General features: G+C 51.3%; 2 protein-coding genes across 10 annotated transcripts; both read left to right on the top strand.

The window, feature by feature from the left end:
* Window positions 1-27,707: 27,707 nt before the first annotated feature.
* PAX2 (paired box 2) lies at window positions 27,708-120,800 on the top strand. Of its 9 annotated transcripts, none has more exons than XM_016919120.3 (13): window positions 27,776-28,131; window positions 38,564-38,674; window positions 42,117-42,285; window positions 43,064-43,261; window positions 71,818-71,903; window positions 73,562-73,681; window positions 79,273-79,341; window positions 98,725-98,900; window positions 101,200-101,326; window positions 116,764-116,865; window positions 117,018-117,100; window positions 119,125-119,211; window positions 119,678-119,767. In XM_016919120.3, exons 1-12 carry the CDS (start codon window positions 28,107-28,109, stop codon window positions 119,209-119,211), a joined length of 1,353 nt encoding a protein of 450 aa, XP_016774609.1. In that variant the 5' UTR covers window positions 27,776-28,106; the 3' UTR covers window positions 119,678-119,767. The 9 variants fall into 9 exon arrangements, with proteins under 9 accessions (XP_054515838.1, XP_016774609.1, XP_016774608.1 ...); XM_016919119.4 differs by having other exon boundaries at window positions 119,659-119,749; XM_003312731.6 differs by lacking the exon at window positions 117,018-117,100 and having other exon boundaries at window positions 27,779-28,131; window positions 119,678-119,927.
* LOC129136141 (uncharacterized) lies at window positions 119,836-120,791 on the top strand. Its single transcript, XM_054659864.1, has 2 exons — window positions 119,836-120,327; window positions 120,654-120,791. The coding sequence occupies exons 1-2, from the start codon at window positions 119,836-119,838 to the stop codon at window positions 120,789-120,791; spliced, it is 630 nt and encodes a 209-aa protein (XP_054515839.1).
* Window positions 120,801-126,788: the final 5,988 nt, after the last annotated feature.

The raw sequence follows: 126,788 nt of genomic DNA on the forward strand, positions 1-126,788 counted from the left end.
GCCCCGTCCTTTCTCCACCATTCCCCTAGCCAGATAGACCCATTCACCACTGCCACAACAGGCCCTCCCTACACCAGCCCAATCCAGCCGGGCCTGAGCCCACCTCAGTGCAGCCCAGCCCCCAGCCCACCCACTGCTCCTTAAGATCTAAAGAGATGCACCCAGCTCCCCTTCCCAGAACTCCAACTGATGTCCATTGGAGAAAGACCAGCTACATACAGGCTTAAGCCTTAGCAGGGACACACACAACATACACACACTGATACTATCATACAGGCAGCCGGAGACTAAAAATCTCAGCCAGATCTTAGCATTCAGGCTTCCTCTCACACAGACACACAGACAGGCCCATTTCCATCCTCACCCCAAACCACACCATTTTAACTCTCCTGCTGCCCTGGCACTGACACTGGGACAGATGCCAAGATGGGCATTTTAACTGAGGGCAGACTCCATGGGGGGTGTCTTGCTCCGTCTGTCTTCCAGCCCCAAAGCCAAAGACCCCACCCGCTGTCTCCTCTCAGGCCTACTCCTTAACACACACTGGGCAAGCCAGCACTGGAGGGGAAAGGTGGAAATGTGAGAGAGAAAGAGACCAAAAGAGGAGGAGGAGTGAGGAGAAAGTTTGAGCAGAGATCCCGCAAGGGGGAGAAAAAAGGAGAAGGAAGGGGAGGACGGGGTAGAGTTTGGCGGTGGCGAGAGTGCCAAGAAGGCCACTGAGCCAGTATGCGAAAGAGCCTGCTTGTATAACACAGTTCCAGCTAATTGTGTCAGATTCACTTTGGGGATGCCTGTGCCAGTCTCTAAAGCCCCTTCTAATTCTACGCTTTAATGTATGACTTCCAGACCCCTCATTCTTATGATTTTAATGCAATCAGCAAAACTAGGCATGTAATTGTCTTGGCTCTGTGCTTGGCCATGGTGGCTCCTGGGAACCCCGGCCCCCGGTTCCCAGGCCCTCCTCCACCAATCCTTCCCTCCCTCCTTTTTTACCCTTCACTTCAGCTTCAGTCAACAAGTACACAAGCCCCCAACTCATGCTGGTTTGACTTATTAATGTAATTTATTTTTTGAGGTGGAGTCTCACTCTTGCTGCCCAGGCTGGAGTGCAATGGTGCCATCCCGGCTCACCACAAACTCTGACTCCCAGTTTCAAGCAATTCTCTTGCCTCAGCCTCCCGAGTAGCTGGGATGACAGGCATGTGCCACCATGCCCTGCTAATTTTGTATTTTTTAGTAGAGACGGGGTTTCTCCATGTTGGTCAGGCTGGTCTTGAACTCCTGACCTCAGGTGATCTGCCTGCCTTGGCCTCCCAAAGGGCTGGGATTACAGGCGTGAGCCACCTCACCCTGCCAATACAATTTTTTTTATCTTTACCATAATGTGAAAATGATACACATTCAGTAGAAATCATATTTTGAGTACCCATAATACCATTTTGTTTTTCACTTTGAGTACAATATTCAGTAAATTACATGAGATATTAAACACTTTATTATAAAATAGGCTTTGTGTTAGATGACTTTGCCCTTACCCTGTAAGCTAATGTAAGTGTTCTGAACCCATTTAAGGCAAGCTAGGTTAAAGCAAGTTTCATACACTAGGCTAGGTGTATTAAATGCATTTTCAACTTAGGATATTTTCAATTTGTGATTGGTTTATCCGATGTAACCCCATTATCGTCAAGGAGCATCTTTATGTAGTTAGACTTCCTCAGCCCTTGGTGCTGTGAGGGAAAAAGAAGGAGATTCAGTCTTGGGGCTCCTGAACCGGAACTGACTGAGGAAAGGATATGGAGTGTCTAGGCAGTGGCCAGAGTGTGCTGGCCCAGACTGGCTAGATTATTGGGGTTGGGGGAGGACGAGGCTTCCTGGAGGAACCTGGTGGGCCCCCTCCTTCCCAGAAGCAGCAGGCAGCCTAGGGTGGGCCTGTGGGGCCGTGTGCAGGGGAAAGGCCATTTGTCCCAAGACAATGGCAGAGAAGGGGTCTCCAAGTGGCTGTCGAGAGCCAATTTGTAGTGGTGATGGCCGAGGTTGCTCTAAAGGCTGGGAACAGCTGGAGCTCCGGGTGACTGATGGGTGGGCCCAGGAGAGGAGCCATTGGTCTGGCAGACACAAAGGCCCCGATGGTGTGCGGGTGGGGCCCGTCAAAATCATTAAGTGCGGAAGATGGGAGCCGGCAGACTTCAGATGGGACCAGTGGGTTGGGGGAAGAGGTCAGGAGCCTGCCCCTCCCTCCCTGCAGCCCCCCCTCCACCCTATCCCTGCTCTGGAAACTTGGCCACTCACACCCTGATTATCATCTGATTTGCATAGACACCCCCACCCCAGCCTTCCAGGTCCCTCGGCTCTCTCCGTGGGAGTTCAGGCTCCAGTCCTATTTGAGCAGCTCTGGCTTTGGGGGCTGACCAAGGCGAGATGCCTCCCCGTGCCTCTTGAGGGGATTTGCCCACCCTCAGGCACTGCATTCTCCAGTCGGTGACCCCATCCACTTCTCAGGGAACAGGGCATTCTAATTTCAGGACCATGGACCTCCCCCTCCCCAGTTTCGAAGGGAAGAAACTGAGGCCCAGGGTGCTGATTTCTCCTGTCTCTCGGCGCCTTCTCTGTGTGGGAAATGCTTCTCCCGCTTGCCCTTCCCTGAGGGTTGGGAGACAGTGACACCGGGAGAAACCCGCGCCCCGCGCCCCCATCCCCCAGGAGCCCCTCCCTCCGCGGCGCTCCGGGCAGAAGAGGGAAGCAGTGACCCGGCCAGGTGGTGATGATGCGGCCGGCCGCGCTGGTCACTCTTGGCCGCTCCCCGCGCGCAGCCCGACCCCCCTCGTATGGGTCACGGCGCCTGCAAAACTCCCTGACACAGAAACGCCGCGGGGCCTGCGCGTGTCGGGAACAATCCTGCGCCTGATGGGAAGCGACAGCTCCGCCCCGCCTCCCTCCGCTCCTGCCCTCCCGCGGCTCCTCCCGGGCGCCGCGTCCCGCGCTCCTGCTGCCAGCCCAGCCGGCCTGGGGCGCCCTAGCCGCTGGTCCTGGCCCAACAAGTAGCCACCGACCCCTCCCATGTGGCCTAGGGCGGGAGGAGCTTCTGCCCGGCAGTTGGGGGTGACAAGGATGGGGTAAAGAGGGGCGCCGGGCAGGCGCAGGGCAGGGGGAAGGGGCAGCCCACAGTTGGCGCTACACGACTCCGCTTCTGTTTTCTCCGTGTTGACATAGAAATCAGACTGGAAAGAAAGCAACATGTAGAGGGGCTTCCCCGGGTGTGAGGTGACAGGTGGGTTTTCCTGTCTTTTTGCGGATCTGTGTCTCCTGGGCTTGTTTTGTCTTTTTGCGTCCGTTTGTAATAAACACCCCCTCTCCCACCCCCATAAAAGCCAAGCTAGAGCAGAAGGGCTGTTTGAAGGAGCTCTGCCACCTCCCACCTGGACTCCAGGCCCTGGAGCTGATCCAGCCCACAGGGAGAAAGGCTAGAGCATGCAGGAAGGGTCCTGGGGGTCAGACCAGGCCAGGAGGTGACCCCTCTCCATCTCCCTCCCTGGACGCTGGCCTTCCTCCCACTTCACCTTGCAGAGGCTGCAGGGGTGTGGGGAGGAGTGCTGGCTGTAGGGGAAAGGCCCACATGTGCACAAGTAGCCCCTCTGCATTTCCTCACACATGGACACTCAGATACTCAGGGGCACACATCCACACACACTCACACGTATGTTCATGCCTGCCAGCATGTCCTTGTAGTGATGGCCACTGGCCCAAGAACACATGAACACTTGTGCCCTCCTGTACACGCACACACACACACCCTGTCCTTCAAATCCCCAGACAAATACATAGCCCTGTAGTTCTCATCTTCCTCCAGCCCAGCCCCTTCAGACAGCAAGTGCCCCATTCATCTCAGATGCCCTCATTCATTCTACAGCTGGCTTTCTGCTTACCCCGACTCCTCCTCCTCCCAATATCTGCTCTCCTGTCCCTCTCCCCAGCCTCCTACTCCATTTCTTGGTCTTGAGATATGAGGGGAAATTTGCCTGCTCTACCAGCAGCCCCAGAGTTGGTATGAAAAAAGCAGAGCCTATAAGAGAAAATGAGGAGTCCCCCTACTCAGCCCCACCAAATAAGAGGCCTATGTGGGCTCCCTCTGGGCTCCAGGGCTTAAGGGGGGCAGGCAGGCCTCCCCTGCCTTCTGCCTAGGAACCCCTGGCCATGCCCAGCTCCACAACAGAACTTCCTCCTCCTCTACTCCTACCCTACTCCTACCCATCCTCTGTGGCATAACCTGGGGCCCAGCTTCTCCAGGCTCCCCTCGGCCCCCTACTCCTATCTGTATCCCTCACTTGACTGACATTCCTTTTGTGCCTTCACCATTGATTCTCTCTTCATAGCTGTGAATCCTGTGTGCTCCTACAAAACAAGCAAGTCTCCTCTTCATCTTGCATTCCCTACTCCTGCACATCAGCTGACTTCTTCGTGAATAAGTGAATCAGCTGAGGGATATTTATGACTTTGGCTTGTGTCTCGGCTATTGAGAGTGACTATGTGTGAGTGAAGAAGTGGGAGCAGGGGCAGCCACATGGGGTAAGTGCCACTATCGTGTTTCCTCTGTGAAAGTCCTAACAACCCTTGCACGCTTCCTAACTGCCCTACAAGGGAAGTGTCCATTTGATAAAGAAACGAAGGCTCAGAGAGGCCACATTATTTCCCCAAGGTCACAAAGCTTGCCAGACTATCAGAACCTCAGGCTGAGGATGCTAACAGCTTCTGCCTCCCTCCTCATGGCCTGGTGCAGAGGTGGGGAGAAGCTACCTTCTGATAACCATGCTGCCCCATCCCACCTCTCCAGAGTGAGTGGAACTCTGATCTTCTCTCCAGAAAGGGCCCTAATGGATCTCCCCCTTTCCAAGCCCTTTCTGTAGCCCTAATTCTCCTTTCTGCTCTCTCTGTTATATCATCTCTGCCCAAGATCACCATGGCCTCAATGTTCCTTTGGCCTTGAACACCTTGACAGGAAGCCGACTACGATCTTGGTTCTACCACTGACTAGCTGGTGGTCTTGGGCAAATCACTAGTCACAACTGCTGTCTGGCCTCGATTTCCCCAAGTGTGTGTGGTGGAGTGGGGCTTGAGTAGGTGATGTCTGAGGTTCCCTCTAGCATCAGCATTCTGGACTCCAGTCCCTGGTGAGCGGAGTGCAAGAACAAACCAGCACTTCACCCAGCCCAGTCCACCCCTCCACCAGGCCCCCCAGAGGGGTTCAGGCTCAAAGAGGGCTGGGAAATGCTGTGAATTAATTACCATCAGACCTCCGGCCGCTGTTCATCTCTGTAAACAAACATTTTAATATGCAGTAATTAATTACATCTGCCACAGCGACCCTCCTCTCGCTCATCCTTCTTCAGCTTTTCTTCTGCTCACACTAGACCAACCTCCTCCTCCCAGTTGGAGCCTGAAAGCCAGGCAGAGCCCCCTCTGTCCATCGCCCCAGCCTTCTCCCCCCACCATCAGATGCAGGTGCTCGCATCTGCCATGCTGCTCTGCAGCTTTTTGTTGTTTTTTCTGTGTCTCTAATGCCCGTCTGTCTTTTTGACAGTCCTTTGTCTCCAGTTCTCTCTGCCTGGATTTCCCTCCCCAACAAAGTTCCATGCCAGGGACACATTCTGGGAGGAAGGGGCAAATGAGGAAGCCAGTGGATCTACCCAAGGTGCCTGAGCATGTTTCAACTCCTCAGTGGGCCAAGACCACGCTAATTTACAGGGATTATCCAAAGACCAGAACAGGCCCTGTTCCAGGACTCTCCTGCCACAACCACTGGGTTGTGAGCTCCTGGGAGTCCTTCTGACGCTGTTTCTTCTCCTACTCCACCCCCTGCCTCCACAGCAGCTCTGCGTGAAAAACGCAGAGGGGAAACAATTGCCCAGGTGAGCCCACCTGGCTATGCCACAATTACTTTTCGCCATAGCCGGAAATACCACTGTTGGATCCACCTTCTGCGCCCCAGGCCTCCCCAGCCTCCGTACCCAGGAGGCAGCCAGCTTAGCACGGTAGGCATGTGGATGGCCCACCAGCTCCTGGAATGGAGCGTACTCCGTTTCTGGGGAGGTTCCCCGCGTCCTGCCTGGAGTCTAGAAGGGAGCGGGGAAGTGACCAGCACTAGATTAGAGGCGGGAACTCCGGATGAGAAAGAGACGAGGGGGCCAGGATCCCAGGGCTGGCAGCAACAGGAAGGATGGGAAGAGGTCCGCAGGCCCGACGGGTGCGGGCCAGCCTGGCCGCGCAGGGGGAGCTGGGAGCTGGGTGGGCGGGGTGGGGCGGACGCCACCAGGCGTGGCGCAGGGAACAGAGCAGAATGAAATGCAGATGCAAAACGTGCTCATAAGAGTTTCCTCTCTCTCCCCATCTGCCAAAGCCGAGATTTTAATCTTTAATCCATGAGCAATCAGCGAGCAGCGGCGAATGGCACATTACAGATGTTTTACTGTCGCGGGCGCTCGCAGCTTCCGCGCTCGGCACAGGCGCGCCGGGCGCCCCCGCTCCGCCCGCCCCCTCTTCTCCCCCTCTGGTTCTTCTTCCTCTCCCCTCCCCAGGTCCCCGTTTAACACTATCCCCCTCACCTGCACGCTCCTGGCCCGCAGCGGAGGTGGGACTGGGGAGCAGGGCCTGGGACTCCGCTGGTGGGGGTACACGCAGGGGCACTGGCGGGGGCGGGGGGCGACGGCAATCAGAATTGCGCTGAGGCAAATTCCCCGCCAGGTCCAGATTGGGGGGCGCGAGGACAGGAGCATCGAGTGCCCGGATAGCTGAGCCCCCCCACTCCCCATCCCCTTCCTGGACCCCACGTCTAGGGCCGCTGGCGGCTCCTGCGATTAGCGCTCCAGATCTTTGGCTGCGCTAGGGCTCCGCTTTCCAGATGTTGGACACCTCTGTTCTCACGTTTGGGATCGCCATCCCTTCCGCATGATGAGGAAGGAGAGTCCTGTAGCTGTCAGATCTGGGAGTTGCTAGGAAAATCTAGTGGCATGCAGTCTTTTAGAGAAGCTGATAAAATCTCACTTCAGTTGGGAAGTTCAGCCCTCTGGAGTCCCTCCCACTTCTTGGGAGCTTGAATATTGGGAGGAAGGTGAGAAGCCTAGGAATGTGACCCTGGAACTCATAGCAGGACCTGAGTCCAATATACTACCCCCTCACTCAGCCCCTGTAGGATCCCTGAAAGCCCCAGAAATATATTCTTCCCCAGTTCAGCAATCCTTAGCAGTGATTCCAGTTTGCAAAGATACATTTGTGATTATTTAATGTCTGTCACCTCCACTAGTCCATAAGTTCCATGAGGTCAAGAACTGTATTTTCACTCATCATTGTGTTCCTTGGGTCTAGCACAGGGCCTAGCACATAGTAGATGCTCAATAAATATTTGTTGACTGAATGAAGGCATTTGTGAGGTCTACTGTAATCTTGAACATGTTTTTTGGTGCCACTATCAATGAAGTCAGGCTCTTCACCCCAGCACAAAAGCATGGGTACACCACTCCATCACATCGACACTCCTCCCCAACTGCAGCCCTCTTTCTAGGTAACAGCCTCCTTCATGCCCCCACCCCACCACTGCCCCACCCACCTCTATGGTGGATCTTTCCTATTAGTTAGAAGGAATCCCAGGGCAAGAGTGTGTCTGACACTAAACCAGGGCTCCTTTGGCCAGGGCCCCATAAGCTAGGCCCCCTCTGACTTAACCTTCACCCCCAACCCTTGGTCACCACTCCCTCCCCAGCTGACCTCTTCCCTTTGCATGGCCACAGAACCATCACCCTCTCTTATGCTCCCCTAATCTAGCGGTTCCAAACGTACCCCAATCCCAGCCCAGCCACAACCTGGTCCAAAAGCCCACTTCACTCACCAGGGACCATCCCATCACATGGGACTCCCTATTCCCCACCCCAAGTGGCTTAGGGCCTTCTGGGAAGAAAAAAGGAGGGGAGGATGTAGAGACCGGAAATGTGGAGGATAAAGAGGTGGAAAAAAAGGAAAGCTAGACAGATGAAAAAAGGAGATCCACAACAGAGAAAGGCGTGGAGAAGGGCAGAGACAGAGACCAACGAAGTGGGGTCGGGTAGAAAGAGGCGGATATAAAGGCAGGCCAGAGAGAGTGAATGGCCGCGTCAGCCGCAAAGAGGCCCAGACAGATGGACGCAGGCAGGAAGACGGACAGGAGAGAGAGAGAGACAGCGTGCGCCCGAGGCTGAAGAGCTGGGTCAAGAAGAGATTCGGCTTCCGGGAGCAGGGGCGTCCGGGAGGGACTGCCCAGGGCGCCCCGCTGCCCGAAGCCCAGCCCCGCCCCAGCCGCCGCCGGCGCCGTCTGTCGGAAGCCGCCCTGGGCCTAGGCCGCAGGGTCCACAGGCGGCCCTGACAGGCGGCGGCGGCGGTGAGGGAAGCCGGAGCGAGAGGCAGCGGAGCCGCGTGTGTGTTTTTATTATTATTATTTCTGATTAAAGAGGAATTCATCTCGTATCTGCCTCCTGCCAGGGGCCGAGGCTCCGCCATTGGGGTTAACGGTGCGGAAGAATACAAAAAAATTTCATTGAGGAGGATTATAAAAGTTACTAGCTGGAACATTAACAGAAGAGTAACTTGTAAAAAATGCAATATTACAATATTCACAAGGACGGCAGAGCGTGGTAAAGCTATAAAATTCAACATTAAAATCTTCCACTGCCTAGATAACCTAGTTAACAAACATGGGATTGGAACTACTTTTCTGTGGAGACTGAGGAATACGCGCCGGGGGCTGGTCACACCTCTTCCGCGGGAGGGGCGGGGTCGGCGGCCACTGCCTAGCCCCGCCCCCCGTCGGCCTCGGCCTCCTCCCCGGGAAAATGGGCACAACCCGGTCCAGCAGTGGGGAATGCCTGAGGAAGCCTTCAGAACCTCAGACAGGGCTGCTTACTTGCGACGTTTTCTTTCATGGGAAGCGCTGATTAAAGCAGAGAGTTCAACGTGGATTTAGACCTGTCGAATAGGATATACATTTCTATAATTGCAGGATTTGTGTGTGACATCTATTAAAGCTTGTGTGTGTGTGTGTGTGCGTGTGCTGGATATGTGTATCCGGGGTCTCTGTATGTATGTGCATAGTACTTGAGAACATAATGCATGGTTTGTAAAGGTGTATGTTAATAGGGTATGCGGGGCATGGTGTTCTGAGATGAAGGGTGTGTATTCATAATATGTAGGTATACCAAGCGAGTCTCTATGTGGGATATACGTGCATATGCACAGAATCTCAGTGTGGTTAAGATACATGTCTAGATAGCAGAGACATTTGCTGAATATATGTGTGTGCATGGTGTTTTCATGTAGAGGATATATATGCCATTGCAGGCATATTACATATCTTTTTCCAAGGTGTGTTTATAAAGAGGATATATGTTTGCCTCATTCTGTGTGTATGTGTGAGTGTGCAAGGTGTATATATTAGAGGGCATTATGTGGTTGTGAACACAGGATGTTTAAATAGTATCAAAATATAATATGGTGGCACATGTTCTCAGGACCTCCTGAGGGCTGTGTCACAGGCCATAATAAAAAAGAAAAAGAAAGAAAAATAAATATGTAATATGTTGGTTGTGTCCACAGAGTATGTATTTATGCATAGAGTTGTGTGAGATAATATATACAAATGTGTATATGTGTGTGCAGGGCGTGTGTATATGTGTACAGTGTGAGTGTATGTGAGCAGAGGGGATGTTTGTGGATATGTGTGTCCAGGTATTTTGTATATATTCATGTGTCTGTAGCACATATGTATTTGAGCAGAATATATCTATATGTGCAAGGCATGTGTATATATGTATAAAAAATACACAGACATTGTGTGAGTTGTCTGAGTATGTAGGGTGTCTGCAGGTGCAGAAACAGAGCATTTGTTTCTATCAGCTTCTGAATACTTGTGGTGTGGTGGTTAAGCTCATAGACTTAGTTGTAGCTTTGTCATATGCTAAGCCTGTGACCTTGGGCAAACAACTTAGCCTCTGGCTTCTGAGCTTCCCTATTTGCAAGATGGGGATAGTAATAGTGCCTACTTCATAGAGTTATTAGGATTAGATGAGTTAATAGTTACTGTGGTAAGAAGAATAATGGCTGCCCCCCCCAAATGTCCACATCCTAATCCCCAAAACCTATGAATATGCTATCTTCATGGCAAAGGGGATTTTGCAGCTGTGATTAATTTTAAAATCTTGAGATTATCCTGCATTATCCAGATGGGCCCAATGTCATCACAAAAATTCTTTATAAGGGAAACAAGAATATCCGAGTCAAAGGAGGTGCGAGTTCGAAAGCAGAGATTGGAATGATGTGGTCATGAGCCAAGGAATGTGGGTAGTTTCTAGACTACGGAAAAGGCAAAGAAACTGTTTCACGGTAGGCAGGTCTATTCAAACCTACCCCCAAATCTGAGGAAGTTGAGAGGACAAGCAAATGAGAGGCTAACAAATCCAGTCTCTTAGAACAAAACACTTAATAGGGACTTATGTACAGAAGCCGTGTGTGTATCTCAGTCAGCAGTGAGAGGAGATGGTGGATCCCTGTGCCTTTATCCCCCAGACCCAGGGCTTATATGCCCATGAGGAAAGCATGATTCAGAAGGGATATATAGGACAACTGAAGTATGATAATATCAAGGTTGTTTGACACAAGGGCAGAATTTGTAGTAAGTACCTGCTTTTACACAAAGAACAATAGATAAACTGGAAATCTTAGCGGCCTTTCCAGAACTGGGGTTAATCAGAAGTCAACGTGGCAGATTAGCATCCAAGAAGGAGTTGCTTTAGCCTGCACAAAAACAAATTCTCCCCCTGAAGGAACAAAGCCCTGCCAACCCATTTTAGACTTCTGAACTCAAGAAAGGTATGATAACAACTGTGTTGTTTGAAGCCACTAAGTTTTAGGTAACTTATTACAGCACAATAGGAAACTAACACACTTGTCTAAAGTGCTTAGAACAGTGTCGAGTACATAGCAAGTACCTTATAAGTGTGTGTTAAATAAATTTCTTAGAGGTAATGCTTGAGGCCTTAGGGGAGGCCTGGTTGGTCAGTCTGTTGCCAGATTTGCCATCCACATCTCAGACTGCCTCTGGCTGCCCCCAACCCTCCAAGATTCCAGATCCTGCCAGAGCCTGTGTTTTGCCAACCTAAGCATCAACACATGTAGTGGGTGGGGGAGGGGAATGTCCCCTCAATATCTGCCTGCTTGTCCTTCCTTACTCATGCTTTAGGGTTGGGGCTAGTACCAGGGATCTAGGCCTGTGGCTGAGGGGGTTGGGGGACAGATTGAGAATCTTTGGGCCTTCATGTTCACTTGCTCTTTGACCAGGTTTGGCAGGAGGACAAGGTTGTTGTGATGGAAGGGAAACTTGTGTAGGAACTTGGTGCCTTGAGAGCCAGTGGTGTATACACATGTCCTCATGCACAGAAAGCTACACCAGACCTTGAGCCACACTGTGTCACAGTCTTAGCCATAGAACCCAAGCCACCAATGGGGTGAGTTCTTGCTCAAAGACCGTGGTTCTTCCATTACCTCTTTGCTTCTGTTGCTGTCTCCCTCCATTTCCAGCTTAGGGCCCCTGTGTAAATGATTCCCCCATGATTCCTTCATTGGGACAGGGACTTGGAGGCAATGACATAAGAAAATGAAATGATTCAGTTAATTTCCACCACAACACATACTTTTTTATTGTAGTTTTGCTCTTTTTATTTTTTTAATTGACACATAATAATTGTACATATTTGTGGTGTAAATAGTGATATATACATGCAATGTATGGCGACCAGATCAAGGTAATTAGTGTATCTGTCATCTCAAATATATATCATTTTTTTGCATTGGAAGCATTCAATATCCTCTCTTCTAGCTGCTTGAAAATATATATTATTGTGAATATGGTCATCCTGCAGTGCTATAGAGCACTAGAACTTATTCCTCTTATCTAGCTGGAATTTTGAATCCTTTAACAAATCCCTCCCTTTCAGCTTCTAGTAACCTCTGTTTTACTTTTTACTTCTATAAGATCAACTTTTTTTAGCTTCCACATGTGAGGGAGAACACGCAATGTTTAACTTTTTGTTCCTGGCTTATTTCACTTAACATAATGTCCTCCAGTTCCATCCATGTTGCCAAGACACAATAGATTTTTATTTCTTACAAGTATGTGTGTGCGTGTGTGTTTGTGTTTGTGTGTGATGTGATGTGATGTGTGAGCCACAGTTGCCTCATCCACAAAAGGGGAATACTAATCTTGTCCTTCTTTCCTTACAGGGTGTTAAGATAATGAAAGGAGATTTTTCTCAGCAGGGGCACGGCGGCTGATGACTGTAATCCCAGCACTTTGGGAGGCCGAGGCAGGTAGATCACCTGAGGTCAAGAGTTCAAGACCAGCCTGGCCAACATGGTGAAACCCCATCTCTACTAAAAATACAAAAAGTAGCCAGGCGTGGTGGTGGGCACCTGTAATCCCAGCTACTTGGGAGGATGAGTCAGGATAATCACTTCAACCCAGGAGGTGGAGGTTGTAGTGAGCCAAGATCGTGCCACTGCGCTCCAGCCTGGATGACGAGAGTGAAAAAAACAAAAAAGAGAGAGAGATTTTTCTCTACAAACATTTGGTATTGCTAATGCCTGGGACCCTGGAGCCAAGAACTCTCATTTGACAACTCTGGTTGCTCTTGGACATGCAGCAGCACAAGGGTATAAGTATGAAGGGAGGGTCATAAGGAATCTGAAGGAGCATTGCTGGGGGTTAGATATCCATTTCTCCTCACTGCAGAAGAGGACACAGGAAGGCTGTCCCCCAAGGGCATCTGCTGCAGTGCTGCACATGTGTGTTTGGGCAAATACATGTGTACATAGGTCCACACTAGAGAAATCAGTGTACACTCATGGCAGGCCCCAGAGAGGTGTGACAGGGCATTTTGGGGATGAACCCACAGTGGGATACAAAAAAAGGACATAGAGTTCTCTACGTGCATTGCAATGGTTAAAGGACCAAGGTAAGTTTGGAGTTATAATACCCAAGTAAGGCTCTCAGCTCTACCACTTCCTGCCCAGTGTAACTCTGGGCAGCCTCATTAACCTCTCTGCCTCAGCTGCCTCATCTGTAAAATGGGATAATAATGGTGTCTAACTCATAAGGTTCATAATGTGACCTGAAATATTTATCTCAGTGCCTGGCAGGTAACAAGTTCTCTATAAATACTGTCATTGATGGCAGTGATGCTGTTATCATCATGATTCCTCCCCTCTTCCAGGAAGAGGCAGTGTGGTGTTCTGGCCTGTGAGTTAGAGGGACCTGGGTTAAAATCGAAGCTTCACCACTAACCAGTTAGTTAACCAGTTGTATAAACTTGAGCAGCCACACTTTAATCCAAATGAGCTTCGGCTTCCTCGTCTGTATAATGGAGTCTTTAACACCTACTTCAAAGGGACAGCCTGTGAGGATCAGAGTTTATGCACATGTGGCTCAAAAGCCATAGCTGGCCTTTAGCCAGGTTTGCTCAGCCTGCACTGTAAATAGGTAAGTCATGTGGTTAGTGCAAAAGTTAAAACATACCAAAGGGGATACAGGGAAAAACAGTCTTCCTTCCACCTCTGCCACATTCCTTAAGGCAATCACTTTCCAGAACTAGTCTATGCAGGTACATGTGTATGTGTTCTCTTTTTCTCTCTAATGAATGGTACCTTACACATTGTCCTATGCATATATATATATATATATATATATATATATATATGGAAAGAAATCCAAGATAAATAAAGTTGATCTCATCTCATAGAGATCAACTTAATTTATCTTGAGCTCTTTCCATATTTATATGTGAAAAGTCACTTCACTCTTGGTTAAGGCTGCCCAGTATTCCCCTAAATAGATGTATTATAAGTCATTTAAGCAGGCTCCTAGCTGTGAACATTTTGATTACTTCTAATTTGCAAATAAAGCTGCAATGACTATCCTTTCACATTCATCATTTGATCATCTGCCCAGTTAGGTTGTTTCTTTTAAAAAAAAAATTAAGTACTTTCCAATGGATTTCAAATACAAATCAATATTTTTGGTTGCTCTTTAAAGGTCAGACAACTTGGCATCACTGACTGCCACTCCTGCTTGGCAACAGTCTCCAGAGTTGAGGAACTACATCCTTTAAAGAACCCTTTCCTTTCCAGTTGTTCTAGAACCCCCCTCCCTGTTGTCTTCCCAACTCCTCCTGCCCCTACAGGCGTCTGCATGCATGAGCCCCTGGTAAGACTTAGAACATATGCAAATAGTGCCTGGAATGAAATAAATACTCAATAAATGCTATTATTACTCTTGCATGAGAAATCACTCATCTACAGTTTTGAAAATGAGCCTGTTTTAGGGACACAGATTTATGTGTCACGCATGTGTGGATGGGTTGCATTCTTAGAGTGTGTAGGAAACTGGTGATCCAAACAAGAAGTGCCAGTACTCAGAGGCCCCATACCTGCACCTTCCACAGCTCTGGAAGGAAGAGGGAATTCTTTCACATATAGCCTGTGTCATTTAACAAAATGAAGACTAACCTGCTGGCTAGATCTGTGCTGGCCAATACAGTAGCCATTAGCCACAATTATACTACATAAATTAATTTAATTTAATACAATTAAAAATCAGTTCCCCAGTCACACTTGCTTCATTTTAAGTGCTCAATAGCCACATGTGGCTGGTGGCTACCATACTGAACAGTGAAGATACAGAGCACTTGCACCATCACAGAAAGTTCTATCGGACACCCTGCTGCAGACTGTAATCTTCATAGAGGTAGGGACTGGGTATCTCTTGTCCATCACTGCAATTCTCATGTCAGGCAAAGAGCCGGCACAGAGAAGGCACTCGGTAACGTTTTTTGAATTAATAACTGATGAATGAATGAATGAACCAACCAATACCCGCAGGAGACACAAATATAGGCTCCTCCACAGTAGCCCACTGAGGCAGCCTTTTTGGGGAAAGTGGGGGGATGAAGTCGAAGGGGACTTCAGTATAATGTTGGAGACTGGCCGGGAGCGGTGGCTCACGCCTGTAATCCCAGCACTTTGGGAGGCCGAGGTGGGTGAATCACGAGGTCAGGAGTTTGAGACCAGCCTGGCCAATATGGTGAAACCCCATCTCTACTAAAAATTAGCCAGGTGTGATGTGTGATGGCACGTGCCTGTAGTCCCAGCTACTCAGAAGGCCGAGGCAGAAGAATCGCTTGAATCCAGGAGGCGGAGGTTGCAGTGAGCTGAGATCGCACCATTGCACTCCAGCTTGGGTGACAGAGCGAGGCCCGGCTCAAAAAAATAAAAATAAAAAATATTGGAGACTGGATGCTCCCAGGGAAGCCAGCAGGGTCACCCCCAGGACTGAGGCCTAGAAAGGAAGCAGTCACTTATGGATGGTTGTTGGAGTCAGAAACCTGTGTTCTGAACATCCCTGTTATCCCTTTTTGTGAGGTATTCCCTCCTTAGAGTCTGAATAAAAGCCCCTTCTGAAATGTCCTAGTGTCTGCAGGCCTGTCCTAGGGAAGCCTTATTGACCTCTGAAGGTCAAGGCAGAGCAAGGAGGGCTCTTCCAGGAGCTGGATGGGACAGCTGAGATCTTGCTGGTTCCAGGGAAACTCAAGCCACAAGTTGTTCCAGGAGCTGTGGTGCCTGGCATGTTCTCATCTGAAGGGTATGTGTGTGCTGAAAGAGAAAGAGAAATGCAGGAGAAATAAATGGAGATTGAGGGGAATGGGGTGGATAATCCAGATATGAGGACAGGAGAGGTCGGTTTGTAGATGTGCACACCTGTGTGTTGGGAATGTATGTATCTTCCTGCACCTATGTGTGTCTGTACATATTGGGGGGCTATGTGTGTGGTAGGGAACTGTGTACATATTGTGGGTTGTGTGCCGTGTTGAGGGGGGCTGTGTGTCTATGAGGAGGGCTGCATGAGTATGATTAGGGAGCTGTGGGGTAACCTGTATCGAGGGCTGTGTGTGTTGGGGGCTGCATGTGTATTAGGGGTTGTGTGTGTGGTGCGTGTGTGGTGTGAGGTGACTGTGTATATGGGGAGCCTGTGTGGTGTGTTGAGGGCAGTGAGCTGTAGTGTGCGATGGGCACGTACACGTCTCTCCTGTGGCCCCACTTAATTTCCTCAGACTCTCGGACTGGGCCCAAAGTGACCCCTCCAATGATCCTGGGGAACCCCACTTTGGAACACCTCCCCAGTCCATGAGGGGAGGCTCAAGCTTCTCTGTCACAAATGGCGCCTCTGGTTTTTTGGTTCTGCCAGGGAAATAGAAGATGAGGCCGTGGGAAGACAGCAAAGACCCAGAGAAACAAGCAGAGCTGGAGACAAAGATAGGGAAGGAAGGGAGACCCAAACCTGGAGAGAGAGACAGAGAGAGAGAAAACTGAGGGGGAAGGGGGAAGAAGCAAGAGTAGATCAAAGGCGAGGGAGAGATGAGAGGGGGAGAGAGAGAGAGAGAGGGAGAGAGAGAGAGAGAGAGAGAGAAAAGAGTGCAGGAGAGAGATTGATGGGAAGTTGGAGGGGGGAGTGGGGAAGAGCGGAGGGGGAAGCAGAGCCGGTGGATCAAAGGCCAGAGAGGAGGCCAGCGAGGTGGGGGGCGGGGCGGGGAGGAAGGGACGAGGGGAGGGGGCTCGATGGGGGAATAGCCGGGCGGGCGCTCGGGCGCTCCGAGCTGCGCGGCTCCCCGGGGAGACGGCAGACACTTTGCGGAGATGTTACTCCGGAGTTGGAGACGATGATAAATATGATAATTTGTATAAAATCTGAATGGGTCTTGTTTTCAGGGAGAATGCCTTGGATGATGAATGGACCCGGCTTTCAGATAGATGGCTGATAAAAAGTGTATTGGATTGTTGAGAGCGATTTTAATTCTCATTCTGTACCTGCAGATACCGCGGCCGCCGCGCCCGGCCTCCTCCTCCCTCCTGCCCACTGCGCGGGGCGGACGCCGGCCCGGCCGGCCTCGGCGGCTCAGGAGGCTTCTGAAATGACTCTAATTACAGAGTTATTAATTTTAAGAGGAGGGTGAGCGGGGGGTTTATGATTATTAATCGAGCGCCCGAGCTCGGCGGGCGGGGCTTGGCGGGCCGCGGGCTAGCGGCGCTCGGAGTGCGGAGGACGCGCGGGGCCCCGGGGCGGCTCCAAGCCCGGCGGGCTCCGCGGCGGCGGCGACCAGGCTCGCTTCCCACTCGGGCTGCGGGCGGCAGGGTCCTTCTGCGCCCATCCGGCTCTCCTCACCCCTGCCAGCCTCCGACCCGGCCGTCCAACGTCCCTCCCTGGCCGGCTCGCCTGCGCAGCCGAGCATCAGGCTCCGCGCCGGGGTAGGCGAGCAGGTCCCCAGCCCCAGGCCGGCAGCTGTAGGCCGGTGAGGAACAGCTCTGCTAGAGAAAGCGCACCCCACCCCCACCCCCAGCTCCCAACTCCCACAGGTGTCGAGGATTGCCGTGAACCCCGAGCCTGGGACTGGCGCAAGTGCGGGCTGCTTGAAAGGCATGATCATGACAATGACGCTTATGAGGCCCTTACTGTGTGCCAGGAACTGTGCTGGGAGCTCTGAGGCTTTACTTTCTCCATGCAGAAGGGATGAGGCTTCCCACTTCTCAGATGAGGAAACTAAGACTTAGAGAAGCAACTTGTCCTTGGGAAGGTATAAATGTACTTCAAGGGTACCCTGTTCCCCACCCCTCCCCCTCCCCCATACACACAACACTTTTCCTTGACAGGAAGAGCCAGGGAGGGGCGGCAAGACAGAAAGCGCTTCTCTCTGATTTACACGCATCCAGTCACCTCCACCCCCAGTGTCTGCTCTGAATGCCTTGGCCTATGGCCTGACACCCTGTCCGTCTTAGAGGGAGGGTTTTCAAAAGCTTGGACTGCAAGCTAGGAAGGCAGACCTCCAAAAGGAGTGCGTCAATGGTTTGGCTCCATGATACTAGCACTTTGAGAGTAGTATCTGCTGAGCTACGGTGACTCTTTTAAAGAATTCAAAGGTCATCTCAAGAGGCCATTCAGTCTTACTTGGTGAGGAAATGCTTACATTCCAGTAAAAAATGAGACCCTTCAAAAACAAGCCCTGGCCTCTCCTCCCCCAACACACATATTTTCATTCCTACTAATTCTGGTCTCCACAGAACTGAATCATTTCAGAACTTCAACTTCTATCTTCTGGCAAAGACAACTCCTGCCCAAGGAGAGAAAAGAAAGACCATTGCAGGCCTAGAGAAGGGAAGAACTGGCCAGGTGCAGTGGTTCACACCTGTACTCCCAGTACTTTGGAAGGCTGAGGTGGGCAGATCACTTGAGGTCAGGAGTTGGAGACCAGCCTGGTCAACATGGTGAAACCCCATCTCTACTAAAAATACAAAAATTAGCCAGGTGTGGTGGTGCAGGCCTGTAATCCCAGCTACTCCAGAGGCTGAGGCAGGAGAATCACTTGAACCAGGGATGTGGAGGTTGCAGTGAGCTGAGATTGTGTCACTGCACTCTAGGCAACAAAGCGAGACTCTATCTCAAAAAAATAAAAATAAAAAAAATAAGAAGGAAGAACTACAGGGCAGTTCTAGGATATGGGATGGGGGCAGCTCTGGCCACAGTGAGGTCACTTCTGAGGCTGGCCACAGTGCCTGTTGTGTGGACACAGGAGCTTATAGACAGGATGGGCTCATGGGCAGGGTCCTCTGTGCTCTGCAGTTCCCAGGGACCTTGGCCAGTCTCATGGAGGATCTGTATGGGACAATCCAGGTCAGGCCTGCATGTGGCCCATCAGGATCTGTCTAGGGAATTCTTGCTGTGGCTGGTGTTGAGGATCAGGGCCCACTTAGGCCTGATCAGAGGCTAAGTCCAGCTGGGACAGGGCATGGAGAGGAGACACCCATAGTGACGCTGCAGGCCTGGAAGCTGGGAGGGCCTAAGGGCATCTTGGAGAGGGGCAAGGCCTGACTGGGAAAAATCAATCTCTCAACACAAAAAACACTTCTTGGGGTTGGGGCCCTAGAGCTTCCTGAAGGGCTGAGTGAGGGCTGGGAGGCCCTGCAGCCTCACAGTCTTGGCTAGTCTGCCTGCAGCAGTCAGATCTGAGTTATCTGATTTAGAGGCCCTGGGCAGAGAAAATAGCAGAATATGGAGGGAGTGAAAGAGGACTGGCATGAGGATCTGGAAGGCAGGGGGTGGGGGGCTCCTGTGTTTCACCAACTGATGTCCTTAAAGAGTCCTCTCAGCCACAGACAAAATGGTTTCTTGCCCTCTGACTTCTCTCTGGGGACTAGGAGTATCTAATATAGCATATGCTTAAAGAGTGTAGGTTAGGGAGGCAGTAGGTGGCAAAGGTAGGATCTGAACCTAACCTTTGCCACCTACTCACTGTGTGATTGTGGGTAAGCTACTGAAGCTCTCTGTGCCTCAGTTTTCCCATCTGTAAAATGGGATTCATGACAGTAGGTGAGAGTTAAAGGAATTACTATATATAAAGTCCTCAGAACAATATCTGACATGCGGTCAGCCTTCAGACATGTTAGTTGTTTTGTTGTTATTATCATTAACCTTGTTCCAGTGGAGTACAAGGCCTTTCCTCTTGTTGACAACTTTTCCAGAGCATCACTACATTACTGCTCTTTGTACCCCTGACACTCTGTACCTGTGCAGGAGACAAAGCTCAATCAATGCATGAAGAAGTCCAAGGCTTGGGTGGGGGTAGGGAATGAAATAACATGATGAAATGTGTTATTTAAATGTGCCAGGAATATAAAAACTTACTTAACCTGACCAACAATTCTATAAAGCAGAAATTCTTGTCCCCATTTTACAGATGTGAACACTTAGGCAGAGTGAGTTCAAGGGATTTGCCCAAGGTCACATAGCTGGTACATTTCAGATCTGAGAAAGGTGGAGTCCACCTCCAGACTGCTGACTCCATCTTCTACCCTTGGGTGCTGCTTTCTCAGATGTCTTGGGATTAGTGAGAAGTTATCATCTTCTATAGTGTGCATTGTTCTATGAGACTGCCCGGTAAAGGGTGCATGAGGTTGGGAGAAAAACCCATTTGTCAAGTGAGACAGGACATGTGGGTTTCCACTTCACAGCCACTACAGGTGAGGATTTGCAAGGGAAGAGAGTTGGAGGGTACAGGGGAGGAATCAGAATTGAGATGAAATTCACCCAGAAACCTAGGTTGACCTTAATTTAGCATCTCACCCTGCAACACACATACACACGCACAAAATCTGTGACCATCTTGTTTCTGCCTCTCTCATCTAATGCTTCTGTATCCCTTAGACTTTTTTGAGGCCTCACATCTTCTTTTGCAGACCACTCACTCAGTCTCTGATGCTCTCTCTACCTACAGCTCATTGTCCATAGAGTCCCCTCCAAATCAGATCTTTTCATTCCTCTGTTGAAAAAATCTCCCAGGCAAGGCATAGTGGGTCACTCCTGTAATCTCTGCTTTGGGAGGCCAAGGTGAGAGAATTGCTTGCCTTCACGAGTTCAAAGCCAGCCTGGGCAACATAGCAAGACCTCATCTCTACAAAACATTAAAAAATTAGCCAGGTGTGGTGGCATGTACCTGTAGTTCTAACTACCCGGGAGGCTGAGGTGGGAGGGTTGCTTGAGCCTGGAAGGTTGGGGATGCGAGGAGCTGTGATAGTGCCACTGCACTTGGCCTGGGTGACAAAGTGAGACCCTGTCTCAAAAACAAAAACAAAACAAAGCAAGCAAACAAACAAAAAATCGCTCAATTGCATCCATGACCTAAAGGAGAAAAGCAAATCCTTAGCAAAAGTTCTCCTTGCTCTAGGCCTTGCCAACCTCCCAGCCTTATTTCCCTTACTTGACCCATATATTGGCTTCACAGAATCCTTTTTGCTTCCCCAGCTAGGTAGGCTGTTGCCCCCTCCCCGTGCCTTTATCTTGATGCTCCTTCTGCCTAGGAATATTTCACCTGCTTAGCTCCTGCATTTAGTGGACATCTACTGATCTTGCAAAACCCCATTCCCTTTATGAAGTGTTCCCTGACACTCCCAATTACCTTTCTCTGTATCCCAGTCACCTTTATCTTGACACTTTCCTGGAATTTATTGGTTGATAGCTCTCTCTCTTTCTCTTTGCAACCAGGTAATGTCTTCCTTGAAAACAAGGCCAGTGTGTGATTTACCTCTCTAGCCCCAGTGTCCCAGTCCAGGTTTACTGACTGACTGGTGCCCTGATTCTTTGAGTCAGCCCAGCTCAGTCTCTGCCTTCCTACTTCCAAAGAATTCTGGTCTAGGCATCAGTGGCATTCTGTCTCCGTGCAGAAGTAGGAACTGATTGAGCTGCCAGTCTCCTTCCTGGAGGTTTTTCTGTTTTGTTTTGTTTGTTTTTCCACTCGTCTAGTCCAGCTCTGCAGCTGACCCACCAGCCAATGCCAGAGGAGGGGACAGGAGGAGAGAGGAGGAGCAGAGTGGGTTGGACCAGGTCGACCCAGAAGTCTCAAAAGGCTGGAAAATTTCAGGGCGTTTGTCATCCCAGGGCCGCCTAGTGGGCAGGGAAGTCTTCCACTCTGTGATCTCGGTCTCACTCATACAGGAGCCTCCAGCGGCCCTGCTGCGGTCTCAGTCTTCAGCCCGACATCCTGGGGGCGCCAAAGCACAGGGGCTCAAAATGGCGAGGCCGGGGAACCGGGCGCTCCCACCTCTGTCTACGTAGATACCTAGTCAAACCGAAGGGGGAAGCTTCCTAGCATCCTTAAGCCCTCCTTTCCATCCGGTCTGCATTTCCACTTTTCATTGCAATCTGCTTCTCTTCTGCACCGCCCCCTCTCCCCCACCCCCCACCCTTCTCCCGTCCCTTTTCCTCCCCACCCCACCCCTGCCCCCGCTTCTTTCTCCTCTTCTTTCTTCCTCTCTACCCTCTGGCCTGGGGACACCGGTGCTGGAGCAGACCCTGGGAACGGGCAGAATCTGAGCCGCGTCTCTGGGTCGCAGTGGGAAGGCGGCTCAGGAAATGCGCCCTCCGCTGGCGCTGGGTCGCGGTTCTGGCTGCGTTACTTTTTCCTTGCATCTGTGGCCCGGCGCACCAGCCTGGACACTAGATCCGCAAGAAGGGAGTTTTCCCAGGGCCGGCTGAAGAATGAGAAGTCCGAGCTGCGGGGACGTTGGGGGTCTGTGCTTAGCGGCCACAGCCTGCCCACCACGGGTTCCCGCCACCCCGCCTCCCCACCTCCCTTCGCGCCAGGGCTGAAAGTCCCAGGCGCCCAATGCGTGCCCAAGAACGAGCCGTGAACCTTTTATCTACCCGTCCCCTTCCCGGCCATGGACCCAGGACGACACCCCACACCCAGACACCACTCTTTCCAGGGGCAGATGCTCCGGCGCGCCCCGCGCCCTGAAGTTCAACTTGGAATCCAGGTCCGCGCGGGACCCCGCCTAGCGCCCCAAGCGCACAGGCTGAGCGCCCCGCCCTGGCCTCCTGGGCCTGCGGCCTCAGCGCGAGAGCCCTGGCCCCCTCCCCGCCGCGGGTCGCGGTCGGGAAAGCGCGCCCTGCAAGGGGGTTTTGTAGATAAACAAAAGCGTTTGCTCTTCTGGTTTTCTTTTATTTTCTTTATTCGCCTGTCCCTTCCTTCTTAATCTCCCTCTTCGCTCTTGTTTCTTTAACTTATTTCCCTTCCTCATTTTCCCTTTCTTTTCGTTCGCTTTTCCTTGTCACTCTCCTTCTTGTTCTCTTCTGTCTCTTTCTGTATCTCCCTCTTCCATTTTGGCCCCTTCTCTGCCTTTGGGTCCCTCTCTTTCTCTGGGTTTCCCTTTCCCGGGCCCCTCACTCTTCCTGGGCTAGGATTGCGCCGTCTCCCTGAATCATTTTTCCTGGCTCCGCTGCCTCTTTCTCACTTTTTCGTTCTCCCGGCGGCCACCGTCTGGTGGGCTTGGGTCCGGCTCCCCCGCCGCCGCAGTGATTTATTCGCTTCACCCGGCGGAATCAGGTGCTGAACCGAGCCCCGGAACGAGAGAACAGATTTCTCCCAGGAAAGGTTTTGTGAACTAAACGATGCTAATTACGGGGTGGGGGATGCGTCGCCCAGGAAGGGGAGGCGCGCGGGGCCGAGCGCGGCCTGGGAGGGGAGAGACCGGGGCTGGCCGAGGCCCTCCCGGGGCGCCTCCCCTGCACCTCTCGCCCTGGCTTTCGCCTTTCCCTGGGAACTTTCCCGTCTGAGTTAACTATTAACCACCGGCGAGAGGCAATTTTCTTCGGAATTTCAGCGATTTCCTTTTCGCGGTGGACTCAGATTAGCACGCAAACAGTGAGATGCTCGGCTTGAGTCTACGCGCGGGCGAAGATGCCTCTGTCGCCTCAAACAGTGTCCTTCACGACGGCGGAAAACTACAGCCCGCCCCCGCTCCCGTGCCTGCTCAGGAAGCCGTGACCAAGCCAGTGCCCGCCGGTGCCCGGAGTGAAGGTGGAAAAAGCCGAGTGCTCCTGCTCGGGGGCGGGGTTGAGAGGGGGAGATTAATCCGGGCAAGCCAAGGGGACCTTAGACTTGCAGCCAGGGCCGCCACCCGAGGAGCCCGCATGCAGGGACGCTCCTGAAGGCTTAGGCAAACCCGGGGAAATGCCCTCCCCCGCCTGCAGAATCCCCACGCCGTCTCTTACTTCCTCCCTCTTTGCCACTGCCGAGCTTACACGTGCACACACACACACCCCTCTCTGTGACCGCAACAAACTTTGTGAAACTTGAACCGCTGGGTGCAAACTTCACGCCCTTTTCTCCTTTCCTCTCTTGCCTGGGCCGGCTCCTCCTGGAGCAGGGAGGGAAGAAGTTCTTGGCCTCCAGACCTGGGAGATGAGTTTCCGAAAGTCAGGGCCTCGCCTCGCTGTGACATTAGACCCTTGCCACCCACCAGACCGATGGACACTAAACACTTTCCTTGTCGGAAGGCGCTAGTAGTTGCAGCGGCCAGGCTTGGCAGGGCCCTGGTCGACCACCCCGCCACTGCCCTGGCCGGACTTTCCCAGGGCGTTGGTCTCCTGGTCCCTATTAAGTCGGGGCTGTCCTGGGCTTGGAGCCCAGGTTCAGGGCTGTCAGCCCCTTGCCAGCTGTCTGAGCTCTCTGCCTTTCTAGTTTATTTTCCCCCAGCTCTCGCCCTGGGTTAGCTCTCTCCCAGCCCTCCACTCTGTCTCTGTCTCTGACTCCATCTCTGGCAGGGCTGCCACTGTCGCTCTGTCTCTCTCTGTCTCTCCCTGTCTCTCTGTCTCTGTCTCTCTTGTTTGTTTCAAGGCGCGGACACTGATTGTGCCTTATGAAGTTCTAACTGGTTTTGTGTCAGGAAGATCTTTCTCGCCGCTACCCAGCCTGGCGTGACGGATTAAACATCAACTAGTTAAATAAAAATTAATATCAACTGCCTCCTAACTTCTAATGTCATGTTGTTTATAACTAATGAACTGATTAGGGGATAAACACATCACGAAGACATTCCGCTCTCCTGCCTCGGCTCCGCTGCCGCCTGGTACCCACTCCCCAGCATGGCCTGCGGGTTGCCAGGCCAGAAGGAGTTGGGGGAGGGGGTTGCTGGAGGCGGAACAGGCTGGAGGGCCTGAGGGCTCCCTGGGGCTTGCTCCTCTTCCTGCCTTGATCTCTTTACTCCCTTTCTCTCTTGTCTTTCCTTCTCATTTCCTTCCTCTGTACATTTCCTCTTCTCAGTCTCTCTTGTTCCCTTCTTTCCTTATTTCTGTCTCCCTCTCTCCTTTTTTCCTCCTTTCCTCCCATCCATTCCTGTCCTCCTCTGCCCTGTGCTTCTCCGCCTCTGTCTCTGGTAGTGTTTCTCTCTCTCTGCCAGTCTGGGCCCTGAACCCTTCCCTCTCTGGTTCTCCTCTCTTCCTCCCTCTATTGGAGTTTCTGCCTCTCTCTTCCCCCTTGTTCCCCATCATTCGGATTCATTCCTCCCTAGCCAGTGCAAAGCATAATGATGACCAGTCCTTGTGACTAGGCCTCTGCCCTGCTACAAAGCGGGAGGCTGCAACCTCTCCCTCAGCACCTTGGTGGAGACTGATGCTCCTCCCTGCTCCCCAGCTATTTAGGGGAGAAGGGAAGGAACTAGAAGACATGAGGGTCCTGTTTTTTATTTCTCCTCTATTTGATCTGGAACAGGAGTGAGGAAATAAAAAATGATTTTTTGAAAACTTTTGCTTTTCATCTTGTCCCAGAATAAATTAATACAGGCTCAAGTGCTAAATTTAATTTTCAGGAAAAGAAAAACTGCCCTGATACCTCTCCTTCAGGGTCTTCAGCTTTCTCACCAGCCAGCCCCAGCCTGACCTGAGCAGCCTCCTGCAGGGCCCTTTTCCTAAAGATACTTAAACCAAATCACAATTGTCATCATGACAACAATAAGGCAGAGAAGCCAGTAATCACAGACCCAGCCCCAGTGATTATTTTTTCTCCTAAGAAGCCACAACATTTAAACTTGGTTTGCCCTGGACCTCAGGGTCTGACAAGACAATAACAACAGAAAAAGCTTTTAAAACCAATTTAGCACACGTGAAAATGTAATTCTAATGAAGAATCAATAGGCTGGCGGATCATTTTTCCTGGGACTCCTTGGAGATCCTGAGAGAGACTTTCAATCAATGGGGCGGGCAATGAGCAAGAGGGCCCAAGAGACAGTGCAGGACAGGGGTGAGGGCCAGGAGACAAAGAGAAGCTGAGCCTGAGGGAGGAGGCCAGAGGGAGGCTGAGGTACAGGGCTGGGCCCTTTGACTGACATCACTTTGCAGGCTTCCGGAGGAAGAGTATCAGAGCCAGAGGTAAGAAGTCACCTTCCTCTTCATGGCCCCTCTGGTATGCAACAGGCGACTTTGCACAATGGCCTCAGCTCTCTTCCCCTGAGCCTAGGCCCTGGCCTTGGCACTGCCCCAACTCTGGGCCCTGTGTTCAGGTAACTGTGACCAATGGGCTCAGGAGCAGGCAGGGGACACTGAGTACGTGTGTTTCCAGTTCAAAACACCTGGTTCCCAGTGGGTGCTTCCCTATGTATGTGTCTGGTATGCTGGGCCTCAGTTCAAGTCTCTGACAGAACAGAAGCAAAAGCACCGGAAGTATGTGTGGTCATACTTCACATTTTACAAATCACTTGCACACACACTATCTCATGAGAAGCCTGCTAGAAGGGCAAGGATTATCATCACTATTTCAGAGAAAAGGCCACAAAAGGGCACAAAGAGCTGTGCAGTGAAGGTGAGACTCAGCAGGCCACAGTCCCTGTGTGTGAGTGGGTGTGGTTCTGAATAGGTGACAGCGAGAGGCTAATCACATGTGTGATCATCTCACATGTATGCAATGGAGGGGCCACACAACAGTGTGAGATTTTTGTCACGATGGTGTGAGATTTTTGTGTATGTAACTAAGGTCTCATGTATACATATTGCTCTCCATCCCTGTCCTTGGAAATGTCGCTCCATGGATAAAAAAGTGAAAAAAAATTTTTTTTGCTTCTAAGTATTTGTGTGCTTGGGTTGGAAAATCACTGATGAAAAAGAAAAAAAAAACACCACCATGGTCTGATATTTTAAATCACAAATATTAGTACGATGATAATTTGGCCATAATTTGCCTGAAAGCGTAAAAATATCATATTCTTGTAGAAAGATATTTAAATTTTAAGTCACAGAACCATGATATAGGTTTTGCCTCTGGGCTCTTGTGCCCCTCTGGCTTCCTGTCCCTAGTTATACAACCTTTCTAGAGGAAGTTCAGCTGAAGTGGTGGGAGTCCCTTTCCAATTCCTGAGGGAAGCTGGCCCATTGGGCCTGGTGAACCTGCTGCCTGGCTTGCCTTGGTGCCTTCCTGCCTGGGGCCTGGTGGAGTATGCTCAAGATGGGGCCAGCCCCAGCCTCTGCCTGCCCACGGGGGTTTACCCAGCACTTTCCTTGATAGCCTCTCAGTTTTCCCCCGTGAGTGTGAGCCAGGCTGTGAAGTGGGAGGCCCAGGGTATGTGGGTAGGGGTATTAAGTGGAGCAAATGAAGAAGGGGAACCCTGGGGCAAGCAGGAGTGGGAGCTGTGGTGCTTAGAAGGTGTGTGTGTGTGTCAGAAGTAGGAGTACAAGAGGGTGCAGATGAGCAAAGGGTGTGAGAGTTTTGAGGGAGAGCTTGTGGCTAAGGTGTGAGAGGTGTAAATTCCAGGTTGGGAGGGAGTGATGTGGGCAAAGATAAAGTGGGCCTTTCATCAGGGCTGGAAGTATCAGTGTGCTGGAAGAGGAGGGTGTGAGTCTGAGGGTATAAGAGACTTGGGACCAGAATGCTATGGACGGGCATGGCTCAAGCGGGTGGCCCTGTGAGTGTGGCAGGAGCTTGGAAGGGGTGAGTTCCTCCTCCCTTTCCCCCTCGCCCTCGCCATCTCTTTAAAGGCAAGGAAGCCAGAACTTTTTTCTTTTATTCAGTTTAAAAATAAGCTCCTGGAGCAGGAGAACCTGTGAGGGATTTAGCGAGCACTTCCACCCTGAACATAGTGGGGACAGGGCCCTTCTGGAACCACTGTGTGGCCTGAGAAAGTTAGGGCGTGTCTGTGGAGATCCTGGAAAGGGAGGCTGTGGAGCCTCACGTTCCAGAAAGTGGAATGAGCCGAGAGCTGAGAGTGGTGGGGAAGGGGAACCGCACAAAGTTGGGAAGTAGGCGAGAAGCCAGGCTGTGGGTCTGGAGGGGGGCGTGTGACAGTGAAGAAGAGGGGGTTGGGTGAGAGGGTGTGCCGGCGTCTAGGCTGGGCTGCGGTCCGTGGGCGCCTCAGGCAGCGAGGGTGGCTGCTTGCCTGCGGCTGGCTGGGGCCTCGGTGCGTGTGCGCGCGTGTGCGCGGGGCGGAGAACCCGGGCTCCTCGGGGTGCCGGAGCCTCTGCGCGGCCGGGAGTGAGAGAGCGGGCGCGGGCGGAGCACACAGCCGAGGCGGCGGGCGGCTCGGGTTATCTGAGCCGCTTGGTCTTGGGTGGCTGCGCCCAGATCTCCGGGCGGCGGCGGCGGCGGCGAAGGCGAGACGCGTTGTCGGGCCGCGGAGGAGCGGGACAGCCAGACCCAGCCCCAGGACGCGGCGGCCGCGGGGAGCCTAGCATGGAAGAGCGCGCGGGTCCGGCAGGTAAGAGCGGCAGAGACCCGTCCGCGCCGCGGGCGAGGACTAGGGGAGAGGGATGGGGGCGGCCATGGCCGGGGCGGGCTCCTCTCCTCTTTCATCCCTGTGCTCAGTACCCGGCGGGCGACGTGAAGGCTGGGGACTGAGGCTCTGCGGACTCTGGGGCCTCCTGGGCCGTCCCTCCCAGTGTCCTCTAAACCTTCTGAAAACTTTCCACTCAGAAAATGTGAGTTCTACAACTTCGCTTGCAGAACTTGGCTTTTTCCTTTCTGTTGTGTGTTGAGGACTTTCTCGTTCTACTTTGGGCATACAGATATTTTGCACAACTTCCTCCAAGTTGGGAGCATTGGGAAGGCCTTCGCTTCCAGTAAGAAGGGAGTGTGAGCTGGGCCAGCGCCTATGCCAGTGGGTGGGGAAACTCTGTGTGTACCTGTGTGTAGGGTCTTATGTATTCGATTATGAACACTAACGTAGATGAGCCTAACCTCTGTAGGGAGAAGGCTGTGTCCCCCCAACCCCAAATCAAGGGCAGCATGGGGACAGGTGGCAGGCCCCAGGGGACCCAGTGGGGAGAGGAATCTGAAAATGTTTACCCAAAAGGCTAAGGGAGTAGAGTGCTGCTCTCTTTTTCTTCCTTCCTTCGCTTGTCCCCCAGGCTGCCAACTCAGCTCTGGACTGCCCTTTAGGTGCCCTGGTGTTGTACAGCGGTGGGAAGCCAGGCACCCAAGTTTAGTTTTGGACTTCGGGGGAGGGAGAGGGTTGGAACAGGTTTCCAGAGTTTTCCAAATAATTCCACAGAGGTCAAGGCCTAATTTGAGGCCTTTTTTGCCTCACTCCTCACCTTTCCCAAATCTCATTCCTTGCTCCCCCCTCCCCCAGCTCAGGTTCCAGTTGTTTCAGCTGATAACCCGGGTCCCACCCCCAGCCCTACCCTTGATCTAGCTTCTCGACCCAATCCCTGGGCTGTACCCAATTCCCCTCCTAGGGCCTTGTCCCCACTGGGAAACCTGAACCCCCGGGAGTGTCAACTGTGGCCACCTGAGCTTTTAGGGCTCTGGGCAGACCCTCTGCACCAGAGGTTTAAGTAGGGAGATCAATAGCAAACAGTTGTAATGATCTAATTAATTATGGCAAAATTAAAAGCGAGTACAAAATCAATCTCTGATGGTGTTGAAGATGGAATTCAATTGAGAGCCCATCTGTGCACCCCCTCGACCGTACAAATATTCAGCCCAAGGACAGACCTAACGTCTGGGCCTTCCTGAGAACCTCTCTCCCCTTTCTTCCTCTCTGCACAGGGCTTCTCTCTCCCAAACTCTTTCTGAATCTATTTTGCCCCTTGATACCTCCTGTCCCCTGCCCTCCTTCTTTCCCTTTCCCATTTGCTCAAGCTCCTGAGACTCCAACTTTTCCATTTTCCCTCCGGGCAGGCGCTCTGCCTGCATTGCAGGCCTGAGGTTTGTGAACCAGGTTCTCAGTCCCAGCAAGTCTCCCAGCAAGGCATCTAGGCCCCCTCCCCAGGACCTCGGGAAAGAGAAGGCAGTGTGATGGGGGGCATCCTTGAGTGCCTGTCAGGGTCCTTATTCCAAATTTTCTGGCCCTCAGGATACTACAGAAGAGACCAGGGCACTCTCCACTTACCCAGGGGCGCCTGCACCTACTTGGGCCTGACGGGTTAGGGCAGCCGCTTACCCGGCGCGCGTGGCACAGCGGCCAGCGGCCGGACTCCGCACCGCACTTCCTTTCCCTTCCCTCTTTTCCCGCCTTTGCGGGTGCGGGTCTCGTGTTCCAGGCAGCAGCAGCTCCGGGAAAGGCGGGGAGGAGCTGCGGAGCTGGGCAGGAGACAGGGCTGTGTTTGGGAAAAGGAAACCGCACTTCGAGGCGGCTCCGCAGAGCAGAGCTGCAGAGTCTTCCGCCCTCCCAGCCGCCTTCTCCCTTTGCCTCTTTCTCTTTTCACCGCCCCCTCCCTCATCTCTTCGGTAGCCACGTTTGGCCGGGGCACAACTCCCTGGAGGCCCTGCCCCCCTAGACGGCCCCGAGCCCTTTTGGACCTCATCCGGCTAGTTTAAAATGACAATGACAGAGGCGCGTGACCGAACGTGCCTGCCGGACGTCCTGGCGCAACTGCCGCAGCCGGGTTTGCGAAGGATGCGGGTTTTACTTAGTCTCGCTGAGCCTGTTCCGGAGCAGCGAAAACCATCAGGAAAGGGCGAGGGAAGGAGGAAGGGGATTGAATCAGCAACTAGGGCAATTGTGGTCTTCAGCTATCGCTGCCTATACCCCCAGAACTTACAAAAATAAGCCGTTTATTCGATGCCCTCCCTTTTTCTGCACTGCTCTGTCCCAGCTGGCTCTCTGGCTCCCTGACGCTGGTCCCCTGCCTCTGCCTTCTGGGGCCCTGAGCTCCCTCCCTGGCCTGCACTGAGTTCCCAGGTTTCTTTCTACCTTGGGAGACTTCTCCTCTCCCTCTCCCCATTCGGGCGCCAGGCCTTCAGAGCCTGGGGGAGACACAGCCTGATGCCTCCCCGCCCTCTTTTGCCAGGCCTCCTCACCCCGTTATTAACTGCTGTGTTGACCTGCAGGATTGATTGGAGGCCCCGCTGGAAGAGGCTGCGGAGGCCTTGGCCTCGGAGCAGCCTCTGCTTAGGGCAAAGGGGGAGGGGGAGGGGGAGGTGCTGGATATGGGTCCCCAGCTCCCATCTCAGCCCCGCCTGGAACACAGCTGTCTGCCTATACTACCTTCGCCACCCCCTGGCACTTTTTACACACCCTCACAACACTCAAGCACACTCCTACGATCCCCTCATCCAGACGCTCAGCCCCCAAAGAGACACATCAGAAATTCTCCTTAATTGATCCAGAAATTGAAAGGGGCTTCCTCCCTCCATCAGTTTCTTCAATGTATTCGTTATCCGCGGGTCTAGACCTCCCAGCCCGTCTAGACCTAGCGGAGCGAACTCCTGGAACCTGAGGGATTTTTTTCTTTCCAATATTTACCTTGCAGCTTTTCTTTTTTTAGGAACAGTTACACAAAGTTAAGAAATAATTCTGGATGCAGGTGACGCTTGAGATGCAAGTCTCAAACCAAAGCATTTTTTCCAGAAAGAGACCCTGTCCTGGCTCCTGAGGGATTCAGTTCAGCCCTTTTGTTTCAAGTTCGGGGAACGGATGGCTCTGGACCTTGGAGGGCAGAGGCTGGCAGTCGCCTGGGGCAGGGGTCTCACCCTACAGAGAGGGCCCTCCTTCCCCCTCTCCCCGAGGGCCTAATCCGTCGCGCGCGCGCACGCGGACACACACACACACACACACACACACACACACACACGGCCCCCATAGCCACCGCAACTCTCAGCAGCAGCCCTAGCCCCGACCCGAGGCCCCAAGACGGCGGGCCAGGAACCCCTGGGACGTCCTGGCTCCAGGCTGGACGTAGGCGGAGGTGGCAGGAGTGGACAAACCCAGGCGGGTCCCACGACGCCCCTTTCCTCGGGTCTCTCCTTGTTTCAGCCAGCTGCTCTCGCCCCTGGTCCCCTCTCCCCTGCGTTCGGGTCCTTTGTCTCCAGCCACCTCGCAGCCTGTCCCCGCCTCGGCGGCCCTGCCCTTTGGGCCTCCCAGTGTCTCTGGCGGGTCCCCCTGCCTTACCAGCTCCCGGCTGTGGCGCGCTCTCCGCCTGCTCCTCACATCCACACAGCTGCTGGGAGAGGAGGAAGGAAAGGCGGGCGCGCCGCGGATGGATCCGAGACGGTAGATTTGGTGCCGGCTCGCAACTCTGGGAAACTCAGCGCGGGTCCTCCCGCCCCTCTCCAACTCTGCCCAGCGCGGCCCGGTCGCGCGCGCTCACCCGCGGGGACCCTTCCTTTCCCTGTATTTCGGCTGTGGCTGTTTCGCTCCCTCTGGTCTCCCAGCCTCTGGAGTGTGCTTCCCTGGCCCTGCACTCCGTTCCCTTTCGGCCGCCCCCGGCTGTCGCCTGCCCCCACCCTCCGCAGGTCCCACGGTCGCGGCGGCGATGACGGTGGAGGTAACGCCGGGGACGTCCTGGGTCAGCCTGCACCGTCTCCCTCGACCACAGCCCGATGAGGCCGCGGGCTCCGGGCCGGCTGCTAAGAGAGTTAATCATTACTTCGCCAGCGACACTCAGCCTCCCTCCGACTCTCTCGCCCGGCCTAGGGGAGGAGGGGAGGGGACAGCTGGCCAGGTGGGGACTTCGGCTTCGCACAAACCAGCCTCTTCAGGCCTCCCAGAGACAGGTGGTGGCTTCTCAGTTCCCTCGGCAACTCTCTAAGGTCCTCTTTCTTCCCCTCCTGTCTCTCCCTCCTTCGAGCCTCCTCCCAGCCAGGCCTCTCCCCACCGTCTCCTGTCCGGTCTGGCTTTGACTGATTAACTGCAGGTCCTGGGAGAACCAACTTTCTTTGTTTGGAACCGGACCGGACGGGATTTCCTTCCCTAGGTCTCCGCCAATGGGCCAGCTCCTCCCGACGGTTTTGGCGGACTGGCTGAAGAGGACCGCGCCTGAGGCCACAATTAACCCGGCTGTTGGTCGTGGTGGTTGGGGGGTGGGCAGTGAGGAATTTAACCGATCCTCTAGCAGCTGCGCTGGTGCAGTTGGGAGGGGGGTGCAGGAAGTGGGAATGGAGGAGTGGCAGGAGGGATAGACAGAGGGAAGAACGATAAACCTGGACAGGTGTGGCATAGCCAATAGAAGGGGAAACAAAATAAAACAGGAAGGCGGCGCGGGGAGGAATCCCCAGTAACCTTTATAGGATTGAAGTTGGGTGGAAAACGCCACCTCCTGCCCTACCTTAGCACTCAGATCCCTCCTTTACCTCTTTGTGGAAGGGTAAGAGTTCAGAAAGCTGGCCATTTACTCCATAATCTACTAGAGAAATGTCTGGGTTTGCAAAATGCCTATTGATTAGCTCCATGGAGTAGACAAGACAGGCATAATTATCCCCATTTTACAGGTGAGAAAACTGAGGCTCAAAGAAGCAAAGGGACTGTGTATGTAGTGGCTGTCACTTTTTCCTGTAGGCTGTGGGGTGAGTGGCCCCTTTAGCTGTGCAGAGGTCCATGGGTATCTAGGGAGGCGGTACAGGCTGTGTCCAGGTCTGAGCCAGAAGTACCAGGGCCTCACGGGGCTCCTAGCCCTTTTAGCTTGTTCTCTGTTGGACAGGACCTTCACTCTTACTCTCTAGACCTGCTGGCTGGGTTTCTCCCAGCTTCACTATTTTTTCAGTTCCCTAGTAGAGTGGCCCATGGGCGGCAGCCACCTGGCTGGCCCGTGCCACTAAGAGGCAGCTTTGGTGGCCAAGTGGCTTGCATTGTTGTTGCTCCTCAAAGGGCCTGTGAAGGGCTGGGCAGGTCGCAAAGACCTCTTGTGAGGGGAAGCTAGATTAAAGGGGGAGGGATCCTGGAGGATAAAGGCCCAGCACGTGCGCCTGGACTCCACAGGACCAACAGACCGAGCGGGCGGGGCCAGCTGGGAGTCAGGCCCCCCGGGCTTCACGCAGGGAGCCCAAATATTGGGAACAAAAGCAGGAAAAGAAGAGTGAGAGCAGGAGGGAGGGAGGGAGCGAGGAAGCAGAAATTAGGGGGTCTTAGATGAAAAAAAAAAAAGAAAGTAGCTTTAGGGGGAATGTGCTGTGGAGTGTGAAATTGCAGCCCATGGTGCTCCATATTGTACCAGAAGCTCTTCCAAAAAAAAAAAAACCATCCTCCAACGTGACCAGAGGGCCAGGCAGGGGGAGGGGCGGGGAGAGAATGGGGAGGAGGAGGGGGAAAGGCCGGGCAGGAGCCGGTCAGGCCTTTCTGCGGAAGGGGCTGGGGTGTAAATTTCGGCTCCCTGGGATCTGACAGCCGAGGGTATGCGCCCTGGGGTGCGCCGGGACCCAGAGGGCGAGTGAGCCTCGGTTGGTCGGCTCTGGAGTTCGGTTGTCAGAAGAACTTTTATTTTTCTTTCTGGTGGTGACTTCTAAAAGTGGGAATAATCCAGAAATGAAGCTCAGCTGCGGAGCTGCAGCTCTGTTCTCCCTCTCTCCCCTCCCTTTCTGCTTCTCTTCCTTTCGGACTACTTTTCTCCCCTTGGTTCTAAACAGCTTTTTCCCCTCTGAACTTTAATGCATTTAATTTGGTCCGCGCTGTGGGGAGCATTTCCTGGGGAGATGCATTTAATTTCGGAATTTCTAATCCCCTCCCTCAGACCCCGGTCCTAGCTCCCCTAGCCGCTCCCCGGGAAGTGGAAGGAGGAAGGCAGGTCCCGGCCACGGGGGAGGGGCGCGGCTGGGATGCTCCCGCGGCCTCCTCCGTCTCACCAAGGCTCAGCCGCCTTCCCAAGCTACTGGAGGCCGGGCGCCTGGGCCCCGGGTCAGGGCCCTGCAGGAGGAGGAGAGGCAACCACGCCTCTGCCTTTTCTCGCCTGGGCAGAAAACGCTGGGCCAGGGAACTGGAAACCGGAAAACAGGAGAAAGGGTTTCTGGAAGGCAGCGGGAGTGGGTGGCAGCGGGGCAGCGGGCAGTGGACTAGGTCTACACCGGCACTTCACTTTTGCACAACATGCCCAGAAACGCATTTGAGAGCCCTGGAGTCGCGCTTGGCTTGGCTTGGGGCGCCGGTGCGTGGGTACACTCGAGGTGCGGGGTGCCTATCCGCCACCCCGACACCTACACCCAGGCAGAGCAGGCGCGGCCCAGCCAGACAGCCAGGCCGGCAGTAGCTCGGCCTGGAGGGCGGAGGCAAGGTTGGGGGCCGCCAGGCGCCTGGGCAAGCCTGGCAGGGAAGGGAGCCGAGAAGGCAAAGGAGCCGAGATCCACAAGGAAGATTTATTGGGCAGATCAGATGCACAGAGGCGGCTAATGAAGCAAATCCCGAGATGGGTATCAGAGCAACTCCCCAAAAGTTTATTTGCCTTTAAATTTCCGCAGGGAGGCGGGCTCCTTGTTTGAAGTGTAAATGCCCCTAGGTTGGGGGGTGGAAGGGCCGCTTTGAAAACACCAGAGAGAAAAGGTTCATTTAGAGGCGGACGGGAAAAGCAACCAACCCTGACAGGTCGGAGCCCGGGTAGTGTTTGGGGTTGGGTTGTTTTCTTTCTTTCTCTTTCTTTTCCCCTTTCCTCTTCTTTCTTCCTTTTTTTTTTTTTTTTTTTTTTTGCTTTTTTGCTTCCCCTCACCCCTCTACTAGACTCTATAGAAGAAAGAGAACAGAAAAGGGGGAGTCAGAGGAGCGGCCAGTGACTGGATGAAGGCCAGCCCTTCATCCTGGAGCCCCAGGAGAAGGCAGAGCTTTGGAGAAAAGGGGTTCCTAATCTCTAGGGAGCATTACTCTTTGACTCTCTAGACCCAGGAATGGGCTGGAGCTAATGGGGAAGCGGCCAGGAGCCGGCCTGGCGGAAGAGTGAGTGTCCAGCTAGTGCAGTGCTGGGGAGACGATCCCAGGAGCAGGGGGGACTCTCAGGGGCCACCTGGGAATGGGACTATCAGAAGGGTCTTCACTCCTCAGAAGGTGCATGTGAAGGACAGGTGTGTGAGGACAACTTCCAGCACACTTGGCGCATTAAGTCCCCTTCTCTACAAAATGGAAAATCCTTCTCGCCCAACATGTGAAAATGCTTGTTGTGGGCACCCACATTTCATGGTACTTGTAACATAGGGACATGTCTAGCTGGTTCTAGAAAAATCTGTGTCTGTGTGGAAGGGGGGGTCTACTCACAGCTTTCTTCCTTCAATAGTTCACACACCCCGAGACAAATTCCTGGATGACCAACTTGGAGAGACCTGGGGCAAAGGTTACTTTAGTTCTGAGCTCCTCTAAATAAGGACCCTTTCTCAACGTTCCTTTCACCCCAGTTCTGGGTTAATTACTTCCCAGAGGGGAAAGCCAAGGCTGTGCTAGCTAATACCACCTGAGATCCCTTGCACTCTGGCCTGGGAGCTGTTACTTTTCGGCTGCCCGAACTGTTTTTCTTCTTCCGTCCCTACACGAAGTTAGTGCGTGTTCGTGGGGTTGTGAGGCCAAAGCAAACCCGGGAGCGCCATCTGCAGGCCTCAAGAGGAAGAGACTGACCTTAGGGGCTAGGCCCTGCGTCTTCAACCTCTAGCCCAAGGGAACCAACCTGCCTAGCCACCCAAGGGAAGTGGGATAGGGGCTGGGAGGGGCAGGCGGTGAGGAGTGTTTTCCTCCCAGACTTTACCCTGCAGGTGGATTAAGCTTATTGGGCTCTGGAGGATACAGGAGGGAGGGCAAATGCCAGGATCCCAGCGGACCCAGGCCCCACAGGAGTGAGAGGCTCAGAACCTCGTCCCGCTGAGCCTGGCCTGAGCTCCTCCTGAGGAATAAGGGCATCCCAAAAACCCGGGTACAAGACGCCCAGTAGTAGTAGTTAGGCTGAGTCAGGCAGGTGCATCTCTCCCCATGCTATCTGCCGCCCAGGCTCCGGCCAGAGGGAGGGGAGCGCGAGTCCGCCGCGCTTCCGCGGGGCGCCCGGAGCTGCAGACAGGGGCTGGAGGAATCTCGGATTCGGGCTGCAAGAGCGCTGCGCAAGCTTCGCCGAGCCGCCCTTTCGCAGACCCAGGGAAGCGGGGGGAGGGAGCGAAGGAGGGAGAGAGAGTTAAAACATCAGCTGAAGTGCCAAGATGATTTATGAGACGAGGGAAAATATTTCATGAAGATCTCCCGGATATTCTGTACTTAACCAGTTAGGAGACAAAGGGCTGTTTCTGCCTGGTGCGTGCGAGCGGACCCCAGCGAGCAAGGGAGCTAGTGCCAGAGAGAGCTGCGGAGGCTCCGGCAGGAGTGGGGACGTCCCCGTGGTTGCGCCTCCTGCGCTCGCCCCGGATCCACCGAGCTAGCAGCGGGCGGCGCTCAGCCGCGTCCGCAGCCTCCTCTTCTCCCCAGCCGGGGAGAGCCAGCCTCGTCTCCCACATCCTCTGCCGCCAGCGACCTGCGGCTCCGCACTGTCTCCCTCCTCTGTACCCCCTTCCCAGTCACCCGAGGGTTCAGAAACCACGTCCCCCGGCTCTCCCGCCATCCGCTGGGTCCCACCGAGGCAGGTGGGTACTCGCCGGAGGTCTTCAGCTCGATTCTGAACCAAGCGTTCTGGACTGCCCAGACCCGGTGGGCAAGGGGACTGGGGAGGCCCTGCGCACAGTCGCGTGGAACGGGAGGGGACAAGACAAACTGCTGGACACTTTTCCGTGGAATGAGAAGTGGGGGGTGCGTGGGTGGGAAGGTACCTCCGGAGGGAAAGGCCAAAGGGAAGGACCAGAAAGAGAGGAAGGAAGAGCCGGGAAGGAACGGAAGGGAACTCAGAGCCGAGGGTGGTGGGGTTGGGGCTAGGGATGCGCACTGGGCCCGGGGCCGCGCGGCCCAGGCGGGCACTGGCCAGTGGATGGCAGGGCTGGGCGAGTTAGAACTGAGAGCCCGGCTTCACAGCGCAGCGCGCTCCGAGGCCCTCTGTCGTTACCTGAATATTCATTAGACTGACCGCTCTTTATCCTTATCTAACATTTATCTTATCGGCGAGTTTCGTTTCTCAGTGTAGTTTTAATCCCGGGCTCCCATTCCCCCTCCCCCGGTCCGCTCCCCTCCCTCCCTCTTCCTTCGCCGGCTGCTCCCTCCCATGTCTCCCTCCCCTGCCCTCCCCTTGCCGGCACCGGAGTGACAGGCGCGGGGCCCTCCTCGCCGAAGCTCGGGGCTCCAGCGCTGGCGAATCACAGAGTGGTGGAATCTATTGCCTTTGTCTGACAAGTCATCCATCTCCCGGCGCGGGGAGGGGGAGGGGGTCTGGAGGGGGCTTTGCAGCTTTTAGAGAGACACACACCGGGAGCCGAGGCTCCAGTCTCCGGCCGAGTCTTCTCGCAGCCGCAACCCACCTGGGGCCAGCCCAGCGCTGCCAGCGCCGCTCGGCTCCCTCCCTCCCTCCCGGCCCTTCGGCCGCGGCGGCGTGCGCCTGCCTTTTCCGGGGGCGGGGGCCTGGCCCGCGCGCTCCCCTCCCGCAGGCGCCACCTCAGACATCCCCGGGATTGCTACTTCTCTGCCAACTTCGCCAACTCGCCAGCACTTGGAGAGGCCCGGCTCCCCTCCCGGCGCCCTCTGGCCGCCCCCGCCCCGCGCGCTCTCCGACCACCGCCTCTCGGATGACCAGGTTCCAGGGGAGCTGAGCGAGTCGCCTCCCCCGCCCAGCTTCAGCCCTGGCTGCAGCTGCAGCGCGAGCCATGCGCCCCCAGTGCACCCCGGCCCGGCCCACCGCCCCGGGGCCACTCTGCTGACCGCCCAGCCCCGAGCCCCGACAGTGGCAAGTTGCGGCTACTGCGGTTGCAAGCTCCGGCCAACCCGGAGGAGCCCCAGCGGGGAGCGCAGTGCTGCGCCCCCCGCCCCCGCGCGCCCCGCAGCAGCCGGGCGTTCACTCATCCTCCCTCCCCCACCGTCCCTCCCTTTTCTCCTCAAGTCCTGAAGTTGAGTTTGAGAGGCGACACGGCGGCGGCGGCCGCGCTGCTCCCGCTCCTCTGCCTCCCCATGGATATGCACTGCAAAGCAGACCCCTTCTCCGCGATGCACCGTGAGTACCGGCGCCCGGCTCCTGTCCCGGCTCGGGGCTCTCCGTCCTAACCCTGTCCAGTCCCAGCGTGGCCCCGGCCCCTCGCGCTCAGGTCCCATCTTGGAGGCCTCCCTGGCTTCTGGTCCCTCTTTTCGTTCTTTCTCTCCCTCCCCCGGTGTTTCTAATGCCTCCAGTTTCTCTCCTGCCTTCTGTCACCCATTCTTACTTCTCTGTCTGCCTGCCTTCCTACCTTCCCTGATCCCTATCACCTGCCTTTGCTCTTTCTATCCGCTCCTTCTTAGGTCATGGGATCCACGGCCTCGGAGCCCTGGTTCCAGCCACCCTCTCCCTAGTCAGCCTCTTGCCCTGGGCTGGGGGGCAAATTAGCAGGCAGTTTTCAGGGTGTTGTTTTGTTGTTTTCTCTGTCTTTTCTCTCTTTCTCTCTTCCTCTGTTTGCCTCCCTCTCCTGTCTCCCCACATCTTTATCTTTCTCAAACTTAAGAGTCGTGGGGTCCAGGAGACTCCAAGAGTATTCAGCCTCAGTGTCAGGACAATTGGGCAGAAGATTGTGGGGGTGGGGTGCCCCCTTCTGACCCTCATCTCTCAGCATCTCCAGGCCCTTCCAGCCCAGCATAGGCTTCTTGTGGGTTGGTTTGAAATATTTTCTTCCTCTTCCTTTCTTTCCCACCACCCTTCCCTTGCCTTCCCTTCCCTTCACATTGGGAATCCCAGGTTGTCAAGACACGATGGTCATCTTTCCCTGCCTCTGCCTGGGGGATGCTCTAAAAACAAAGAGGGGTTCCGAGAAGAAATCGAAGTCAGGGAGAGAGCCAGCAGCGCAGCCTTCCAGGTGGGCCCCCGGCAGAGTGCAGCTCTGCTCTCAGCTCTGGAGGCTCCTTGCCTAGACTGCCGACTCCCCATTGAGGATCACGCAGCCAGCAACCTGGCCAGGGGGTCAGCAAAGAGCAAAAAATGAGGGGGAAAGAACAAAAGGAAAGCAAATGCCAAAGCTGAGGAGAAAGGAAAAGAGAAATCCAAACACGGGAAAGGAAATTAAAGAAAGAAAGTTGAAATGATGTTACAGAAGAAAAGGGAGAAGGGAGAAAAAAATAGAGAAAAGAGGGAATTATTTTAATAAAATTTGAATTTATGCCATGTCTTTAGCTTGGAAAACTATTCTGAGATTTTTTTTGCAGGCTTTTTTTTAAAAGCTAAAATTCTAAATAGAAAACTCCTCCCTATCTGCAGATTAATAATTAAGGATAATTTGTAACTTTTCACAAGGAAACTTTAGACCTGGCTTGGACCTGTGTTTAGGACAAGAGAGCCGAGGAGGGAGAGCTGTGTTTTTCGCTAATCATATATTTAGCGTTGCGGGGGTGGGGGGGGGGCGTTTAAAAATACTTCTGGGATAAAATATATTTTCCTAAGTAATTTCCAAGCGCAGGAAAGCCGCGCCGAGGGCATCAGGCCGCCGCGGGTCTCGGCGAGCGGGCCGAAAAGCCTCGGTCCTTTTCGGGAGGAGTGGAACCGGGTCCACACGCCGTTTTCGCCCAGCCAGCCTGCCTCGCGGCCCGCTGCCACAGCTCTCGTTCTCCTTTTTTGCGGATTCCGCCGGGGGTCCGCCGAGTCCTGGCTGCCCGCGGGCAGCCACTTTGAAACCCAAAGGTTTCTGCACGGCCAAGCAGAGGTCGGAGGGAGAGAGCCGCAGCGCGGGCCCGCGGGCCGGTGGACTGGTGGGTGAGACACCGCAGCCCGAGTCGGTGCTGGCGGCAGTGGCGCATTCCAGGCCCGACTCAGCGCCGGCTCGCTGCAGTCCCCCAGCCCTGGACTCCCGCCGTGTCCCCTTCCCATCCCCACCCCTTAGATTGGGGCTGAGGGGCCGGGCCCTGAGCCCGGGGAGGCTGAATTATTCATCTTTAATCTGCCCGCAGCTGCCGCCTTTTCATACCGGTAACGCGAGTTCTCCCGGGGCCTAAATTATTGATGGTTGGGGTTTGGAGGGAGGGGAGGGTGAGGAGTGGGGCTAGAGATAGGGAGATTAACGGGGTGGGCAAGGGGGTAAAAGAAGAGGCGTCAGTCTCTCCCAGCAACCCGATCAGAGGTCTTTCCCCAGGGTTTCACCCGAGCTTGCTCTAGGTACCCCCCGAGAAAGGGAGGGGAGAGAAATGAGGGGGGCACAGATGTCCCCGCTTTCTCCGAAACTCGCGTGAGGCTAGCGGGGCAGGGGCTGCAGCTTGCCAGTCCGGGCCGACCCGACTCGGCCGCTAGAAGTCTCTGCGCTTGGATTGCTCAGTACCTGCGGCTACGGGTTGATCGCTCTGGGTGCAGGATTTCTAGACTGCTGTAGGCCAGGGAGAATGGGGCACAGGAAGCACCCTCAGGCCTGGCACCCAGTGGCCGCCTCGGTTCCGAGATCGGGAGCCCGCGCTGGAGCCGGGTTGGAAACCCCGTGCCCTTCTCTTGGCCGAAAGAGCAAAAGCCCGAGCCGCTCGGTTTCCTGGGGGGGCTGCCGAGGTCTGAAGGGTCAAAGGGACGCGAGTCGGGTTTGGGTCGGCTACACAGGGCGCCCCGAGAGTTATTAACTCGCCAGCGAGGCCTATGCCGTGCCACCTGGGCGAGACGGTGGGCCCCAACCAGGCTCTGCGCGGCGCGGCAGGCAGGCGAGCCCAAGCAGCCGGCATTCTCTGCCTGCTGCCTGGAGCCGCTCTGCCTCCCTGTCTCTGAGCGCAGCAGACCCCGGGCCCCTGCCTCATCCGCCTTCCTTGCTCTACTTCAGATACTAAGGAGGTGAAAGAGAGATACGGTCCCCCTACAGATAAATAACATTAGAAAAACTTCCCATCAAAAACAAACAACACAGGAAAGAGGTAGAAAAATTCCGATTACAATTTAATACTTTTTAAAGAAGAGGCAGAGAGCAAAGGGGGGTGTGTGTGTCAGGCACTTATCCCCTGTCTGAACTAGGAGCTCCGATAAACAGTCAGCCGAGCCTCGACGCCCCCAAATCGTCCGCCTCCAAGCCCCGCACGCGCGGACAGCTCCCGGGTTGCCTGCGGCGCAGGCGGGATGCTGCTTCGCACTAGTCCAGTCCTCTGCCAGGCCCTTCCTCTCCTCGCTTTCTTACGCCCTTTCCGCTGGCATGAATTCCCCTTTGGCATTTTCTCCCCTCTCCCCTCTTTTCTGTCATCTGGTTTCTCTCCAGTCCCCCCTTTGCTTTCTACCTTGCGTCGCACGGCCTGAGTCGCCCTCTCGCCCAGCCCCCAGTCTTCAGCCCAGCGTCCGTGCTTCCAGTCCCCACTCCTCCGCGTGGTCGTGGAGGTCCACCACCTTTCTTCTCAAGCTCGGGAACATGCCCTTCCGCCCTGCCTGCTTCCTTCGCCCGTCCCGGGCCGCGGACCCTGACTAATGGCCGGTCCCTGCTGTGTGTGGGGTGTTGTGTTTTTTTCTTGTCTCTCCCCAGCAGGGCACGGGGGTGTGAACCAGCTCGGGGGGGTGTTTGTGAACGGCCGTCCCCTACCCGACGTGGTGAGGCAGCGCATCGTGGAGCTGGCCCACCAGGGTGTGCGGCCCTGTGACATCTCCCGGCAGCTGCGGGTCAGCCACGGCTGTGTCAGCAAAATCCTGGGCAGGTGAGGGCTTCGCAGCTGTCCCGGGAGACGCCTTGCCTACTTCCCCGGCCAGCCCTGGGTCTCCAGCTGGAGGACGTGGCTAAAAGTCCAGCTGCCAAGCCAGAGAGGGAGATCCCCAAAGGGGTCTGGAGAGGTGCTCCTTTTGGAGAGAGTGTTCAGATGGTGGCTGAAGACCCAGGAGCGAGGGTGGCGCAGTGTCACCCAGTGCTTGCCCTGCCCCTGGTCCCTGGTGAGAAGGCAGCCCGTTTCTGGCTTCAGAAAGGGAAGGATGACTTTCCTAATGGAGTTAAGGCAGATATGGGGTGGGAGACATTAGAGGAATGGGGTGGGAGTGAAAATGGGTCCCCGAGAGGAGAAGCAGCAGCATTTGGGAGGCAGAAGGAGGGTCCTGGTTCCCACAGATGCTCTGTGCCCAGTGGGAAAGGGCTCGAGGTGGTGCCTCAACCCTGGCCTCCCAGAGACCTTGCAGCGCTGTTCCTTTTGCTCTTCCCAAGTGAAAGGCTGGGCTTTCACTCCCACGGGTGCCTATTTGGGCTGGTGCGAACCCAGCCCCTGGTGTGGCCGTCTCCCTGGAGGGATGGTACCCCTTGTCCTCCTACTCCGCGGCGCTCCTCCTAGCCAAGCACCCTCAGGAAGTCAGCTCAGCCACACTGGGCCTTTTCCCTCCACTCCGCTGCCTTGGCCGGGCAGGAGAGTGGCTCAGCAGCTCTGGAACCTGCAGCCCCCCTGCCCCGCCACAGTCCGCTTCTGGCTGACCCCGCCGGCTTTCCCGGCGCAGGTACTACGAGACCGGCAGCATCAAGCCGGGTGTGATCGGTGGCTCCAAGCCCAAAGTGGCGACGCCCAAAGTGGTGGACAAGATTGCTGAATACAAACGACAGAACCCGACTATGTTCGCCTGGGAGATTCGAGACCGGCTCCTGGCCGAGGGCATCTGTGACAATGACACAGTGCCCAGCGTCTCTTCCATCAACAGGTGAGTAAGCCACCCGGGTTTTCAGGGCTGGACTCCAGCTCCTGGCTCCTGCCTGCAGGGGTGTCCCACGCCCAGTCTCTGCTCTTTGTCCAGCCTCTGCCCCTTCTCCCTGCTTCCAGCCCCAAATCCTTCCATCAGAGAAAGGGAACCTGTGAGGCAGAGAGTTAGACAGACAGACAGGGCTGTCTGCAGTTCAGGGCTGGGTATTCCCTGCCAGGCTTCTCCCGCCGGCGTCCTGGAAATGAATCCAAGTGTTTGTGGTAATTAAGACTCCAAGATTACGAGCATCCAGCCTTGGGATCTTGAGACAATCACAGCCTGCAGCCGGAGCCTTTAAAATGACCAGTGTCTATTCATCCCTCCAAACAGACTGCCCTTTCTAAAGGCTGCTCCTTCCCCAGGGGCCGCCGCTTGTCCTGGCTCCCTCACCCTCCCTGCCAACTCCCACAAAGCTCACCTCCCAGGAGTCTGGTCTTGCTAGCCAGCTCCACACAAATTTCTGGCCTGTAAGCACTGGGATCCGGGCTTGCAGAACAAATGCCAACCACCAGCCAGCAACTGGCAGGGAGTAGAGGAGCTGGACAAGGAGGGAGTGCCAAGCAGGGAGGGAGAACTCCAGACTTTGAGACTGAACCTTGGGTGATACCCTCAACCACCTAAGGTGCCTGTCTCCAGGCTGAAGTCTTTGCACTGATGACAGGCTCACACACGTGAGGACAACACAGGGCTGAGTCAGCTTGACGTGTAGGATATTTAGGTCTCCTGGTCTCCAAACCCCTCCAGTGTGCTCTCGGGGAGAATACATGTGCACACTCCATGCATGTCCACCCTAGCCAGTGTGCCAATATGCCTATCTGTGGTAGCTACAGAACATACAAGCAGCACTGGGCTCAAGAACCCAGGCTGGTTTCAAGATCACAGAACTGTACAAACTGACAGTTGTTCACAGAGTCCCTGCACAAGTCACACACCAGCCTTGGCCCCCCATTTTGAGACACCCCAAAATGAAAAGAGGGCTAAGCAGTTCATACCTTTGTTATTTTTTGCATTCTTCATAAGCTCATTATCAGGGCAACTAATAATTCACATGGTGCCTTATTCTGAAATTGGCATCACATATCAAGGATTTTTTAAATATTTTGCAAATGATATGGAATTATCCCAAATCATCCTGAAAACAGCAGGTAAAATTAGCTGGTAGAATGTACCTTGGCTAAAGAAGATTCCCTCTGCCACACTCGTGCTGTAATGTACTGCGAGGCGACCCCAGAAATTATCCCAGTGTGTGCCATCTGTATTAAAATGGTTATTCAGTTATGAACAGGGTAACATAATACTGATCAGCTAATTATACACCCTCCGAAAACCCTCCAGCTCCCTCGGCCTGGCTCAGCCAGGTATTGAAAGCATAGCGATTTGATATTCAGATACCTTCCAAAGGAGCTGGAGAAAGACGCTGGGTGGTTTGGGAGAGGAATAAGCCCTTTGCTTTAAAAGCCAGGAGAGGAGGCTGGGGCAGCTTTGGGCTGAGGCAAGAGTGGCACTTCGGGAGGGGAAGGGGACAAAGCATTGTTTTATGAGCCATGTAGAGACTCAGTCTCTTGGCTGACTGCTGGTCCTGGGCGTGAGTTGGAACTGAGATCTCAAGAGAAGAGCAGCCAAGGGCCAAGAGTGGCCCTGCTGTGTGCAGTGTTGCTGGGACTGGGTAGTGGTCTTCTGCAGAACATTTAAGAGAAATGCTTGTTGTCAGTAACAGAATTTTCAAGCCTTTGGAGAAACCCAAGTCATGTAGGATTTAGGTAATTTGTTTCTCTTGAATGGGGTAGAGGAGTGGTGCAACAAGTCAGGTGTGGTGGCCCCGTCCAACACCCCCTGCCCCTCCCCTCAACAACATGCACTCCTCATTGGCTGAGATGATTTTGGAAGCTGGCTTAGGCATAAGTTTGGAAATACTTCTATCCTGAAAAGCCATGGAGAACAAGGGCCAGGTGACCCTAGGATCAAGCTCCAGAGGTCTTGAGGTGCACCCACCAGAATTAGGACAAAGTAGACAAGTGAGCCACAAGTGAGATGAGGGTGGGGAAAGAGTAGCCTCAGCTTGACAGCTGTGACAGCTGCAGAACCTGCCCAGCACAGAGCCCTATCACCTGAGGGGCACACAGGCTTCCTTTGGGTGTGGAGAAATAGCCACCTGTGGGCAGATGTTGCTGGAGATGGAGAGGGAGTAGGAGGAGAGGAACAGGTAAGCCACCAACACAGGGGCAGCCTACCCTGGGTCCGTAGTTAGGCTTCATGGCTGGCTTTGTCTACAAGGAGCAGGAAAACTATTCCCAATTTTGCTTTTGGCCAGAATCCTCTCATGGTTCATATTTTGGAAAGAATTCTGGGGGCTTCCCTGTGTGCTGCTGAGTTGCGGCTGGAGAAATCCACCTGGGGAACCACGCTCTCATCTTCATCCCTGTAGGTGCTTTTTGCTCTGAAGAGGGAAGGTTTATCTGAGATGTATTGTTTCACCCAAAAGCCTGATAAAAACAGGATGTTTCTGCTAGTGCTGGTTATATCAGAAACTTTGCCTTTTATCAGTTCTGGGAATTCTCACTCACTGTAGGAAGAGCCCGGAGATTTTCCTGTGTGCAGAAAGTGTGGTGCACCGGGGAACGGGTGGTTCTTGAGTTTAGAGCTTTGTTGGTAGTGACCTGCCCACTTGTGTTGGGTACTTTATAACAGTTATGAGTAAGGTTGTGCACGAGCTGGTGGTTGGCAAGAAAAGAAGTCCACACATGCTCACCCACCTGAGCTAGTGGTTTTTCATCTTCTCCTTCCCAAAACAGATGCTGTCGCCACACTTGAAATATGCTGTTATGGTTATAAACTAAATTGCTTTTTTCACTCTTTAAAAATGGTTTTGGCATTCTCTGATTCTGTTGTGATAAAGGCCTGGCCATCCAGCCTGTATTCTCCACTAGCAAATCCTCAGAAATGCCTCTCTGAACCAGAGGACTGGGTCAGGAAGGCCTCCCCACTGCCACAAACCACTGTCAAAAATCCCAAGGCTTGACTGGGCTCCTTGGCATGTGGAATTTATCTGAATCTTTCTAAACATTGGGTTACCAATGGCTGAGCATGGAGTTGCCAGCTTTTTGGTTAGTACACCGCTGCTGTAAAGGGCAGGTGTTTATAAACAGGGGACTTTAGATTGAAACCTGGTGTGGGACATGGCCTGGAGAGGGGAGAGGTGGAGGGAGATTCGTGCTACTGAAAAAGGAAAAAGTCGTCTAGTTACATCGCTGAGCAATTGTCTAAGCAGGAGGGATTTTCCTGATTATATGCCAAAATCTTCTGGTTTGGCTGTTACTCTGGGCAGAGAATACACCTCCTTTGAAAGAACAGGCACAGACCCCAAATAGAGTCTGGGGTTACTGACAATCCCCTGAGGGTGCTCTTTTGGGAAGAGCTGACAATAAGGGTGTCACCTTCTAACTTTTTTAGCTTGCCTAACACTCTCTGGAGTCAGGGCACTCTCTGCCCCTAGATCTTTGGAGTGGACCCTGCCAGAATCAACTTCTCATGGATCTCCCACTATCCACACTCTCTCTTAGCCTGTTAGGCTCTAGGTGAGTACATTCATTCTCCTAGCAGTGGCAGCCCAGGGCTGTGTTAAGGAATTCCATCCTGTGTCATTTGGGTGTCCCTCTTCTGTCATTCTCAGGTCTTTGAGTCATTCTCAGGTCATTGTTCCCCTTGGGTCAGGCAGTGGGGTGACAATGGTCTACTAGTTGTTCGTTCAAAGACCTTTCCAAATAAGCTGGGGGCTATTAATCCTAGCCCCGTGAATGTTGAAGATATGTTCCGGGCTAGGGTCTGTTTCTCCCTCTCTGAAACTCAGGTTCCAGAACATTGCCTATTCTACTCTTGGACCTGGCTTGGCATGAAGCTTGGCCAGAGGGGTGGTACTGCCTACCACATCTCCATATCTTTGTAGCTGTTTGGTGGTCAGGGCTGTTGGTCTCGTGGCAAAGAGACAGGACAAGTTGGAGAGTTCAGAAAAAGACTTCTATCCACAGAGGAATGGGAGAAACAAGGACAGGGAACTCGCCTTCTGTGGCCTGAGCCTAGCAGATTGGGCCCACAAATAGCAGACCAACACGCCAATTTCTGTCAGAGAAGCCTCGCTCACCTGTCCTTTCCCAGAGACAGTCCCCTACTGTGAGGTTGCCCATCATCGGAATAACATTTGAAACAGGCATGATGGTTGAAATTCTCATTCCTTAAAATGAGCTGGAGTTGTCCTCCTGAAAAGCCTCTTTTTGTTTTTGTAGTTGTTTTAGCCTGGGCTTCCTGGCCCGCAGTCCTGTTGGTCTGACTGTCTCCCTGTTGGCTGGTTCTGTGGGTGTTCAGGCTACAAAAGGGGTTTCTGGTGAGAGCAATTGCTGCTTGCCCTGCCTTCCTACCTCAGCTGGCAACTCTCGAGAAGAGGCAGACAGGAGGCACTGGGCCTGACAACAGCTCCAGGTGCATTTCAGAAGGTGACGCAAAGAAGAAAAGAGAGGGAAAACCCAAAATGAATAAATAAATAGTGTCCCAACTGTTCTGAGAACTCAATAAAACAATCATATCAAATATGAAGAGGCATAAATCTTGTGTCTGCACAGGTAACCTACTCAATTGCTTTTATTATCACTCAGGCTGCCTCCATTTATTACCGTTCATGGCCTGGGCAAAGGAGGCTGCGTGGAGGGTGGTCTCCGGTGCAATCCTACACCCCGAGAGGCAACAATCAGCCCATACAACCAGAGATTTCGATGGGAGCCCAGGAAGGGCCCATCTGTCTGCATGAAAACCAATCAATAACTCTGTAACCAGAGCCCTTGTCACAGGGAAATAGACAACACAACAGTTCAATAGAGGGGCCACAGGGGGAATTAGCCAAGTGGAGATGGGGCCAAACAGGAGCAGCCCCTAGAGAAGGGAAACAGGGGTGCCTGGAGTAGGGGAGATTAGGGAAGGGGTGGAGATGTGGCAGGGGAGAGCAATAGCTTCATATGCATGTTGGTATTAGATGGGGAGTATTGTGCAAAATAGACCCAGGGAATGACAGGCAATGTTGGAAGTTGAGGTGGTAGGGAACATGTGTTTTGGACAGCATTTGGGAAATGGGCTTGTTCTGGTGCACATGGGATAGTGTGACTATGCATGATGGCATGTGCTTGCAGACTAGAATGTTACAGCTTCTACAGAAAGAGGAACAATAGTAGTAACTGGTGTGGAAGATTAATCACACTCCATACCCCCTAAAACCCCTCTGAAAAGGGGGTTCCTATGAGCCCACATGGGATAGGGGTCCTGCTTCCCACTCTTCTTAGCAGGACTGATGAAGGAGCCCCATTGTCTGCTCCCAGCTTCTTAGGTGTCCAACAATAGCTACTCTGCAGGTTGCCTCTTAATACTCAAGTCTATCTTCACCCCCTCCTTGTGTCTACCTGGAATTGGAGTTTTTATATTAACAAGAAAACAATGGTGTAAAAGTGACAAGCATCCAGTAGAAATCATACTTCAAGTACCCAAACAACCATTCTGTTTCTCACTTTCAATACAGTATTCAATAAATTGCATGAGATATCCAACACTTTGGTATAAAATAGTCTTTGTGTTAGATGACTTTGGCCAACTGTAAACGTTTTGAGCATGTTTAAGGTAGGCTAGGCTGACCTATGATGTTCCATAGATTAGCTGTATTCAATGCATTTTCAACTTACAATATTTTCAACTTATCGAGCCATTACCCTGTTGTGAGTTAAGGAGCATCTGTACACTGAAAATAATTTATTTTTCACTTCCTGTCCTTTAAAAGAATGCTCATCCGACCTGCCAATTCTCTGCATCCCTGCTGTTTCTTCTCACACTTCCCCCACCCCTCCAAGCCAGGTGTCCAGAGCTCAGATTCTTGCAGGGGAAGCAGCTTCAGGTGCAGCTATCCCCAGTGCAGCTCCCCAGCCATGCAGGTGAGTCCAGAGAAGGGGAAAGGGCTCCTGAAACTGAGATGTGGGAAATAGAGTCTCACAACCAATGCCCAAATAGCAAGTGAAATATTAGCTGAAAAATTAAATCACGTTTGGTTTTTCTATCTACCACTGAACTGCTAGGTTGAGATGGTTTTCTCTTGTGGAACAGGCTATTTGTTTTGGGGCTAGCAAGGCATGGCTTGAATATATTCATGATGGTTTGCAGTGTAGAAGTTGATATCTTCTGTGCGTGTGGATTTGTGTGTGTTTGTGGGTACCTACCTATGTCTGCTTTTAGGTGAAAAGGCTCTGAGGCCAAGAGGAGAAAAGGGAGGAAGGCTCACAGGACATGACCTGCAGTCACAGGCAAGGCTGGACACCTTGTACTTGGGCCATCAGATCAAATGGCGAGTAGTCATTGGGCCACTGGGCGAGGTGGCAGCAGCAATAAGGCTAGGCTGAAGATTCCTCATTTCACAGTCTAGGCAAATTGGAGCCACATTTTCCTTCAGTTATTTGCATTGTAACACTCTATAGTCCAGTTAACCCTGGATAAGAGGGGCTTTGCTACAATGATGCCACAAGAGCTGTGCGACCAGCTGTCCATCCTTACTTTGATACTTGGGTCCAAGCCCTGTTGGCAGGATTAGTTAGGGACCAATTGCATAAGCAGCCAAGAAGGCGCTCTTCCCAACACAATCCTTCCTCCAAAGCTGTGGTCCCGCAGTGGGAGGCATGGCAGCAGCCCTGGGACACGACGGTGGGCAGAGCTCACCCCAGGGCCAGCCTGAAAGTCTTTCCTCAATCATCCAGGTGTGAGGGGCACAGGGAAGAGGCTTACTGTTTGTGAGAAATGCAGAGCTGGCCACTGCAGAAGGCTTGGGGTGTAGATGAGGCATGATGGCAGAGGCAGCCTCAGGTCTCCTGAGGAAGGCTGGGCACAGGGGAGCTGTTGAGGGTATGGGAAGCTAAAGAAGAATGGTCTGGCGCTGTAGGAGAGGGAGCAGCCTCTTGTAGGCTGGGAACTCTCAGGTAAGAGAGGAAGTGTGCAGGAAAGAGGTAGACAGGCGAGGCCGTAGAGCCAGGGTCCCCTCATGGCACATCCGCAATCAACCATGGGAGAAATGAGGCCCTTTCTTTTGTTTTCTGAGAGATAATGTAATGAGAACAGATTTTGTGTTTTCCAAGGGAGAAGGAAAGAGATAGAAAGAGAGCAGGGCAGGGGGAGCGAGTCAGGTGCCATTCTTTTTTTTTTTTGAGACGGAGTCTTGCTCTGTTGCCCAGGCTGGAGTGCAATGGCACGATCTCAGCTCACTGCAAGCTCCGCCTCCTGGGTTCATGCCATTCTCCTGCCTCAACCTCCCGAGTAGCTGGGAGTATAGGCGCCCACCACCACGCCCGGCTAATTTTTTGTATTTTTAGTAGAGATGGGGTTTCACCATGTTAGCCGGGATGGTCTCGATCTCCTGACCTCGTGATCCGCCTGCCTCGGCCTCCCAGATTGCTGGGATTACAGGCGTGAGCCACCACGCCCAGCCGTCAGGTGCCATTCTATTCTAGAAACGTTCAGGTTTGTTGTAGGGATGTTGGGGGAAGGAAAGCAGTGCCCAGAAGTCCAGACTGGGGTTTGCCAAAAGCAATGATGGAGATGCGCTGTGGCTGCAGGAGTCATGAGCACAAAAGACTCCCAGGCCCCAGCAGGAAGAGGCTCCAGAATATGAGATGAAAAGTGGTGAGAACTGGACAAACAGCCGGAGCACATGGGCCCTGCCTGCAGGCAGTGATGCAGGAAGACCGGATTTTAAAAAACTCTCTGCTGACCGAATAAAACTCAACTTTGGGCCTGATTCCGTCCATTGGCCAGCATTCAGCAGCCTTTGGTTGACCTGACTGGATGGACTTATCTCTCTGCTTTAGACCAGGGCAGTAACATCCACGCAAGTGGAAGGGGATGGGACATTTCCTGGGTCCCTTGGTCCAGAAGCTCCTGGGGAAGGGAGTGGAGGAGAGATTATGACTCCCTATAGCCGGAGGAGGAGAGGTGGGGTGTGGGTAGGGAGGGGCAGAAAGTGAGGATGAGGACTGGGAAAGTGAGGCAGGAAGCGATGAAGCTGAGAGGTGGAAGGAAGGGCGCTGCCTTGGGCTGGACAGGGTTGTTCGGGATTGGAGCACATGGCTGAGCAGGAAATGGCACGGCAGAGCCCGCAAGGGGAGCTTGGATTTGCTCATCCGAGCTGGGGCCTTCAGTGGCCCTGCAAGGTCTTGGGGGTGGTGGGAGGAAGCCTGAGCTCCAGGCATCTGGTAGTACAGGCTGATGGGCCCTGAGGAGGGGCCCAGAGGTGATGAAGGAGAAAGGGGAAGAGGAAGGTAAGCAGGTTTCTGAGAAGAGTATGGAGCGAAGGAAATGGCATGGGAGGAATAGCGGCCTGGCTGGAGCTATGCAGCCCTTTCTGAGAGGAAACCTCATGAGTGTGCCGCAATGGTCTGGCTGTGGCCCCTCTCGGCAGGCTGTGAGGCAGGCCAGCAGTGGCTCCAGCCTAGTCCCTGGCAGGCTGGAGAGGGAGAGTAGGAGAGCAGCCAAAAGGGAGGGAGGCAGGCCCCTGCCTGCTGGGGGTTGCAGATTCGAGAGCCATCTCCACCCAGAGCCTTTGGCCAGGTTGCTATGGACTTCCTCCTCTGCCTGCCCTTAGTCCTGCCTGAACCACAGATTTCTCTCTGCTGCCACCTGGGAACAGAACAAGCCAGGGACAGGACCGGTGGCTCCTGGCAGGGCTGAGGCAGGGCAGCAGGCTGGGAGGAGAACTGTGTTCACCCTGCAGGCACAGTAGAATCAAGAAATCAGAGAGGAAGGATTGGAGAGGACTGGGAGAGAGGGGAGCAGGCAGAAAGGGAGAACAAAAGTGGCCCCTGAGCATGAGCAAATGGGAGTGAGCACTGGGGGCTGCTCTCGCTGGTCTTGGTGCTCCCTCTTGGCCTGGGGGTCTTTGCTGGGCCCAACTGCCCAGCCCATACCTGGCAGGCAGATGATAGAAGCTGAAGGGCATGAGGAGTCTGCAGGCAGCTTCTGGCCTGCAGGACATGGAGGCGGTCAGGAAGGAGACACTCATTCAGCCTCTTAGTCCAGAAGCTTTGATCCTGATTTTGGAGGGCAAGCAGTGGTGCCTGCCTTAGTGCGTTTTCCCAAGAGAAGTTGGTGATGTGTTGGGAGCCTCTGTGCATGGCTCTGCTTTGGAAAGACTATGTGTGCTGGTGGTATCTAGCTAGGCCTGGCTTCTATGCCCTGGGAAGCTGTCTAAATGGCCCTGGCTCCCAGGGAGCTCTCAAAAGGAGTCAGTCTTGTCAAACTGGGAGTTGGTGGTTTGCTATTCAGAAGGCTTCCGGCTAAAGGGATTGTTTGGTCCCAGAATGAAAGTCCCTGTTATCACTTTGATGGCCTGCCTGTTTGGGATGTTAGTTAATGTTCCCTGGAGAGCACGTGGTTGAATGGACAGTAGACATCCTGATGGGTCAATGAACGGGGGTTCTGAAAGGTACACACAGGGTCCCGACACATCTAGTCTGTGTGCATGCACAAGTTTGGGGATGTGAACGCTTGTGAGTAGTGTGCATTTGCTCTGCTGGATGAGTGAACCAAGCCATGTGTGATGGCCAGGGTGGAGGGTGTGTGTAGTATCACACTAGGAGAACTGGAAGCAGTTGTTTCTTGTGTGTCTGCTGACGTCCTCAAAGGGAGCACGTATTTAGGTAGAGACAAAGGTCAAGATAGTCACCTCCTTTTATCATTTGCAAAGTGGATACCACTCTCCCTTCCCCCAGTCCCTTACTTTTCTTCCTCTTTCTCCTCCTCCTCCTCGTTCCTCAGGTTAGCTGGTTTGGGTTAGGGGGCCAATCTCAGAAGACTCTAATTAAAGAGTGAGGAGAATCTGATAAGATAAGGAAGGCCATCCTTCCTCTAGGGACCAATGGAGGTTTCATGTTCCCCACTCCCCGCTGCTTCTCTGAGGAGCTGACACTAGGGCAGGCAGCCTTCCGACTGTGACTGTCTGGAGTCTGGGAGAGCCAGAGAGAAGGAGGTATGACTGGGGTTGGGACTCGGGTTCCTACCCATTTGCAATGGTCCTGGAAGGGAAACCCTAGCAGACTCCAGATGAGAGTGAGGGGAGGGTAGAAGAGAGAGTGCAGAAGTCAGGAAGAGAGAAGTGGGAGCCAGATATGATCAACACAGATATGCCTCGCTAAGTCCTAGTTTTTGGCCACAGAAATGGACTGTACGGGGTGGGGTGTGGTACCTTTTTTTTTTTTAATTAGGGAAGGGGCTATGAAGCCATTTAGCCCATCTTTGGGGCTGAGCACTTAGCTCCTGCAGAGAGTACAGCCCTGGTTAGGGTTCAGCTCCTCCTAGAAACAATGCTCACCTGCGCTCTCGACCCTCCGCCCTCCCACCCAGCACATACACTTTTCTTTTTCCCCACCCTCGTTTCCTCTGAACTTGGCTCTGTGGATCAGGTCACTCTTGGCCCCATGGAGACAGCCAGGAAGGCCATGCAGACTCCCTTAGGAGATGACCTCCCAGGGTGGGTACAAAAAAAGTTGAGAGAAATTCATTTCATGGCCAGTGGCTGCTTAGAAAAGGCGATTCCAGCATCCGAATGTGATAAATGCTAACTGAGCATTAATCGCATTAAAGAGGGCCCTATAAACTTTTCACTTCTAATTAAATTTGTCCAGTGATGCTGCCCAAGCGAGTACTCTGGGCCTTTGTTTATGTGGAAAATTAAAATGCAAATACAATGGGATTTATTTCCAGGAGTGGAGTGATGGGCTGGCCCCTCTGGCTACTGGTCTCCAGGCCTGTCAGGTCAGGTGACTGCTTCTTTGGAGGTGCTATCCCCCTTGTGACAGATTCTTGTGTGAAGGGAGAGGCCAGAGTTCAAGGTCAAATAGAGTTAGTAAATGGGGAGAAGATGTAGAAAGAATTGAAGAGAAGGAGAAAAAGGCAATAGATTACCAGGAATATAGGGAGACATTATTCTGGTTTCCCACCCTCCTTCCCCACCAACTCACATCTCTAGGGGTATAGACCCCCAAAATCTTACTTGTTAATATCACCACAAGCCTCCTCTGAAGCTATGAGACGAAGGAGTACATGGGAGAGAGAATTTGGAGGAAGCAGCCCTGCCAGGCTCGGCATGGCGGCTCACACCTGTAATCCTAGCACTTTGGGAGGCTGAAGCAGGAGGATCACTTGTGACCAGGAGTTTGAGACCAGACTAGGCAACATAGTAAGGCCCATCTCTATTAAAAAAAAAACAAAACTAAGTGGCCATCAGGAAGGGTCAAGGGCCTGGATTTCTCTCCAGCAGTTTGAGGGTCATCTGCTGTCCACATCGGGGTTTCACTGGGCTCTTCCTGCCAGTTCCAAGTGGCATTGACATGGGGCAGTGAAGCATAGAGGCACAAACCAAGGAGGACATTGTGCATGCACGCCTGCACGCACGCAGCCTTCTTGCACATAAGGAGAGCCGGTTTCTCATAAGAATAAACAAATGTCCCTTGCAAGGAGTCATTTAGTGCCGTGATCCCTTGATAAAAGTGGTAATCCTAAATGCTACTGAATGGAACAATCTAAATTTCCTATTTACTAAGAACATAAATTAAGTCGAGGGGAGAGAAAACCTGCATAAGAAAAATTAGTAGGGTATATCAGTTAGAGACACTGAAAGATAGCTATGCTGCTCTCTGGATAAGGAAGTTGTAAATAGCATTAAAAAGTCAAGCAGGAAAGGAAATGGAGGTAGGAGAAATGATAAAAGACAGACCACTAAATCACAAATAGGGGTACATGTACGAAGTCACAAACCGGCTTTATGCCAAGCTTTGCAGAATCCACAGCTTGGACTGACAATACATAGAGATGCTAAACACACAGGCACACAGACTTCCAGAGAGTGTCAGTATGCAGAGGGTGGATTGGTCGCACCATGGGCAAGCTGTTGTCTGTGCTGGACTCTGGGATTGATCCATCAGTTCCTCCTTGCAGGGATCTGATTGGGTACAGTTCGGTAGGCAGTCGAGGATACAGCTGTATGAGGTTTTTAAAGGTCTTTAAACACATGAGTCTCTTGTGAGCTGGATCCACCTTCTAATGGATCTCCAGGGTAGCAACCCATTCCCAGAACACTGCCTGCTTGACTGGTTTTGTCAAATAGCTGCTACCCCTGTCCTCCTTTTTCTGTTTTATTCTGGGCTACTCTTTTCCTTTTTAGTGTTCACTTATGCCTCTTGGAAATGCATGAGCACTTGCTGACAAACAGGTTAACGACTGTGGCAACTCCCAAACATCTGGATGGAAACCAAAACTTCAGTCAATCATCTATAAAGGTTGTCGATATGATGCCAAAGATCTGGCGATTTAGAAATGTCCACATAATTGATTGAATTTCTCAGTTTTTTATCCAGGCACAGAATCAACACATTGGGAAACACCTGTTTTCAGAGAAAAATATTCCAGGAAACAAAGTGTTCTCATTAGAAAGCATCTTTGATGTGTTCGAGTCTGATTTCTGGCTTGAAAGGAGGCTGGGCTGGGCTGGGCTCTAAGTCAGATGGAGATCTGGTGGTTAGAGTAGTTAGTATTGGAACGAGCACAGCTGGTGAGAGGTTTCCTTCCCCCGAAAGTTGGCCAGGAGGGCAGATCACTTTGTCCAAATAAGCTTAGGCTGTCTGTTAGGCCTGGTTTCTCTAAGGGAGTCCATTTTGCCATTTTAAGGGAGACTGTCAGGTTCTTAAGACATGTGGCTTTTTCTTCATTTATCTTTTCATTCATCCATTCAGAAGCAAATAGGTGCTTGCTAAGCACCTACTATGTGCTAGGCAATTCACATAAAGCTATGTGGCATAGTGTTAGAAAGCAGGCTCTGGGGAGAAACTGCCAGAGTTTGAAGCTGGCTTCCCTACTCACTGGCTAGAGGGTACTGGGTCCACCTTATATCCTCTGTGGGCCCCAGTTTCTTCACTCATAAAATGTGGGGGATAATTGTTTAGGTCTCTCATAAGTTTTCATGAGGGTTAAATGAGTGAGTCCACATAAACCAGCTTAGAATTGCACCTGGCAGGTATTAAGTGCTCAATAAATGCTAGTTATTATTATTGCAGTAGTAATAATCAAGTCTGTATTTCTTGTTATGTGTCTATTTCAGTGTGTATGCATTCTGCTTTGTGTATGCACAAACATTGAATTTTTTTTTTTTTTTTGAGAAAGAGTCTCGCTCTGTCGCCCAGGCTGGAGTGCAGTGGCACCATCTCGGCTCACTGCAACCTCCGCCTCCCAGGTTCATGCCATTCTTCTGCCTCAGCCTCCTGAGTACCTGGGACCACAGGCGCCCGCCACCACGCCTGGCTAATTTTTTGTATTTTTAGTAGAGACAGGGTTTCACCTGTTAGCCAAGATGGTCTCGATCTCCTGACCTTGTGATCCACCCACCTTGGCCTCCCAAAGTGCTGGGATTACAGGCATCAGCCACCGTGGCCGGCCTGAAATATTTTTAAATAAAAAAGTTTGAAGAGCCAAAAGGATATTCTGTGAACAGAATTGTGTATCATGAATGCCAGTGAGAATCATGGTCCCTCGTGAGCCCAGATGGATTTAGGAAGGGGGCCCACTCAGTGTATTTCCAGAAAAAAAGACCCTCTATGATTCAGTAATCTGACCATTGAGCAGAATTAGTCAGATAATTGCCCCTTTGTCAACTTTGAGAGCCCAGACCTTGTGGCTGTGTGTGTGTGTGTGTGTACTTTGTATAACTGCACATTCCTTCTCTTGGAAGCCTACTATTGCTTGAGGAATTGAAGGTTGGCATTTTCTGGGCTTCATGGCATTTTCGTAAGTTGTGGTGCTTTGCATTTTGTAGTTTTTTTAAAAGATAAAATGAAATGGTAGTGGGGAAAAAGTCCTTATTTGATGCATTTGAAGGGTTCCACTGATTCTTAAATGTCATACAGGGGAGAGGAAAGGGAGGTAAACAGGAAGAGGAGGGGAAGAGAGGAGAGAAAATGGAGATAAGACAAAGGAAGAAGAAAGAGGAAAGGGAGAAGTGAGCAAATACTTAACAAATTCAAATGAAATCTGTCTATTCTTGTCTGGCATGTCTGGATATTCTAAGGAAGCATGGGAGTTTGACAATCATTGCAGTTATTTCCATTGCTAAGGAGTAAAAGTTTTTAAGAAAAAAATTTCAGGAAAAAATTACTTTGGGCTTAATCTATTTGATGAATGGCTCCAACTAACTGGACAACTGCAAATTCTATTTATTCTTTGCCTGACAAGAGCAAATATGAAACCCAGTTTCCCAAACTCATGACAATGTGTTTCTCATCTTTATGGGAACTTCCATGGAACAAGACTGAGGTGCAATCCCATTCTTGCCTCAAGTTCTCCCTGCCCCTTTGGCTTAGTTAGGTGACCAAGTTCAGCTCAATGGATGGCCGTAAGACCCACACCCAAATACTTACAGAGTCACTTATCTGATACCTTTTATACCTTTTGCATCATTCTCAAATTCCTAGATTTCATTATTCGTCATTTATGCCTATTAGCTGGTAAAGGTTCTGATTTTCAAATTAGAAAGTAAATGTTTTTAATGAGCAAAATTAGAATCCTGAAAGCTCAATCATCCTTACATTTTTCTTGTAGTACGAAACAAGTCAAGGGCTGCCTATTCATTACCAGATGCAGGGCCAGATGCTGCCCTCTGTGTGGGCATAGGCAGTGGTGAGCTCTGTCAATCCCCAGCCCCTGCCACTGCCCAGATGGCAGGGAGAGAACTACCCTCTGCCCCTGTGCTACCTGGCTGCAATTTTTGCACTTCTCTGCTTAAAACACACACACACACACATACACCTCTTAATTTGTCTTAGGATTTTATGTACACTAGCACACATGTGTACATGTTTATACACATACACAGGCCAATCTTATGGCTGCTTTACTCAGAAAGCCTTTATATTTATCATCATCATCATCATCATCGTCATAGTGGTTAACAAGTGCTTACTACAGTAGGAACCGTTACAAGCATGTTTCATGCATTAATTGATTTAAGCATCCTAAATAACCCCATAGGGCTTTATAGGATTGTTATAGATGAGGTAGCTGGAGTACAGAGAAGTTAAATAACTTGCTCAAGATCACAGACTAAGTAGCAGAAGTAGGATTTGAACTCATGCAGTCCTGGCTCTAAAACCCACATGCTTATCCCCTATGCCATACTTCATATCTACTTTGGATCAAGGGAAGTGCAGGCACAGGCAATCTCCTGGGGAACTCTGTATATTTTGCAGTCTCTTACAAGCTCAAAACAGGAAACCTGCACCCTAGCAGATGGTCACACCTCTGTGTATCTCTGTACTCTTCCATGGTGTGTGTTCCTCAGTGCAGGCCACTGCTGAGCCACATCATCTAGAGATACTGGGAAGGAAGAAGATGCTAATAGCCAGAGCCACAGAGTAGAGTGGAATGGGGATTCTTGGAACTAGAGTTTATATTGCTGTTCCCATTGGGATTGGCAAGTTTACTCCCGTCCATCCTCCTCCAGCTCCAACAGGGATCTAGACTCTCAATTGGCATAAGGTTTGGACTAGGGGCTTAACTCTCCAAATCAGGCAGACCTGTTCTCGTTTGGTAAAGTCGTAACTGTTCAGCAGAGCAGGGACATTTGCTTCCAAGAAGAATAGAATCGTATTTTTGGTTATCAAGAAGAGATTTGTCCTGCATCTCTAGAATCTTCCTTCTGAAAAGCAGCAGTGCAAATGACCAGGCCAGAGTAAGCTAAAAAAGCTAAAGGATGGATCCTCTCACCCACAACCACACCAAGAAGGCAATTAAAGCAATTACCGAATCATACACCACCACCCGGATCCAGCATCATTACTCAACCCACATCACCAAGGAGACACCCATTAACCTAATCTCTGAGACATACATTAGGGAAAAAAGATGCTGATATGATCAATGAACACAATAATTCAAAGCAGAAACACAGACACTGCCACCAAACAATACTCAAATTCCTCCAACTCAGTGTTACACAAAGTGCAGCCACCTCAATACAATACCACAAAACACCAAGTAACAAACATTAAGCTAGCTGCTGGAATGCGTCAACACAATGCAATAATACACGGTAATGCACAACACAGTTCAAACTCTGTATCCCATAGGCACACCCATACCCACAGGCTGAAATCATGTGGCCACTTGAGCCACATGGGCAGACACACACAGAGACAGAGCCAATAGCGCAGCACCCAATTCTCCTGCACACCCAGCAGAAAACGATCACAGCTGCAGTCCTCCCAAGCACGATGCAGCCTGCCAGAAAGCAGCAGTACCATGCCGTTTCTCCAGCAGGTGGACGTGTCCAGACCATCACCTCTAATAAGGCCTCTGGGCTCTCATTGCTAGTAAGAGAGTAAACTGTCCCCTGAGCCTGCTTCCCAAGACAGGACAATTCAGTTCTATCCTGGTTGGGGTTTAATAAGACTTCGTTGTTAGTGAAAATGACAGAGCTCCAGGGATAAAGGGAAAGGTGGTGGTGGGAGGGGAGCTCACTAAGCTGGGTGCAGGAATTCCCCTTCCTCTACCCAGCCCTACCTTCTGTGGCCATTCCAGAGCCAAAGCCCTCATGCTGGGTGTTCACGGAGTATCGATTCAGTCTGCAAGCAATTTTAATATTTCTTCAGGGACTTTCCAGCAACAGCACAAGTCATTAATTCACCCTCCCAAATTGCTTATTCAATAGCAGGAACATGGCTCCTGAATAAAGTCCCAGAATTTATGTGACTCGCACGAGTCAGGAGGTCAAACAACTGTTATGGAGCGAAGTTAAAAATCCAAATAAAATATTGACACTTTTTTGGGGAGGGGGAGGTGGGAAGCAAAGGTATTTAAAATAGGTTTTTGTTGCAATGCCCCCAGGATAAAGAATGGAAGGAGACTGAAGACAAGTTGGAGTTTATAAAATCAATGGAATTTATTGCACAGCTGCTTGGCATTTAATAATTCTCATTTCCACATCCCCCTCCCCCACCCCATCCTGGCCATAGACAGAGAGATACACAGGTATACAAATGCACATTTATGTACGTCAATACTGGTGCATGGACCAATATAAAAACACGATTGTGATGTGAAAATCTCAAACACCCCAGGAAGGGAACAATGATGGTGTAGAGTCTCGCTGTAGTTTACATATTTGACAGAAATGGGCATAACTTGGCAGATACTCATGAAGCAGGTTTTGATAAATATATCCACTATTATAAATCTTAGATCAATGCATTGGAGCAGACCTGAATATAAAGATAAACTAATCATAGAAATAGATCCTCAAAACAGAAATTGAGAAACACATCTATATGTAGTATCATCCTGCAATCATGTACATGATTTGGAAACTAGATAGATGAAAATAATTTGGAAAATTTGCCCCCCAAACCTACCAGTGCATATAAAATTCACCGAAGCCTATAGCCACTTAATCTAAAATTGTGATTTGTTAGTAACACAGACATGATGCTTATCAAATACAGCTATGGCACATGCATGGGAGAGGATAAGCGTGTTTAAAATCACAGCTACCTGTGCTCTCTGTTAATTGTCTACATATATAATTGCTCAATTTTCCAAAATCATGGATATGAAAAGGCTGAAGGAAAAATTTGTTCGTGTCCAAATAGTTAATAAATAAATATATATATAAATTTCCCAAAGAGATCAACTGATTCAGCCTACAGACATTGAAGTCACAAGCCTGGATCCAATGTCGGGCTCTTACCCGATGCATATGTATAATTATATGTCAATTGAAAAAAATAAACACCAACCAAACAAACAATTTCTGGCTCCAATGCTATTAAGCATGTGACTTTGGGCAAGTTGCTTGGCCTTTCTATTGTTTCTTAGGCAAAATAGAGAGGATGGCTATTTGATAGTTGAATTCGAATGAGAAAACACATTCATTATAATGCCTTTCATACAGTGAATATGAAATAAACGATAGTTATTGCTTTTACTATTATTAGATTCAGCTCTTCTATTCAGGCCTAGCCTCTCATAGATTCTACCATCTGTTCTTGATATGACTGACTCATTCTACTCAATGGTTAGCTGCATAAGTTCTAGAGTGAGACACTCAGGTTTAAATTCTGGCTCTGCTACTTAACAGCTGTGTGACCTTCCGTAAGTTACCTAACCTCTCTGAGTCTCAGCTTCCACATCTGTAGATTATGGACAATAATATTCATAGGTACTTGTGAGAATTAAGTTAAATAATCCATATAAAGTGCTTTGCACAGTGCCTGGTACATAGTAAGTGTATATTGGCCCACTGTGTCCCTTAAGATTATGTCATTGTTATTATTGGCCAGGTACAGTGGCTCATGCCTGTAATCCCAGCACTTTGGGAGGCTGAGGTGGGAGGATTACTTGAGGTCAGGAGTTTGAGACCAGCCTGGCCAACATGGTAAAACCCTGTCTCTACTAAAAATACAAAAATGAGCTGGGCGTGGTGGTGTGCACCTATAATCCTAGCTACTCAGGAGGCTGAGGTTGCAGTGAACCTGGGAGGCAGAGGTTGCAGTGAGCTGAGATTGTGCCATTGTACTCCAGCCTGGGCAACAGTGTGAGACTCCATCTCAAAAAAAAATAAAATAAAATAAAAAAATAAAAAACAAAAAACAAGAGTATATTATTGTTATTATTATTAATAATAATATTCATTTGTTATTGAACAAATAGCTATCAAGTACTTACATTATACCAGACACCATTGCTAGGTGCTGGGGAAAGACAGTCGTGAGAAAAATAGCAGTGACATCTGCCTTCTCAGAGCTCGGAGGGGTGGACTCTATGTGAACTGAGTAAGCAAGAAAACAAGGTTTCAGCTCTGTGTTAGACCCTGAGAGGAAGAGGGAAACAGAGAGAAATAGATTGGAAAGCTAGGATAGAGCCAGATAAGGGAAGATTTTGAAGGCCGGGCTGAAGAATTCTGAATTTATCCTATAGGTGATAGGAAGTGATTGTAGGGTTTAGCCTACAATCTATCCTGAAAGAATATCACATTCTTTCAGGAGACAGAGAAAGACTGACGGACTGTTTTTGAATGCCTGAGTAGGCGAAAGGTAGGAAAGGCTAGAGGTAGGGAGGCCAGGCAGTCACTAGCAGGCCCTACATCTGCTGCTGCTCATGTGACTGCAGAGGGAGGTGAGCATGCCTGTGGTGGGACAGGGTTGGGGGATGGACAGGTGCAGAGTGGGAGACTTTATCCCAGCAATGAATCTATAGCAGTACCTTGTTCACCTTATATCAAGCAGTCTTCAAGCCTCTGGAGCTTCCCAAACAGGATCATGGGGGTGGACAGCTGGTAGATTCCAGCTCTAGCCAGAAGCTCTGACAGATGAGGGCAGGGCCAGTGGTGAGAGGCGCTAGTCTGTCACGCTCTGGGCTTGGCATGCACCACAGACTGGTTTCCAAATGGTTAGTTAAACACATTGCCCCTTAATTTTTAAATCTATGCATATCTTGAAGTTAAATCAATCCATATGCTTACCATTCATCATATAAACCATCACTATTGCCCCCTTGGGCCAGCCCCATGGCCCATCTAGCCTGGTAAATTGTCTCTGGCCTGGGCTCTCAGGGGCACGTGGTGGAAAGATTATCGCCCTCAATGCCAGTCTTGGAAGGCTAAGTTGATGCAGAATATATGCCTGGTATCTAAGTAACCCACTGGGAATTTATCATCCTGGAATGTACCAAAAACCATTTTGAAATTATTTCAATTTTTAACCTATGGTTTTGTTTCCACAGAGCAACTGATAGCTTATTGAATTTTGGTGACTATGTCAGCTGGAGTCAGGGTTAATAGATGGAGAGAAATGTGGATTGATAGAGTATGAGAAAGGAACTTTCTTAACTCACTAAGACTTATTCCCAGCTCTTCCAAGGATCCCCTTGAGAAACCAACCAGAAGGATGGTTTCTTCACCTCCTGGCTTAAGCTAGTCTTCTCAAATAGAGTTCAGAAACTCTAATTCAGGTCTAAGATGGGACCCGGTGATTTGCATTTTAGCAAGCACCCCAGGGGATTCTAATGCAGGTAGTTCAAGGGCAGTAGTTTGAGGAAACCCTTCTGCCAGCTTTTTGGTAGGACTTTCATTTCTTGGAGCTCAGCTATGACTTCTGAGAGTCAACAAGAGTTGACACATTTGGGAAGAACCCTGGTAACCTGGAACCTGTGTATTCCAGCAACATCCTGCCACAGCCAGAATGGAAGGTCCTGCCCACAGCTCTGAAGAATGGCCTGGCCCTTATCAGTGGCCATGTTCAGAACCCTGCCTGACATATGGTCAGTTATCCAGACTGAAACCTGCAGGGCATATGAGTGAGCATGGGCAAAAAACCCTCTAAACTCAGCCCAAACTGCAGCCAGAGGCTACAAAAACAGTGTGTTAAGTGATTCAGGCCTGCCTTAAAGGAAGCCACGTGCAGGAGAGATGCTGTTTCCTTTGTGTTTCTGTGGAGAGGAGGAAGTAAATTTCAATTTTTCAGTTCCTGGGGTATACAAAGGGGGAGACTGTAGTTCCTTAGAGTTCTCAGGAGCAGGGACCATTTCCAGGAGAGGTAAACATTTCCTGGGTGATCTATGACATCTCACTCAAGGTTCTGCTGTGAAAAGTCTCCCGCTGTTAGTGTTGCTGACTTGCCTCGGGGCCAAGCCATGGATACGTGCCTGATATAGGCAGCTCTCAAAGACTTGTGGTGAAGCAATAACCACCTGCATTAGCTGGGCAAAATATCCTTTGCTGAAGCAAATATCTTCTTTTTTTTTTTTTCTGAGACACAGTCTCGCTCTGTCGCGGAGGCTGGAGTGCAGTGGCGCGATCTCTGCTCACTGCAACTTTCACCTCCCGCGTTCAAGCAATTCTCTGCCTCAGCCTCCCCAGTAGCAGGGATTACAGGCATCCGCCACCATGCCCGGCTAATTTTTGTATTTTTAGTAGAGACGAGGTTTCACCATCTTGGCCAGGCTGGTCTTGAACTTCCGACCTCATGATTCACTTGCCTCGGCCTCCCAAAGTGTTGTGATTACAGGCGTGAGCCACTGTGCCCGGCCACAAATATCCTTTTTAATATCTTTTTTGTGTGTGTGACAGAGTCTCACTCTGCAGCCCAGGCTGGAGTGCAATGGCACCATCTCAGCTCACTGCAACCTCCACCGACTCCAGTCATGGGTTCCACTTCACCACTGCAATCGCGGGTTTGAGAGATTCTCCCAACTCAGCCTCCCGAGTAGCTGGAACCACAAGCATGTGACACCCTGCCCGGCTAATTTTTGTATTTTCAGTAGAGATGGGGTTTCACCATGTTGGCCAGGCTGGTCTCGAACTCCTGACCTCAAGTGATCCACCTGCCTCAGCCTCCCAAAGTGCTGGGATTATAGGCATGAGCCACCATGCCTGGCTGCAAATATCATTTTGTTCTCTAGGATGATTGAGTTTATAATGCCCAGGCAGTCTGAGACCACTGGCAGAGGCCCCCATGACCACTCGTCTGGCTTAGTGGGCAATGGGGCCAGCTAGTCTGGCACATTTTCTACCCTGGAGTGCCTTTGATTTACTGAATCAGGAAAGACCCTCCCCATACCAGGGATTAAATATTTTCTGCAAAGACTCTAAAGTGGGCAGTTTACTCCAGGACAATTTAAACTGATTTATACATGTATATAACACATATATCTAGATACTTGACATCTTGCTCCTAAGAGCAGCCTGCCCCAAGCCTGGTCATGTCACTGGTTTGTTCAAGCTCTGCTAGGAAGTAATTTTGTTCCTCTAGGGAATAATTCTAAAATTGGGAAGGAAGTCTGTTCTAGACAGCAGTAAAGGATTTCATGGCGACATACTTGGAGATCCAATGTACAGGGGTTGTCAGCAATTGGGTCCAGCAGGTGTTAATACTCCCATTTTCTAGTGAGGACAACTGAGGTTCAGGGAAACCTCTCACCCTTCATTTCTCAGAAGGGACTGAAAATAGAAGTTTCAATTTGGTGCCTTTGGGTGTCTCTCCCCTGGAGGCAGTATAATTTAGCAGGTAAGGGATTAGTCCCTGGGATTAGTCTATGTGAATTCAAATCCCAGATTTACTGTTTATTAAATGGGTGACTTTGAGCAAGTTGTAATAAGCCTTATGTGCAAAATGCATTGTTGTAAGGATTGAGTGAACTATTTATTTGAAGTACATAGAACATTGCCTAGCACATAGTAGATACTCAGTAGACAGTTTTTTGTTTTTGTTTTTAAACTGGAGCCTCTCCTGAGGAAGCATTGCTCCTAGAAAGCCTGCCCAGCCTAGTCCAGTAAATGCTGCCACCTCACTCCTCCCAAGGTGAGCTGTCTGAGGTCACCTCAATGCTAATAGGACCTCTTCTTGTCTCCACCTCAGGGAGTTTTTGCACACCATTTATTATCATATAATATAATGCAATATAATATCATACATAACATAACATAATATGATGGGTAGGTTAACTTGGAAACCCTGAGGCGGACGGTGGATGGATGGATAGATGAATAGATACATTTGTACTAAGTATACATACATTATATCATTCTATTGATTTGTAAAAAGTTCCCGGTCTGCCTGGCTGTAATGAGATTTTTGAACTTTGCGTGGCGATCAATGAGAGGAATATTATTGGCCTGGAGAATTGATATACCTGCTCTCAGTGGCTTGTTCTGCTCCCAGGCTGCCCCGGCCCCCCAGGTGTATGATTCCAGCAGACACTTAACCTTTTTTACAGTGTCATCAGGCTAAAAGGAATCTAATAGTGACACAGGACTTGTGCTCAGCACTCTGCCACTATTGCTTTCCTGTCACAAATAATTTATAGCCTTCTATTTCCACCCCTGAGCCTGCACCCCAGCCTTGCCTCCTGCTTCCCCCAGCTCCCAGGAATCAATAAACTCACATAGCCACGGTGGGACTTCAGGGTGCAAGGAGACAGACAGACAGACAAAGAGAGGGGAAGTGGAGAGAGGAGCAGAGAAAGAGAAGAAGAGAGGGACAGAGAGTGAAACACAGAGAAAAGAATGGGGAAGGAGGAGGAAGAGAGAGAGCTGAACTAGATGAGTAAGAATGCCTGGTGCTCTCTTAAAAGGTGGAGCGCTTCTCTCTTTCTTCTTGAGTTTAACACAGTGTTAATAGGAGTTTCATGCAGGGCTTTCATTCTTACTCACAGAGCCTGAGACTGTGTTGATATCCAAGTTGGTGAGAGGTGGGGGTCTTCCGGGAATTTAACCAATAAGGGAGTGGCCTCCCCACCTGCCCTGTCATCCTTTGCTCTGAAGTCCTGCCACGACCCCCTGCCATCCCTTGGGTCCCCTGTGGATCCTTGCCAGTGATCCTAGTGGGTCTTGGTCCAGCCCCCAGTCTGTCTTCTTGAGAGTCTGATGCAACCTCCTTTTGGGTCAGATGTCGCCGCCGCCACTGCTGCTGTTTCTTGTCTTCTCAATGCTCTTCCCAGGGTCTCAGTGGCACCTGCATTGACCAGGCTGGGGCATACTGGGTTGGGAGGTCTCCTGCCTGCATCGGCCTAAATTGAAAGCACCCGGGCCTAGGGGTCACCCATAGGAATAATAATACTGGTCATCATTGTTATTATAGGTAGCATTTGTAGAACCAACCATCATAGTAATCACATTACATGGAGTGTCCCTATTTAGTCCTCGCCACAGTCCTATGAAGTGTATGGTAGTATTATCTTATTTTACAGAGAAGGGAATAAGAAACTGCCAGGGGTTTCACAGGAAACAAGTAACAAAGCCGGGATTCCGACTAAGGCAGGCTGAGCCCAGAACCCATGTCCTTCTTCCTTTTGCTGCTCTCACTCCCTTGGAAGTGTGGGAGACTCTAAGTGCCTGGAAGTCCCCATGCGGGGCCCAGACCAAAGCCCTGGAGGTCCCCAGGAAAGGGCGAGCTCTCATCGGAAATGGTGGAGGAGAAAGAGCATCTTGTGACGGAAAGAGAAGTGGGGAGCAGGCACCCTGGCAGGGCAGTCTCTCAGTGGAAATGGAAAAATGACACCTCCCAGCTTCTGAGCAGAGCTGTGTCCTCCAGAGTCCCAGCTGCACCCTCCAGGGATCTATATCCAGAACTTGACCTTCCAGGTCAAACCTGCCTGGGGCCGTGGAGGTTTGATGTGTGTCTGGCTGTCTTGTGAGGCCAAGTATGAAAAAGAATTGGAGAAAGAGGAGGAGGAACATGGGGAAATGGTATCAGGCCGTCATCATCAACAACTGCTTTACTTCATTCATCCTTTAGCCCTGAGTGAAATTGCCATGAGTTGTTGGGTTGCTGTATGGGAGACAGTAGGACAATGGATGACCATCAGATTTCCATGATTCCAGTTCTTAAATTCTCCGAGATCAGCTCTAGGGACTGGCAAGTGCCCACTGCCTGAGGTCATGGATGGACACCAAGAGCATTAGTAACTCACAGCAGGCACCCTGCCCAGCTCCTCCCCCATGCACCACCAAGCCGCTGTCAGGGAGTAGTGATTTTCCATCACTCGCTGCCTCAGCTAAATTTGCGCCAGTGCCCTAGGGGTCAGAGGCTCTGGGTAACAAAGACAGAAACTCCTCAAGCCCGTCCAGTTATCTCTCTCAGCCAGCCCCACCCCTGGGGTTCCCTTAGTCAAGAGCCCATCAGCCCTCAAGCCAGAGCCACCCACAGGCCCAGTGAGCTCACAGAAGCTGTTGCTGCAGTAAACTAGGAGCAGCTGCTCTGAGCTGCTCAGCATCTTTCTAGACTTTTCTTGTAGATGATTGTACACCACCTCTCAGCTACTATCCAATCTTTTCCATTGTGATCAAACTCCAAATCTTCCCTCCAACTCTTGGGAGATGACCTTGCCTTCTGCTTTGCTGAGAGATAAAAGCCGTAAAGGCTCCTTTTCAAAGCTTTGGCCACCTGAAAATATGCCATTTCTGGCTAACACCTCCCTGGAGTCTGCACTCCATTTTTCCTTGTTCTCCCTTGCTCTGTTAATCATCCACAGTCCCTTAGGCAACTTCAGTCTCTTCCTCTTCACTGGTTCTTCCTCCTCAGTCTACAAGCTTATCCAGGTCTTTCCTACCCAAGAAGGCCTTCCCTCCACTTAGCTGCCAGTTCCATCCTCCACCTTCCATACTTTCCTCTCCTTTCGTTTTCCAAAAACTTCTGAGGCAGTAGTCTCTGTTTACTGCCCTGCCTCCTTTTCCTCCCTATGCATTCCCTAACCTTGTTCTGTCTGGCTCCTGCTCCAGTCGCTTTGCTGAGACTCCTCCTCAAGGTCACTAATGGCTACCAGAATCCCAAATCTGTGCTTCTTCTTGTTCCTAATTCCCTTCGGTCCCCATGTTGCTGTTGGCACTGCAGGTTGTGTTTTTCTTGAAACATTCTTCTCCATTGACTTAGGTGAAACTGACCTATCTTGGTTCTGCCATTTCCTCTGCAATTAATTCTCTGAATCCTTTGCAAGGTCAGTTTCTTTTCCCAGTCCCTGGAAATAAATGTCCTCCAGTATCCACTCCTTAGGCCTCTTGTCTTTTAAACACTCCTTTCCCCGGTCCCTGACAGTCTCCTAAATCCATACCTCTGTGTGCCTGCTGATGCAGGGGCATTGCCCCTGGACGCTCCTCTTTCACCTCAAATGCTGCACATCTAGGACCAACATCACCACTTCCCTCCAAAACCAGTCACCTCCCTATAGCCTTATTCCTGACCTGCTGATGTAAACTCCACCAAGCTTCCAGTTACACAAATCTGAGTTTGTAAAACCATGGTTGACTCCAGTTGGTTGCCAAACTCCGACCATTCTGCCTTCCTCTTGTCTTGCAAATTCTTCCCTTTCTTTCCTGAGACCAGCTCCCTCATGCCTCATGCCTCATGCCTCATGTATATGTATGTTGCTTTACTGGGATCTGTTTGTAGCGATCCCCCCTAGTTTAGAAATCACTCATGGCTTAAGGCCCTCTAAACCTGGTTCCTACATGTTGGGGGCAGGATGACAAAGTAACAAAAAGCATAGATTTTAGAGGCTGCATTCTGAGTCTTCCCTAATTGGTACTGTGATTTTTTTTTTTTTTTTTTTTTGAGACGGAGTCTTACTCTGTCGCCTAGGCTGGAGTGCAGAGGCACAATCTCAGCTCACTGCAACCTCCGCCTCCTGGGTTCAAGCGATTCTCCTGCCTCAGCCTCCTGAGTAGCTGGGATTACAGGCGCATACCACCACACCTGGCTAATTTTGTATTTTTAGTAGAGTTGGGGTTTCACCATGTTGGTCAGGTTGGTCTCAAACTCCTGACCTCGTGATCTGCCTGCGTCGGCCTCCCAAAGTGCTGAGATTACAGGCATGAGCCACCGCATCTGGCCGTTTTTTTTTTTTTTTTGAGATGGAGTCTCACTCTATTGCCCGGACTGGAGTACAGTGGCTTGATCTTGGCTCACTGCAACCTCCGCCTCCCGGGTTCAAGCAATTCTCCTGCCTCAGCTGCCTGAATAGCTAAGATTACAGGTATCTGCCACCATGCCTGGCTAATTTTTGTACTTTTAGTAGAGTCGAGGTTTCACCGTGTTGGCCAGGCTGGTCTCAAACTCCTGACCTCAGGTGGTCCACCCGCCTTGGCCTCCCAAAGTACTGGGATTACAGGCGTGAGCCACTGCACCCAGCCAGTAGTGTGATCTTGAGTGAGCTACTTAAACTTGTCTCAGCTTTGGTTTTCAATTTGCAAAATGAGGATAATAGTCTCTACTTTGGAGGTGGTTGTGCGAATTAACAGTAATATATATGTCATATAAATTGTGTATAATATTGGCACATAGTAGATGTTCAGTAAGTGGAAAATGGTGATGGTTCTCATCACATCCAAGTTTTCATTCTTGTTTCCTCTTAGTCCCTTGCCTGTCTCCACTCATTCTGGCTGACCGCTCTGGGCATTAACCCAGAAGGCAGCAGGCTCGCGTGGCTTCCGCTTCCACCAGCTTGTGATGCCCTCCCCTCTACTTCTTTGTTCATCTTAGGATCAAGTTATTTTTTACTGGGGAAAGAGACAGTGGAGATCCTGTAGTCCAAAGCTGAAGAAACTGAGGCCCAGAGAAGTTGAGAGATGAGACCAAGGCTATGTGGCTTCTTAAATGCAAAATCAGAAGCAGGACTCAGGGCCTCTGCCATGCAGCCCAGTGTCCTTTCCGCCATCCTCTGTGCCTCTGATTTCAGCCCTACTTGGCTTTGAAGATCTACATCAATTTCCCTCTGTTCAGCAACTTCTTCCGCAGTTCCCTCTCCTGCAAGGGGAATGGTTCCTCTCCTCCAAGTTTCCAGCACTAACTACCTGATTCCCTTGGGTAACTGAGCTTTTTCGGGGATTAAGTCTCCCCTCCCCACCTTCATATCCAGCACTGTGAGCTAGGGGCCTTATCCCAACTGCCTGCAAGTGTTCAGGAAAAGCTTTTAGAGCTGACTTGCTCATGGCTTGTGACTCACCTGGCTGGTTGAGGTGAGCTTGGCTCACATGCCTCTCTGTGGGGACAAGGAACGCTATCAGAAAAGTGGCTTCCAAAGGCCCCTCATTTGACCAGTGGGTAGGGGGAGCATTCCTCCGTCTTGGCCCTGGGACTGGTCTTTGGCATCATTGAGCCCTCGGTTTTTCAGATCCCTGAAAAGCAGACTCCTGGAATGTTTGATTTGGCCCCTTCTCCCCAGGATGTACAGGGAGGGCACCAGACCTTTCAACCAGGCTGGCAAAGACGCTGCAATCCAAATAAGAACCTCAGAAAAGGAGGCCAGCAAACCAGCCAGCCATATAGGAACAGGGCTCTGACTTGTTTGAGGGCAGTAAGTGGGCTCAAGAAGAGATTGTTCAGCCTGACATCTGGCAAAGGGACTGTGTGCTGTGTTGGAGTCCTGGGGACAAAAGGGTCACCTGTGACCCAGCCCCTCCCTGGCTACTTCTCATTCTTTCAGGATATGGGGAAATCTCATCCTCTCGACTCTGAAGGACTGTGACACAGTCCCAAGTAGGAAAGCCAGCTCCAAAATGATCTCAAAACCCAGGAGGTCCTGGTACCAGGAAGAGATGCGTGTGTGGTTGAGGAGAGAAAGGTGGACAACAAGCCACTAAGGCAGTCCTCACCCTGCAGAAAAAGAAAGAATGCTGTGCTCACTGGGTCTCTGCCCTGATCTTTGCTACCAAAAATCAAACAATAATTTGGGTGATGCACATAGCAGGACATAAGGCAAGCTGCATTCACCCAGAGCTGCATTACGTTGGATCTGCAGAGCCAACAGAAGGAAAACCCTGTGCCTTGCAGCAGTCAGTGAGGGCAGGGACTCAGGGAGCAGATGGATGAGGAAATCGCTGAGGAACTTGGGAGAGAGCCCCTTTGCAGGGCTGGGCTGGAATTGGCCGGGGTAGGAGTGGGCATTTGATGTGTGATGCTGTTGTGACGCTGTTGCAGAATCATCCGGACCAAAGTTCAGCAGCCTTTCCACCCAACGCCGGATGGGGCTGGGACAGGAGTGACCGCCCCTGGCCACACCATTGGTAAGAAGGCTCAGGGAAGGGGAGGAAACCAGATCCCACCTAGAGAAAGGCAGGAAACGCAGCTCCACCCCTGGGAACTGCCTGCCCGGTTGAGGTCCAGAGCCCAACCTATTTGCCAACTGCTCTCACCTGAGCTCCTGTCCACATAGGGTCTTCCTGAGAGATACTGGTTCTCTAGGACTGTTCTCTGCCTCCCACTTGTGTCACCTCCCTCTGCCCTGCTTTAGTCAGTCCCTATCCTCTCCCCTCCTCTCCTCTCTCTTAAGTGTTTTTCTTCTAGCATTTCTTCTTTTTCTTCTTCTCCTCCTCCTGCTTCCCTCTCCCTCATTCTCCAACATCTTTTGTTTTTATCTGATTCTGTCTCCCTACCTGTGCCCTCTTTCTTTTATATCAACTTTCTTATTCCATCTTTGTTTAACATTCCATCTTGTTCTTAACATTGTCCTCTGTCTTCTCCCCTTGGCTCCTTTTCTTTTCTCCCTCTGCCCTTCCCTCTCTTCTCTCTTCTTCTTAGGTGTAGCTCTGGCTCTGTTCTGTCTTCCTCCTTCCTCATGGCCTCTTTCCTCTTGGCCTTTCTCTCTTGATTGCTCAGCCTCTGTCTCACCCACTCTGTATCTCTCATCCTTTCTCCATCCTCCTCATTCTTTGAGCCATGCTTAGGACCTCTCAAAGACGTGACCCAGGCCTACTAGAACACCTGCTAACACTCCTCCTCTGTCCCCAACGCACACAGACTAGCTTCCCTCTGGCCCAAGGAGAAACTTGGTGCTACTGTAGCCATAGATGAGGCCCGGGGTTTGAGGGGCTGGGATGTGGTGACATTTTTCCTGCTGCTCCTCTTGGCAGTTGTCTCCTTCTGTCTTGACCAGCAGGTAATAGAAATGACTAGTTCCAGCCCTCCAGGAGTTGGCAGGAGCTGTTGTTTACTAGGCCAGTGTTACAATGTGTGCTGGGAGGGAGGGTTGGGCCAGGCTGTACCTGAGTTGATCACCATAGAGCGAATGGGTTCACTAATCTTGCCCTAAGGGGGAAATTAGGAGTTTCTCAAGTGATTTCAAGACCAAAAGCAGCTGAGAGAGAGAAATGCACACTCCTGGGGAACATCAGGACCAGTCTTGTGTCTCCTGGAGAATCAGAGACAGATCTTAGAAAGCCACAGACTCTAAATCAGGATTGGTAAAGACTCAGCCCAGGAGACTGAGAACAATGAGCTGGGGCTTCATTAGAAGGGTTTGCCCAGCCCCAGGGATTGGATGAGCTGTGCAAGGGGGTATCCAAGGAGCTGTGCTCTCTAGAGGACCATGGAGGTGCTGCCTAGATGGAGACAGGTTTGCTGTTTCCTGGGCCTGTACTCCATCCGTCTTTAGGAGAGTGAGTTTGAGAACCCCAGTGAAATCCACAGGTCTGCAGAGAAGGCCTGGGGTTAACTGGGCACCACTTACCTCAGGACTGGACAGAAGTGAATAATAGCCTGTATATGGTAATGCAGTCCCCTCTTAAATAGACCCCAGAGGAAGTAGAGGAATGAGAGGAACGTGGGCTCCTCATCCCTCCTTATGTCCTCTGCTTCTCTCTGCCCCCCAGCCTTGGGGCTTTGGCCTACGATCACAACTGCTAAACTGCTATCCTGATGCCATTTCCTCCTTCCTCTCATCCAGTTCCCAGCACGGCCTCCCCTCCTGTTTCCAGCGCCTCCAATGACCCAGTGGGATCCTACTCCATCAATGGGATCCTGGGGATTCCTCGCTCCAATGGTGAGAAGAGGAAACGTGATGAAGGTAGGGAGGAGGGAAGAGGTGTGGCTTCCCCTTCACATGCTTTGTCCTTGGACTCCAAGCTCCGGTTTCGGCCTGGCCTCGCAGCTGCTCTGCTGTGAGATCAATTTTAGTAGCAAAGCCCAGGTCCCCCCACTGCCCTGCTGGCTCCTGGAGAGAGGGAGGGTGGCTGCTAGTGGGGCCATCAGCTTCACCATCTGCTCAGCAGCCCCGGCTGCCTCACCTGCCGCTAGGGCTCACCCTATCGATCCCTGTGGGATGTCAGGAGGAGAAGCAAGAACCGTTTACCTTGGGAAGGTTTTGGAGTTGGGGGAACAGCTGGTCTCTGACCTGAGGATGAAAGGCCAACCTACCTTGTCCTTACCTGATCCCAATCTGTCTGGAGGTGAGGGAGTGATGTCATGTGCAGCCTACCCTGGTGTCCTTTCTCTTTAACACCTGCACACCGCCCCCAGTTCAAACCTCACAGGGAGCTGGACATGGGACCCCTCTCTCCTCTTCTTCTCCATGAGTAGAGATGCCACTCCAAATCCCCTGGCCCTCTCCCTCACCTCCCTGAAATGCCTCAAGGTGCAGCCAGGCTATTAGGAAGGGTGTCAAAGGGAAGGGGGAAGGAAGAGGAGGAGTAGAGAAGAAAAGAAATAAGGGGGAGAGTGGTAGGGATGATCCTGGGACAAAGTGTTTTTCAAATGTCGTGACATTGGGGGTCCCTTGGTGACCATCTGGTTCTCTTCTGATGCGTGAAGCTGGGGCACAGGGCTGGCAGACCCTGAACAACAGAGACACCAGTGTCTCCGGCCTGCGTCCTGCCCCCATTTTCTCATGGTTCCCGCTGGAGAAGTGGTGGCCTCCTGGCCTTCAGAGGATTTTAAAGACATCTCCCAGGAAAGAGGCAGAATCCTCAAACAATGAGCATAAAGGGGTGACCATCTATCCCATTAGCCCAGAACAGTCCCAATTTATGCCTGTTGTCTCTGCATCTTGGCCAGTCAGCATCTCAGCATCTCCCTTTTCTCTCAAAAAATGTCGTGTTTAGACAATAAATTATGTGGTCATTCCACACATAGACAAACCCTCGGTAGGGGAAGCCTAATGGAGTGAGGAGCAGAGAAAAGGGACAACACTGAGCTTGCCTGGGCCCACAGTGCAAGATCCCCCAGCCTAGGCTGAGGGAAGAGAGTGGGAGAGGCCAGGCCCCCAGCGGAAGGGACAGCGTGGAGGGGAGGCCTAGGCCTGGCAAGACAGTGATGACCTGGCGCTGGCCTCCTTCCAGAAGCCCTAATGGCCTCGTTTCACAGGGAAACAGCTTGTCTGGCTCTATTTCTCCTTCTTCCAAAATATCCAAACCGATTTGGCTGCCACGGCCTTTGCCATTCACTAAATTTCATTGTGGTTGTTTTGGCGGCAGCCCCTGATGGGCAGGGGGAGGTTGTGGGAAAGGCCCTAAGTCCCAGTTCTCCCTGAGGCTCCCTGTGCTCAGGCCTTGGCCAAGCTCCTTGGCACCCCAAGTGCTTTGGTAGAATCTGCCTCAAACCCTAAAGGTCTCTCCCTTAACCAGCAGCCCCTGTGTTTTTTAGGGGTGAGAGGCCCAGCAGCCCATGGGAGGCCACAGATACCCCTCTGTACTCTCCCTTTTCAGTCTGAGGCTGTGGCCAAGTATGCCAACCTCGTGGCCAAGTATGCCCTCTGCTGCATGGGCTCCTGTGGGGCAAGAAAGGCTGGGGGTAGGGAGGCACTGGCATGAGGTTGTGGTCACCCAGGGCTGCGCCTGGCTGGCCCAGAACAGGGTGCTCTCCTGAGTGGTTGATCGCCTTCATTGTTTCTAATCAATTCAGTTCAGTGAACCTTTCCTGGACATCAGTTTCAAGAAAGGCTTGGTACTATAGGATCCCAAAGCAGAACAAGATATGATTCTTGTCCTTAAGGAGCTTACATTCTAGTGGGGCATGTTAAACATGTGAGCTCAAAGAGCAGATAGGCCCATCAGATATCCTGTTGCGATGGAGGTCTGGTGGCGGGCCACAGGAACTGGGCTGGGGAGGGAGTACATGGCCAGGAAGGGCTGCTCTTTGAGGAGGGGCCTGAGGGATGAAGAGGAGAATGTTCAGAGACAATGGTAGCCTGAAATTCTATCTGATAGACTGAGCCTTGTGACCAGAAGGCCCTTTGGCCAGCCACTGCAGGGCAGCTTTAGCAGGGATAGAAGACACAAAGAGATGTGGTGGACAGTAAGGCTGAGGAGACAGGTTAGGGCCACAGGATAGCAGGCCAGGTCTAGACCATAGAAGGAGTTTGGGCTTTTTTTTTTTTTTTTTCTGAAGGCAGGAGTAGTCTGAGCAGGAAGGGACAGGAGCAGGGCTGGGTTTGGGAAGCTCATGCTCCAGCAGTGTGACAGTGATGCACCAGGGCCATGTTGCAGGAAGCAGTGAAAGCCTTCAAAGCAAGAGATTACAGGGCCCCCAAGTTTCCTCTGAAACATTTACCTGCTGGGCCTATCCGGGTGGCAAGACATATCAGAGGCCTCACTCTTTTTTGAGAGACAGTTCTCCTCCTCTTACCAACTCCTCTTGACCAACCCCAGGCCAAATGGAGATGTATTTTCCCTGGTGGAGGCCTGGCCTATGAGGGAGACCAGTTCTCCCTGACCTCCCCCTCCAATCCTGATCCACCAGCCCCTGGTGGGAAGGGAGAGGAGAGAGCAAAGGTAGAGCTGTGGCAGCCCCTCCTCCCCTTTCCCCCACTCTGGATGCTTCTAAGGAGCCAGGCCCAGTTTGCATTAGGGAGCAGCTCAGATGATTAAGAATAGGGGAGATAATTATGTGTCAAGATGATGTAGCCCAACTCTGCAGTCAGGCCAAGGTAGCAAAGCAGCTGGCAGGCCAGTCACAGAAGGCAGCCTCGGGCATGGGCTGCAGACACCCAGGTGTGTCCTTCAGTGACTGGGCCGGGACTGCAGCAAAAGAGAATACTGACCAGTGGACTAAGGGGTGTTGGGATGGGACTGAGCACGCACATTAAAGGGCTAGACCCTAGAGGGAATGGAGGGGCTCATCTCCCTCCAGGAGGACCCTTAAAGACCCTGCCAGACTGGCCCTCCTTTGGCCCCAAGCACTGTGGCATCTTCCTAGGAGTGTCATACCCCAAGGGCAAGCTGTGAACCTCTTTGTCCTCCAGGAAGCTGCTCCTCTTTTGCTCTGGGTACAGTTCGGCCTATTCTTCAGCTCTAACAATGTCACGGTGATGGGCATTAGTGAGGACAATCACTGCAGTGAGTGCTGGCATTATTGGAGACAATCTCAGCAGTAGTTATTGGTGTTCACAGTGATAATGCCCAGAACATTATTGGCACTGGCACTCGGAATATGGACAGTGTTATTAGTATCTGCAGCAATCATTTCCCTGGGGATATTAGGAAAGGACTGATCAGCTGTGACTCTGGGGAAAAACTGGCAGTGACTGTGAGCCTGTTTGAGACCCCTTCCCATGGCTTGGCGTTTGAGAGTATGGAAAACACCCCCTGACTTTCCCTTGAGAAATGTGCTGGTCAAGAGGCTTTGACCCTCATCCCAAGAGCCCAGGAGCTCCCAGAATGAGACAGGTAGACAGTTCAGATAGATGAGGAAGTTATGTTCTGAAGCACCCAGAAGACAGGCTGTCCATCAGTCCGAGAAGGTAGAATCCCCATTCATATCATGCAAAAATCCTCACTTCTTAGCTGTAATTATGGGTGGGCATGTTAGTGCTGGATTCCCTGGGCCCTTTGAAGGGATGCCAATTCCCTGAACACTGTGTGAGCTGGTTTATGTGGCCGGAGGAGAGAGATTCTTGGATTTCCCTATCTACAATCAGGCTGAAAACTGGAAGTCCTTCGCCTTTACCCAGTTGCTTTCAGCTGGGGCCCAAAACATTGCTGTTTTTGATGGTATTGATGATATTGATGGTATTGAAGCGCAGGGCAGTTACACAACTTGTCCAAGAATCCAAATGAAGTCATATGGTGAGAATCTGCTGGTCTGTGTGAGGGAGGTGTGTTGGGATCATCCTTTGAGGTGTGAGATTGCAGGGGGCCATGATTTTGCATTCCATTCATTAGGTGTACAATGAATTGTGCCGTTGAGTGGTGCCAAGCTGGTGCAGTTGTGCGTTTGCAGGCAGGGCAGGTTGCATGGCTGCAAATGGCCGAGTCCTGTCACTGCCTTTAATAGCTCCCTTCTGCTTTGGATGAAGCCATAAATGGAAGAAGCAGTTTATTTCCTTAGTTAGCTACCATCCTAGAGGTCCCCAAGAGTGTTGCTCAGGTTAGACTTGGAGCAAATGAGGGGATTAAGCCGTGGAAATGAGAAGCACCTGCCCTTGTCTACGAGCCTGGCTTGAGGCAGCAGAAGGTTGCAGAGACTCCCACCAGGAAGGAAGGCACAGGGTAGGAGTGAGCATGCCATCCCTAGAGCAGGGCATGGATGGGCAGTGGGGCTCAGTGGGAATGAATGTGGCCTCTGGAGTGAGCACAGCAGGGTCTGAATCCTGGTGCCCCTCACTAGTTGGGCAAGTCACCTAACCTTCATCAGCTCAATCTTCTCCTCTGTAAAATGAAGATGGTAATGGCACTTCCTTCCTGGGGGCTGTGGAGAGGATTCCATGAGGTCGTGAATTTAGTGTTGAGCTGACTTCATCTTGGAGATGCACCCTTGTGTTATCTGGGAAAGAAAGCCTAATTGGCAGGTTTATGTTTCATGAGGAAATGAAGTTGTGTTAGAAAGAAATTTATTTGGGCATAGGCGCCCTAACCTTGGTGCAGCTCCTTGTAACTAGGGCAGCCTTTAGTGGATGCTGGGATTAGCTAACCCGGATGGGACCAGCGCAGTGGAGGAAAGCTGTCGTCCTCACACCCGGGATTGGGAGAACGTTTGTCCATTTCTATCTGTTCATTTACTCTGTGGTTACCCACTTGGGCCACATGTCATCTTTCAGCCTCCACAGGCATTTTAGGTGTGTATAAATAAATAAACATAAGATCCTCTTCTTTTTCTAACATGTGGGCATCTCTCCCTCTATTCATCTGTGGACATTTCTGCTCCCACATGCAAGTTTATTTCTTTACCTTGGAAAATGTATGTTTGCTTTATAAACCCAAATGTAATTTTTTACACAGTTTATGCAAGTGTGAGTATGCATGTGTTCTACCGCTCTGAGGTCTTTGGGTGTAAGGGGATGGGAATGTCATGCACTGGGAAGGTGTGCAGTTACCTGGGTAGTGTGCGTGCTTGGAGAGAGTGCCGGGTGTGACTGTGTGAGCGGGGAGAGCTCTAAGCCAGGCCTCAGTGTGTTGAGCGCCCATGGTCCTGGGCACAGGCATCACCCTACCTTCTGCTGATAAAGGGAGGGGCTGTCCTGAGCCTGCCTCCAGGGGTGGCCTAGGGCCCAAGACTAGGGAGACTAAGGCCCTTACAGCCAGGCTGTGAGGGAATTGCAGCTCAGAACCCTTGTAGCCCTTAGAAGGGGAGTCTGGTCTCCCGATCTTGGGATCCTGCCCCCAATCTTCTGCCTGCCTGTCTTTCGGGATCTCTCAGTGTTTGTCTGTCTCTTATTTGCTCTAGTTGAGGTATACACTGATCCTGCCCACATTAGAGGAGGTGGAGGTTTGCATCTGGTCTGGACTTTAAGAGGTATGAGGGCCAGAGGGAACATGGCGTGGGGGTCAAGGGAAATAGCTTGGGGGTGGCAGTTAGAGAACATTCAGAGAGTGGGTTCCTAAGGGCCAGAGCATGGAAAAGGAGGAGTTGGCTCAGGCTTCCACTGGGAGACCTGGAGGCTAACAGAGTCTCAGGGCCTGGATTACTTCCGCCATGGGCCACTGATGGGGTTTGGGAGCTGAGGCCCCGGTGGCCTGGAGGGTCAGGCACTCAGTGGATGGGGGGTCACTTTTTCTAGCCCTTGGAAAAACAAAGAGCAGATCGGGTAGTAAAACAAAAGCAAAGGAGACCTGGAAGCACCTGACAGCCCTAATTCATCACAGCCCAAGTTTTTTCCTGTGTTCCCATTATATTTGTTTGTAAAAGTGGAAATCAATTTTGAAGGTAATTTTCTGGAAAGAATGGAAGGGAGGTGGGAGGGCCGGATAAGGCAGAGATGGTAAAAGGAAAAATTTAGGCCAGGCACAGCCCAGGGGCAGCTCTTGGCAAGGTGAAAGAAAATTGCATATTCAATCTCCATCCATGAATCTCCCTCACTGGTGCCCGCCTCCTGCTTGAAAACAATGAAGGCTTTTTCCCAACGCTGGGCAGGGCCTCGGTATCAGCCTCACTTTAACTTCAGGGTCATTAATTCCCTGATTATTGAAGGAGAAGAGAGGGTTGCAGCATCGTCAATTCCAAAGGCACCCCCCCATGTGATCGGGCACTGGCTGGGGTTGGGTGGGGGGCACCCAGGGCAAAGTGAGGTGTTGTTTGAGAAAGGTGTGAGGAGAGAGGAAATGGGGGAGCCACTGGACTATGGGGGAAGGAAGCCAGGAGGGTGGAAGAAGGCAGTCATTACTGCATACCTCTGTTGTGTTGTTATTGCAAATTAAAAGTAGCATGTTCCACTCCACAGCTATCTTTGGGGAGGGAGGGGCACCGAGGGAGGTGGGGGATCTTATCATTGCTTCTTCAGCAGACCAGCCGTGGTGTCACCGTGTGAGGTGACATTTGAATTTACAATTCCGCTGAGAAAAGCCATTAATTCACAAATTAACATTTCTCCCTCTCCCTCTCCCTCTCTCTTTAACACTCTCTCCCTCTCTCACATGGATGTGCAAGCAATTGAAAAGACAAAGGAAATAGCCTTAAGGAAGAGACTTTACTGCTAGTCTGTGCTGAGATTGCTCCCCCTGCTTCCAGATAGATAAACCAATTACCTGAGCAGCTCTGCTCCTGGCCGCCCGCGATCGCCTCCTTTTGTAGGCTGCCTCCATGGCTGGATTACACTCGGTGTATCTCATTAATGTAAACCAGGCGTGCCCTGGTCACCAAGCTCTCTTCCCAGCTCTCCTTCTGGAGGGGCAGTGGGAGGAGGGCTGGGGTCAGTAAAGGCAGGCAAGGAGGACCCCGAGGAAGACCAGAGGCTGCCACTGCCTGGCTTCCCAGGCCCTGGGCACTCGGGTGCAGCCTGCCGTGTTGGCTGAGGCTGATGGGGGAAGTCGGTGGGTGAGCGCTCCTTGGTGGGCTTGCTCTGAACTGAGTGAGGGCTGGGTATGGCTGGGGGCAGAGGAAGGAGACAGGGCCTGAGTCTCTCAGCGGCATTTTGGTCCAGATGCAGGGGGCTGGCAGAACCAGAGAGGGATCTGAGTGCTCCCTGCTTGGGAAGAGCTTGGAGAAGTTTTGCTGAGTACACACTATTTTAGTGGGATGGGATTCAGCCTGAAGGAGCTTGGAGAGAGGCTGAGGAGGGCCCAGGAGACTTGGCGAGGTTGCACCATATTGGGTACACAAAAACCCAGCACTTGGATACAATTATGTCTGTTTACCACCTAATTCTTGCATGCACACACACCCCCCCCGACACACATACACGCACACCGACACACACACATGCACACCCAGCCATCCGACTCTTTTGCTAGAGAAGACGGGGAGAAGGAGTGTGCTCCCAGGTTTCTAAAGTGAGCTTACATCGTGGGTAGGGAATTGCAGGGCCTCTCTCTGCTTTTGCTCTCCTCCCAGACCCTGGTTCAGCACTGTAAGAAGACATTTATGTTGGTAGGGGGCAGCTGAGCAGAGTTTTTGCTTCTCTCTCTCTCTTTTTTTTGGATGAAGTTTCACTCTTGTTGCCCAGGCTGGAGAGCAATGGCAAGATCTCAGCTCACTGCAACCTCTGCCTCCCAGTTCAAGCGATTCTCCTGTCTCAGCCTCCTGAGTAGTTGAGGTTACAGGCACCTGCCACCATACCTGGCTGATTTTTGTATTCTTAGTAGAGACGGGGTTTCACCATGTTGGCCAGGCTGGTCTTGAACTTCTGACCTCAGGTGATCCACCCACCTCAGCCTCCCAAAGTGCTGGGATTACAGGCATGAGCGACTGTGCCCAGCCTGAGTTTGTGCTTCTCTAAGGAGAGGTGCTCTGTGGATTATTGGTGGGATTCTATGATTTCACACACTGTACTATCTAGCACATCACAGACTCTCCCCTCCCTAGGAGACAGGCCCTATGAAAGTCCAGAAACCAAATCTATATGATGGTAACCATCTGTCTAGACAAGTATCTGACTTTAACTGCATTGGCTCAACCTATGTTCATTTTCCAACTCATACCCAAAACCTGGCTAAGGTCCACTTAGTCCAAGAAAGAGCTGAGGTTCAAAGGTCAGCACTCACCAAAACACAGGGGAAAAAAAAAACTCATTTATGAACACACATTCATTGCTATGATTATATCTCCCTAGTAACCAAGGAAATTAAACTGTTCATACCTGAGGGGGGAGGTTTTCTGTCTTAGTTGGATCACATATTTTAGCCAAACTCTCTGGGTAGAGTTGGCCGTGAGCCTGTTGAATACTGACTATGTCATTATCCAGAGGTAGCTGTAGGTTCTGTCGATGTTTTAGAAGGACCTTTATCTTGGGCCCCGTGCATAGGTGATTTGTACTTTTTTTGTGGGGAAGTACAGGGGTTTAGCCCTGGCTGTGTGGATCAACATAGGTGCATGCATCTGCATATAAGTCCTTGCCTTTATATCAGAGACAGCAGCCAAATCACCAACTACCTTTGCTTCCCAACTAGTTAATGCTGTTGTGGATGAAGAATTCCATCTGGTTGTTTGGGGAAGTATTTTGGGATTTAGCACAAAAGAGTATATATTTTTTCATACAATGCCAGAAATTCAGAATAGAGAGGTCAATTCCACCCTACCAGGAGAGAATATACAGAATTGCCCTAGAGGAGACTGTATGTGTCCATCCACCACTGGAAATTGGGGTGGGCGGGTGTAGGTATACCACTGTCTCAGCAAAGGCTGTCTGGTACTCCTGCCCAGCTCCATGTTTGCACCCTCGTGGACGAGCACCCATCTTGTCAGAATACATCTTCAACTTCCTAGTCTTTCACTTGGCAACTACCTTCCAGCCCTGCAGGTAGGCATTGTTCTCCTTTCCCACCCAGCAAGGGCACCAAGCAGGAAATCCGCTGCCTCAGCTCTGCCCTTCTTCCCCAAGCACAGGCTACGGAAGCAGGAAGGAGGAGATGAGCGCTGAAGCTATCCCCGGGCCCTGCTACTCCTGAGTTCACCTCCCTGGGCGCCTCTTCCTCTGCAGACAAGCAGGAAGCTGAGAAGCGCAGGCAGCTGGAAAAAGGGTTTGGAGAGGATGTAGGCTAGGGAGACCCCAGATCCCTGCCTGCCAGCGGAATGGTCCTGGCAGCCTCCTTGACCATTGCTGCCCGCCCTGGAGCCCAGAAAAGGACCCCTCCTGCCCTGCCTTCCTCAGAGCCATGGTGGCCTTAGGGCTGTCTGGGACCCTCTCCATTTTGCCCCATTGGGGTGGAAAGGCATAGAGGGCTGGGGGAGGGCTGGGCCTGGCTCAGGGGCTGCGAGACAGATCACGAGCCTCAGAGCCGAGTTGCAGCCTCAGAGCCGAGTTGCAGCGGAGCCAGTAATTCAAACCATCCTGACCCTTCGGTGAACCCGAACCTGCTGACCTTGACAGCACTAGACAACAGAGGCCTCACAAACCTCAACCTGCACGGAGGCCTGGCCTTCCCTCCCTCCCATTCTTGGAGCCCTGTGGCCCATCCTCCAGGTGGCTCCTAATTTGGCTGCCCCCATGAAATGTCAGCATCCCCTCCCTCCCTGAGGCTCCGCCTGCCTGCTTCAAAGCACCCTTTGTGCTCATCTCTACTGGAGACAAGTGTGTGGGCATCTCCTGGGGGCCTTTCCAGGACTGGGGCTGGGGCTTTATCCTGCAGGCAGAGCTTTTACACCTTGCCCTTCTCTTTCTGCCCCAGGCTTCACCTTTTTCAGGAGGACTGGCTAGAGTGTGTGTGCATGTGTATGTGTGTACATGTGTATGTGTGTGCATGTGTGTAAGGTTGGGGTACACACAGGGGCAGCGGTAGAATGTGATCCAGACAGCAGACAAGGGGAGGGAAGAGAAGCCAAAGGAAAGCAGCTCCAGGAACCTGCATTAAAGTAAATGCAGTTTATGAAGTTTATGCTTTCCTCCTAGGGAGAGCTGGATTCCATCCAACAGCCTCCCAGAGCCTGCCAAACAGCTCCTGAAGCAGAAAGTGTGAGCAGGAGAGCAAGCGAGCCAGTGACAGAGGGAGAGATGCGCGGACACACTCACACACCCTTGCTGGCTCACACAGATCTCCCTCGGCCCAGGCAGCCTGGGAAGCCTGGGATGGAGGGATGGAGACAGTAGGTTTGGTAGGAGTGACTCCAGGAGCCGTTCTTTCCTCCTTTCTTCCCTCCTCACCTGCCATCTCCATCTCTTTAGGCAGAGTGCCCAGCATGAGCCCTTGGGCAGTGTGGGCACCTGGGTGGACTGGTGGTGTGGGGAGCCGAGGGCACTGTGGGCCACCTGGGGCAGCCAGCTTGTAGGAGCCGCCTGGGCGAGGGACAGTGTGGGTGGTCTTGGGCAGTGGGTATGTGGTCCAGGCAGCAAAAGGGACCAGAATGCTATACAAAGGAACCTCTAGGGACTTGCTTTTTCTTCGGATGCTGGGGATCCATTTTTCTCTGGCATTTTGGTCTGAACCATGTGGGTGCCTTACAGCTACTGAAGATAGTTATTGGAGTCTTTTAAGGAGAAATAGAGACCGTATTTTTTTTCCTGGTAATTCAAAGGAAATAAGTGGTTGACAATGTTGAAGTATGAAAGCTCACAGAAGGACTTAAAAGCAAGTTGGAATATTGGAGTATCTGTTCTTCTGGACTCTTCTTCACGTGCACAAGCACATGGGTTCGTGCCTGTGTGCACTAATAATGTGTAAGTGGGCCAGGACCCTTGACTTTAGATGAAAGGGGAGTGTGGGGGAGAAAATGCCTGGAGAGGAAGTCCGCAGCATAGGCCTTTGCTCTGGCCTGTGGGCTTGGCACCATCATGTTGCTTGCCCCTATGTCTTCTGCGACATACCTCAGCTGGGGACAGACAGTGAGAAGTCTATCTCCCTTCTCTTTCTGGGAACTCCATGTCTGCTCTATTCAAATTCTACCAGGAACTGAGACAGAAGAGGATGACAGAGGTAGAACCATCCAGAAGCAGAGGATGGGGAGAAGAGGGCAGAAGGATAGCGAAGGATGCTCAGAAATTGCTGACTGTAGAGGACGCCTTGGGAAGCCAGGAGGTGCTAGGCACAGGAGGCAGAAACTGGCCAAGGATGGCGTTGGTCCTTTCTCCCCCCTGCTCTCTCCCTCCCCCTCCCTCCCCTCTTCCCTCCACACATCTTTATTGGTTCTGGTAATAGCGTTGATTTGCATGTCAGGCAAAGCCTTGCTACACACACAAAAAGAAAACCCCAGCCCTGGCGGTGTGGCAGTGTCAGCTCTCGCTGTTGTTCGACAGTGTAAAATTAAATTAATAAAGCCCCCAACACAGGAAAACATAACAGGAAATTAATGGCCTTTACTGTCGCTCTGATGCAGTCATTTGCAACCCTGCTTTCCGCACCAAAGACTTCATAAATGCAAGCAGTTTCTCTAAACAAGCATACTTAGGGCGGCCTGGTATGTAATTTTTCGCCTTGCTTGTGTCCTTTGAGCTAACAAAGCCCCCTTTCCTCTTGGTTCCAGAGATTTCTAACTGGTTCTGGCCCCTGCTGGAGCCAAACGGGGACAGCACCAGGCAGAGGGCCCCACCCCCTCCCTGAGAGCCCAGAGAAGGCTGGGAAAGGGCTAGGGTCCCAGGAGCTAGACGCTCAGTGAGCCCTCCTTCCCCACCAGCCCCTGCAGCAGGCCAGCAGGACTGCATACCAGTGCTCCCAGGCAGGAAAGTTGATCTCCTCGGGCAATTCCCCTAAACCCACTCAAGGCTCACCCCTCTCCTTCCTCCCCTGGGTCTGTCCTCCCTCTCCCACAACTTGTGTGTTCCCTTCCTGAGGCCTCTGGCCTTCACCTCCCTCCTTGTCGGTACCCACTCTCCACCGTTCCACTTCTTCATACATGGATCGCACACATCTAGGCTGGCTGTGACTTGGCAGTGGGGTGCCACGCTCTTCTTCTCCACAGGTAACCTGGGGGCTCTTTTTCGGGGGAGCTAAGTTATTCAAAGTGAGGAAAGTAAATGTGCTGGTACAATTCCCTGGGGTTCTAGGTTTCCTCCATATCTCCCTCTTCTCTACGGGTTGGTTAGGAAATGCCAGGGCCCTAAGGGGCCCCTCAGACAATCCCTCTGTCCTCGGCAGTTTTCAGTGAGCTAAGAGTCCTTGACTGCTTTGGTGTGTAAATCGGTAGGATACTGAGGAAACTGACACCTTCCTCTCTGGCCTCTCTGGGGATCTTTGTATCAATGTGGGCCCAGGTGCCCAGTGTGTTGGGAGGTATGAGAGGAGCAGAGAACCAGGAAGTGACTCTCAGGAGCTTATAGCCTGCTGGGGAAGGCAAGGCTGTTGCACTCAGACAATTGGCTGTTCATTAAATGCCCAGACACATGGCTGTGTGTTCCATAGGAATCTGGGGAAATGGACTAGAAGGGCAAGCAGGAAATGGGGCTTCGGCCTGGGAGCCTGGGAGTGGCTGAGATTGAGAGAGGCCTTGGCCGGGCTGGATGGTGACAAGGCAGAGTGTCAGATTCTTAAGGGTCATCCTGTCTTATCTGCCACTCACCATAGAACTCTTTCCTCCAACAGTTCTGCCTGAAAGGCCACAGCCCTGCCTGGACGTATGTCAGAGATGGACAGTGGTCATTGTTTGTTTGCAGCATCACTTTATATCAAGTCATGCGGGTTGAGGGAAGACCATGGGACGTGGGATCCAAATGTCCAGATGTGGTCCATCTCCACTCCCTACTTGCTCTGGGAACTTTGACTCATTACATAATATCTCTGAATCTCAGTTTCCTCATCTTTAAAATAGAGGTAATGGCATTTGCCACAGAGAATGGTGGTGGTGGTAAAGCTCTCCATTTGACACCCTCCCTTCCCTATCCTCCCTCCCTCCCTTTCATCCACTCCACCTTATTTACTGAGCTCTTGGCAAATGCTGGGCTGGGTCCTGGGTGGATTTCAGATTCTCACATGATATGGTTCCTGCCCTTGGAGTTCCCTCACCATCCTGGTTACCCATCTCAGAATTCATTATTGAAGGTTAAAGTTCCTCTGAAATGAACACTGAACTCCAGAGACAGTCTAACCAATGCCAGGCACAGTAGAGCCTTGCCACTCTCCCATCTGGAGACTCTACATCCATAATATAGCCTAAGATTACATTTGATTTTTTAGCAGCCATGTCAGACTCAAGCTCATATTGAGTTCGTGGTCAACTAAAACCTCGAGATCTTTTTCACATCAATTGCTATCAAGCCAGGTCTACCCCATTCTGCACTTGTGTAATTGATTTTTTTTTAGCCTAAACATAGGGCATTCCATTTATCCCTGCTGAATTTCATCTTGTTGGTTTGGCTTCTTAATTCTACCCGATTAAGGTCATAAGGATGTCTTCTATATCATCATCCAACTAGTTTTTTGCAAAAGAGTTATTTTCCTTGAAAACACAGGAAAGCCACATGGCCCACCAATGGGGACCTCCTCCTGGCTGCTGTAAGTGAATGAATGCTTCGGGAACTACTGAGCCCAACAGCCATCAATCATTTTTCTTGTTTTCATCTTGTCCATTATGCTAGGAAGGAGATTCTTTGTTAAATGTTAACACTCACTACTTCCACATAATTTCCTTAATAAATTATTTTTAAAAATCTGGTTTACATTGATGAGCAAATTGAGTGCCTGCTGTGTACAAAGTGTGGCAGGACTGATTTACAAAGGTAAATAGGACACAGTCCTTGACCTCAAGAAACTTACAGTCTAGCAGGGAGGTAGACATACACATCATTATATAAGCAGAATGTGATGAATGCCGTGATCAAGGCATGAAGTCATATGATGAACGAAAAAAACAAAGGAGCAGTTGCTTCCACTCAGGGCAACTAGGGAAGTGTTTATGAGGGAGGTATTTGATCTAAGCGTTGATATGGAGTAAATATGCCACAACTTATTTTTGTGAGTGCGTGCAAGCTCTGGGGTATCACCATTTTCTTTTCTGTTGCCCATAGATTAACTGTATAATAATTTCATTTAAAGGATTTCCAGAGCCTGATCCTGAATTTATGATTTTGAGTGTCATTTGCATATGTGTACCTCTTCCCCCTTTTCTGACAGGCAGGATGGCCTTGGGCTTGTCACTGCCTCACCCTTTCTTTGTGACATCTCAGGGATCATCAACAGCAGTTTTAGGGTCCTCTGTGGACCTGGGAAAGTTCATTGAAACGGCCAGAGGTTACCTGCCTGGCCCCTCCCTGACCAGGGCACTAGTGCCCTCCTACTGGGCTCAGTTTGAAGATTCTTTCACTTGGAGAAGACAAAAGCAAGCTAAGGTTGAGAAGTTCTGCCTTCTCTCTCAATATTACATCCTCTTCCCTAGGACTGAGGGAAACCTGCCTTTCTTTTCTTTCTTTCTCCAAGGCCCTTTTTTGTTGTCTCAGCTTGTTCTGAGCTTTTGTCTTCCTGACAGGCTCATGCCACCCTCATATCCATCCTTGGTTATGGTCCCCCCTTCCATCTGTCATGTATCCTGCATAAGAGGAAAAAAAGTGACTTCTATGATCCTAAGTGCCATACATGCTCATTGGGAAATACCTGGAAGAGATAGTAAATTTTTAAAAATTCACTCACAATGTCGTCACCAGGAGATAACCACTGTTGAATCTGGTATATTTTCCCATTCTCTTTCTTTTTTGTGTATATATAATTTTTTAACCAAAAATTGAACAATACCATATAAACAGCTTCATGTCTTGCCATTTTCACCTAACATTACTTAATATAGGACCATTTTCACATATCATTAAATATTCTTTGAAAACACGATTTTTTAATGGCTGCATAATCTTCCGCTGTTCGATGTACATGTCCTTTTAAAATCTGGGCTCATCATATTTTAAAGCTTATCTGTGTGCAACAACAGTGATTTTCCTTAAATGTCCTTCTCTTTTCACCCCTCCCCCACTCCCACTCCCTTTATGCTGTCGGGTTGATTATTTGAGCTTATAGAAGCAGAATTTCATTTTTAGAGCATCCCATCCTCGTGGAATTATGGTCTCTTTTAGAATCTCTTGCCATGGAATCCCTGGCCATGTCTTTCCCCCAGCATGGAGCATTTTGCTTTCTTCAATTCAGATTCTGCCCTGCACCCCCTTCCTGAGCTACTGCCAACTCTAGACATGCTTGCTTTCTCCCTGCATCCCCATCATTTCCCTTTCATCAGTTTTTCTTTCTTGGTCAGAATTAAGTGGCCTGCAATAGTGGAAAGGGATCTGAGCTAGGAACCTCAGTTCCCATTCTTATGACGACTAGCTATGTGACATGGGAAAATTACCTAACTTCTCTGAGCCTGGCTTTTGGTTTTTGTCTTAATTTTAAATATCTAAGAGGGAATCCAATTAAATTCTCTTCATATTTTCCAGCTGTAGAACATGAGTGACACTGAATTCAGAGTAGCAGCCTCCTTTGTTGCTTCTTTTTCCTTCTAAAAGGTAAAATGTTGAGCATAACAAGTTAAGAACTGACCAATCTTTGCTTTTGGAATTCTTGTCAACAAATCAGCCAACATTCATGATCACCTTCTCTACATGAAGTTTATAAAGTTGAAAACTATGGGGCCCCTGCCTTCAAAATTCACAGTTCAGAGGAGAAAACAAACATTAAATAATAACTGTGATACGAAGAGATTCTAAATTTGGCTCTGCCACTTATTGGCTATCATAAGTTGTTCTGGGTAAATTACCTAATCTCTCTATCCCTCAGTTTCCCCAGGTTAGGAGCTTAGCTGCCAGAGGCATGTTGCCAGGGTTGAGTTCTGGCTCCTCCGCCATCTGTGAGGCATGTAACCTTGGGAAAGTTCCTTAATCTCTGCACTTTCATTTCCCCATCTACAAAATGAGGACAATAATGTTTAAGTTCTTGTGAAAATTAAGTGAGTTAATATATGTAAGATTATCAGAGGAATGCCTGATATATACTAAGCACTTAATAAATGTTAGTTGCTGTTATTGTAAGGATTACATCAGTGCATGCATGTTAAGCATAGTGTCTGGTATCCAAGTAGAAACTGGATCTGTTTTAGTTATTATTAGTGCTATTTCTACAATAGAGGTTTGGATAGATGGCTGTTAGAATGCAGAGAAAGGAGAAATTAATGGTGAGGGAGGAGCTAACAGCCCTGTTGTATATGTCTGAGGAAACTCAATCCAGAAAAGCTCAGGAGATTTATAGCAAGTGAGCAACAAAACTAGGATTTCAATCCAGGAGATGTTACTTCTGGTCCAGCATTGTGTTAGGGTCACTAGTACAGTTAGTGTCCCTAGAGGCCGGTGGGTGTGAATGGGTACAGCAAGCCTGAGGTCAGACAGGCCCACAGCCACCCCAGCCTCTCCCTATTCATGAACTCACTGAGTGTTTAGAAGCTAGGCTTGGTCAAGTACAGCAGGTAGTTTCCCAGGGCTAGAAGGCTGGGCAGAACCTGGTCTTGCCCCGAGCCAAGGTTTGGGCCAGATTTCCAAAGCCTTCTTCATGTCCACCTCTTTTTTTTTTTTTTTTTTTTTTTTTAGACAGGGTCAGGGTCTCACTCTGTCTCCCAGGCTGGAGTGCAGTGGCATGATCTCAACTCACTGCAGCCTCCATCCCCAGGGCTCAAGTGATCCTCCAATCTCAGCCTCCCAAGTAGCCTGGACCACAGACACATGCTACCACACCCAGCTAATTTTTATATTTTTGGTAGAGACGGGGTTTCACCATGTTGGCCAGGCTGGTCTTGACCTCCTGAGCTCAAGCAATCTGCCCACCTCGGCCTCCCAAAGTGCTGGGATTACAGGAGTGAGCCGCTGCACCCGGCCCACTTTATGCCCACCTCTTGAGCTTGGCTTGGGAACTGTGGCCAGGCCAGACTCACTGAATGTCCAGTTTAAAGATGGGAGGCAATGGGGCATATCATCCATCTCCCTGGACAAGCAGTGTCACCATAGCTCCTTTCCCAGCCCGGCCCTCTGGAGCCCCTTCCCTCCTCTCTCCTTTTTCCTATCTATTCCTCCCTCACTCCCGGAATCCCACTTCCCCCTCATCCTCTCTTCTTCCCTCCCTTCTCCTATCTCCCTTACCTCTCTCTTCATTCCTGAACACTCCTTCCTTTTCTATCCTCCTCCACTCTCCCTTGTGACCCCCCCACCCAATCCATCAATCCTCCCTCCTCTCCCAGTCTGGACAGCACCTGACCTCTGGGGAGCCACCCCATTCCTCAGTTCCCAAACCTCACTCCCTGTTCCCAGTTGGACCTCCACCTCCCTGGTCCTGCTGTGCCGCCGTGGGGGTGGGGCTGGGCCTGCACAGGCAGGCTGCCCTGAATGACAAGCGGGGATATTGATCGCGTTCTGAACTCAGCCCAGCCAATAGAAGGTAATTAATGACTCCATTTGCCTCACTACCGAGGAGAACAATTGAGTTTGAAACTGCAACAACTGGCAGCTGGGAAGACTGGGGGGCAGCCTGGGGGTGAACCCCTCAGAGGCAGAAGTAATGTGTGGAGTAGCTAGGCAGAGAGAGCACCTTCTGAGCAGAGGCCACCATCAGAACGGGCAGAGCCCCCATCCCCAGCACAGCTGGCCCCTGAGCCCCACTGCTCCCCCAGCCCTTGAGGCCCAAGGCCCATCACCCACTGGTCCCCCCGCCTCCACGCTTTTCTCTTTTCTTCCCATATCACTTTTTGAGGTCATTTTCTGCCTGCGGATGAAGACTCAGTTTTCCCAAGACTGCTTCTTGCCAGCTGTGCAATCTTGCACATATTTTGAACTCTCCCTGAGCCTGTTTCCTCGTTTGTAAAATTGAACTAACAGTATCACTTTTGCAAGCGTTCTGTGAAGACTGTGGATAATGTGTATAAAGTACCTTGAGCCTGCCCAGAACACAGTAAGTGCTCAGTAAATGATGATGGGTCCTTGACAGAGAAGGCAAACATGGTAGAGTGGAGAGAGCTTCGGAGTCCGACATCCCTGAGTTCACATCCAGGCTCTGCTGCTTCCTAGCTGTGCAGTGTTGAACAAATAATTTTGCCTCTCTAAGACTATTTCCTTTTCTAGAAAATGAGAGTAATAATAAGTACCTCGTAAAGTTTGAAGAGGTTGATGAGTGTAGGTGAAAGCCCTAATATCATTACTTTCTCCATAGACAGATAGATGTTTGTATTTGAGCTTAGAAAACTGAAGTTAGTGTAATTCTTTTTTTTTTTTTTTTGAGACAGAGTCTCACTCTGTCACCCAGGCTGGCATGATCTCAACTCACTGCAACCTCCGCCTCCTGGGTTCAAGCGATTCTCCTGCCTCAGGCCTCCCAAGTAACTGGGATTACAGGCGCCCACCACTACACCCAGCTAATTTTTTGTATTTTTAGTAGAGATGGGGTTTTACCATGTTGGCCAGGCTGGTCTCGAATTCATGACCTTGTGATTCACCTGCCTCAAGCCTCCCAAGGTGCTGGGATTATAGGAGTGAGCCACCGTGCCCGGCCAAAGTTAGTGTAATTCTTTGCTATACTTAAATTCTTCTCAAATACCTCATCTTGCTTCCTGGGATTTGATGGGCAACCCCATTCATCCCACCCTGATTTTGTAGACTTTGATGAGCCTTGGTGCTTTCTGCCCAAGCAAATGACATCATTTCATTTTCATTTTCTTTATTTTTCTTTTCTTTTCTTTCTTTCTTTTTTTTTTTTTTTTTGAGACAGGGTCTCACTCTGTTGTCCAGGCTGAATGCAGTGGCACTATCTTAGCTCACTGCAGCCTTGACCTCCCAGGCTTAAGCAATACTCCCGCCTCAGCCTCCTGAGTAGCTGAGCCACAGGTGCATACAACTATGCCCAGCTAATTTTTTATTTTTGTAAAGATGAGTCTCGCTATGTTGCCCAGGCTGGTCTGACACTCCTGGACACAAACAATCCTCCAGCCTCAGCCTCCCAAAGTGTTGGGATTACAGGCATGAGCCACTATGCCTGGCCCATTATTTCATTTTATCTATTACCACCACCCCCAACTGTCTCTTGTCCCTTGCAGTGACCCTTCTGTCCCTAGCCCTGTTCCCAAGACAGGGTTCAGGGGGTGTCTCCCTCCCCAAGCTGCTGAGACCCCACTGGACAACTCCATTCATGACTGGCCAGTGCCAGGGCCCTGACCTGGGGTGAGAGGTGTGAGATAGGGCCCAGCTCCAGAGCCACCCAGGAATAGATGGGGAGTGAGCGCAGGGCTGAATGAATGAGGAGATGAGATATTTTGATTGAGGAGTAAAGACATTTTTAATAGTGATTTTAGAAGTAGCACATACTAATTGCACAAAGCCTGGATGGTATGGAAAAACTTAGATGAAAAGAAAATAAAAATTGCTTGTGATCAGGAAGTAACCACTGTCACCATGCCGGCAGCTCTCCTTCCAGTCAAGTTGATCTTTGGTTTTGGAGTTCTCTTCGTTTGCCTGGAGACTAGGGTCCTGCTGTCAGTAGCCCCACACTCTGGGCTCTGGCTGGGCAGGCAGCCACTCTGTCCATCTGTTTAGTCCACAGCTGTCAGGGCACCTGCCCTGTGCCAGGATCCCCAGCAAATGTCCCCTTGAGCCAGTCACTTGCCCTCGCTTCACCTGCACCTCATTTACTCTGAGCCTCAGTTTCCTCCCCAGTAAAAAGGGATTAAAATCCCTACCTACCTTGGAGAGTGGTTGGGAAGCCCATATAACCTAAGATCTATGAAGACCTTTTGTTAAATGCTAAGCAAATAGGAAACAGTCAGATAAGAAGACAATATGAGCTTTGTTATCCTCGAAAGAATAATCTATGTCAAAGTTTTGACTCAGCAGTTTGTTTAATTGAATTAATTTATTTACATACTATCTGTGTTCCAAAAAGACCTGTAGTAGCTCACCCCCTTGAGAGTGCTCATGCCACAGTGGACAGAGCACCTGGAATGGCCCAGTCCTGGGAGTCCCATTCCCCAGTTGTGTGACCTTGGAAAAGTCACTGCCCACCCCTGCTAGTTATGGTAACATGAAAAATTTGGACCAGACATCCCCTAATCATCTGGGCACAGTCTGCACTCAGCCAGCACCTGTGCCACAGGCTGTAGCCTCCATTTGGGGAGGGTGCCAGGCAAAGAACGAGGGATGCCGAGAGGAAGGCTGTGCCCTGGATGGAGCCAAGTGGCCTTCAACTGGGCCCACTGTGTTTGGCACCCAGGCTGCAGAGTGAAATGATTTAGAGGGCAAGCTCTGTACTCCGACAGACCTGGATTCAAATCTGGCTGTCATTTACTAGCTTCATGGCCTTTGACAAGCTACTTAACCTCTCTTTGCTTCAGCTTCCTTATCTTTAAAATGGTTATCATAGTAGTTCCCTCACAGGGTTGTCGGAAGGATTAAATGAGCTCTGTAAATAACAGCAATGGCATGTAATGAGTTCTTGATACTTGTGAGCTGCTACAGAATGGGAGCTGGGCAGGGGGCAGATGGAGAATGAGGCTGAACCCTCCCCCTATGGGGACTGACTAGCACACGGTCCCTTCCTTGCTCTGTTTGGTCTTATTAAACCCACAGCCACCATATTTTCCAGCCCCAATCTAAAAATGTGGCCAGAGAATGGGGAAGAATACTGGAAATCAGAATTCCTCCTGAAAGCCCAGGACACATGATCAGCAGCCTCCAGCCCTCTTGGTGCAGGGAGTTCAAATGTAGATGTGTTCTCCAGGCCCCAGTCTCAAGCAGCCTCTGCCACCTGCTTTTGATGGCAGCTCAGCAGCCCCGGGGTTAAGTTCTGCTGCTCACCAGGAACACAGTGTTCTCTGTCTATTGGTAGAGGCACCAGAGATGGGCAGGATGGTGTTGCTGAGAGTGGAAAAGGCCTGTGCGTCAGAGCTGATGCTGTTAGAGGCTAACAAGCAGTGGGGATAGCACATCTTTTGCTAGCCAGGGATGTGCGGGGCTTACCTGATGAGAGACTGGGTGTCCTTGGGTGCCAGGCCAGTCAGGTGGCCAGTCCCAAAACCTTCTGCCAGAGGTATGGCTTTGAATGCCACCCAGGAGAGTCTGAGTACCTACTCGGGGCCATTCCTGATGCTGGAGCTGCAGAAATGCATTAGTCACGGTCCCTGCCACAAGGTGCTCTTTGACTGGCTGCTGGGCATGGGGGCAAAGGGGCTGTTGGATAGGGGATCTTCTTTGAAATGGATGGTGTCTAATCACTCACGCGCTCTCCTTCCCTGCTCACTAGATTAAGATCTGCTTTTACATCCTAGAAACCTAGATTAAGATCGGCTTCTGCTTCCACCTCTGTTTCAGCCCAGCTCTGCCAGACAGCCCTTCAACAGCTGGGCCTAACAGTGGTCTCTTTCTTCCTCCTTGCCGTCCCGTCTGAGACTTTGCCCTTGGAAAGTCCCATGCCGAGCTCGCTCCCCATCTTCCCGGGAGAACCCTCTAGGTGGTCAGCACTGACAACTGTCTTCCTTCTTTCCTTTTTGACTCTTCCTCCTTTACTCTCTTCTTCTTTTCCTCCTCCTCTCCTTCCCCTGCAAAGCCACCCTCATCCAGGCCCTGGGCACCCAGGTATCAGGACACCCAGTCTTCAGCGAAAGCAGAGCCAGCTGGTTTTATTCCTGCAGTAAGTGTCCTCACCCCAGCCAGCACTTCCAGCTTCTGGTGCGGAAGGCTTCTTCCCTTTCTTCCCCTCCTTCTTTCTGCCCTTCCATGCCTCTGGGCTTCCTCCTTCCCTGAGCTTATCCTCCTTGGACCTTCTGATCCAGGGCTTCTCCCAACCTCCTTCCCTCATTCCCTTCCTGCCCTCTCTCCTTGCCTTCATTCCTCCCTTCCTTCCCTAGCTGATGGAAGGATGCCACCCCCTCCTCTGGAAAGAGCCCTTGAGAGCCTATGGTACGTGTGGTGTATTTGGAGGGCTGGCTGGCTGTCCCCCACCAGTAATGCCACTGCCCTCTCCTGGGCCCTGCGGCTCACCTCCCTGCACCCCATAAGTTTCTTTGTGCTCCTTCGCCATTCATCATGACTGCTGCCTTCCTTCTCCTACAGGAGTTCCCGCAAGCCTCCTCCAGCCTCTCTGGGGGGTGGGGGTTCTCCACATGCTTTCATCACACCACTTTGTTTTCCTTCTCCTCTAACACCTCCTTTCTCCTCCCCACTTCCCTCTCCTCTGCTTCCCCGCCTCCCACTGCCACCTCTTCCAGTAGCAGGCTTCCTTAGCCTTTGCCTCCTTTCCCTCCCCCTTCCCCTCCTTTGCTGCCTCTGTAACCTGTCTTACCACCAGGGCCTGAGTATACAAAAAAATAAATAAATAAATAAAAAGGTCAGTGAGTGGAGGGAGCAGCAATAACCCCTAAAACAGTACTATCAGTGGAACATGATTGATCAATTGAATTCCATAGCGGCTGAAAAATGTGGGATTAAGTAGTGTATTATACGCACAATGAGTTGAGGCATGATGTTCATTTCAAGTTCATTTCGCCGGCCTCTGCCACCAGATCAGGCAATCAATAGGGGCAGCAGATATCATATATCACCTCTCTGCGGGCCGGGGAGAGAGCACCATAATCTCTCGCAAATTTAGAGTGACAGATTTGTCAAGATCTGAAGGGCCCCTGAATAAATGAAGGCAAAGAGACTCCTCCAGCCAGTGACCTGAGGACAAAGCTTCAGTTCAGCCCCTACACACACACACACACACACACACACAGACACAGTGAGCCAAGCCACACACAGACAGGCATATACACAAATCTACACAGAGGCATGAGGAGAGTCCTGCCACACACGCACACACATAATGTGTGAACACACGCTCACAAATACACCCTCTCTGCCCCTACAATAACCATATATGAAGATATTTGATGCTTTCCTCAGCCCTGAGAGTCCGGCTTCCCCAAAAGGTAGGAGGGCTCCAGAAAGGGAGAATCAAACACAATAGGACACGCAAATAGCTACAGGGAGTGAAATGAGGATGATGGCACATCCTGAAAAAAGAAGTAGGCACAGGAGAAATGGGGCATGTGGCCTCACAGTCCTCATGCAATCACACACAGACACACACATTCTTTCAGGAAGCTTCTCATTCTATTTCCACACACGCAGACCCTTGTTTATCTGGACGTTTATATATGTACAAGCACGTAGACACGCAATACTCACACAAAAGGGAAAAATAAATTTACCACACTTCAACTTTCAACTCATATGTTGATGCATACATCCCATAAGACTGAAATGATTCCAGAGCCTTATGCAGAAGAAACCACAACCACCAAGTTTTGTGTTCATGGGAACAAATACCATTGAAGCTGCTTCTGTCTGTCTTCTTCAGATGTGGTCCTGGTCTTGATCTCTGTCTCTCTCTCCCTCTCTTTCTCTCTCTCCTTCTCTCTCTCTCTCTCTCCTTCTCTCTCTCTCTCTCTCTCTCACACACACACACACACACACACACTTTCTTTGCTTTCCCACTCCCTCCAGAATAGATATGGAGGGAAGATGGGAGGTCACATTAGGAAAGCAGACCCCGCGCTCGGTCTGGGAGGCCAGCAAGGGAGGATGGCTGCAGGTTGAGTTAATCAATATGTAATATTTTCTATGGTCTCCTGAATGATACTGTATGGTGTTACTATATATAATGCAATATTGATTATATCATATCGTATAATCACCTATAAACTGATATATATAACAGTCCCAGAGGAACACCCTGGGGCCTCCGGCATGGGCTGGCCCCAGGCCCAAGGCTCCTCAGCTGGTCTTGGGCTGAGGGAAGCCTGGAGTGACCAAGCTGGTATGGGGTTTGGGGGGGAAACCCCACTTTGGGGAGCTGCAAGGTGTGGGTTCAGACAGAGGCCACAGAGCAGGCACATTGCCTACTGTACACCTTGAAAACTCCAAGGAACCGACGCTGGGAGGCAAGGATAGGGGAGGGCTGAGAACACCTGAGGAAAGGGGACATGGAGACAGGATTGGCCTGTAGCCTCGGGGGAGCAGGCACCGGTGTGACAAGACTCTGCTCCCTCTGGAGACTTGCAGGAGGAACCAGGTGACCAAGAAACTGGCTCCTGTAGGAGGCTTGAGCCTGGGTCTAGGTTGGAGACAGAGGCCGAGAAGGCGGCCAGGGCACAGAGGCATCCACAGGGGCCCTTCTGTGGGCTCTGCCCAAGCGGGAGCTTTGCTGCTCTAGCGACACCTCTTTCCTCCCGCTTGGTTTCCCTCTGGCCCCAGTCCTGGCCCAACCCAAGCAGAGTGCCTCAGCTCTGCCTCAGAGCCCCTCCTCCCTCAGGGCAAAGTTGATTACTTCACCCAGTCTCCAGGTTACACTCGGCCTCGGAAATTTGATGGTTTTCAACCCTTGGAATTAGTGGAACTGAAATTCATCTCGGAGCCGAGTTCAATTCTCCACAGGCTCAGTAATGCCAGTCTGAGACACCCAGCTTCTTTCTTCCCCAGGCTGGCCCTGGCCTGGGGGCAGGGGGTGGTTCAGGGAGACATGCCCCAGGGAGCTGGCTCCTGGGAGCTCCCTGGCTCCACCTCTGCCTAATCCTTCCTGACCCCACAGTGTGACCGCTCCATCTCTTACCAGGTCCTCAGGTCCTTCTCTTCCTTGGGCTTCCTCAGCCAGATCTCTGAGGCAGGGCCACCCTCTGGTGTCAGCCCCGCTGGCCCAGGGGCTGAGAGTAAGGGGTCCCATAGGGGTGCAGAGCTCCGGGGTCCGGAACCAGATGCCCACCTCTTTGCCCTGCACTGTTCCTGTGCCTCTGCTGGCCTGGCGCTAACGCCCCGAGTGTCCATGTGTTCTCCAGATGTGTCCGAGGGCTCAGTCCCCAATGGAGATTCCCAGAGTGGTGTGGACAGTTTGCGGAAGCACTTGCGAGCTGACACCTTCACCCAGCAGCAGCTGGAAGCTTTGGATCGAGTCTTTGAGCGTCCTTCCTACCCTGACGTCTTCCAGGCATCAGAGCACATCAAATCAGAACAGGTGAGGAGGGAGCTTTCTGCTTGCAGAAGTAGAAAGGAGCCGGCAGAGCAAGGCCTCTCAAAAACTTGTTCACTAAACACCACATGCATAGCCAGCATTGTATGTGTTACACACGTGTGTTCTGTGTGTGTGCAGTGTGAACAGGCTCACATGAGACAGTATGGTATCGTTAAGACAAATCATTATGGTCTGTATATGGTAATTAGAAATGAGTTCTGGGTGCAAGAGTATGGCCTTGGGTAAATCATCTCTGTTCAGAGCCTCGGTTTCCCCATCTATAGAATGAAGGACTTGGATGTAGGATTTGTCAAGTCCCTTCTAGCTCTGCTTTGCTGTGGTTCTTGCATGGAGTACTCAGGGGCATCCTCTTGCTGTGTCCCTTGCCCACACCCCCTCAGGGTCCTACAGAAAGTCTACGCTAGACTGTCGAGCTCTCCTTGCCCAGTGTCAGGAGAGCCTGCCTGTGCCTGCCTCCTGCTCCCCAAGCCAGCAATTCAATGGAACCCTAGGTAGGCTGGCAGCTTCCCACTTACACCCAACACTTTCTGCAGACACTGAGCAGCCCAGGACACATAGCATGGGGCACAGCATGCAACACACCAGCAAAACCCACAACGCAGAAACCACCTCCGAACTTTTCTATGTGCCGGTGTGCATGTGCTCACACTCCACCATCCACCTGCTCCCCTCACCCACAGCCCACGGTACTGTGCTTACACACCACCGCCCACCTGCTCCCCCACCCACAGCCCACGGTACTCACAGCTAACCCCGGCAGCCGCATGGAGCCAGTGGGTGTGTGCTGCCCTCAGATCACCAGCTCAGCATACCCCTAGCATATGCCTCCACCCACATACGCTGGGTGGAGCCCCCAGCACACCTGCTCCCACACAGGGGCACACTCCCATCCCTGCTACACATGCAGCCCAGGCCAGGCCCACAGTCACAGCACAAGACAGCATTGCTGTGCTTGCATGCATGCACACACGCACCCACACATGCACGTCAGTGCAGCCCCACAGCGTCAAACGCTACAGTTCCACTCTAAGACTCCAACAGCTCCCAGCCACTCGCCTTTCTCCCCGCCCGTCCTTTTATCCCATAAGCTGTTTGTCTTCATAAAACAAAAATCAAAAGTCTTTTTAAGGTGCCCCGAGCCATAAACCAACAAAGGAGGAGCTGGCCGAGGCGGGCGGCTCAGTGCACCCTCCCTGAGTCCCCGGCTGTATTACAATGTATAACCTTTATTTACTTTCATTAGACTATTAAACACCAGCACAGTCATTTTTCCCCCTGAAACTCGGAGCAGGGCCCATAAAGCAAATCCGAAGCCTAATTGAGTTCATTTTAATTTCTCTCCGATCACAGCGAATTACTCTGGTGATAAATCAGGGGGCAGCTTCACCCCCAGTAGAAGGCCTAATTTGCAGCTAATTACAAAACTGATTTCTACAGGAAGATCAATACGAGAAGGAATTGGAAATGACGAGGCAATCCCATCCAGCCATGGAGGGGAGGGGGTACTCTAGGGGGGCCAGGAAGCGGAAGGGAAAAAAACAGACCCGAAAGAGCAGAAAATCAGTTTTAATTTAACGTAATATTAATCAGAGCAACTTTTCCTGCTTTGTGCAGGCTCCCGGTCTGCCCAGCTCTGGGGTCTGGCTTGGCCATGGCTGCAATAAAAAGGCAATTACCCGAGTGTTTCGGGCAGGACACCCTTTCAGAGTCAATGACTGGCCCCCTCCTACCCTTCTGTTAGCCATGTGGACTCTCCCCCTCCCCAATTTCATACTCCAGTGCACAGGCAGACAGTGAGGGGCCCATGGGGCTGTCATTGTTTGTTTTTAAAAAAGGGGCGCCCATACCCAATCAGCCAGCAGTGCCAGGCTGAAGGCCCCACTAGGCCCTTCTCCCAGCTACTGGCTCTGCCAGTCATGTCATGGTTCCCCCCTCCTCCCCAAGGCTCCTCAACATCCCATGCCTCTCAACAAGGGTATCCCCACTACTACACCCTACCCACAGGGGTGCTTAGGCAGGAGATGCTACAGAAACATAAAGGGTGCTGGCATAAGTACCCAAAATGTGTAAAGGGTGCTGTGCCTCCGGTTTCACCAAGTCAGGTCTACTACCCGCACAAAACTTGCCATCATCCACCAAGCCCCCGCATCTCCCCTCTGCCCCACCATCTCTTTCTACCCCATCTGGGCGGGCTCCCCTGTTCCTCCTCCCCATCTGCACACCGAGCCCTTTCTCTGTGCGTGCATCAATAGAGAGCTGTCACTTTTCTCTCTCCTCCCAGGGGAACGAGTACTCCCTCCCAGCCCTGACCCCTGGGCTTGATGAAGTCAAGTCGAGTCTATCTGCATCCACCAACCCTGAGCTGGGCAGCAACGTGTCAGGCACACAGACATACCCCGTTGTGACTGGTAAGGGGGCTTCCAGGAGGGTGGGGGCACTGCGTTCAGTGGAGGGTGCCTCAGCCCATGCCATCTGAGGCCCAGTGTGAGGAGCAGGTCCCCCACCGTGATATTTACAGAGAGAACGAGGCTTCTAAAACCAGGGTGCTTCCTGAACAGGGGTGTGCAGATGTGGGGAGAAAAAAACTGGGGTCAGGGCATCTGTGGGCTTCAACCTGGAAAGGCTGATGCTAGGAGGGGCTGTTGCCAGTTCTTCCTCCTGTCCTTCGCCTCTCCCTTTGTCTGTTTCTCTTCCCTCTCCCAAGTTGCCCAGAATCATGAGCCTCTTGTTAGGACGTCTGCAGAAAGCAAATAAGCCAGGCTGGTGAGAGTGGAGCATGGGTACCCAGTGTCCAGCCTCCACACTTGGGTCTCCAAGGCTCCTGGGGGACCCGTTTACCGCTCCCTCCAGGCAGCATGGGTGACCATGGCTTTGGGCTTGAGGGCATGGCACCCAGCTCTGTGGAGTTTGAGATGAGTACAATTATTCCAGCCTTCCTCCTGCTTCCCAGAGAGGTCAGTGACACCAAGGCTTGATTTCAAGGCCAGGTAGGATAAGGCTTGGCCCACAATCAAATGCAGAGCTAGGGGCGCCATGGCCAGGAGCCCCTACAAATGAAGAGCAGCAGGGCCAGTTAGTTTGGAAGGGGAGGTGGAGTCCAGGGAAGGCCGCAGAGCTCCAGGCTGTGGAAGGCACGTGCCACTGCAGAAGGGTTTCCAGGCCAGGAGACTGCCCAAATGGGAGAGACACGCATTGAGGTGTTATTAAAATTCACCTAATTATTCTGGAGACACTAAAGCCAATGTGCCGTTTGTTCCTTGGGAGACAGGATGATTGAGAAGGGTCTCGGTGGGGATTGGGAGACACTGAGGCGTTACCTGCAGAGCGAGGCAAGCGGAGGTGGCCTGCGGACCCAGCAGCAGGGCTGCAGAGCCAGCGGCAAAGGCAGGGAACAGGCACCGCCCACTTTAGGACTGGGCCCTGGTTCTGCCTGTGAGCTGGTCTGAGTGTGGCTGCATTTGAGCCTGAGCTGGGCTCAGTGGCCACCCAGCCTCCACCTGGGGGCTTAGGAGAGCCCTGTCAGTTTTCTCAGCCTCTCCCTAAGGGGCTGTACTGGTACAACTGTTTCCAGCCTAGATCTTTGGCTAGGGAGTCAGAGGTTGAATTCTAGAAGTGTTGGAGACCTGGACTGGGCTTTCGGGAGTGACGACCTTAGCTGGGTTAGCTGGGCCAGGACACAGCCCATGACCAAATGGCCCTCAGCATGAGCCATCCTTCGCCCAGCTGGGAAGCTCTCTGACCTGCTAGGTATTCTGACCCAAGGCAGAGAGACGGCCCAGGCCAGGCCACCTTTCTCCTGACCTGCTCAGAAGTACAGTGGTCACTTCCCAAAGATGGCCACTCCAGGCACTGTTCAAAGAGAACCCGGGAGACTTCTCTAACCCCATCTGCTGCCCAGCGCTCAGGCCATAGTCTAGAAGGCAAGGACTTCCTAGGGTGGAGCTATGGATCTTCAGGGTAGGGCTCCTGCTACAGGAGACCCAGGGGCTGGTACAGAGAAGTGCCTCCACCTTGAGCAGCCCCCACCCGCCTCCCCACCATGGCCCTGGAACAGTCCCAGCTCAGCCTGGGAACATCTCCGGCTGATCCATCTGGATCCAAGTGTGAGAAAAGTTCATTTCAGACCCAGCTTGACATTCCCAGGTGGCAAGTTAGCACTAACATCTCAATCTGTATGCGACATTTCAATCAAGCGAGGAGTAACAAAAGCAGAACCATTAACATTCGGAGCTGTTCACCAGTGGTAATGATGGGGAAACTCGCTCAGAAACTGGAAATTACCAAAAAGAGAGAAGTGTGTGGAGAGGTGGGGGAGGGAAGATGGGGATAGGGGTAGGGAATGATTTTTCCACACTTAGGCCAAGATCCACTGTTTGGATTAATAGTGCCATTACCCAAGAAAGAGCTGCAGATTATGCTCATTCTTAAAATGTTTTTGCTGGCAATTAAACTGCTGCAGTTATTGATCTTTGTTGATTTTATGTCCTCCTAATTTGCATAATCTATTAAAGATGAATGATTTATGATGTGTTTATTATGGGGACAAACAGAATTTGCTAGAGGTACTGTCAAGGTGAGCCATGGGGCATTGCTCAGAGACTCCATGGGCCATCTCAGCAGTGGGTCCAGCATGTTGGCCTTCAGGCCAGGATATTGTGGGTAGTAGTGAGCAGTGATGCAAGGAGTACAGAAACAGGAGAGTGGACTTTGGGTGAGTTCTTCTAGAAAGATACTGGCATCTGTGAGAACTGGGCTCCAGGCAGAGCTGGAGTGCGGGAGAGGCCCTTAGTGTATTTGTGGACACTGCCCTCAAAGAGTCTTTAAAAGCTTATTTTCTTGGCAAATATTAAGGGCTTTGGTGGGAGAAGAGAAAAGGAGGCTCTTTTAGGTGGGTAGGTGATTCTGGGGAGGTGTGTGCTAAAGGTAAGGGAGCTGTTAGGTCACCCAGTGCCCATAGCCTGGCTTAGGAGTGCCAAGGTGTTCAAGGAGCCCTCTTTATCCTCCACGTCTCAGGCACCCTGCTCATCTTCTTCCCCCAGGACTGACAGCTGCGGCTGCAAACCTTAGGGGATGAGGGAATGCCCTAGCCCAACCTGAAAAGCCAGACCTTATTGAGATTCCTGCCACCTCCTGGCACTGGAGGCTGATTTCAAACTTCACCAGCCACTTGATGCAGCTATTCCACAAGGTCAGGACTGAGAGGAGAGAGGAACCTAGACTATTGTGTGGAGGGGAGAGTGGGGCCCAGTGGGCCAGGACACAGCTAATCACATTGCAAGCAAGGGTGGCTGCCAGAGGCTAGGGCTCAGCCCCATAGCCTCCCCTCCCCACCTTCCATCAGGGAACCGAGGAGAGAGACTGATTTTGCTGGGTAGTGTTTGCAAGTTCTGCCGAGATTTTAATTTCACTGCATCACAACTCAGCAAGCTGCCAAGTCAAGCTGGTTATTTAAATTTATCACCCACTTTCCCTTCCGCCGCTGGGCTGCTCTAGCTCAGCGGCATCTCTTCTCTCCAGCCCACGGCTCTAGGCTGCTGGTCTGGAACGGAGCCTCGTCTCTCCTAAGTGATAAAGAAAGAGGGACCAGCTACATGAGAGAATGGGTCACGGGCACTCTGGCCCCAGGCTTTTTCAGGTTGGCTGGCTGTGGCTGGTACCTCTCATCACCTTCTTGACCCTCCAAAGGAGCCCAGAGGGGCTGCCATCCACCTCTCAGTAGTCCCAGGGCCCTCCGGGTCAGGGCATCTGCAGTGAGGACTCGCTCCAACTGCATGCTGGAGGCTTCATTCCTTAAAGTCTCCCATCCCTGGAAGAAAAGATAGTCCCTGTTCTCCATAGCATTCTCACCTTGACCCCCCCTCCCCATGTCTGGCCGGGGCTGCAGTGACAAAGGAGCATGCAGAGACACTGGCAGTGATGTTGATCTGGGAGGAGAAGAGGAGAACTTACTCCAGGATTCCCAAAGTCACTGGGGATGTTTCTGAGCATTAGAGAGTCCCTTGACACAGTGCAAGTCCACCCCGAAGGAGAGAGCCCAGATGCAAGGAACAGTGCTGGAGAAGTCAGAGACTGTGCAGTTCCATGCTCTCTAGAAAAGGGTTGGCCAATCTTTTGGCTTCCCTGGGCCACTTTGGAAGGAGAAGAAATTACTTAAGTCACACATAAAATACACTAACACTAAGATAGCTGATGAGCTAAAAACAAAAACAAAAATAAAATACCTCATAATGTTTGATGAAAGTTTACGAATTTGCACTGGACCACATTCAAAGCTGTCCTGAGCAGCATGTGGCCTGTGGGCTGTGGATTGGACAAGCTCGCTCTAGAAGCTAGGGAAAGCACCAGTCCCTGGAGCCACTGCACCCACAGGCTTCACTGGCCTCTAGTGGGCATTGCTGCCGCGCACTGGCAGAGCCTTGAGCAAGTGCAGCTCTCACCGCCCTTGTTTTAGTCACAGAGAGGTAAAGGAGGAATGAGATTGATGTCTGGGACCCAGGCAGGCTACCTCACCAAAACATAACTGAATAAAATATAACAACAAAAATGTTAATACGCAGCAAATCTCACTCTTTGGTGCCAGAAATAGAGGGGAACTCAAAGCCAGATCAGTATTGGAGAGGCCGCTGGCATCACACTGGAGGGAGATGCTGACTGGGAGAGGATGGGGTTGTAGCACACCAGTCAGGGAATGTGACTTTGGGAATCAGGAAGCCAGAACTGAGTATCATCCTGCATAAAGCAAGGAACAGAATAGGGACCACACTGTCCATGAAAGGCAAACACATACACTCGTCTGAGTAGCCCAGGGAAACAAGGAAGGGGGCAGAATGGAAGGTCACCATGAGACATGGAGACCCCAAGCCTGATGCCAGATCAGAGTCCAAATTTATACCATGAGTATGTTGCAGGAAACCCAAGCCAGGAACTTACATAAAAATTTGTACAGGATAGTAACCCATTCTGAAACCTCACCAGGAGCAATGACAAACCTTCTTTATAGAGACATTCTAAAATCCAGGGCACATGGGACTCCCACAGGGGGAAGAAAAAACCCCACCACTAATGATGAGCTTACTGTAAAAAAAAAAAAGTACACATCTCATGTGAATACAAACTTTCAAAAGGGAAAGTTAGTAGAAGCAATAAACAGAACAGTTAACATCCCCCCAAGACCTGGGAACAATAGAATAATCCAAAAGTGCTATAAACTCAGCATGTTTAATATTCTAAAAAAGATCAAAGGGGCCGGGTGCGGTGGCTCACGCCTGTAATCCCAGCACTTTGGGAGGCTGAGGCGGGCAGATCACGAGCTCAGGAGATCAAGACCATCCTGGCTAACATGGTGAAACCCCATCTCCACTAAAAAAATATACAAAAAATTAGCCGGGCGTGGTGGCAGGCGCCTGTAGTCCCAGCTACTTGGGAGGCTGAGGCAGGAATATCACTTGAACCCAGAAGGCAGAGCTTGCAGTGAGCTGAGATCGTGCCACTGCACTCTAGCCTGGGTGACACAGCGAGACTCCATCTCAAAAAAAAAAAAAAAAAAAAAAAAAAAAGATCAAAGGAAGTATCAGCTGTATCTTTATCACAGATCCAGATGCCCCAGTCCCTTCCCACCACTGCTCACCAAATTGTCAGATAATGGAGATCAAAAAGGGCAAAGAATGAGGACCATACCTATAGATTATTGCTTTGGGGTCCAGGAGGCATGGAAAGAGCTGAGCCTCAGGCAACTCTGAAAGTAGAGCCTGTTCCAGGCTTGTCCAGGCTCCCAGACTGCTAAGCCTCAGCAGATAATCTTATATTTTCTTTGGGAAAATGTCTGAACATTAGAGAGCTAGAGACGGGGACAGTACCTTTCTCCCCAGTGGGGTGGGGGCAGGTGGGAAGCCTCCGTAGCTTCCCCATCCTGGTTGGGGGAAGGTGGTTTTATTCAAGAGCTTGGGAGAAATGTCTCTTAATTCCTGAAGACTGCAGTTTTGAAGGAAGCTGTAATTAAGATCCAGGAAGAGATGTGGATGCTGCCCAAGAGGGAAGTGCCCAAGGCAGGAAGAGGGAGCAGAAGAGGCTGGTCTCCCAGAAGCTGGCTGATTTGAGCAGAGGTGGGGGAGGCCAGAGAGGCAAAGTTCACAGCTGGACAGCAGCAGGGACCAGTGTGAGCAGTGTGGATGTAGCTTCTGAGAAAGGGTTGCCAACTCAGAAGCTCGGCCTCCTGGCCCACATCTGAGATGGTCAGCAAAGTGGCCTTTTAGCAGATAGAGGTGTGGACCCTGGGAAACCTCCTCCTCCTACTCAGGGCATCCTGAGGACCTCCAGGAACTGCCTCTTTCCTGTAGTTAACAACCCCCTTCCAATGCAACTGCATTTCCCTCCATAAAACAAACAGCTTAGCCCTTGGCCAGCCCCCGGGGGAGGAGAGGGCAATAAAGACTGAGAAATGTTTCTCAAGGAGGCTGGGAGTCTCCTAGTCTTGTCTGTCAGCTCAAAGCCCCTGATTAGCTAGAGGAATTTAGGGCACAGACATCATAGTTCCTCTCCTTGAAAGGAGAGGGCTAAGACAACTTCAGACGTGTGGCGAGTCAGAGATCCCTTTACTGTGGAGGCCAAAGCAAGCCAGAGGGCTGCTCCTCAGGGCTCACATGCCCTAGACCCTTCCTTTAGGCTGTGAGGGTCCCAAGAAAAGAGGCTAGCCTCCTTCAAACATCCCTGAGTCTGCTAGCCACATCCCCAAGGACCTCCAGCCCCCAGCCTCAGCTCTGATTTAATTATGGGGGCATTTCCATAGCAATGAGACATTGACAGATATGCGGCTGCTCTCGGCCTGCAGCCTAGGGAGTCATTGGATCAGGCCTCTTTCCCTTCCTCCTTTATCCAGTCCACTGCTAGAGGTAAAGGATATGGAAAAGAAGAGGCACTAATCCACTGTCGGGATCAGAGTCAGGCCATATTTGACCAGAATAAAAGCTGTGCCACCTCAATCTCAGGTCCCAATCCCATGTCCTTGTCTGTGCCTACCGGCCACCCTGTGCTGCTGGGCTGCCCTTCCCAGGAGGGTGCCATGGCAGAAGTACCCTGGCTGAGAATGGGGCTGCAGAGGGAGGAGCATTGTAGGGAGGGTGACAAAGGTAGGAAGGGTTTGGGGTGTCTTAGCAAAGATGTAGTTCTGGTGTTTTCTACGCTGAGCTCAAATTTGGCCCTTAACCTTGGGCCTTTCTTCTTACCTCCTCCCTTCATCTCTTCCCTCTGTCCGTGAGGCCCAAAAACCTGAACATGCCAAATGGAGTGCTTATTCCTCCAAGGATGGCCTCACTTGTTCATCAGAGATCAGAGAGAGAGAGAAAGGGGCCAGTCTGAATTTGAATCAAAATATTTTCTAAGAAATCAATGATCTTGCTATCAAGTGCATAACAATAGCCAACTCAGGCCAATAAAGGATTGCCCAGTTGAGAATACTGGCCATTGCTTTCATGATTCGTCAGGTTATGGGACCCTTTCGGTTTCTGTACATGTCATTTAGATACTTGATGTGTCCCACAGAGGAATTCTCCAAAAAAGAGATCTCCCAGCACTAAGCTTTTTAGTCCGTTGTTTGGTACTTTTTAAGAAGAAAATGTTGGCTAAGTAAAAGTAAGGTCAGTCAACCCAACATTTTTTGAATGACCGGAAATCCTAAAGACTGCTGTCCCAATGAAACAGGTATGTATTGGTACCAAGGGCTCAGAAATGTCCCAGTGGCCTCGAAGCCACCTAGGCAAGACCTGAAAACCTGTTTCCCCCAGAGGGCCGGCCACCTCCAAGGTGACAGGAAGACCCCCCACTTTTTTCCCAGGGTAGCCAGAATCCCTTCCACCTCCACAATTAGCTGTAGCCTCAGGACAAACAAGCTAGTGCTTTTGCAACCCTGAGCTTTGGGAGACAAGCTCCGCCACTATTGTCACTTCTGAGAGGGCTTTGCATGCCTTCAGCCTGAATCCTCCCCTCTTCTCCCCAGTGGTGGTGGCGGCTGGGCTGGCAGGCAGGGAAGGAGGAAATCCTGCAGGGCTCGGAGAACAGCCTAATGCTGCAGAGGCTTAAGTGGCCGTTTTCCTTGGGATTAGGGTTTCACTTACACAGAGCGCCTGAAAAACACTGCGCTTTTGGAAGGATTAGAGCTGACAATTCAGTGCTCTCAGAGAACAAAATAAAGCCAGAGAGGAACTGGGAGGCCTGGAGTATCAGAAGACTGTGCAAACAGGCTTAACCTCTGCCCACCCAGCATGAGGGTCTCTCATGCTCTGAGCCCATCTTTGAGCCTGGGCCCAACCTCTTGAGTGCCAGTACCTGCCCAACTCCAATCTTCATTTGTGATTTGCTCATGGAGCCAGAGAAGGCAACACAGGGACGTTGCCTTCTGGAAAGAGGACTGGGAAGTTGCCAACTGGGAAGAGGACTGGAAATGTCTTCCCCTCTCTCTGAGCCTCAGTTTCCTCCTCCGTAAAACAAGGGAGTTGGACTAGAAGATAGCCAAGTTCCTTCTCAGCCCTTTGAAAATGTGATTCTCCCCAACATTCCCTGGTGTTATCCTAGGATGCTGAAGCTGCATTTCCATCCATGGTCCAGCTGAATTAGAAGGAAACTACCTCCTGTGAGGCCCTGAGCCAACAGGCTACACAGCCCAGAGGAGGGCGGGGTGCTGGGAGAAGGGATGGAAACAGCATGACTGGTTGTGTCCGGCCGGTTGGCTGTCAAGGTGTAGACCTCACTAAGCCCCTGCAGATCTGGGTAACATCCCTGCCTAGGACACACCAGGGATTCAAGGTGTCAGTGGGAGCTGAGATCAACTGGAAGAGCAGCCACCCTGAGTTGCAGGTACAGCCCCCTCTGCTGGAACCTGGAGCAGGCAAGCCTCAGGTGGGGTATGGGGCTGAGGCAGAGCCTGGGGCTGTGGGCTGTCCCATAGTCCCTTCTGCCCTAGAGGACAACTCAAATCCTGGGAGGATTTGGAAGCTTGGGAAATAAGAAATGAAAGGAAATATGTAGATAGTTATTTTCCTCTCCTTTTAAAACATCTTGTGTGGATTTAAAGTTTGTTACTTTAGTGTAATAGATATACGTTGAATTGGTCATAAGGTGCTCGTAATTGTTATAGTAAATACCAATTATGCATTTATATATTTAGGCAGCAATTACAAATTTAATAACTGTGTATTTTTGTAAGTATTACAAATGCCTATGTCAAATGCAGGCATAGACTGCCAGCCTTGAAGAAATCTAATGTCTTCATTTTCGCTACCTTATGAGAAGCAGACAGAACTTGGGGATAGGGCAGTAAAACAAGAGTTATGTTTTCTGGCCTTAGGGTCCTCCACAGTGTCAAGTGGGTAGCAAAAGTGCTCATTTTCAGAGAAAGATGCTGAGGAAAAGCATCTCTGAACTCCTCGATAGAACTTTTGCTATATAAATCTATGTCTAATAAGTCTCATCTGAGCCATCATGAGCAGCAGTTTCTGCTTCTTTCGTGGCTTCCTTTTTATTTCCTTGATCTTCTGAATGCTGACATTTTCCTTGACTTGAGATACAACTCCCTGCTACTTCACATGTTATTTTGCTGTGCTTTGTATCATCCTGTTTATTGATACAATTCAAGTAGTTGCAAACAAATCAGTGTCTTATGCCAAAGAACGGGGCTCTTTCACTTTTTTATAAACAGTGCTTATCAATCTTTAAACCATATTTTTTGAGAATATGATAAAAGTCATGTACCACCTACACAGAAAGATACAGATATACAATGTCCATAACATTTTATGTATAGATTTATATAGACCCCTTGAAGTGATCTATGGGTTCTTGAGGGATCAGTTAACCCCAATTTAAAACCCCCACTGTAAAAAAGTGGAAGAAACTGAAACACATAAGAAACAAGAAGTGACAAGATGTTCTGTTATAGGAAGGATTCACTTAGCATGATCCCATATTACTTTCCTGGACCAAACACCTATCTATTTTCTGGGTCTGCACTATTTGAGAACAATATCATTCCAGGATCAATTCCCAAGTATACAGCCTGTTCTGTAATCCAGTTTCTGCCATCTACTAGCAGTGAAATCTCAGACGTAATATTTGGCCCCTCTGAGTTTATTTCTCATCTATAGAATGGGGATTAAAGGCCGGGTGTCGTGGCTCACCCTGTTATCCCAGCCCTTTGGGAGGCCGAGGTGGGTGGATCACCTCAGGTCAGGAGTTCGAGACCAGCCTGGTCAACATGGCAAAACCCCGTCTCTACTAAAAAATACAAAAGTTAGCTGGGTGCAGTGGCAGGCGCTTGTAATCCCAGCTACTCGTGAGGCTGAGGCAGGAGAATCACTTGAACCTGGGAGGCAGAGGTTGCAGTGAGTGGAGATTGCACCACTGCATTCCAGCCTGGGAGACAGAGCAAGACTCTGTCTCAAAAAAAAAAAAGGGGGGGTGGGGGCGGGGGTTTAAAAACATATCAATGGCTGGTCCCAGTGGCTCACGCCTGTAATCCCAGCACTTTGGGAGGCTGAGACAGGCGGAGCACCTGAGGTCAGGAGTTGGAGACCAGCCTGGCCAACATAGTGAAACCCCGTCTCTACTAAAAAATATAAAAATTAGCCAGGCGTGGTGACAGGTGCCTGTAATCCCTGCTACTTGGGAGGCTGAGGCAAGATAATCACTTGAACCCAGGAAGCAGAAGTTGCAGTGAGCCGAGATCGTGCCACTGCTCTCCAGCCTGGGTGACGAGAGCGAGACTCCGTCTTAATAAAAATAAAAATAAAAATAAAAACATCAACATCATAGGGTTGATATGAAGATTAAATGAGATAATACATCATATAAAATGTTAAGGACACCGCCCAGCATATAGAAGGTGCTCAATGAATGCTAGGTAGTCCTGGCCCAAGTAGAAACACAGCTCTGACCTTGAATCTTAGACCTGATGGTGAAAGTAGCACAAATTACCTGATGACTACAATTTTTCAACTTTCTTAATAAAGTCTTTCACTTTGCTTTTCTCTGTACTTGTAAGAGGAGCTGCACTTAGATTCTCCAAAACAGTTGATTTGATCTGGCCCATTTGGTAAGGAATGTCTGACGAAAGTGCACTGTCTGATGCAGTTGTAGTGATTGCTGTAGAAATTGGCTTTAGAATCTTCAGGGACTTCTGCAGTTGAACTGAGAAGACATCCTCATCAAGTACAGTGCTTTGAACACTTCTGGGGACTTTAAGATTCTCCACTACCACTGTTTCTTGAAGACCCTCTTTGTTTTTCAGAAAACTCTCACAGGAGATTAATACTCCACCCCATGGAGTTTTATTATAGACTTTTGGCATCGGGATTTTATTCTCTGAGTCCTTTTTATCCACAGCCATGACGATATGAGACTTTGTTTGTCAGATGACTTCTTTTCCTTTTCTTTGGCTCTTTTGGGGAGTATCTGGCTTCGTGTTATTAAAAGGCAGTGTGGTATAAACATGGCTTCAAATTTTGGCTGTATCATTTACTAGCTGTGTAGTCATGGGAAAACTGTGATGCATCCTTGTGCCTTCATTGTCTCACCCTTGAAACAAGGAAGTTACCTCATCACCTGGAAGGCTATTCATCTTTAAAAACTTTGTAACCTTGGGCAGGCGCGGTGGCTTACGCCTGTAATCCCAGCACTTTGGGAGGCCAAGGCAGGCAGATCACTTGAGGTCAGGAGTTTGAGACCAGCCTGGCCAACATGGTGAAACCCTGTCTCTACTAAAAATACAAAAATTAGACGGGCATGGTAGCACACAACTATAGTCCCAGCTACAGGCTAAGGCATGAGAATCACTTGAACCCAGGAGGCGGAGGTTGCAGTGAGCCGAGATCGCACCACTGCACTCCAGCCTGGGCGATAGAGCGAGACTTCATCTCAAAAAACGAAAAACAAAAAACAACTTTGTAACCTTGGAAAGCAAGTGTCCAACATGAAATGCCCATCTTCTTGTAATAATATGTGGGGTTTTGTCCATTTGTAATTTCTGATGCTGTTTTTATGTTACTGGCCATTGTCAGTGAGCAACAAAAATCCTCTACTGCTTTCTGTTGGGTGGCACATATTTTATAACTGATGTATTCTGCCACATAGCTGTTTTCTCCTTTTTCTGTGCTTCTGCTTGTTTGTATAAAGGAGGTGGCTGTGCTGTTGTACAGTTTTAGAGTCTGTCTGCACTCATGTTTTTCCATCCATCTATAGTACAGCAAGGCCCAGTGCTCTGTCGATTCTTGCTTGCACAGATTCCATTACCCATTCATATTCTTTCACTAAAAGAGGCTTGCTCAAAGAATGCTGCTGGGCAAATGGTATGACAGTCTTAGTAATTTGAAAACTTCCTGCAGTATGTGTTTTCCATTATTGACAATGGTGTTCCAGAAGAATATATGGCTCTGGCAAGAGTTTGGTCAATTTTTTCTGCTCTTTAAGTGTCACCTGTGTGCTAATGAAGCAATTGAGAGTGCTTTGTATGCAGTGGCCAGCACCTTTGCTGGCTCAGGGGTCCTGAACAGGGTACTCCTTTGTGGAGATACTGGTGTTATAGACTCCGCAGCAGCAGGTGCACAGCTGTATGCAGAACACGAGGAAGCTTGCGTGCTTTTTCCTTGTCTTGGGACTCTTCTTTCACGTTTTAAAAATTTCTACATGGCACTGCCCAGCTTCAGTTTTCTAAATAGAATTTGGCAATGTGCCTTTCAATCAGCTGTTCAGTGGGTGACTTTCAGCATGCAGAAGTTCCTACCTGAGGGAAGTTGCCATTTTGCAAGACAGAAAGCCAGTAGAAATAAAACTTTCCAATAGGACTGCATCCAGGTTAGCTGGAAACATCTTTCTAGTTATCCAGCCTTTCTTCCTTCCTCCTGAAGTGAGGTAGGAGATTCCGTGACAAAACCTTAGATTACAAGGAATTCGTGGTGACAGATTGTGGGAATCATAAAACTGAAAACCAGAATTCAGATGCATTTAAATTCCTGTTTATTAAGAAAGAGGCACACCCCTTTTCCTGCTGCTTTGCAGACTTTATGATGACAGGGAAGGAGGAATTAGGTTTCTATATCTGTTCAGCTTCAAAACTTCTGCATCTTCCCTAACTCGATCCTGTCCTGGGCCTTTCTCTTTTTTTTGACCAATAAATGCCATATTATTAATCTCTCTAGGAATTGATTTTGATATTGCTGTCATTGTCTACTTCAGGTCCACTCCACTGAGAGACAGTCAGGAGGAGTGTAGCTTTCATTGACAACAGAAGTCAATAAAAGAAAACCCACATCAAAGCAAACACAAATCCTTTATTCTGTCTCTCTAGGAGTCAAAAGTGATCTCTTGTTTGGCAGTTCTACTCTACTTGTTCTCGAGTTTTAGGAAATGAAAGATATTGGCTATATTAGACAGGTATAGAGGAAAGTCATTCTATTGCATAATAAAGTCACAATATATGAGTCCCTCACTGTAAACCTCTTATCAGCCTATAAAAAATCATAATCTATTGTTTAAATTGTTTTTTAAAGAAAAAGCATATTCTAATATTTACATTTTATCCAAGCCTTTACTTCTTTAATGAGACCAATATACATGAAACAATAAAAAAAATTATAACCCATCAGGAATTGGCTGTTAAGTGCAATAGATTGATGGACGATTAATCAACAAGTGTTTATTGAGCATCTACCACGTTCTCAGCTATGCAGGATAAAGCAGAAGACAGGGTCCTGCCCTCAGGTTGCTTATGATCTGTTTGAAGAAGCAAGCTATGATATGAAACATCAGGGCTCATATATTATGAAATATAATGGCATGGTAAACCATGCAGCACAGACGCTGTGGAAGTTTGGAAGAGAGAAACTTCCCTGATGGGTAGAATGGTAGGGATTTTAAGGCTTCAGTGGGGAAGGAGAGGAAAACCATAAGGAAGAAGAAAAGGTCATGGCAAAAGCATAGGGGGTTCACATCACACAAGCCATGAAAACAGTCAAACTAAACCAGGAGAGGTGAGAATCTTAAGTTGGATGGAGAGAGTACCTTAGCAGCTTTAAAAGCCACAGAGTTTCATTTCAAACTATAGACTACAGGGAATCAGTAATAGTTTTTACAAGGGAAGTGGTGTGATGAAAGCAAAGTTTCATGAGGACTAGCCAAGCAGCCACATTTAGGACAGACAGGAGGGGAAGAATGTGGAGTCAGGGAATGCAAGCAAAAATATTCTGTGGCAAAAAGAAGGTGCTTAGAAGCTGAGCTAGGAAGGTAGTGGAAGAAATGGAAATTGAGCAGATGTAACAGACATTGCCAAGGAGAATTGACAATACTTGGTGACTGACTTCATCTAGAATGGGAGGAAGAAGGCTATGTCGAGAAGGACTCCAAAGTTTTTGGTCTTATGATCTTCAAGATCATAAGAACCGACAGAGGGAAGATGAATCTGTTTTTATTCCAGTTAGGTTTGAGGTGACAGAGGGACAGCTAAGGAAAATGTTCAGCAGGGTACTAGAAATGCAAAAACCTGAGCTGTAGCTCTGTATAGCTAGGGAAGGATGAATCACTCAGATGTGTCAAGGTAGGGATGAGGAAACTCATACAGCTCTGGAATGCAGGGAGGTGAGGCCATCTTCAAAGGGAGAGTAGCAAAGAGAGAGAGAGATGCTTTGGAATAGCCATTGGGAGAATAATGACTATGGCCCAGCTGATGAAAAGAAAGTGAACGGGCCCAGGTACGCATAGTTCTGTTACTTTCTCCAGCCATGCCTTGCCTTCCCAAGGATAGACAGAGGCATTAGAGTAATAGAGTGGCATTGGCTAGTGAGGAGGATAAGGGGAATCTGGAGGGGTTAAGGGGGTTCCAGGAGGTCCAGGAGAGGATAAAGAGATTATGGCAGAGGGGAGAAAGCAAATTATTATTAGAGATCAGAGCATGCTAAATTGCAAAGGGAGGTGGTGGCCCCTTCATAGCCATGGAGGATGCAGGCAAGGTAGGGAGCCCAGTCATGTGCAGCTGTGTCCCAGAGGACATGTTGGTGGACCAGGGGTAGCACCCTCATCTTGACTCGCTTTGTCTCCCACCCTCCAGGCTTTAGCTGATAGAGCCCTCCAGGGACAGAAGTCCAGCAGCTGGTGGGGGAGCAGATTTTGCTCATTGGAACTTTATCTGGTCCACTTGCACTATTGGCTCAAAGCTCCTGATTCACTTCAGGGTGGTTTTCTATCATGTAAATGCCATAAACACTAACAGCAAAATAGCCCACTGGCTGCCCCCCTGTTCTCCACACCTGCCAGGACCAGGACCTGCAGCTCCACTTGGAGAGGACAAGGAATAGCCATCAGTCCCTGTAGGGGTGATGGTGGGGTGTCCTCCAAGCCTGAAGGAAAGATGGGGTGTTAGGGAGAGGAAAGATAAGCAAGATGATAGAGGTCCATTTGGCTGCTGGAGAGACCACAGCTGAATATCTTGCTGAGAAGGAGGAGTAAAACCAGGTCATCTCCCTCCCATCTCCATCTGGGTTTGGAATGCACAGAGACACAGGCAAAGGCAGATACACACACACACACACACACACACACACACACACACACACACAAATACACAGAGACACAAAGAGCTACACAAAACAGAGATGTGTACACACAGCTGATCATAGACATTTAGCTTAGACACATGCAAAGGCACACTCAGATGGCGCATTCAGGTGCACAGTGGCACACATACCCCTGCATGTCTGCACAGAGCTCTTTCCTCTCCAAGAGTTTCCTCTCCGTGCAGTACCCTGGTGTGAGTAGAGGCAGGCCCCTTTCTTCCAGGCCTCACCCCTTCCCCTTTGTGTTTTTCCAGGTCGTGACATGGCGAGCACCACTCTGCCTGGTTACCCCCCTCACGTGCCCCCCACTGGCCAGGGAAGCTACCCCACCTCCACCCTGGCAGGAATGGTGCCTGGTAGGTGACAATGCTGCAGCTGCCTAATCTAGGTGGGGGGAACTAAATTGTGGGTGAGCTGCTGAATGGTCTGTAGTCTGAGGCTGGGGTGGGGGGAGACACAATGTCCCCTCCCTGCAAACCACTGCTATTCTGTCCCTCTCTCTCCTTAGAGGCTGCAGTTGGTCCCTCATCCTCCCTCATGAGCAAGCCGGGGAGGAAGCTTGCAGAAGTGCCCCCTTGTGTGCAACCCACTGTATGTCATGGCCCCTCCACAGCGCCCACCCACCCAAGTCTGTGCCCGAGGAGCACTCAGCCTCAGCTCCACCCTCAGTGCCCAGCCCACCCCAGCCAGCTGACACTGCTTGGAAGAGCCTGCCCTGGTTTCCATGGAAACTTGGAGCCAAGAACCATTTCCAGGGGCATGTCAGTCACTCAGACAAAGCCACCCTGGTCCACACCAAGACACAAGGGAAGACCAATGTTGAGAACCAACCCCAACCCCAACCCAGAGAGAGTAGGGAGCTAGTCCCTAAGAGGAATGGAGGTTAGGCTGCGGCGGGAAGCAGGGAGACTCGCTGCAGTGAGACAGGCTAGAACACCCCTATACCTCTTCAGAGGCACCCAGCCTTCCATTGCTTCCCTGGGGCTCTGACCCATCCCTGATCAGAGGAGTTGGGTTTGGGTTGTTTGAATCAGAGAGACAGAGGCTGTATTTAAGGTCTGGTGACTGCAGCTGGAGGTTGTACTATACCTAACCCCTAACCCCAGATTGGGAGCAGGGGCTTGAAGCCAAAGAGAGCTGAAGTTCCTATGTGCACAAACACCAAAACACTCTTGTCTTAAGGAGAGTTAGACTCACTCAGCCAGCAACTCACTCCCTCTGGCCGCCCTCTATGTGGCCTTTCCCTGAAGTTCAACTCTCATTGGTATGGGGAATGGGGAGGATAGAAGAGAGTGGTTGGCCCCATCCATCCAGGGACATTTAGGTATAACCCTGGGTAAGCAGAGCTTGGGGTAGGGGCAGCGGCAAAGAGGGAGATTGCTGCTGGGTCTTATGGACTAGGGGCTGAAGGGAGTTAGAGGTGTGGGTAAAGGGATTCCTGCCCAGATTTAGGGGAAGGGAAGTAGAAGCCTTGTTGGGAGGCAAGGAGATTTTAGGGAGAAGCTCCCAGCAGTGAGCAGGTGAGGGCTGGAGGAGGTTTTAAAGAGGTGGGGTGAGGGAAGAGTGGGGAGGTGGGGGCAGGGAGTCTGCAGGGAGGTGGGGAAGAGGGGAGCCGCAGAGAGCTCGTGGTGTCGAGGGGGGAGTCGTTAAACAGAATCTAGTGCTGATGAGGAAATTACACTTGTTTCATTAGCGATGGGGAAGGAGATAGCTCAGTTCCTCTTGGTCACAGTTGAGCTCAGAAGCTCATTATCCTGCTGCACGCATGCTTTCCCTCCTCGTCAATAAACAGGCTTTCCAGTGGCTGCATCCCCCACCCCCACCCCAGCTCCCTCTCAGAGAGGGGCCCCTTCTCCTCTACTTAACCCGCGGTTAGGGATCACTGTAAACAGTCTGGGGTCATCACACAGGAGAAAGGGCGAGGGGGAAACCTGGAGGCCTGGCCTTTCTCCCGCAGAGGGAGGGAGGTAGCTTCCGACGACGGCTCCCAACCCACGGGCCCTCCGCTCACCGCTAGCGGACCAGCGGGCAGTCCGCCTGCGCCGCCTCCATCCCCTGCCGCGTAGCCCACGCGTCCAACCTCTTGAGGGAAAGGCGGGAGGGCGGTGTCTCCCAAAAGAGCTCCCATCTCTTGTGTTGGCACCGCACATTGATGCCATTCTTAGGACTTTCTGGGAGAAAAATGTCCCGAAGGCCTTTCTTCGCCACCGCCCCCCACTCCCATTTCCACCCATTAGGGGCCATGCCTCCTAGAACCGGAGTGGCATCTATAAAGGCCCTGGCCCCCAGCGCGACAGGGTGGACGCTCCCCAATACAAACCCTTCGTGGGTGGCCGCGAGCGCCTCCGCTGGGAAGCCCTGGGCGGGCACCGGCCCACAGGTCCCGCCCGTGGGTGTGCGAGCGCGTCGGTGCCTCCCGCCTCCCCGGGCTCTCCCCACGCGGACGCGGTGATCGCCCCACCTCCGCCCGGCCCGCCCGCCACGGCCATTACCCTGCCCGCGACACCTGTGCCTGAGACCCGGCGGGAGGAGCGGGCGGAGAAGCCACCGGCCGGACTCGTGGGGTCCGCCCCGGCTTGCAGGCGTCTGATCCCCACTCCCCGACCCTCCCGCAGGGAGCGAGTTCTCCGGCAACCCGTACAGCCACCCCCAGTACACGGCCTACAACGAGGCTTGGAGATTCAGCAACCCCGCCTTACTAAGTGAGTACGCCACCTGGCTGGCCGGCGGCTCAGCGCGGCCGCGCGGCTTCTGGGCACGGTCCCACTCCCGGCGACCCGACCTCTGGGGACCCGGCCGGGCCAGGGGGACAGGCTTGTTAGTGCAGCACTGAGGCCCGGGGACCCCTCGAGGACGCCCGCACCTCCTGCCCTCCCGTGCCCTCCCTGGTCGCTCGAAGGCTCTGCGCGGCCCTCGCCCTCGGATCCCCTGGAGGGTGCGCAGCCGGGCGTCACCAGATCGGGTCCCTCTCATGCCCCGTGAACGCAACTATTCTCCGGGGCAACTGGCTCCACTGCCCAGCCAAGGTCTCCCAGTCCGGATCCCGCTGGACCCCAACCAGGGGAGGTCTTTTCTGTGCTTTTCTTTCCTTTTTTGTTCTCCTGTTTGTCCTCTCACCCAGCCCATTCTTCTCCTGTGTTAACTTCCAGGTTCCCCTTATTATTATAGTGCCGCCCCCCGGGGCTCCGCCCCTGCCGCTGCTGCCGCTGCCTATGACCGCCACTAGTTACCGCGGGGACCACATCAAGCTTCAGGCCGACAGCTTCGGCCTCCACATCGTCCCCGTCTGACCCCACCCCGGAGGGAGGGAGGACCGACGCGACGCGATGCCTCCCTGCCACCGCCCCAGCCTCACCCCATCCCACGACCCCCGCAACCCTTCACATCACCCCCCTCGAAGGTCGGACAGGACGGGTGGAGCCGCGGGCGGGACCCTCAGGCCCGGGCCCGCCGCCCCCAGCCCCGCCTGCCGCCCCTCCCCGCCTGCCTGGACTGCGCGGCGCCGTGAGGGGGATTCGGCCCAGCTCGTCCCGGCCTCCACCGAGCCAGCCCCGAAGCCCGCCAGCCACCCCGCCGGACTCGGGCGCGACCTGCTGGCGCGCGCCGGATGTTTCTGTGACAATCAGCGCGGACCGCAGCGCGGCCCAGCCCCGGGCACCCGCCTCGGACGCTCGGGCGCCAGGAGGCTTCGCTGGAGGGGCTGGGCCAAGGAGATTAAGAAGAAAACGACTTTCTGCAGAAGGAGGAAGAGCCCGCTGCCGAATCCCTGGGAAAAATTCTTTTCCCCCAGTGCCAGCCGGACTGCCCTCGCCTTCCGGGTGTGCCCTGTCCCAGAAGGTGGAATGGGGGTGTGGGGGTCCGGCTCTAGGAACGGGCTTTGGGGGCGTCAGGTCTTTCCAAGGTTGGGACCCAAGGATCGGGGGGCCCAGCAGCCCGCACCGATCGAGCCGGACTCTCGGCTCTTCACTGCTCCTCCTGGCCTGCCTAGTTCCCCAGGGCCCGGCACCTCCTGCTGCGAGACCCGGCTCTCAGCCCTGCCTTGCCCCTACCTCAGCGTCTCTCCACCTGCTGGCCTCCCAGTTTCCCCTCCTGCCAGTCCTTCGCCTGTCCCTTGACGCCCTGCATCCTCCTCCCTGACTCGCAGCCCCATCGGACGCTCTCCCGGGACCGCCGCAGGACCAGTTTCCATAGACTGCGGACTGGGGTCTTCCTCCAGCAGTTACTTGATGCCCCCTCCCCCGACACAGACTCTCAATCTGCCGGTGGTAAGAACCGGTTCTGAGCTGGCGTCTGAGCTGCTGCGGGGTGGAAGTGGGGGGCTGCCCACTCCACTCCTCCCATCCCCTCCCAGCCTCCTCCTCCGGCAGGAACTGAACAGAACCACAAAAAGTCTACATTTATTTAATATGATGGTCTTTGCAAAAAGGAACAAAACAACACAAAAGCCTACCAGGCTGCTGCTTTGTGGAAAGACGGTGTGTGTCGTGTGAAGGCGAAACCCGGTGTACATAACCCCTCCCCCTCCGCCCCGCCCCGCCCGGCCCCGTAGAGTCCCTGTCGCCCGCCGGCCCTGCCTGTAGATACGCCCCGCTGTCTGTGCTGTGAGAGTCGCCGCTCGCTGGGGGGGAGGGGGGGACACAGCTACACGCCCATTAAAGCACAGCACGTCCTGGGGGAGGGGGGCATTTTTTATGTTACAAAAAAAAATTACGAAAGAAAAGAAATCTCTATGCAAAATGACGAACATGGTCCTGTGGACTCCTCTGGCCTGTTTTGTTGGCTCTTTCTCTGTAATTCCGTGTTTTCGCTTTTTCCTCCCTGCCCCTCTCTCCCTCTGCCCTCTCTCCTCTCCGCTTCTCTCCCCCTCTGTCTCTGTCTCTCTCCGTCTCTGTCGCTCTTGTCTGTCTGTCTCTGCTCTTTCCTCGGCCTCTCTCCCCAGACCTGGCCCGGCCGCCCTGTCTCCGCAGGCTAGATCCGAGGTGGCAGCTCCAGCCCCCGGGCTCGCCCCCTCGCGGCCGTGCCCCGCGCGCCCCGGGCGGCCGAAGGCCGGGCCGCCCCGTCCCGCCCCGTAGTTGCTCTTTCGGTAGTGGCGATGCGCCCTGCATGTCTCTTCACCCGTGGATCGTGACGACTCGAAATAACAGAAACAAAGTCAATAAAGTGAAAATAAATAAAAATCCTGGAACAAATCCGAAAAGGCTTGGAGTCCTCGCCCAGATCTCTCTCCCCTGCGAGCCTTTTTTATTTGAAAAGGAAAAAGAGAAAAGAGAATCGTTTAAGGGAACCCGTCGCCCAGCCAGGCTCCAGTGGCCCGAACGGGGCGGCGAGGGCGCCGAGGTCCGGCCCATCCCAGTCCTGTGGAGCTGGCCGAGCAGAGACCCCGGACCCAGGCCCAGGCCTAACCTGCTAAATGTCCCCGGACGGTTCTGGTCTCCTCGGCCACTTTCAGTGGGTCGGTTCGTTTTGATTCTTTTTCTTTTGTGCCCATAAGAAATAAATAATAATAATAATAAATAAAGAATAAAATTTTGTATGTCACTCCCCATGGCTCCAAGTTTGTCTCTCCCTGTCTCTGAGATGGGCCTCCCCTCCATTGGTCGATCCCCAAAAGCCCCTTCAATGATCCTCCCAACTACACTCCCGCTGCGACCTCCAACTCCTTTGCCGAGACCCCCTTGGCGGCAGCTGAACCACGGCGAAGGCCGAGACTAGCCTGCCCTTTAGTAGCCACCCTCCCCCACGCACCCCGGCCCTGGGGACAGGGAGTTCTTACTCTCCGAAACTTCAGAATAACTCCTAGTTAGGCGCCTGCCTATACTAGGCCAACTCGTGGTCCTACCAGTACACCCGCACCCAGATTTAGGGTGCTGGCTCTCAGAACCCGAAGTCTGAGGCCTTCTCCACGTGGGTGGAGGGGTGGTCGTCTGTCCTATCTCCTCCCTCCGTTCCCCATCCAGTGCAGTTGCGCGTGGGCGCAGCAGCAATTTTATCCCCGAAGTCTGCAATGAAACGCGAAGACCGCAGACGCTTGCCGCAAGTTTCCTCGCTCTGCGTTTACTTCTGGGCCCGAAGAATGCCCCGCAGAGGCCCTAGGAGCTGGTTCATGGGACTTCACGCGCCTCCAGTGTCTTGCGGAGCCCCGAGCCCCAGCAAGCAGCGGCTGAAATTGGTGCGCCTTGTGCTGTGGTCTGGGTGTGTCCCGGAGAGGGCGCGCAGGCGCCTATGTCTGTCGCGGGACGGTCGGCGGCTTCCTGCATAGGTATGGCTTTCTGTTCATCTATGTGTTCGTCTACATGTCCCTGGATGGGTCTGGGGGTGTGGTAGTAGGAGAATTGTTTTTTTAGCCATCCTTGCTGTTCTTGTGTCCAGGTGTCCAGTGAAAGATCTGTATGTCTCCACCTCTCTGTTCTCTGTTTAGGAGAGGTTGCAGGGGGAAGGGGGATGTGGTGACTGTCCAGGATTGTTCTGCTGCATCAGAGATACTTGGGAGGATCGCCTTTCCATCCCTTCAGCAGCTTCCCAGCTCTGGTCCTCCCACACTCTTGTCAACACAAAGGGCCCAGCTTCCACCTGGAAACTTTCCTTCTGTGCCCCTGGGACACCTTCCCAGCCCAGCTTCTACCACAGCTTCCTCCCACTTGAAAGGCTCTTGAATCTCTGAGCTGCCAGGGATGCAAGCAGGACATTGAGGCAGACTAAGAAGTGACCTTCCCCTTTGGCTTGGGACAGTGTCTCCTAGACACCTCCTTCCCATCAGAATCCCAGAGACCTTTCTTTCAAGTCAATCTGCCCAGGCTCACCCATATCACGGCACCCTCTAGGGGATGTACAGGACCCCAACAAATCAGCAAACCTTCAATAAAGTCCATTCCTTTCCCCCTCCCTCTGCACCTGTGTCTCCCTATTCTTCATCTCAGCAAATGGCAGTTGCACCCTTCACCCTGCCTGGTGTTGGCTGTCTTGACCGCCAGCCTCCTAGAAGAGTGGCCTTCAAACTTCTTTGGTCATACACCCTCTCAGCCAAAAGAATTCTGAATGTGTACTCCCAATATAAGTATATTTACTGATTTACAAATTCCATAAATATACTACTGGACTAACATATTATGAATCGTGTAAAAGATAAAATACTAAAAGAACGAGTTTGGAATATGTGAAAATAGAAGTTCTAATGTTCTCACACCCAAATGGATTATCTTGCACTCCCTGGAAGACGTGCACCCCATTTTGGAGATCCTGGTCATAACCCATGAAAACCCAGCATGGCAGAACTCCTGACTGTTGCCTGGTGCCCAGCGAGTACGTTTCTGGAAGTTGCCAGGGCACTGGCGTGGGCCAGGGCAGCCCAGTGAACACTGCCCTCATCATATATAGTGGGTACCAGACGCCCAGTGCCTGGCTTTGCCTCCAGGTCCACCCCAGACAGGGAGCCTTGCCCTGCCCACTCCATCGATTTGGGAGCCATGGCCTCTTATGTGGGTCTCACTGGAACCTCTTCTGTTCTATTTCTGGTCTCTCCCAGACTGAACTGGATGGACAGCAAACATTCCACTGTTTACAGTAAGCACCTCTGCCCAGAAGCTTCATATGGTGTCCCTCCTAGAATACTGATTTCAGCTTGGAATCAGTCTGAGGGCCCGAAAACATGATCTATCATCCTTGGCCAGTTGCAACCCCACTCACCCACCCCAGAAACAAAGAAGGCCTGCTCTCCTGCTTCAGTTTGTTTTCTCCAGAAGTCATTTTGACTCTGCTGGCTCTGTCCCCATCCTACCTCTACAGAGTTCCCAGCTGAGGCACACCAAGTATGACAGTTAGAAACAGATGAACAGAAGTGTCCTGGGTTGAGGGAAGAGCAGGAGCAAAGACAGGAAGTCATGAAAATACACCAGATACAATGTGGCTGGAGTATCAGGTGCCAGGGGAGGGGGGGGGTTGTGGAGGGAGGTGGCAGGAGATGAAGCTAAAAATGTAATTAGAACACTGTCGTGGGCATTCCAAAATGGTACCTGTCACACACACAGCTCCTTTAAGGAAGCTGCCCTACCCACAGCTACTTCCTGCCCATGTAGACAATGTATTTGTACCAGTGACTCTGTTACTGGTACAGAATTGGACTGGAACACAAGTCCACGCTGAACCAATCAATCCTCCTCTTTCGGAAAACAAAACTAGGAAGTATGGAAAGAAAGAGGCCATTAACCATGAAAAGAAAAGCCCAAAGGAGGCCCTGAGGGCATCCGCTAGTCCTCCTCACCTCAGTAAAGGATAGCTCCATTTGTATCACTCAAGCCCAAAAACCCACATCTTCCCTGACTCCTCCTGTCTTTTGCATCCCACGTTTGATTCATCAGCAAAACCAGACAATTCTACCTTTAAAATCTATCCAGAGCATGACCTCTTCCAACTACCTGTACTGGACTATCTGGGATCAAGCCACTGTGGTCCTTCACCTGAGCTTGCAAACAGAAAGTTCTAATTGGCCTTCCTGCTTCCATCTTTGCCTCCCTCCAGCAGCCAGAATGGTCCCCCAAAATGTACGGCAATTCATGTCCCTCCTCTGCCCAGAAACCTTCGGTGGCTCCCCATCTCTCTCAGCGTCAAAGTCAAAATCCCTCCCCATCGCCACCACCATCTTAACTCACCTCCCATCACCTCCCTAAGCTCACCGTGCTCTCTGAGCCTGATGGTAGGAGCCCTCAATCATGTGAAGAGGAGGATGACCCACAGAGAGAGTAGCTGAGTCGCTAATGAGGAGGACTGAGAGGGCACATGTTCCTGCCTCTCCTGCAGTGCAGAGGATTGAGACTCAAACTGCACTGAACACCTCAAATAACTCCCACCATTCCTTGGGGTGACTCTCTGTTCCTTACAACTCAAAGCACCTCTCACAGTCCCCGTGGGGGGCATCGAGAGTGCATCCCTCCTTCCATTGGGAAGCTGCCCCTCTACCATCCTGTGTAGTTCTCGTGGGACTGTCAATCACAGTGCCCCATCAGCTCCTACCACATATTTGGTCTTGTGACGCTCCTCTGGCCAATGAGGACCCCATGTCCCTGGCCACAGCACAGAGATAAAAAGTTAGAAACAATGGGAGTTCTCTCAGTAGCGTTGTTATGGAGTCCTGGAAGAGAGGAGGGGTTTTTGGCCTGTGAGCTGCAATGATGAGGGCTTGAGACTCCACGTGGAAAATGTCTGCCCAAGGGTGAAGTCATGCTCAGAGTCAAACAGAGACCAGCAGAGCTGAGAGGTAGAGGAAAGAAACAAAAAACAAAACAAAACAAAAAAAAAACACCAACTCTGGTACTATCATTCAAACCTCTGGAGCCAGCTAGGCCCGAAGCAAGCCCCATTTTTGGATTTCCAGGATCAAAATTCAATACCTTCTCCTTTCTTGGCTTAAACAAATTTGTTGGGTCTGTCATTTGCAACCAAAAAAGTTCTGATTTAAGCAGTTCTGGAAGACACACATGCTCTGTTAAGAGCTTTGGATTTTTTATTTTTTTCCCCTAGAGGCAACGAGAGCTATGGAAAGTTTTTGAGCAAGAGAGAATAGCTTAATAAGTCACATTTTTGGAAGAGTGCTCTATGCATAATGAAGAAGTGGAATACAAGGAGAGACAGTGGGTGCAGGGAGAACTGTAAGAGACCACTACCATGGTCGAGGCAAGAGATGATGGGAAGCTATGCTAATGATTAGATTAGCTCCTGAAGGAAACTGACAAGGAAGCATGACACAGTTTTATTTTTAGGTAAAAAAGAAAGACAAGTGCAGATCAGAAGACCTGCTGCATGAGAAAGAGAAAATAAGAATCTTTCTCACATTTGCTTATATACACATAAACAGAAAGATAAAATGGTGTCTCTGAGCTGGGAACTATGTGGACGGGGACAGGGCAAGTATAGTCATTTCTGTGACTATAATTTTTTAAAACCTAATTTTGACTTTAATGAAAAATAAAATTTCAGTTAAGAAAAGTAAAGAGACAACCAGGTCCTTGACACATATAAGCATAATGAATAAGCCAAATTTGGCTTTTCTTGATGTTCTATTATGACTGAGGGAAAGGCCGTTTGATTTGGAGAATAGCAGATACCTGGTGACCTCCAAGCTAGTGTTTTCTGCAGATGGAAGTGGGGGGTGGCTAAAATGTAAGGATGTAGAAAGGGGCAGAGTGTAACTGATTCTTTTCAAATATTTGGAAAGGAGGAGAACAGGAGAGGGGCCTGGGGATTGTATGGTCTGTGAGCTCAAGAGAAGGTTCTTTTTGGCCGAGGG

Source organism: Pan troglodytes, chromosome 8 (genome assembly GCF_028858775.2).
Source record: "Pan troglodytes isolate AG18354 chromosome 8, NHGRI_mPanTro3-v2.0_pri, whole genome shotgun sequence".
NCBI lineage: Eukaryota > Metazoa > Chordata > Mammalia > Primates > Hominidae > Pan > Pan troglodytes.

Bases quoted from the DNA above. Each gene is read 5' to 3' on its own strand.
- PAX2 (XM_003312731.6), top strand. From the start codon at position 28,107: ATGGAAGAGCGCGCGGGTCCGGCAG. The intron at 38,675-42,116 runs GTGAGTACCGGC...GTCTCTCCCCAG, and splicing joins CCCCTTCTCCGCGATGCACC to CAGGGCACGGGGGTGTGAAC. The intron at 42,286-43,063 runs GTGAGGGCTTCG...TTCCCGGCGCAG, and splicing joins GTCAGCAAAATCCTGGGCAG to GTACTACGAGACCGGCAGCA.
- LOC129136141 (XM_054659864.1), top strand. From the start codon at position 119,836: ATGCCTCCCTGCCACCGCCCCAGCCTCACCCCATCCCACGACCCCCGC. The intron at 120,328-120,653 runs GTGTGCCCTGTC...CCTGACTCGCAG, and splicing joins GGACTGCCCTCGCCTTCCGG to CCCCATCGGACGCTCTCCCG.